Below are 128,360 nucleotides of genomic sequence, written 5' to 3' on the forward strand. Positions count from 1 at the left end.
TTTTGAGATGGAGTCTCATTCTGTCACCAGGCTGGAGTGCAGTGTTGCGATCTCAGCTCAGTGCAACCCCCAACCTCCACCTCCCGGGTTCATGCGATTCTCCTGCCTCAGCCTCCCGAGTAGCTGGGACTACAGTGTCCGCCACCACGCCCAGCTAATTTTTATATTTTTAGTAGAGATGGGGTTTTACCATGTTGGCCAGGATGGTCTCTATCTCTTGACCTCATGATCTGTCCATCTCGGCCTCCCAAAGTGCTGGGATTACAGGCATGAGCAACCATGCCCAGCCGAAACTGCCACATTTTTAAGTGAAGAATCCGACCTTCGGAACAGTCGCCATTGCTCCTAACCAATGTCACTCTCAAACACGGAGAAATGAAAACGAATGACCATTCCATAGGTCATCACCACAGAACTGGCTTTTACTAACAAAACCAAAGAACCTCAAACACTTTTTGTGGGCATCAAATTCTTTCCTTCATATTTTAAAATGACATTATGCATATTTTTAAAATTTAGACACATTTTAGAGAACACAATTGTGAACACAAATCCAAGAAATGAATGATGTACTGAAGTCTGATTCAAACACTTCTCTTAAACTGACTTCTGTCAATCCTCTGTCCTGTGAAGTAAGTCCCGTTTCTCCTTTGCCTGGAGGGACCCAGCTGGAATTACTGTCACATGTGACAGACATGAGGCAGGGGTTAATGCAGAGCCACGGAACAGCACCTCTGATGACATCTAGTGGATAAGTAGGAAGGTATCAACCCAGGTGGCTTTTAAAAAAAATCTGTAAATAAAATCTCCCTCCTTTATTCCACAGATTTTTTAAATCTTTCCCTCAGTGTGTTAGAAAGACTAATAGTGTTTTTCAAACATGTATGGATGGACTCACCTGGGGAGACACCCGCATCCTAGGCCACCTTTGTGGCTGCTCTGCAGACACCTGGCTGCACCAGCTGCCTCCTCCTCTGAAAGGGGCCGCCCTGGAGAGCACCGTGCTGGCTGTGTTGCCTACTGGCTTCCCTTGAGAAACGGGAAGGCAGGACCTATACTGAGTGCTGTGATGTGTTGTTTTGATGTGGTGGGTGGGGAGGATGGGAACAATGTTATTTGGGTGAGATTGGACATCGTGTGAGGTCTTCAGCAAAGCAGCTACCCTCAGCTCGTTGACGACAGCATCCTGCCTGCAGGTGTGGGCTGCTGGACTGCCTGCAAAGCCCATCAACAGGCCCTGGAAGCCAGGTAAAATGGGATCAGGATGATTTCTATTCACAGAAGTCATCAATCTAACATGAAAGAAAATAATCATGACTCAGGAGCAAGGGTGTCTGCAGCAAAGAGACTCTCCAGGCATTGTTTAGAAGCTGAATGTCACACATTTTGGATGCCAGCCCCACACATAACCACACAAGTAAAAAGGAAGCTTTTTTCCTAAACTGACATTCTTTTTTCTCTTTTCTGAGAGGTGTGGACACTGGGGCTGGGAAATGCTCAGGCCGCCCCCTGCAGACAAGGACTGGGCTGCTGAGAGAGGCCTCTTGTCTTTCATGACACAAGCCTTAGCTCACAAGACGAGAAGTACTTAGTCCCAGACCACCTGTTCCATGATGACAGAAACCCTTCTAAAAACTGAAATCTATGTGATAGAATTAATGAAGGTAGAGCTAACCCAAATTACTGCTCACATTTTTTTAAATAAAAGTCACACAAATACCATAATGTTGTTGGTTAGAACATTATGTTTCTCATATCTATAAATGAGGGCTAGTACTTTTTATCACCCAAAAGTAGACAAAAAATAGGAAATGCATTCATTCCAAATTTAGACTTTGATAACTTTCCAAAAGGTTGAAGTAAGTTTAATTGCAGGGACATGAGTCCAGTTGAGTGTCTTTCTGTTAATCTGTAATAACCCATCTGGAACTGTATTTACTCTTCTTAGAACAGTAACTTATAATGTTGATAAATTGAGGTGGAGCCTGTTTTAGTAACATATACCTGGGTAAATGTTCTGGAACTGCCAGTGCTTAGTCACTGCTGCCTACAGTGTGGCCATCAAAGGCTTCTTGGGAAAGCTCCCTTAGGGTCCAGAGGTCTCCCCAACAAAGCTCCGGCTGCCCTGGACTCTACACAAAGCACCTGAAGCCTCTGCTGGGAATGGGGCCCTGACAGAGCTGCAATGCACCCTGAGGCTTCTCTAAAACATGAAGGTGAGTGTAAAATCCAAACAGGAAGCGTTCAACTGTGCACTCCCAAACCACCCCAGCACGCCCCTGCGAACTGCTGCTCCTGTCCGTCCTTGGAGTGGTCGCTCCCTCATTCTCATCTGGAAGGTGCCATAGAGAAGGCTGACAATGTATTATCACTAGGACAGACCCTAGATAATCTTTCTGATATACAAGATAGACACCACCTGTTCCCTCATTTGTCAATATGGAAGAAACTCCACTTTATACATTTTATACAGAAAAGTGGTCACTGCCATACATTCATGCATGGTCAGCTCTGAGCCCTCAGGAATAGAAGGGCCTTCCATTTAAAACAGCTTACACCTGGAGACAACAAACACCAAGAAACATGCAAACACTACAGAGTATCTGTATGTGAAGAAGTCATATTTTATACTGATGAAGGTGCTGTTAGAAAATGTTGATGGATGGCTTCGGTCACTCATGCTAGTCTAACAGAGGGGCCTGTGACGGTGTCTGCTTCTCTTTCAGGATTCCCAGTTGTTTCTGTGTCAGGCACTGAGCAATCTGGTGGCTTTTGGTCCAAATGGGTATTTTAGTTGTCTTTTTGCACCTTTTAATCCCTCTTCGAAGAGTCAAGTTCAAATGCTGGAAACCGTGATGTCTCTGGTCCCAGGACATCGGAGAGAAAGTGAATAGCGCCAGCCATGCCTGCAATGTAAAATGAGGAGCCTCTTAGGAATGGCATAAGGGTAGTGTCTAAAACAGTGACTTTTAATCATTTCCCTTACCAGGGGCTGCAAGCATGTGAGAAAGGTGCTGAGGACTCTAAAGATGACTTCATTAAAAACCAAAGATATCCTTATATTTAGCACCTGGCAGGTAATATAATAATACCAGTTTTCCTCACTATCTTATATTTAAAAAATTGGTTACTGGGCTTTAATCTTATATATTGAAACTTTAAGGTGGCATCACAGCATCGCTATGGAAGTTATGGATGCTGCTAATTATGATATTCCTACACACGGAGCTTCCACTCAGGGCCTGTATATGCTCAAAGTGGCATTTTACATCTTCTTGTTATTTGAAGAATGTTATTTTTAACAAACCTCAATTTGGTCAAAATCCCCACCCCAAATCACTGCAGTAATTAAGCAGTGGGTTTTCAACTAGACTCACAGCAGCATAGGAAGGGTGTGAGGTGGAGAAGGTGCTAGTAGCCCACCAAGGCCTCCAGGTCTCCTATCCCCACTCAAATCAGAACAATCCTCCCTTATAGGGTTTTTGTTTACAGTTTTTCTTTTGATGTAAAATTCACGTACAATGAAACACATAAATCCAAAGTGTACTTCTCTGGGGTTTGTAAAATGCATATACACGTGCAAACAAAACCCAATTAAGACCTGGAATATTTCCATCACCCCAGGAAGTTCCAAGTGCCCCTCTCCAGTCCCTCCCATCCCTGTGGTCCCCCCAGAGGTAACCGGCAGCCTGGTCTTGGTCCACCATGGATGAGTTCTGTCTGCTTTGGCACTCTTATGAGCATGGCCACAGTGTACAGCCCTTGTATCTGGCTCCTTCGTCAGGGTTCCTGCAATTCATTCACGTTCTGTGCATGTTCATAGCTGGCCCCTTCTTACTGCTGAACAGTACACTGCAGATTGTTTCCCCATTTTTCCTACTGAAGGTCATCTGGGGTGTTCCCAGCCTTCTCTGTAAGTTTTTGTTTAAAGAAAGGTTCCAAAAACTTATTTAAAAAATTAGAAAACCACTGACCTAGGAGTGCCCATGAGAAGTAAACAGGGACCCATAACAAGCATAGGAGTCCCTACAGCAGGCCCTGCGGGGATGAGCCTGGCTTTCCTGCTCAGGTGTGTGGGCAGCGGATCCACTGGGCGGTGCACTCCAGTAGGAGTGAGCTCCTCCAGAAGGGGTGCCAGGTGCCAGTAAGCCCTCCCAGTGGCTCCTCCAGCCGGCCAGTTTGCCACAATGGCCTGTATTGCTAGGCACATGGCTTAATAATCCCTCCGTCCCCTGACGGGAATTTGGTGAGAGTCCCCCACAGTTCTGTCTGCCAGGCACTGGCGAGGCAGAGGAGGAGGTGACCTATTAACTTCCCGCCTTTAGGGAGCTGTACATCCAAAGCTTTTGACCTACGGGGGCTCTGAAGATGCTATTATCAACTTGATAAACTCCATTTAGAGTTCAGGCATTAACTCTGTTATATCTGATGCAAATGCATTGCATTTTTATGATATAGAGGACTAAAACTTTTATTCTAATAAGTACTTTTTCCTTATGAGTTCTCTGAATATTAAAAAAGATCATCTTCTGCAAAAGATGAGACACATGCTCTGTTTTCTGCTCATATTTCTAAAATGTGATTTAAAAATATTACCAGTATGAAAACTAAAACAGGACATACCACTACAGACGATGCAGACAGAGGATGATAAGGAATACCAATAGCTTACACATATGAATTTCACCACATGTACACAATTAACCAATTTCCCAAAAATTACAAACTATGACAGCTCACCCAATATGAAATAGATAACTTGAACAGCCCTATAACTATTTTAAAAACTGAATTTATTTTAAAAGTCTAGAAAAATAAATCTCCAGACCTAGAAGTTTGCACTGGAGAATTCTACCACACATTTAAGTTACATTAATACCAATTCTTCCACCAATTAACACAGTCTGTCCCAGAAAACAGAAGAGAAGACACTTCTCAACATGGTTTATTAGGTCAGTATGACCCGGATACCAAAACCAGAGAAAGACAGCACAAAACAGGAGAACTGCAGGCCAATATCCTTCATGAATGGAGATGCAAAAACTTTAATGTCAGCAAACAGAAAGCACGCCCACACCCACATACAAATCTAACAAATATCCGGGCCTGTTTGTGGGGCTCCTGTTTGTGCTCCTGTCTTCCCTTCTCTGCGCCCGCGGTGGACTCTGGAATCCTTGTTGCTTTCACTGACTGCCTATCAGTGCTCTTCTTTTCAGAACTTTCTTCAATATTCACTCTTGCTATTTTTTCTACTTACCAATATTTCTAATTGCTAATATTATTCATATTTCTTTATATGATATTAAATATATTTAAGGAATTATTCAAGCTTCCCATGAATACACCAATATTAAATACGCAACATTACAGATGAAATGCAGAGGAGTAAACTATTTCTTCCATTGCTAACAGCAAGCCTTCTATGTTCTGTCTGCATAGACACCTCACAAAAAAACCTAAGAACACTTGGAAGACATTCACAGGAGCAAAAAAAAATAGGTAAGGTGAAGAGATTCAACGTAATTTTCAGCAATAAGCTACTTTGCTGACTTATTTTACAGTTTGGAAGTATTACTTGAGCCAGGTCAAATATGAACAGTGCCAGTCCACAGGGGCAGGAGAACCAATTTCACCCAAACATTTAATCTATAGCATTTTTCTCACTCTTTCTTACCTTCAAAGAGCGAATAGGGTCTGTCAGGAATGCGGCACCCGTGTGCTCCGTAATCTAGACACCACTCTGCAAACTGAAAAGAAAGGGATTTCTTTTTAAGACTGGAGTTTCTGCTTGGTGAAAAGGCAATAAATGAGAATGCAATGTCTTCACAGACATCAGGGAAGTGGAGCCCCAGCTGTAGGGCATTCAGTGTGGGCTCCATGGGCTACTGCACCCCCTCTTCCAGGGATGAGGCCCAGCAAGCCTCTGCTTGAGGCTGTCTCAGCTGTAGAATGGGGTCTGCCTTACGGCTGCTGAGAAGTCTGAGGTGAAAACCGAACGGCTCAACGACACTGTTCTCCCTGGCACCTTTCTCCTGCCGCTTCAGCTGACAATTCCAGAAGCAACTCGAAACGCCTGCTCTATTCTGAACAAAAAACCCTGGCTCTAAAATGGCTCTCAGCAGCAGCTGCTGGCTCCCCCGGCCCCAGCTGGGAAACAGCTTCAGCCCTGCCTGGAGTGCCGCCTCTCACTGCAGCCCCTCCACAGCTGCTGCTGCTTGGCAGCCTCTCCACCTTCCCAGCCCCTGGCCCTCAGCCCTCCCTCTGCTCTCCTGTGAGCTCCTTGACCCTTTCTTCTTAGACCTCTTCAATGGGTGTTTCCATATCGTTTTAATAAACTTCCCTTTTGTGCCTAAGCTAACATAATTTGAAGGGTCATTTGTACACTAAGAATCATAAGTAACAAACATGAGGAGTATCAAGTTCAGCACACGTAAAAAGAAACTCACTCTGCTTTTCCCCTCCCAATCTGCTCACTCTTAGCTTGTTTGATGGCCCATCTACCCAGTTTTCCGAGTCAGACAACAGAAAGACATTCAGATATTTCCATCCTCTCCACATTTAAAAACATGCGTTAAATTCTATGGGCTTTACATCATAGGTGTTTCTAAATGTCTCATTTTTTATCCCAACCTGTGCTTTGGTTTATGACTCAACATTTCTTGCATTAATTACTAAACCGCTATTTGGGGAAACCCAAGCCCGCCTCATTCTTCCTACTGGGACTACAGCAATCTTTCTAAAAGAGGAGTCTGAACATGGATTCCAAACCCTTCCATGAGCCCCCATCTTCCAAATCAGTATCCAGTGCTAGCTGATTATTAAAATTACTGGGGGAGCTTGAAAAATATTAGTGCTGAGGCTTCCTCATTTAACTGGTCTAGAGTGAGGTCCAGGCATGATTTGAAAGCTTCCCAGTGGTACAAGGTTGAGAACTACTGGCTACAGGGAAGGACTAACTTTCTCTGGCCCCTACCCACCTGTCTTTTACCTTTTGCCACACGTTTCCTTCCCTTTGCATCCCAAAGGCTTACACAGTCAGGAACACACTGAACTGGTTCGTGCTCTGCAGCTCTGCCCAAGCTATTCTCCTTATCAGAACTGCATTCCACCTCTGTAGGCCACCCCTGCCTGGCCCACCTGAAAAACCCCTCATCTTTAAAAAACCCGGCTGCGTCTCAACCCTCCTGCGGTCTTCTCGCATTGCCCATATTTGCATAATCATCTACCATCATCAAATCATCAAGGCTGGCCCAGGCCTGCGGAATCTGGCTGCTCCCCGCTCGCTGGCTCCTGTTCTGCCCCATCCCCCGTGCTCCAGCCACAGTGTAGTTCACATAGGCCCTGGGTGCTCACACCTCCGGGCCTTTGGAACAGCAGTTTCTTCTCCTTTTCGCGTCTTTCCTCATCCCCCTTTGCTTAATTTCGAGCTGTCCCTCAGGTCTTGGCTGAGACATCCCTTGCTGACCTGCCATGCCAAGTTGGGCCCTGCCCTCTTTGCTTCCACAGCCCCCTGCATGCTTCCATCAGTGGGGGAGCCACAGATGTGTGTGCATTTTCCGGCGCACCCAACAAGGTGGGGCCCATTCCACTGGGGTTGAGAAGTCTTCATAAAGTAACAGATGTTCAAAAAGTATAAAGAACATATCAGCCGCAATGCCTCCATCTAACAAGGGTCACTGTACACACTTTAGTGTATTTTCTTCCAATCTTTTTTCTGTGTGCACACAACTACATTTTGTGAAATGTGTACATAATAAAAATACCAGCAAACATTTGCTGAGTCTTGCTCTGTGCCATTTATCTTCACATGTCCAGTGCACGTTTACTGAGTTTCTACTCGGTGCTATACACTGCTCCAAGTACTAGTATAGAATAGTGACCCAGACAAACAAGATCAAGAAGCTTATGTTCTACCAGCCTACACATTGAAGAAACAAGCCAAAACATACAATGAGCAACTGAGTGATCATCCACTTGGGGGGTCTCAAAGATCCCTCCAAGAATGTCACAATTCAGATCAGCATGGCAAGGAGCTGAAGGAAGAATGCTCCTGAAGGGAACAGTTAACGACAGGTCCAGCGGAAACAAGAGTGACACACTTCTTAGAGAGGGCAGCATGGCTGTATTATGGCGGGCTAGAGGGCAGGGTAAGGTGAGGAGACGGGGTGTAGACACAGAGAGGGGCCAAGGTGCGCAGGGCTCTGTCAAACCAGTGGAGGAGCACAGGCTCCATCTGCAGTCAATGGGAAGCCGCTGGAGGGTTTTGGCAGGACGATTACAAACAATCTGCACATTAGCTCAGTTCTGCTTGAAACATCCTTAGGAGGTGGATAGTATTTTTTTTCTGTCTGTACAAATGAGGAAACTGAGGCTTGAAGAAGAGACATATCCAAACTCATAAAGCCAATAAATGGCACAGGTGGTAATTCTCATCAGGTAGTGACTCCAGGACACATATTCTTCAGAAGCCATTGACATTTGTCCTCCCCATTCTATAGACAGGGACACTGTGGCCCAGAGAAACCACAGACAAGGCTGTGCCAGAAGAAAAAGAGGAAGCTACAGAATTGGGAGAAACAGGTTAAAAGAAGGAACAGGAGTTGTACTTCTGGACTCTGGATTCTGTGCACACCCGGGGTTGTTCAGAAGCAGTTCCAACAGAGCCACCCTCACCTTGCAAGCTCGGTAGAGGTACTTCTTATCTTGCGTGAGACGGTAAAGGGACAGGAAGGAGTAGCCGTTGCCAGCAGTCCCATGGCATATCCCGTAGCCCTTCCGCAGCAAACCTCGCTGCCAAATCACATCGCTACACTCCATGGCCTCTTTCAAGTACTTCTCCTCCTTAAAGACCTGGGCAAATTAAAAACAAAGCAGTGTTAAAAAGACGGTTTCAACGACGAGTTGGCAAAATACTTTCCCTTTCTGGTTAGAATATGGCATGATATTAGGAAAACTGAAATGGCACTGGGGGTGAAAAACAGACAAACAACAAAAAAACACACCAGCAACACCGTACATAGAGTCTCAAAATCTCAATCCATTAGCCCAGCGGTCTCCAACCTTTTTGGCACCAGCGACTGGTTTTGTGGAACCATTTTTCAATGGCCAGGAAGGTGAGTGGTGGATGGTTTCGGGATGAAACTGTTCCACCTCAGATCATCAGGCATTAGTTAGATTCTCATAAGGAGTGCGCAACCTAGATCCTTTGCATAAGCAGTTCACAATACGGTTCGCTCTCCTGCAAGAATTTAACGTGGCCGCTGATCTGACAGGTGGCAGAGCTCAGACAGTAATGCAAGTGATGGGAAGCGACTGTAAATACAGTTGAAGCTTCGCTTGCTCGCTGCCGCTCACCTCCTGCTGTGCAGCCCAGTCCCTAACAGGCCACGGACCACTACCAATTCACAGCCTGGGGGCTGGAGACCCCTGCATTAGCCTATTCCCCTTGTCCTCCTTCTGTTTCACGGTTTTACTAAAGTAATGCTAAAATTTAGTTTTTAAAATTAAAATTAAAGCTGCCATATCCTTTTGGTAAGATGTTTTCCTTGTTTCTTGGCACATACATCCCATAGCTCTAAAACTTCTGCTCTTGTAGAAGGCAATCGAGAGAGTGAGGCCCTGTTAGCAGGGCAAGAGTGTCCAACACACTGGTCAGTACACATCAACAGGACCCGAGGACCCTGCACCACCAGGCTAGCAAGATCCATCTTCACCACTCATCCCAAGGAAGCTGGCACAAAGCTTTCTGGGGTCCAGGAGCAAGCACCACCTCCCTGAGTTGTTTATATGGTCAGCTGCAGAGACAAGCAAGCTCAGTGAAGGCAAGAGATGGCAAGAAGCAGCTGTGGGTTTTCACTTCCTGAGATTCCCTTGTACATTTTCTTCTTTCTCCTCACATGCCATGTACTGTTTTCCTGATCCTTTTCTCAGCGTCTGTTCTTAGTTATCCCTACGTGCTAAACTCATCCCATTCCAGTGCAAATGGGTTTTGGACAATGAATCAGAGGCACAAAGGTCATCACTACTTGGGTGGCAGGTCAGGTCCCTCTACTTGTGACTCATGAGCTGGACACTCAGCCGAGAAGGGTTCTGAGGCCTCAGGAAAAAGGCGGAGATTGGGGGGCAGGGCACGAACTGTGACCAGTGTCTACAGAGGGCAGAGCGGGAAACAGAGGCACAGCAAATCACCAGGGAGATTAAATGTTCCCAAAGTTAGGCTGTTAGGGAATCAGAAGCAGGACACCCTCTATCAGTCACAAAGGCAGCTAAGATGTGGGCTCTGGGGTCAGACAGCCTGAGCTGAGTCCCTACTGTCACCTTTTAACTGTGTGACTTTGGGTAAGTCACTGAAAGTCTATGTCTTAGTTTTCTCAACTATAAAGGGATGACATTCCTTCACCTCAGTGGCTTGCTATGAAGATTAAAATGTGATCACATCCATGGAGCTCCTGGAACAGTGCCTGGCACATGGGAAGTGCTAGCTATTTCCTGGCTATGATTAACCATTACTCTTTCTACGGTATTGTGCCGGCACACGTACTTCATCCTCATCCTGTCACTTGCATCTTAAGCCTCTGAAAATGAACTGTAAAAGAAAACATGTTTTCCCATCCTAAGGAAATATTTGGTCAAAGCTAATGGGTGAGAAGATATTGTTTGAGAGGCTGTGTTCTGAAATCACAGACGCCAGCCCTAAAGTGAGCCAGAGCTGCCCCTGCTGGTGGGAGCCTGGCGAGTGAGGGTCCACAGGGAAACCGAACAGGGTTCCTTCGTGCCGTCCCTGCGCCTACGAGGCTGAGGCTGCTAGAGCCATGCCCACAATGCAGCCTGCACTGCTGCTTCTCAGCACCAGCAGCCTACCATGTCTGCTCCTGCCACCACATATACTCATGCTCTAAGCAAACAGCTACTTCTAACAGCGAGACATCCAACAATTCAGAACTACAGAAAAAAGCTCCTGGACTTAATCACAGATACATCTTCTCCACACTGTATTACAGCAATCATACATGGGCTACAAAATCCATGTACTTATCCACATTACCTCTCCCAAATGGTAAGTTTCCCTGGGCAGTACAGGACAAAAAGTGTGGAAAGACAGCACAATGCAAAGGAAAACCCGAGGGCTCTGGAGTCAGTCAGAGGCAGGGCTAGAGTCCCTGTTCCACCATGGCAGACTGTGACTCCAGGCCAGCTGCTGCACCCGACCTGGGCCTGTGCGCCCATGCTACAAAACGGATGGATCCCAAGATGACCCAAACGTCAGAAATAGGGACAAGGGTTTTAGGCAGTTATTAGAAATATCTTCAAAGATGAAAAGGGAACTATACTCATCATCAGCGAACCCTCAGAAGAGAAAGGGAGAATAAGACAGAAACAAAGGGATATTCTGGACCTAGAAAAACATCAATAGGTAAAATTACACAACTCGCTGGGTGGGTTTAAGAGCAGGCTGGACATAACAGAAGAAATCATGAATGAATACAAAACCAGGGAAACAGCAATCATCTGACCCGAATTACAGAGAATGAGAAATCTGGAAAACAAAAGCCTCAGGAACCTGCAGGAAAAGAGCGGCCAGTCACCCAGTGTACTAAAAGATACACATTTACAAGTTCAAGTTCAAAGGATCTTAAGCACGATAAATACAAATACATCTAGGCATGTAACAGTTAAACCATTGAAAACCAAAAATTAAGAGGAAACCGTGAAAGCCTCTAGAGAAAAAGCACATGTTCCATACAAGAGAACAGTGCAAAAAACGACTTCGAAAGAACAGAGGTGGATGACGACGGAACACTGCCTTTAAAGCACCGAAAAGAAAAAAAAGTCAACCTAGAATTCCACACCCAGCAAAAATGTATTTAAGAATAAAGGTGAAAATAAAAACAAATTTAAGACAAATGAAAATCAATTTGTTGTCACCAAACCTATGCTAAGTAAAATTCTACAGGATGAAAGAAATAATACCAGATAGAAATCAGGATCTTCAGGAAGAAACAAAGACCACTAAAAATGGGAAATACATAAATAAATATCAAAACTATCTTTTTTGCTTGTATCAATTAAAATAAAATATGCAGAGCCATTTAAAGAAAAATTTCTGGCCAGCCCCTATGTAGCTCACACCTTTAATCCCAGCACTTTAGGAGGCTGAAGCAGAAGGATCACTTGAGCCCAGGAGTTCCAGACTAGCCTGCGCAACATAGTGAGGACCCTGTCCTCTTCAAAAACAATTTTTTAAATTAAAAATAAAGTAAAAATTCTAACATTATATTAGTGGTTTACAACATTCATAGACTTTATAAATATGGCAGATAGAGTGCAAAGCTCTGGAGTAAGCAGAACCACCTGCCTATGAGTTTCTTACAGTTTATGTGAAGTGGCTCAGTGTTAACTCTAAGGAGATTATGAAAAGCTAAGGATATATATTGCAACCCCTATAGCATTAGTAAAAAAAATATGCAAATAGACACAGTTAAAGAGTTAACAGAGGCCCAGGCACGGTGGTGCTCACACCTGTAATCCCAGCACTTAGGGAGGCTGAGGCTGGCGGATTACCTGAGGTCAGGAGTTTGAGACCAGCCTGGCCAACACGGTGAAACCCCTGGCCAACACGGTGAAACCCCGTCTCTACTAAAAATACAAAAATTAACCAGCTGGGCATGGTGGCACGTGCCTGTAGTCCCAGCTACTCAGGAGGCTGAGGCAGGAGAATCGCTTGAACCCAGGAGGCGGAGGTTGCAGTGAGCTGAGATTGCACCACTGCACTCCAGCCTGGGTGACAAAGCGAGACTCCATCTCAAAAAAAAAAAAAAAAAGAGTCAAGAGAAAAATTAAAAGAGAATCCTGAAAAATTTCCAACTAATCTCTCTACCTCCCTAAAAAAAAAAAAAAAAAAAAGGCAGGAAAGAAAAAATAGAGGGAGGAAACACACAAAATGTAATTTAAAAAAATTTAAAATGGCAGCGCTGAATCCAACCACATCAATAATTACATTAAATATATATGAACTAATTCCAATTAAAACACTGAGATTATTAGACTAGCTATAACACAAGTCCCATACAGGTTGAAAGCAAAAAGATGTGTCATGCAAACTAATTATAAAATGCTGGAGCAGCTGCATTAATATCAGACAAAGTAGATTTCAAGATAAAGAATATTACCAGAGATAAAAGGAACATTCCATGATGATAAAAGAGTCAATTCATTAGGAAAACATAACCATCATAAACATGTATTAGAACAGAGCCTCAAAATACATGAAGCAAACACTAAGAAAATTAAAGAGAAGAAAATAAACAGTTGGAAGACTGTAAAACTCCTCCTCCCATGACTGAGTAAACAAACAGCCGAAACAAATACGTAAGGCAAATCCGTGAGGATCAGCACACTACAAGCCCACACAGTCTGATCTGTAAACGAAGTTCCCTGGAGTGTGGTCATGACGGTTCATTCACACACTGGCTGTGGCTGCTTTTGTGCTACAATGATAGAACTGAGTGGTTGCAGAAACTGCATGGACCACAAGCCTAAAATATTTACTATCTGGTTCATTACAGGAAGTTCGCTGACCTCTGTAATTGAAGATCTGAACAATACATCCAACCACTGGCCTAACTGACATTTCTAGCACACTATGCCTGACAACTAGACCATTCAAATGCACGTGGGACATTCATCAAGACAGACTAAATACTGGGCCATAAAATACATCTAAGTAAATTTTAAAATGTTAAATCGTACATAATATGTTCTGTAACAACAATGGAATTAAATCAGAAATCGATGAAAATATCCACACAATTCTCAAATATCTGAAAAATACACAACCCACTTCTAAATAACCCATGAATCAAAAGAGAAATCATAAGGGTAATTAGGGAATATCTAAAACTAAATGAAAATGAAAACAAGACATAAAGTATTTGGGAACAGAGCTAAAATAGTGCTTAGAGGAAAATGTAAAGCTTTAAATGCTTGTATTAGAAAAAAAGAAAGGTACGAAACCTAAGATTCCACTTTAAAAAGTTAGAAAAGAGCAAAGTAAATCTAAAGTCCATAGAAAGAAATTTTATTTATTTATTTTTATTTTTTATTTTTTTTTGAGACAGGGTCTTACTCTGTTGCCTAGGCTAGAGTGCAGTGGCACCACCATGCCCAGATAATTTTGGATTTTTTGTAGAGATGAGGTCTCACTATGTTGCCCAGGTTGGTCTTGAACTTGTGGCCTTAAGCTATCCTCCATCTTGGCCTCCAAAAGTGCTGGAATTATAGAAGTGAGCCACTGGGCCCAGAACCATTGAAGGAAGTTTTAAAAAGAAAAGAAGAAAAATCAATGAAATAGAAAATAGATAAAGCTAAAATTTATGTTTATTTCTTTGAAAGATCAATACAACTTTGATAAAGCTGCTATCTAGACTGATGAAAGAGAGAGAGAGAAAACATAAATTACTAATATCAAGAATAAAAGAGAGACCAGAGTGGTGGCTCACACCTGTAATCCCAGCACTTTGGGAGGCCGAAGCAGGCAGATCACCTGAGGTCACGAGTTCGAGACCAGCCTGGCCTACATGGTGAAACCCTGTCTCTACTAAAAACACAAAACTTAGTCAGGCATGGTACCTCGTGTCTGTAATCGCGACTACATGGAAGGCTGCAGCAGGAGAATTGCTTGAACCCGGGAGGCAGAGGTTGCAGTGAGCCAAGATCGTGCCACTGCACTCCAGCCTGGGAGAAACAGCGAGATTCTATCTCAAAAAAAAAAAAAAAAAAAAGGAAAAGAAAAAAGAATAAAAGAGAACTATCACTTTAGACCTTACTAAACATTAAAAAAATGAGATATGAATAACATTATGCCAATAAATTTGACAACTTAGATAAAATGAGAAAACATATTGAAAACCACAATTAACAAAACTGATACAAAATGATTCTATTAATGAAATTGAATTCATAATAAAAAATTTTCCCACAAACATTTAAGCAAGTAATAACACCAATTGTACACAAAATCTTTCTGAAAATAAGAGAAAACACTTTCCAACTCATGTACGTGACCAGCATAATCCTGATACCTGATTCCTAATAAAAACAAAGATTTTATAGAAAAAGAAAGTATGTACTAAGAAACATAAAAATCTTTAACAAAATGTTAGCAAACCAAATCTAGCAATATTAATAAAAAGAAAAGGATAAAAATCATGTCCAAGTGAGGTTTATACTAGGAATGCAAGGTCGACTCAACCTTTAAAAACCAATCAATGTAAAATCACCATATTAATAAAACAAAAGAGGAAAACCATAGGAGCATTTGAATAAATCCAGGAAAAAAAAATGACAAAATTCAACATCCCTTCATGATAACCAGTAATAAAAGGAAACTTCTTCAATCTGATAAAAGCCATCTAAGAAAAACAGTTAAAAGTATATTTGATGGGGAAATATTTAATATTTTTTCTATGATTGTGAATAAAGCAAAGATGTCCACTCTGACCACTTCTATTCAATATTATACTATAGATCCTGACCAATGTAATAAAAGAGGTAAAGGAAATAAAAGGCACAGAGGTTGGAAAGGAAGATGAAAACTCACAGATACAATATGTGTACACAGAAAATCCTAAGTAATGTATAAAAAGCTACTAGAACTGATACGTGAATTTAGCACAGAATATAAAGTCAATATACAAAAAGCAGTTGTGGCCAGTTACAGTGGCTCAAGCCTGTAATCCCAGCACTTTGGGAGGCTGAGGTGGGTAGGTCCCTTGAACTTGGGAGTTTGAGACCAGCCTGGTCAATATGGCGAAACCCCATCTCTACAAAAAAATACAAAAATTAGCCAGGCATGGTGGTGCATGCCTGTAATCCCAGCTACTCAGCTAAGTCAGGAGGATATCTTGAGCCTGGGAGGTAGAGGCTGCAGTGAGCCGTGATCACACCACTGCACTTCAGCCTGGGTAACAGAGTGAGACTCTATGTCTCCAAAAAAAAAAAAAACACAATTGTATTTCTATATACTGGCAATACATAATTGGAAAATGTAAATAAATAACATATCTAGGAATAAATTTAACAAAAGATGTGTAAGACCTGTGCAGCAAAAACTATAAAGCACTACTGACAGAAATTAAAGAAAATATAAATGGAGAGATATACCACATTTGCGAGCAGAAGGACTCAACATTATTAAGATGTCAGTTCTGACCAGGCACAGTGGCTCATGCCTGTAATCCTAGAACTCTGGGAGGCCAAGGTGGGCAGATCACTTGAGCTCAGGAGTGCGAGACCAGCCTGGCCAACATGGTGAAACCCCCGTCTCTACTAAAAATACAAAAACTAGCCGGGTATGGTGGTGGGCACCTGTAATCCCAGCTACTCAGGAGGCTGAGGCAGAAGAATTGCTTGAACCTGGGAGGCGGAGGTTGCAGTGAGCCGAGATCACACCTACTCCAGCCTGGGCGACCAAGCAAGACTCCTATCTCAAAAAAAAAGATGTCAGTTAGTTCTACCCAAGTGGATCTAGAGATTCAATGATTCAATGCACTCTGACTCATAACTCCAATAGGCTCCATTTTTAGAAGCTGACAAATGGACTCTAAAACTTATATGAAAATACAAAGGACTTGGAATATTCAAAGTGATTCTGAAAAAGAACAAAGTGAGGTCTTAAGTTACCCGATCTCAAAACTTACAATAAATGCAGAATAAGAAAAACAACATGGTAATATCATGTAGGTAAACAGGCCAAAGTAACTGAATAGAGTCCAGAAATAGACCCAGGCTTATTAGGTCATTTGATTTTTGATAGAGGAACCAAAATCAATCAAATGGGAAAAATAAATGTCTTTTCCACAAAAGGTATGGGAACAATCAGATATCCCTATGGTTAAAAAAAAACACCTCAGGCTGGGCATGGTAGCTCACGCCTGTAATCCCAGCACTTTGGGAGGCCAAGGTGGGTGGATCATGAGGTTAGGAGACCGAGACCATCCTGGCTAACACGGTGAAACCCCATCTCTACTAAAAATATAAAACATTAGCCAGGCGTGGTGGCGGGCGCCTGTAGTCCCAGCTACTCGGGAGGCTGAAGCAGGACAATGGTGTGAACCTGGGAGGCGGAGCTTGTAGTGAGCAGAGATCGTGCCACTGCACTCCAGCCTGGGCGACAGAGTGAGACTCTGTCTCAAAAAAAAAAAACAAAAAAACCAAAAAAACACCTCGTTTGTTACCTCATGTAATATACAAAACTTAATTTGAGATAAATCACAGGCCTAAAGGTAAAATCTAAAACAATAAAGATTAAAGGAGAGTATTACCTATATAACCTGAGGGTAGATAAGGTTTCTTAGACAAAACACAGACAGTAATTATCATAAAAAGAAAACACTGAAAAATAGATTTTATCAAAATTTAAAACTCTATTTTAGTCAAAAGATACCATAAAGAATATGATTAGGCAAACTACAGACAGGGAGAAATTATTTGTACGATATATATCTGACAGAGGGACTTTAAGCAGAACATATAAAGAATTCTTCCAAAAATAGCAAAAAGACAAAAATAAAATAAAATAAAACAATGTAGGTAAAACATACGAAGAGACAGGCTGGGCACAGTGGCTCACACCTATAATTCCAGCACTTTGGGAGACCAAGACAGGAAGATTGCTTGAGTCTAGGAGTTGGAAACCAGACTGGGCAAAAAACAAGACCCCTACAAAAATAAAAAGATTTAGCCAGGTGTGGTGGCACGTGCCTGTAGTCCCCAGCTACTTGGGAGGTTGAAGTGGGAGGATCACCTGAGCCCTGAAGGTCGACGCTACAGTGAGCCAAGATCCACCACTGCACTCCAGCCCGGGTGACAGTGCAAGACCCTGTCTCAAAAAATAATAATAAGAAGAAGATATGAAGAGACAGTCAACAAAGGAAGATACACAATTGGCCCATGAGCACATGCAACATTAATCAACCCTGGTCAATCAGGAAGATACAAATAAAACCACAATGAAACACCCACCAAAATAATTAAAATTAAAAAGACTTTCAACACCAAGTGTTGGCAGATGCACAATAACCAGAACTTGTGGAAAAAGTGGCAATTTCTAAAACTAAACATACACTTACCCTCCGATCCAGTAATTCTACTCCTAGATATTAACCCAAAAGAAATGAAGACATGTGTCTCTAGACAGACCTGTGCAAGAATGTTCATAGCAGCTTGTTCCTAATAGCCAAAACCTGGAAACCGATGAAAAATAATGATAAACTGGCCGGACACAGTGGCTCATGCCCGTAATCCCAGCAGTTTTGGAGGCCAAGGCAGGCAGATCACCTAAGGTCAGGAGTTCAAGACCAGCCTGGGCAACATGGTGAAACCCCGTCTCTACTAAAAATACAAAAAATTAGCTGGGCATGGTGACGTGTGCCTGTAATCCCAGCTACCTGGGAGGCTGACACACAAGAACCACCTGAACCCAGGAGGCAAAGGTTGTAGTGAGCCAAAATTGCGCCACTGCACTCCAGCCTGGGGGACAGAGCAACACTGTGTCTCAAAAAAAAAAAGAAAGAAAGAAAAACAATGATAAACTATGGTACATTTATTTAAGTGATGCTTAAAATTAGGAAGGTATCAGAATCTTGAGTAAGGAAGAAAAAAAGTATAGCTTAAAAAAATCTTTTCAAGTAATTCTGGTACCCCTAGAAAAACATTCCATGTTTCAAATAACCAACTTACAAACGAGCTTCGGGAACAGAATTTGTATGAAAGCATTTTCTGACATATATACAATAGTTGGCCACCAGGGGGCACTCCCAATGCAGTTCTATCTGGGGCTTCCCAGGGCAGGCGTGTGGGCACAAGCAGTGATGCTGTGGCTGCTGCCAGATTCAGTTCAGCATCTAAGGACTGCACTCATGTCACTCTGGTGGGGGTATTATATGCTTTTTTTGGATATCGCATTTACCTTTCCAAATACAATCTCATTTAACAAATGTATTTGTTTACAGTGGCTAAACCCACACAAATTCCTAATGCCCTAGAACTCAAAACGTGAACAGAAGGAAGAATTTGCCACCATTACCCATGATTTTTTGTCAGGTAATCAAGAGCTGGCTGTAACTACTCATCAAAATAGCTTCCAGTTACAGGCTCCACAGATGTATTTGTTAGAAAATCATTCACAATTAATAAAATTTCTAATATTGTTAAAACCTTGCCCTTTTTTTTTTTTTTTTTTTTTTTGAGGTAGGGTCTTGCTGTGTCACCCAGGCCGGAGTGCAGTGGCATGATCACAGCTCACTGCAACCTCCGTCTCCCAGGCTCAAACCACCCTTCCACCTCAGCCTCCAGGTACCTGGGACTAAATTGCCACCACACCCAGGTAATTTTTTGTATATTTTTTTAGTAGAGACATGGTTTCGCCATGTTGCCCAGGCTGATCTCCAACTCCTGGGCTCAAGCAACCCTCCTGCCTTGGCCTCCCAAAGTGCTGGGATTACAGGTGTGAGCCACAGTGTCTGGCCAAACCTTTACATTTTAAGGCCATCTAAAATACCATATAACTTTAAATGAACAAGTAATACACGTTCCTACACAGAAGAGTATACCCTACTAAATACTAACACATGATGAGCATCTACAGGGAGGGAAAATAAATTTTGTGAGTCTGGACTGAACTTATAGTTTTCTTTGTAAAGGATAATTAATAATATTTTTTCAAGTACTTGAACACTTTACACCTTCATAAGCATGCCTGAACAACTTAGGACTTCATATGCCAGGAGAAGAAAATGTTAGAGCTTGTTATTACATAAAACTTGAACATTTCCTACCTAATTTTAAGAGACAGCTTTAATAAATGGAGGCCCTCTCAATTTAACTGTAACTTGAGAGAAAACAGTGTGGAGCTGTACTTCCCTAGTTTTGCCTCCCCCACTGAACCCCCTGCCTTGGTCAAACACAAACCCCGCCCTCTGCTCAGAGACGCAAATAGATGTGCAGACTCCACGGCGCATGGTCTGTTTCTCTGCTGGCAGAGAGCTTTAGTCTACACTTATTTTCTGTAGTTTATACTATGAAGAAGACGTAATTTTACCCCCAATTGTAAGACCATATTACATATGCTTTTTCCTTTTTAAATTTTTCATTGATATATAATAATTGTACATATTTATGGGTGCATGTGATATACATGCATACAATGTGTAATGATGTATTCAGGATGTCCATTACCTTGAACATTTATCATTTATTTATGCTGGGAACATTTCAGATCTTCTCTTCTAGCTATTTTGAAATATAAAATATATATGCTTTTTCAAATTACCACCGATGCCTTCCTACCCCCAGAAGATTCTGATATTCCTCCTCATTCCTCATGTTCAAGAATCTTAACGTAGAGGACACAATTAAGTTTTAAAGACTGAGTATGGGATCTTGACATCTTTGGCTCTATGCTTTCTGGAGGAGAGAAATTTGTTTTGGAACCAGCAGGGCAAAGCAAGGTGTCTGAATGGTATTCTGTGCAGAAGCCCTGCCAGGAGGAGCTGGCCGCAGCCATCTGCAGCCCGTCAGCGGCATAGCCGTGCTGGCTTGCTCCCAAGTGGCCAGCAGTGGTGAAAACAGATGGTGGCCACTGTCTGCAGAACTCGTGAAAATGGAACTGCCCAGGAGGAAGGGTCCCCACAGGACAGCCTGGTTCCTGGCACCTGCTTGCTCTCCACAGGGCTCAGTTGAAACACAGTGGAAAAGCACACCTGGCAGCAGAGATCAGCCACCAGGAACACCCAGCTGTGTCAGCTGAGCCTCTTTAAAGTGAAGGGAAAAGGAGTTTGACAAAAAGGAGCTTCCACATTTTAGCAGTTATACATTTGTTTTAAAAGTATCAGAGGGCCCCTGTCTGTACAGTCAATATTATGCTCACACGTTATTGTTGGACATTTGTATTACACATGTCCCTCTATGACACTGAAGTTATAACTGCTCCAAAACTCTAAAAAAGGGAGGCAGTGATTTGAACAGAATTATGTTTTAATGTAAAAGTGAGGGTACTGTTGGGAAGATACATCTTATTTTCAAAAAATACATTTCATTGTGTTTCACTGACCAAACATCGTAACTTTCTGAGTTGTTTTCTTGAATGATCATATCTTATATATGATTTGAATATTTTGGTATTGTTGTAGGAGGACTAAAAATTTCTGAGAAATTAGCCTAAATCATGAGAGATAATTCCCCACAATTTTTCTAAGTAATTTATTACGGTAGCTGTAAAGAAAAAATAAAATTGACTCAGGTATCAGTTCTTATTATTTCCAGGCAGAAATATGAGTTGTGCTCCATTAATTCCACCTATCTATCCTAAACAAAGAGAACTTGCCAAAATACGGTGTTGAACAGAGCAATCATTGTGTTACAGCTATATACTCTGATGTATGAGCAACAATCTCCAACATCAATTATTACAAACACAGATGTGTTAAATACAAAATAAAATTATAAAAGAAGCATCACTTCAACTTAAATGATAAATCTTAAATGATAAATCTTAGTCCAGGACAGAAATCAATAGCGTTCTTAATATTATGCCCAAATATATTTAATGCCTACTAGAATTAATCAGTGAAGGTTCAGCCAATTTTCCTATAGTACCCCAGATGTATACAAATTTGGGTACCACTATGTCTTGAGAATAATATAACAATTTTAAACTCAAAAGTTCTTGGACAATTATAATCCAGCAATAAAGGCTTATTCAAGCAAGAAAATAAAATGATGTGAAAATGAACAAAAAAGCACTTTGGTTATAATCCTGTCCACTACCTTACTGGATATCCATACTCATTAGAATGAAAATCATCTCACCACTGCTCTGTCATCTAGGTTTTCTTTTACACATGAATATAAACCCTGTTAACACACACAATCACACACACACACACACACACACAGACTTGCAGCACTAATGACAGTGGTGATGAGTGGTAAAATACAGAGACTTTATTTTGTAAAAACAATCATTCTAAAAGGTTTTTAGTGTACAGTCAAATGGCCTTATCAAAGCAAGACCCAAAACCTGACAGGGAAACCTGGCTCCCCGCGCAGGGGACGGCCGTGACGGCGGAAGCACTGACCTTGTACGCCTGCATGAGCATGTGGATGACCCCCGGGGCACCGTGGCACCAGTGCACCAGCCGGTCTGTTTCATTGCTTAATGATGACGGGTAATTCCCAGATCGGAATTTTTTGTGGCGCACATAATCAATACTGGGTTTCACCATTTCTGTCAAGGTTTCTTGGTCCACTTTCGCTGCTGGCTTTAAACAAACAAAAATAAAACACAAATTATTTTTTCTGAAGTTATTTCTTTTACATTGTATCATGGCTAACAAAACATCAATTACTGGAAAACGAAAGAGCACATAAAATTAGAATTAATTCAACTATCTGGTTATTTAAGACTTAGGCAGAACTTGTTTCAGCTTTTTGAAATCTTAGTGTTATAGTGTATTTTGTCTCTTCTTTGGTGGATTAGGACTACACTCCTAAGAGAGTAGTAAAGGAAATGATTAAATGGCAAGTGAACCTAGGAGTAGGTAGCTTTTGTTTTGTTGCTTTGCTTTGTTAAAATACCAATACTTGATTTCCTTCCATGGGGCTCACACCTCCTAAAAAGCCAGGTACCCCTCTTCTCCCAAATCTATATACCGGCTTTGTTACTTGGCCAAATTATTTAACCTCAGTTTCTTTATCTCTAAAATAGAATAATCATAGCACTCAACTCCTAAGGTGTTTGTAAGGAAAAAAGGAGAAAAAATTGCATGCCTCACTCCTTCATCCAACAATTGGTGGCAATACTGCCTTTTACTAACTGAAAGCACTCATTAAATGTTACCTACTAGAATTTACTATTGAGTTTGTGTGTTAAAGTTTTACTACAGGGACTAAGACTAAAAACATACTTGGAAAATATTTGCTAATTTTGAGGCACTGTTTTTTTAAAAGGACTTAAATAAAAACATTCAAAGAGTCTCAAGTTACTGTACAGCTTCCCATGAAAAAACCTGGTGAGACGAGTCAGATGGCAAGGCTGGGCTAAGTGAGCATCTTAGGGTGGCATGCCAGCCCACACGCCATCTTAGGGTGACATGTTAATGCCACACAATGTCTTTAGGGTGACATGTTAATGCCACAAAATGACTTTAGGGTGACATGTTAATGCCACAGAATGCCTTTAGAGTGACATGTTAACATCACACAACGTCTCAGGGTGACATGTCACCACCACATGACATCCTTAGAATGACAGCGCCACAGAACATCTTAGGGTGACATGTTAACACCTCACATCTTTAGGGTGACATGTTAGCACATGACATACTTAGAGTGACATGTTAATGCCACACAATGTCTTTAGGGTGACACATTCGCAACACACGACATCTTTAGAGTGACAGGTTAGCACCACACAAACATCTTAGGGTGACATATTAGCACCACAGAACGTGTCAGGGTGACATGTTAACACCACACAATGTCTTTAAAGTGACACGTCAGCACCACATAAATCCGCATATTGCTAAAGTCTGAGATAGAGAACCTGTCTCTGGCCACTGATTTTTCACTTGGCTTTAATTGCACATGTCAGAGGTGACGTAAAGTACTCTCAAAACTGAAATAAAATATTGCATTGCTTTAAATTCTCATCATTCCATAAGCACCAAAGTTTACAACACGACATCTCCTACAGAATGAAATAAAAACCTCATTTCTTCAACAAAAAGTTAATTTTATTAAAAATGAAGGAAAGCTAATTTAAGGAATATCAATACTTCTAAATTTCATTGAAATAAAACTATACTTAGCAGAAAATCTTTAGGTGTTTTTCCTGATACACACTTAGAGAACGTATTAGCTTTTTAAAAACTATAGGTCATGTAGTTTATTTTCAAAAGGCTACATGGTACTTTTAAAATTACTTTCTTACAGGTAATAAATACAGAACCACTTTAAAATGTCAAAAAATGTTGAGGAGCTTATCTCAAAGACCAACAGACCATGTCGTTCCTAGGACACAACTGAGTTCCTTTTTGTTGTGGTGGTTGTTAGCTGCTTATTCATATTACCACAGTATTTCTAAACAATCCATGCATGGCTGTGCCCTGAGTTACTGATTCTAGGTTTCCCCTTGTGGCAGATGAGGGACACTTTCCTTCCTCTGATCTTCCCAAGAGAATTTCACTCTGGTCACCATTTTTAGTTTCACTCTGGTCACCATCCATAATCCTGTGTTCTTTACAGACTATACTATGCAAATATTGTTTGCTCCTGAAACAGGAAATACACTGAATTACAGATATTATTTTACACCTTTTAGTTTTTCCTAGAGTAACTTTCTCACATTTTATTTGCTTAGTTTTCTTTAAACCAGTACCTAAGCTTTTTCATACCCACCAACAGCTCCGTAAAAAGTCTCTCGATAAGATTTTCCACATGGTCAAATCTACTATGACTTTGTTTTCCCTGGAGGCGGCTCTCCATAATTGGCTGCTTTCCAGGTCTTCTGTGACACTGCTGTCCTGGGACTTGCACCTGTCAACTTCCTGGGGATTCTGCTCCCCTGTCTTGTAAGGGAGCCCCTCTTCCCTGGATCTGATCCTCTTTCTTAGAGTACTCCCTTGTTGTGGTAGACACCACACTCCAGTAGCTTCCTGAGATGGAGTACAGGGGAATTAAATTTGGGGGATGGGATGTTTTAAACAGTCTTTGCTCTACTCCACATTTAATTGGTAACTTTCTGGGCAGAACGCGACGTTGGAAATCATTTTTACTCAAAACTTGGAAGTCGGCCGGGCACGGTGGCTCACGCCTGTAATCCCAGCACTTTGGGAGGCTGAGGCGGGCGGATCATGAGGTCAGGAGATCAAGACCGTCCTGGCTAATACGGTGAAACCCCATCTCTACTAAAAAATACAAAAAAAAAAATTAGCCGGGCATGGTGGCAGGTGCCTGTAGTCCCAGCTACTCAGGAGTTGAGGCAGGAGAATGGCATGAACCCAGGAGGCAGAGCTTGCAGTGAGCCGAGTTCGCACCACTGCACTCCAGCCTGGGCAACGGAGCAAGACTCCATCTCAAAAACAAAAAAAACACAAAAACAAAAAAAACCACTTGGAAATCTTTTCCATTTATCTTTTAGCTTCAATGACACTGTTGCAAAGTCCAATGTCATTTTTGGACTTTGTACATAACCTGTTTTTTTCTTTTTTTTTTTTTTTTTTGAGACAGAGTTTCACTGTCGCCCAGGCTGGAGTGCAGTGGCAGGATCTTGGCTCACTGCAACCTCCGCCTCCTGGGTTCAAGCCATTCTCCTGCCTCAGCCTCCCGAGTAGCTGGGACTACAGGCGCACGCCACTACACCCAGCTATAATGTTTTAAGCATTGTCTCTTTATCCCTTTATCTTAAGCTTTCACAATAACGGGCATGATGTGGATTTGTCTGTCTGCATTCATTGTGTAGGAACCTGGTAGGTCTTTCCAATATGCAACTATGTCACTCATTTCTTTTTTTTTTTTGAGACAGGGTCTCACACTGTTACCCAGGCTGGAGTGCAGTGGCGTGATCTCGACTCACTGCAATCTCTGCCTCCCGGGCTCAAGCGATTCTCCTGCCTCAGCCTCCAAAGTAGCTGGGACTACAGGTGCCCGCTACGAGGCCCAGGTAATTTTTTGTATTTTTTTAGTAGAGATGGGGTTTCACTGTGTTGGCCAGGCTGGTCTCAAACTCCTGACCTCAGTGATCCGCCTGCCTCGGCCTCCCAAAGTGCTGGGATTACAGGCATGAGCCACTGCGCCCAGCCTATGTCCCTCATTTCTAGAGCATATTTTTGTGTTATTTTCCTCCCTCCTATTGTGTGTTCTCCCTCGCTAGGTCTCCCACTAGTCACATGCTGAACCTCCTGGATTAATCCTCTTACTTTCTTACGTTTTCCTCTCCCATTGTCTATTTCTGCCTGCTTTCTAAGATATTTGACTTTGCTTCCCAAACATTTTCATGAATTTATTAAAAATTCAGCTATTATATATTTTATTTTCAAGAGCTCTCTTTTTCCCTCAAATGTTTGTTTCTTGGATGCAATAGCTTCTCTTATTTCCCTGAGGATATTAATTATGAATTATTATTTCTTCGAAGCTTTCTTCCACTTCCTGCTTTCTCTTTGTTTTTATTTCTACTTGTTCAGGTCTCCATCTTTCAAGCTGGGGCTTTTCTGCCATGTCTGCTCATCGGCTACTGGTCTGTGCTCACGCATAAGGCACAGCTCCTCGCTGTCCTCAGTGCACCGGAGGGGCTGCGGAACGGTAGGAATCACTGTGGAGTGGCTGGATGGGGGATTGCCAGGGGTCTCCAAAGAAGTAGACCAACGGGATGTGTAAAAGTAGAGAAAGAGATTCACTCCAAGGAACTGGCTGCAGAGTCTTCATGAGTCTACAAACTGCCTGGGGTGGCCAGCAAGCTGGAGACTTAGGAAGGAGCTGCAGCTGGAGTCTGAAAGCAGAGTGCTGGAGAATCCTCTCTTGCCCTGGGGGTCCAGCATTTTGTTGTAGTCAGACCTTCAACTGATCGGACAAGGCCCACTCACATCCTATGGGGCAGCTGGCTTCACTCAAAGTCCACCAACTTAAATGTAAATCTCATTGAAAAACGCCCTCAAAGAAACATCCAGAATGTCTGACCACATGTCTGGGCACCAGGGCTCAGTTGACACATAAAATTAACCATCATGGATGGCACACTAACTTTTTAATGGGGGCTTTCAAATACCTGTGCTTATGAAACTTTTATCTGAGCTACTTGTTTCTTCAGAAAAGTGACTTCAAGCCCCGAGTGGGGTGGAGGTGGTGCTGCCCCTTGGGGTGAGGGAGAGGTGACGGTGCCTGAGGCTGGCGGTGACAGAGAGGCAGTCTCACCCTGGATCATGGACACTCACTCTCGCCCCCTATTTTTAGTTCTGTGCTTCACTCCAACTCTCTTCTACATCTGGCTTTCCTGAATTGAAAAGAGCCTAGTCAGTTTTTCCAGACCTAGCTCCTTTTGTCTCCAGCACAAGTTGAAGGATAGGCAGTTCCCTCCCTGGGCTGGGTGCAGGTGCTCACAGAGGTCCAACCACTGCACATGCTCAAAGAAGCCTCCTGTGCCAGAGCGTCCCCCAAGCCCATGTATGGCAATGCCTACTGGGGACATGGCGCTTTCCCCTCCTGAGTTCTGGGGTTCTGTAGAACAAACTGACTTGCTTCTCGTGGGCACCCTTCCCCCTCGGGCACTGATGCCATCTTTCATCCCAGCAAGTCAGCTGTCATTCTTTTGCCTGCTTCAGTTCACAGGTTTGCAGCTGGAGCTCCAGATGTCCCCTAGCTTCATCAAAGAACTTCGGTTTCTGTTTTGTTGTTTTTCTGGTTGTTTTGACATGATTTTCAAGAGGCGAACTGTTTTTATTCTGCTATCAAGAAAGTGGAGTTCTTTTTAAGCGATATTTTAAGAGTTTCTGCATATATTGTTCTGCTAGCCTTCCAACGACACCCTCCTTGAAACTACCACTTTTACGTGACTGAACTACTAGACAATGAGAAATAAGAACCAAATTCTAAGCCCCCAACTCACTGAGCAGACCCTTTCTTGGCCAAGGAAGCCTGAGGCAACCGTGAAACTAAGCTCCCAGTCACGACAGGCTAAGAGGTGGGGCTCACCCTGCTCTGCCCGTCCCCTGCTGACCCCATAAGGCTTTCTGCCCTAAGGGCTAAGCGGGAACCAGACCTTTCAGCCGACTCTGCACTGGCAGCGACAACCACCTGACTGCTCCCCCATCTTCTGTGGCTTCAACAACCCGAGCAGCCAGCACTTGCTCCTGAGAAGGCGCCAGGGACGCTCTGGCCAGCCTATCTATGAAGGACATGCAGGGAGGGGTTTTGTTCCTCTGCTTCACCTTTTGACTCAGAGGGCGGAAAATGCTACCCTTGGATCCCACTTGTGCCACCATTTTCTGAACATGGGTCTCAAGAAGGAGCATGAAGTCCAATTGTGCAGGCACACACTTCTCTAGCAAATACTCCACTCCTCCTGCAGCTCACCGACACATACACTCGGCCACCTGGCTTGGCACACATTCCTGCTCCCTTTCCACTCCCCCAGAATATGTTTCTGGCTTCTAGTCCAAGGCTACATACGATTAGCTGCAGGCTGCAACCCTGTATGAGAAACAAAGCCCTCCTTTCCACATTTCTGAACCGTCCTTCTGCACTGACAACAGCCACGAACCGTGCAACAGGGAAGAGATGCAGGCAGCTCCCCAGCAGGCTCCACCACGCCACTGCCTAAGAATCTTGAAAGAAAACCTGGCTCAATCTCTAAGTCAAGTACTTACTACATAGTGTTCCAAGTTCCTCACTTTAAAAGCAGATCAGTGGAATATTTTATGATTTGTATCCCTCCCAAGGAAGTCCCTAATATACAGCAAAATCAGCCTGAACACATGAAAGACACTGGCATGGTTCTTACATTACTATGTTCCCCTAAGGGAATTAGCATTAAAAAAAAAAAGTTCCGGCCAGACATGGTGGCGGACACCTGTAATCCCAGCATACTCGTGGGGCTGAGGCAGGAGGATCATTTAAACCCGGGAGATGGAGTTTGCAGTGGGCACAGATTGTGTCACTGCACTCTAGCTTGGGCAAGAGTGAGACCCTGTCCCCAAAAAAAAAAAAAAAAAAAAAAGTTCCCGAACCACTGTTAAAACATTTTTCTGGGAAAATACAGAATACACTATGATAGTTAATTTTATATGTCAAATTAAACATGGTGTCTAGGTGTGTCTCTAAAGGTGTTTCCAGTTGAGATTAGCATTGAACGGTGTGGACTCAGTCAGGCAGATGGCCCTCCCCAAAGTGGATGCGCCTCATCCAGTCCCTCCAAGGCCTGAACAGAACCAAAAGCAGAGAAAGAAAACATCTGTTCCTTCCTGCCTGACGGCTTCAACTAGGGCAACAGTCTCCTCCTGCCCTTGGACTGGGATTTGGCTCCCCTGGGTCTCAGTCTTCTGACTCAGAGTGAGTTACAGCCCTGGCATTCCCGGGTCTTAGGCCTGTAGATGACAGATGATGGGGCTTCTGGGACTCCATAGTTGCATGAGCCAACTCCTTTAAGAAATCCCATCTCATATATAATATTTATCTCCTATTGGTTGTTTCTCTGGAGAACCCTAACACATACACAAAATCTAACTGTTCAAAATAACAGTGCCATTTTTAAATAAGGTATGGAATTCTGGTTATTTTGAAAGCGTGTACCTGCATCATGAAGAAAATTCACAAGCCTGTAATCCCAGTACTTTGGGAGGCTGAGGTGGGTGGATCACCAGAGGTCAGGAGTTTGAGACCAACCTGGCCAACATGGCGAAACTCCATCTCTACTAAAAATACAAAAATTAGCCAGGTGTGGCAATGCATGCCTGTAATCCCAGCTACTCAAGAGGCTAAGGCAGAAGAATGGCTTGAACCCAGGAGGCGGAGGTTGCAGTGGGCTGAGATGGCACCACTGCACTCCAGCCTGGGCGACAAAGCAAGATTCCATCTCAGAAAAAAAAAGAAAGAAAATTCACAAAATGAACTATATGCATATATGCATGTTTTACTTTCAACAACAATAAACAAAGACAAATAATAACTAGAAAAAGTTTTAATCCTGTGTAGATATGAATTTCCTGGTTTCCTTTAGTGAGTGAGAACATGATGTAGTAGGTTAGACATAAAAAGAATCTGAAGTAAAATTTTAAAAAGTAATACATAGGTTTTCCAGTCTAAGATATCTAAATTCTAATACATATCCTTTGACTTACTAGTTTTCTAGTTTTGCAGAATAAAGAAAGCTTAAATTTAAAAGAAGAAAGGAGGAGGAGGAGAGGTTGGGGGAGAAGAGGGGGAAGGGAACAGTGGGCAGGAGGAAAGGTAGAGGAGGGAGGAGGAGAAGAAGGAGGAGGCAGTGGCAGAGGCGGCTGTGCGCCTAGCAGGGAAGAGAACCTAGGCCACAGGCTAGGCTGAAGCCCTAGGCTTATGCTCAAGCCAAGCACAGCCTGAAGCAATGTTTAGTTGTGGGGTCTCTACTGGCCTGATAGAAGAGTCAGTACTTAATAGTTGTCAGGGATGTTTGAGAGACAAGATCGTAACCACAGCAATAAACTCATCAAAAACACAGAAGACAACTGACAGCAAGCAAAGTTACCAGGACATGACAAAGTCTCTGCCTCAGTTGGGTTCTGCAGGCCCTGTTGCTCCCTGAAGATTTTTCCCCATTAAGAGTTCCTACTGCAATCAACAGGAAGACAAGCACAGAAGAAAAGGGTGGGCAAGCCAGGCACGGTGGCTCATGCCTATAATCCCAGCATTTTGGGAGGCCGAGGTGGGCGGATCACGAGGTCAGGAGTTTGAGACCAGCCTGGCCAATATGATGAAATCCCGTCACTACTAAAAATACAAAAATTAGCTGGAGGTGGTAGTGCGCGCCTGTAGTCCCAGCTGCTCGGGTGGCTGAGGCAGGAGAATCACTTGAACCCGGGAGGTGGAGGTTGCAGTGAGCCGAGATCGCGCCACTGCATTCCAGCCTGGGCGACAGAGTGAGACTCTGTCTCAAAAAAAACATAAAAAACAAATAAAAAAAGAAACAGAAAAGTGTGGGGAAGAGATAACTAATCTGCTATAAGACTCCATACCAAATGTACTCAGGAACTCACTGGACTCTTAGAAATCCACTGCCTGTGGTTTATGCGGCAGAGTTACGCATCTGCGATTCAAAGTAGGGTATTTCAATCCAGCCTGCTTTGTTTATATGCAGGATTCATTTCCCATTTCATGTTTGATCAAATATACTGTAGTGTGTAAGAGTATTCTTACCTACCTGCATTAACATATAGTAAATTCCAGCCATGCCATGGGCTGCTCCAACGTACTGCTTCCGGTGCCACTGGTACAACAGCGGGCAGCGCTCCGTTTTTCTTTCTTCCCTTGACAAGGTCTTACCCGATTCAATAATAGCATTGACTACCTACAGAGATAACAAGACAGCATAAATCTAAAACTGTATATGTACCCTGTTGTAGTCTAATTAACAATGTGTTATATATATATGACACATATATAGAGAGGCAGAAACCTTAATCTAAAAGTCTTTAAGCAGTTAGCAGCTAATATAGTCATATTTATTTTATAAATTAATAAATGCGGGCAAAAAGAAATCAGGAGCCAATGTCAGAGTAGGAAAAGATACTGAGTCTAAGAAATAAAAAATTCTTTGCATAAAAAGTCAACCAAAAATCTAGAAAAATTTCTTATAAAACTGTTTTGGATTTCTTAGTCGCTTCGTAGCTGCAGTATTTTTCCCAAAAGAGCAGCACATACACCTATCAGAAAAGGCTGGAGGAAATGGCTTTATTTATAAAAGGCTAATGATATGAGGTCTGCTGTGGCACGAAGGATTTCAGTTAGATCAACAGAATATCATGTCTGGGATGACTGCTTCCTCACGTCTATCTCCTCTCATCCTTTTTGGGAAAGTATTCCAAGTTTTAGCTGGGCATCTGGCTCCCCAGTTAGAGAGAGCTGAACACAGACACTTGATGAAGTTCTGGCACTGGGATGGGAGCAGAAGTAAAGTGGGCAACTTGGAGACCGAGTCCCTAACCAGGAAGCTGTGTTGCCTCCACCCCCTCTTCTCCCTTCATAGGCTGAGGGGCTAAACTAGCCTTGGTCCTGCAAATAAGGGTCTGCCCCTAGGATAAGGCAGAATGAGACAGAAGAAGCTGGTCCCCACTCATACCAGCCTGAAATGCTTACCAGCTGAGACATTGCATGAAAGATAAATAAACATTCTAACTTTCTGAAGCTGCTGTTGTTTAGCTCCAGTAAAAACAGATAAATTAATAAAAGATGAAAGAGAGTACAGATTTTTTTGTTAATGTTCCTAGAAAAAAACAGGGACTATTTCTTACTTTTGATGAGTTGCTTTAAAAGAGTAATACTACCTAGAAGCAAAGTCCAGCTATTAATACAACTCAATGCTAGCAAATAGGTTTGAATGGTAGAGACGCCCATAGTTACCCATACCCCATAGTACCTCTTTAATAGCTGACTCACACACGGTGCCTGGACCTATCTCTGTGTTCAGGTACAGTAAGGCATACAGATAACCTGCCCGTCCATAAAGCAGCTCATCAGGAAGGTCTGATTCTTGGCAGACAACCGATCTCTGGAGCTGCAAAAGTCTAACCAATAACAAAAATTAATTTCTTCCCAGTGGAAGTCTAAAGTACTTCTTCCTGAAACACTAACCCTGTTGCTTTAGGAATTACCTATTATTTATTTTACATTTAAAACCATGATTTTAAAAAATACTCCCAAATCCAGAACACAACAAAAATGTCTCCAGTTTGCTAGTCCCTTTTTGAATGTCAAAATTAAAAACAAAACATCTTCCTGTTAATTTCTACCTTTACATCTATTTTAAACCATAAAATTTTATTTTGAAATCCAGAAGTAAAAGAAAGTGATTTAAAATTTAAATAAAAATGGTACTGCAGACCGGGCACGGTGGCTCACGCCTATAATCCCAGCACTTTGGGAGGCCGAGGCAGGTGGATCACCTGAGGTCAGGAGTTCAAGACCAGCCTGACCAACATGGTGAAACCCTGTCTATACTAAAAATGCAAAACTAGCTGGGTGTGGTGGCACATGCCTGTAATCCCAGCTACTCTGGAGGCTGAGGCAGGAGAATCCCTTGAACCCAGGAGGCGGACGCTGCAGTGAGCTGAGATCGCGCCATTGCACTCCAGCCTGGGCAACAAGAGCGAAATTCCATCTCGGAAAAAAAAAAGGACTGCAATGTCACCAATGCTTGGGAATTAGACTGTCATTCTGTCTTTTTTTTTTTTCTTTCTTTCTTTTTCTTTAGAGACAGGGTCTTGCTCTGTTGCCCTGGCTGGTGTGCAGTGGCAGGATGATGGCTCACCGCAGCCTTCAACTCCTGAGCTCAAGTGATCCTCCTGCCTCAGCCTCCCAAGTTAATGCAACTACAAGCGCATGCCGCTATACCCAGCGTCACCCTATCTTTCAGCAAACATTAACTGACTAGCACGTGCCAGATATTCTACCAGACCCTAGGAATGAACCGTGATTTCTGCTTCTTCAAGAAAGAATGTAAACCAATAGGTGCAATAAAAGCTTACATTCCCTAATTGTTCCATCATTAGCATATCTAATCAGTTACTTAAGGGTTGAACCTAACATCAGTTTAGTTACTATAGTGAATCTAAAGCAGGTAAGCTAATTTTCATGCATTGAAGAAAACAAAAAATTGCTTAGGAAACATGGTTAAAATAAAGAAATATATTTATTCTTCCCAAAATTAAGGCACACACATGCTTGGATAAAAACAGGGCATATGATCCCACCACTATGCTCAAGATTAACATTTTGGAGCGATCTGTTTACAACAATGGATGAATGGAAAAATAGTTTCCTTTCTGAATATCTTTCTACAGCAAGAGCTTCCACTGGGAATTGGGAGAAAATGTTTCCAGTTCTAAAACTCACTTTGTGACGCATTCCTGGGACTCACAGTCACTTCTGAGTTTGTGATAAATCACAGCTCCAACAGCCAGGGGCCCAGCATCCCCACAGAGGAAGGTGACCCTGCGGCCATTCAGATTCCGAAGTGTTCTTTTTACGTAATCCAGGGATCGGAGCAGGTAGGTTTGGTCACATGTGACCCGGTACAACTGCAGGTACAAAAGGGCTATGCCTGGAATAATTTCCCACCCCAAAAGAAAAGCATTATTATCGTTTCCTTTTATCTTCAGGACATTATTTGTAATTACATGAAATACCTTCTTCTACATAAATCTATGTTTCCAAAGGGGTAACACCAAAACAATACATTTCACATATTTCTTAAAAATGAATAAACAAAATAAAACCAAGACAGAGAAATCAGGGAGGAAAGAACTGAAACCAAGTTTGTACATGTTATCTTGGTGCTTGTCCTGGCACAGTGATTTAATACCTCTTATTCACAGACAACAGAAGATACATCACTTCCTACTCATCCTCAGTTAATTTTCATTCATTCCAAGGTTGTATTCATTCTCCCTTGTAGATCCTAACTTGGATCTTCTTCTTTTTACTTCTTGTAAAATCATTTCTCCTGTGTTATCCCAAATGATTGCTTTTCTGAACTTTATACTCTCTTCTTCCTATTTTTTTTCTATTTTTCCCAATTTTTCAGTGTTCTTTAGTGAACAACCCTACAACTGACCAACCAACTGATGTGTGAACTCGCCATTTGTGGAGCAGCCACACAGTACAGAGTAAGGCAACCAGTACAAAGGGCGTGTGTGGTTCACCACCCACCAACCTTTCCATTCTGGATAAAGAACAAACTCAGGTCTTCAAATGAATCTGAGAATCTCCAAAGAAGGGCCTATATGGCTTCTTAAAGAAGCATGTCCTTACATCTGGGTTCCAGAAGACAATATGACAGCTAAGTAAAAAAAAAAAAGAATCAGTATAAATATGTATTTACTAAAGTCTTTTATAGGAACAAGCATTGACAGAGATGACATGCTGGTGAAAGGGCAAATGAAACATTTCTTTCATGTTTAAGTTGAGGTTCTTCAATATTCTAGTCTTTGTCTAATATCCTACTCTGACTTTTACTATTTTTCATTTTGCCTTTTTTTTTTTTTTTTTTTTTGAGACACAGTCTCGCTCTGTTGCCCAGGCTGGAGTGCAGCAGCACGATCTCGGCTCACTGCAACCTCTGCCTCCCCGGTTCAAGTGATTCTCCTGCCTCAGCCTCCTGAGTAGCTGGGATTACAGGCATGTGCCACCATGCCTGGCTACTTTTTGTATTTTCAGTAGAGACGGGTTTTCACCATGTTGGTCAGGCTGGTCTCGAACTCCTGACTTTGTGATCCCACCTCAGCCTCCCAAAGTGCTGGGATTAACAGGCGTGAACCACTGCACCCGGCCTCATTTTGCTTTTTAAATTTCTCCAAATATCTAGCTTCTTCTTTCTTCTATTCTTCTATTCAGGGTATATAACTTTTCTTTCAAATTAATCCTTAACACTTTTTGAAGTCTTTCATCATTATCCATTTCTTTAAAGATGTTGAGTCAAACAGATATGAAAGTAGAATATTTGGAAGCTCTGAAAAATAATTCTTCTTCATGAGTTGCTTATCATCTCCCTGACAGCATGTTTTCTGTATTCAAAAAATATAAGCATACAGGAAACAGACAGTAAAAGTTTAATACCTACAAATTTCAAACATAATAATCACTATAAAGGCTTACAAATGAGTATTCCCTGATTGACTCAGAAATCTCTAAAAATAGGATGGTGATCTGATTAACCTATGAACCTAAAAACTTACAGTTATATATACTTAATGCTTCAGTATTTTAAAGTAAATGGTAACAGGTAAAGTAAAAAAAAAAGGTCATCATGCTATGTCGTTTTTTGTTGGCAGGCGGACACGTTGCACTAGGTAAAAGAAGCTGGAATGAACAGGCCTTAGGGATGTGGTGGGAGGTGCTGGGGAGCACGTGCCTGTGAGCAGGCTCAACCTTCTGGCCAGCCTGTGCCTTTGGACTGTGAACTGCACCAGTGCCTCCCATCCCCACGCCCTCAGTTGGCCAGGATGGCCAGCAGAAGCTGCAGCTGATTATCTCCCTTCCCCAATGCTGAAAGCTAGAACCAGCTGGAGCTAGGCATCTCCCTTGCTCCAGGTAGGCGGGGCTGCGATAAACCCCTTGCAGGAGAGGCTCCGGTAAAGCAATTTCTCCAGAGGGCAGGCCTTGTCAAGAACAGAAGGCTCTGATGGAATTCAGTATGGTTCCTTCCTCCGAACCTATGAGAAGCATGAGGGGAGTTGTCTCTGATACTCACCATGAAGACCTGGTGGAGCTCCTAGAGGTAAAGTTCACAAAAGTGTGAGAGCCCCGTATGACTGGGTCCCCATCGAGTTTTTAGTCTCTCTGGCTTGTCCACACTGAGCCTCCACAATTCATATTTAAAGTTTAGGTCAACAACAAACTGCATAGGCACAGTCCCATACGATCATAATCATAATACCATATTTTTACTGTACCTTTTCTATATCTAGCTATGTTTAGATACAAAAACACCATTGTGTTACAATTGCTACAGTATTCAGTGCAGTAATGCTGTACAGCTTTGCAGCCTAGGAGCAACAGGCTATCTCATAGAGCACAGGGGTGTAGCTGGCTACACAATCTAGGTATGTGTGAGCACCTCTATGATATCTGCACAATGAAACTGCCCAATGATATGTTTCTCAGAACTCATCCGTGATGTGAAGCGATGCATGACTGTAATTCTCGGCATCCACCTGTTTCGCCAGTTTTTGGTGGAGCAGTTTGCCCCTGTGACCTCACTTCTCTGATGGAGCTAAGAAGAGCTGTTTAGTTTTCACTTTGTTCAGCTTTTTACTTGCTAGGATGCAATGGTGACTTCTAAACTCCTCATATGCTAGACTGGAAAACTGAAGTCTCTCTTTATCTTTCTTTCTCTTTGATTTTTTTTCCTCGATGTTTCATTTAGTCACTTATTTATTAAGCAAACATTTATGACACCCTTCCTAGACACAAGGACACTCTGCCCCCGTGCTCTCTGTGGGATCAGCTCTTTCTCTGGCTCCTTGCGCTTTGGTTTCATTTCTGAAACGATTTTTTATCTTTTCCTTAAATTTCTTTTCTTAGTCTCTCAATTCTTATTTCACATGCTCTTACTGTCTAGGCATCTCTGCTCTGAGTGTCTTTACCTCCGCTTTGTGAACTCACTGCTTAACTAAGTTACAAAATGAATGCTGAAAGTACTGCCAATTTTTCTCCACTTTGTAGTGACATTTTCCTGGTGCGTTTTTCTCCCTCCATTGAGAAATTTTTATTTTTCTTCTTTATATTATGGATAAAACAATTAAATTTTTTCTTAAAATTGAATTTTTCTATATCAACTATTAATAGGACAAATCCCTGGAAGGGGAAAATGGTTAATGTAGCTTTCCCAACTTTTATCCCAACGGTGTCCTCTTGCTAAGTGAAGAACAGCGTATGTTACATACAGGGAGTCTGGTGGCCAGATTTCCTGACTCTCAGACCCTTCCTCGTATCAGAAGTGCCCATTGCTGCTGCTTCCTTCCTTCCCTACACTGTCAGCGGGGGCCAGCAAGGATGCCGCTCCACCTTGCAAGCTAAACCTGCTTCTCTGCAAGCCATGCCTGTTCTACAGCTCTCCAACCCCATTCCCTGTGCACTTTCCATGCCTTTATTCCCAGCTTCTCCTGGCACCGCCTGCCTGCTCTGCACTTGGATGTGCCCACAAAAGTTCCCACTGAGGCTGTGGCCCACTCTGCCTGGACTATTTGCTGATTCTGGGAGGGTGGGTGGGGTCGGGGTGATTCGGCCATGCCTGGACCCTGGGCTTCCTCCCTGCACACCACGGCTCTCCACACTTGTTGTGGATGCTGCTTGTTTTTTACCCAACATGACTTGTGTGTTTTCTGTCTCAAAGTTTTACTAAAGAGATTAAGTTGTGGGTGCTTCATTCATTCTTCTTCCTTTTTCTTTTGTTGAGACAGGGTCTCACTCTGTCACCCAGGCTGGAGTGCAGCAGTGTAATCATGGCTCACTGCAGCCTCGACCTCCTGGGCTTGAGCCACCCTCCTGCCTCAGCCTCCTGAGTAGTTGGGACTACAAGTGTTTACCACTGTGCCCAGCTAATTTTAGAGATGGGGTCTTGTTATGTTGCCCAGGCTGGTCTCAAACTCCTGGCCTCAAACCATCCTCCCACCTCCATCTCCCAAAGTGCTGGGATTACAGGTGTGAGCCACTGTGCCCAGCCTTCTTCTTATATCGTATACACAGTTTAGGGGAGGTATGGGTCTAGGTGGATTCCATACATCTACCTGAACCCCTAAACCCTATTATTTTAAATCACTGAAACCAAATACTTCCATGATGATTCCTAAAGACAGCAACGGCTAGGGATTTTTAAGCAATACTGATTTCTGGAACCCACCTCTAGAGTTCTTAATGTAACTCTTCTGGGCTGGAGGCTGAGAAGTGTGGTTTCTTACAAAGCTCTCTTGGTAATTGTGATGCATAGCCAGTTTGGAACCTAACAATCAGAGGTTTAGAAACCCTTTTTCAACAAGCGAAAAAGCTGTAAGTAAAAGGCTTTTTAGGGGAAACCCGTTGAGACTAATAGCTATGTTATTTTCCTTCCAAAATATCCTTATTCTTTGTATTTTACTTCAGGTTAGCCACAATTATCTAATTTTATTACATTTAAGATATCTTTGGCCCTGTAAGTGAACTGGCTCCACGTCTGTCTGGGTTTATAAGTGTGAAGTTTGAAATAAGTTTATAAGTTTGAAATATGTAATGTCACTATGTAAATGTTGCATGCATAATAGGCAAATAATAAGCATCACAAAAACGAATGTAAATATAAATACAATATTCACAAAAATGAATGTAAATATAAATACAAATACAATATTATCAAGGGCCCATGTTTGGTTCATGGTGGCTCTAACATGTATATCTCTGTCTATGCTGTTTTTTTTGGTTTTTGGTTTGCTTGTTTTTTTCTTTTTGAGACAGGGTCTCACTCCTGTTGCCCAGACTGGAGTGTAATGATGTGATCTCAGCTCACTACAACCTCTACCTCTGGGCTCAATTGATTCTCCTGCTTCAGCCTTCCCAGTAGCTGGGACTATAGGCCCATGCCACTATGCCCAGCTAATTTTCGTATTTTTAGTAGAGACAGGTTTTGCCATGTTGCCCAGGCTGGTCTTGAACTCCTGAGCTCAAGTGATCTGCCATCTTTAGCCTCCCAAAGTGCTTTGGATTACAGACTTGAGCCATCGCACCTGGCCTATGCTGTTTATTAATTAAGCTACAAGAATTCAGCAAGAAATCACTCTAAATCTGTATATAAATTGTCATTAGCAATTTGGACTTCAGTCTAATCCCTGAGAACAAGGTTATCTTTTATATCCTTTATATTCCCCGAATAATTATTAGAATGTTCTCAATACCGGGTAAAATAATAAGAATGCAAAGATTAGTTAAGGCAAGTTAATTTTTCAATTACATTTTTTGATGTGAAGTGTATTATTGGTTGTTATCATTAAAATAAAAATAAAAACATTTATGTGCACAAATGAGTCAAATGAGTACAGGCAGTAGGGTAGTAATATCACAGAACAGAGAGACCACTCACCACAGCCTGTCACAATGACCAGAGCAGCAAAGAATCCTTTAAAACTGACCCTAGGGAAAGTCTGCTCTTAATAGTTACACATTTTCATAGACAGCTATATATTAGGTTAAATAAATAATGTTATAAAAAAAGACACACTAGATATTAAAGTTCAAACTTCAGGAAGAAAGCATTTCTTTAGAAATGAAATTCCAAATCATCTCAACATTGAAGACATAGAGCAAGACCTCAATTAAAAGGTATAAAATCAGCCAGGCATGGTGGCTCACGCCTGTAATCCCAGCACTTTGGGAGGCTGAAGCAGGAGGATCGCTTGAGCCCAGGAATTTGAGACCAACCTCAGCAACACAGTGAGACTCCGTCTTTACAAAAAATCAAAAAATTAGCCAGGTGTGGTGGCACGTGCCTGTGGTCCCAGCTACACAGGAGGCTGAGGCAAGAGGATGGTTTGAGCCCAGGAGGTCAAGGCTGCAGAGAGCTGTGATTGCACCACTGTACTCTAGCCCAGGCAACAGACACTGTACTCTAGCCCAGGCAACAGAGTGAGACTCCGTCTCAAAAAAAAAAAAAAAAGATATAAAATCTTTACCATTTTATTTTTTTGAGATGGAGTCTCACTCTGTGGCTCAGGCTGGAGTGCAGTGGCACAAACTCGGCTCACTGCAACCTCTGCTTTCCAGGTTCAAGCAATTCTCCTGCCTCAGCCTCCCAAGTAGCTGGGATTACAGGTGTCTGACACCACACCTGGCTAATTTTTGTATTTTTAGTAGAAACGGGGTTTCACCATGTTGGCCAAGCTGGTCTCCAACTCCTAAGCTCAGGTGATCCACCTGCCTCGGCCTCCAAATGTGCTGGGATTACAGGCGTCAGCCACCGCGCTGGCCAAGTCTTTACCATTTTAAAAGAGAAGAAAATTTCAGTCAAGTCTTACATCTCATAATCTAAGAATAAAACGTATCAGTGATTTAGACCCCACAGCCTCACCTGTCCAGCCAGTATAAGCAGAGCAGTCATGGGGATCAGCTGTCTTCAGCCCTTCTTCCATTTGCTGCAGAAGATCTTTAATTTTGGTCTGGATCCGTCTTATGAAATTATGAATGATCTGAGATCCAAAAGAAGAGATAACTTTAACTGCACAAGAATGGGACAATGTTGCAATAAATACTTTAAAGTCTAAGTTGTACAAACATAACAGAAGTTACTTTCCTTGGACCATCTCAGTGCATCATTGGTTGGAGTCTATCTTGGTTTTTATAAGGTTACTTTTTTTAATGAGATAATACCCTATTTAGACTATAACTCATAAGTAGAATCACAAAAAACAACTTGCAGAAATCAAAGAATTAAAAAAAAACAAAAGAAAAAATGGATGGATTTAACTATATAAACATTTCAACTTCTGTAAGATCAAGAACATCAGAAAGATGGTTCAAAAGTTAATGACAAAGGGGAAATACATGCAATATAAGATATAAATCAATAATAAACATAATACGTAACTAGACCCCAAATTATTAACATCTTCATACAAAAGAAAAAACAAATGATATAGACCCCAAATTATTAACATCTTCATACAAAAGAAAAAACAAATGATAAGCATACACAAAAAAATATTCAATCACTCAGTGACTAATGAAATGCAAATAAAAACAAGTACTATGGATTTCTTACCAGATTAAAAAATATATATATAAAAAGAATTAAGTCCCAAGACTAAGAGCAAACAGAAAAGGTATTTTTATTCATTGTTGGCAGTCTCTCCCAAGAGAAATACGCAATATTCTTAAATAACGTAGCTAACGGTGTTGTTAAGATCTTTCCTACCTTTGCTGATTTTTTTTTTTTTTTTGGAGACAGTTTCGCTCTGTTGCTCAGGCTGGAGTGCAGTGGTGTGATCTCAGCTCACTGCAACCTCCACCTCCTGGGTTCAAGAGATTCTTCTGCCTCAGCCTCCCAAGTAGCTGGGACTACAGGCACTTGCCACCATGCCCGGCTAATTTTTGTATTTTTAGTAGAGATGGGGTGAGACAGAGTTTTGCTCGTCACCCAGGCTGGAGTGCAATGGTGCGATCTTGGCTCACTGCAACTTCTGCCTCCTGGCTTCAAGCGATTCTCCTGCCTCAGCCTCCTGAGTAACTGGGATTACAAGCACCCGCCACCACACCCGACTAATTTTTGTATTTTTAGTAGAGATGGGGTTTCACCATGTTGGCCAGGCTGGTCTTGAACACCTGACCTCAAGTGATCCACCCACCTCGGCCTCTCAAAGTGCTCGGATTATAGGCATGAGCCACTGCACCTGGCCCACCTTTGCTGATTTTTAAAAATCTACTTGCTCTATTAATTGGTCAGAAACCTCCCATTATGATTATGGAATTGTTTATTTCTCCCTTTAACTCTCTCTCTCTTTTTGCTTTCATATATTTTGAAATTGTTATTAAGCATAGGCAAATTAATGGCTAGTATGTCCTCCTGACAAACCGACTCAGTTTCATAATGAAATGTCCTTCCGTGAGATTGTAAAGAAAATACTTTTAGGTTTCTGCACAATTAGGGCTTTGAGGGCAAATTCTACTGAAATTTGGGATTCTGGACTAAAAGTAAACCTTAGGAACTAAGGTTTGCAGAGTGTGAACTCCAGAGAAGTTTCCTCAACCCTGGATGTGCATGTTTACATTTCAAAGTGCATGAGGCCCCAGAACCAGGAGACATTTCTGACTTGTAAAACTGAAGACAATGGACTCATCTTTTCCATACAGATATTTATGTACATTCTGAAAAGATTAAAGAAAGATGATCCCTCTCAGAAAGGGAAGGGGAGACAACTGCCTTTCCCCCTTTTATAAAAAGCACAGACAATTTACTTTCCTTCTTTCCTTATTTACAATACCGGCTTTGCCGATGAAGGCCATCATACCCTCCCTGAACTGCATTGTACCACAGATAAGAACTGGGACCAGGGAACTGCCCGCTGGTTATTTGTTGTCAGGTAAATAGGAAGAAATTCCTGATTCAAAAACCTTTTGCTACATTCAGGACAAAATTAATTAACATAAGTATCAAAACCGAACACCCTCTTTACCTGCTTGCCCTAAGAGCTATTTTATGGGACATTTTACACAGTCACTAAGTTTTCAGATGCCCACTGCTTGCTTACTTGGCCATCCATTCACTTTCAACCTTTTTCTTTATATTTAAAGTCCATCTCTTGTGTAACATACAGTTAGGTCTTTGTTAATTTATTCTGATAGTCTTAGAGTCCCTCAGTGGACATGAGCAGAACCCTCTTCATTGGCAGGATGACCTAAGAGAAACTGTAGTTCAGTCATCCCCAAGTGACACCTTTTCCAGTCCCACGGTGGGAAAGACCCCATTTATTCCTGCAGACTCACCTCTAGGCTGTATTTTTTTAAAACTGGAATGAATTCAACCCCCAGATCCTCAAAAACAAATGTCTTAACTTTCTTATGTAACACAGCATGGCTCCTATGCAGAAAAACATCAAATTCACTTCCTTAGTCTTTTATAACCAAAAGCAGAATAAGGAGGACAGGGCAAAGAAAAGAAAAAGAAAAAGGAAGGAAAACGAAAAACATAGAAACAAGAGGCAGAGGCAGGCTCAACTGTTGGCTGTTCTAACGCCCACGGCCCCCTCCAGGTTTCCCTAAGGATACTCCTCCAAATGACTGCTACCAGTGGAGAGGGCCAGGCCACTCAAAGGCAAATGGCCCTCAATGAGATAAACGGGAAAAGCCCCACCCGACTTGTGCCCTCTGCCACAAGCTCAGCCACTGGAAACAAGGCCTGAGGACCAAAGGGCTCCCAGGACAGAATCCCAACCCCTGAAAGCCTTGAGCTGAAGGGGCTCTCTGCTCTAGTTGAAAACAGCTCACCTTAAGTGGTGACTTGAGGAGATGGGAAAAATTCGTCCTATACCATGTAGGTCTGAGGTGTCAAAGGCTCTCCCTGACTGATGGAGATAAAGGATAAAGGAAAGTAGTAAAGGGGCTGGCCCCGCACCTTGCAATGGCTGGATGGCTTACAAGTCCTCCTGTAAAGCTTAACTCTTTCCTCTCCATTCCTTTCTTTAATAGAGTCTCTCTGTTGCCCAGGCTGGAATGCAGTGGCACCATCTTGGCTCACTGCAGCCTCTGCCTCCCGGGTTCAAGCCATTCTCATGCCTCAGCCTCCCAAGTAGCTGGGATTACAGGCATGCACCACCACACCTGGCTAATTTTTGTATTTTTAGTAGAGACAGGGTTTTACCATGTTGGCCAGCCTGGTCTCAAACTCATGGCCTCAATTGATCCACCTGCCTCCACCTCCCAAAGGGCTGGGATTACAGATGTGAGCCACAGTGCCTGGCCCATTCCTTTCTTCTCTTTTCTTCTTTTTCTGTTCAATCCAGGGGTTGAGCCTTAAAAGGGAAAAAGTCGCTAATATCCTAACCCCTGATTTTGTCATTTTCTTTAAAACTCCAGCTGGTTACATATTATGGCCCGTTTTTGTGCACATTTTAAACTGATGGACAAGCTACAAGAGAAATTCAGAGCTCAAATGGTTAACCTGCAACGTAGAGTTATGTAGAGTCTTCTAAAGCTCTCTTCCCCTCTTTTTTCCTAGCTGCTTTAAATCTGTTGTTACTAACTTGCTGGTGCTAAGATAAGACTCATTATTTATGGTGCAACTAATATGTAAACATTGAAAACTCATTTAAAGTTAAAGAAGAAAAGGAAAAGAGGTATTTTTAGTAAGGAAGGGTATAAAAAGAAATTGTATAGAAAAAAAATCTTGTATGGTAAATTATTATCTTAAAGTAAGGTTGTTTTTAAAAAGGATATTTAGAACAAGTCAAAGTCCAAGTATGTCGTAAATGGTCTGTGTAAGTCATGAAAAGGTTCATGAAGGAGAATTTATAAAAGGAATTTTGTATGTAATTAAGTTGGTTATAATTTTAAAAAATTATTTAGGATAGTCTTTCTAACATTAATCCTCTATGTTAAAACAAGGTTTTCTTAAGGTATTAACCTGCTCTTAATAAAACTGCAAGAAGTTTTACTCAGAATTTTATAAACGTTTCTAAAAAAAAAAAAAAAAACTCAAGGATATATCAGAAGTTCAACGTTTGCTGTGTGCCAGTTTGCTGTGTCCCACTGCGTTCAGCTTTTTCTCCCCTGGAGGAGGCCTAGGATAGTAACTCTCTTCTGCAGTCTTTGTCAGCTCCTGTAACTTTTTCCCCCAGTTCTGTTATTGTGGCCTAGTGCTAAAACGTTTCTTCTTGAAGGTCAACATTAACCAATGTTTTCCTCTAACATAACTTAAATCTGTACTCCTGGATATTCTTGGTATTTATCTAAATTCTCAATGTAATCAAAAACGTTTCACACTGTTCCTATGAATCATGTGTTCCCCTGCTATACTCATAACCTCCTAACCCTAAACACACTCTTTCTGTGTCTAATTAAATTCAAACACTTTTTCATCAAGTTTAACTTCCAGGTTAACTAAATGGACACCCCTCCGAAAAAAGTCACACTGCAAAAGGTTTTTCTTTGCCTTTTTGGTAACTGGCTTTAAAAAAAACCCAAACTTTTATCTTCTAGAGTTCATCAGTTTCACCTTCAAATGATGCTGCAAATTGCATAACAATCTCTCCCCAATAATGCCTGCTACCTTTACGAATTTCCCTGGGATTCAGCTGAACACCAGTTTCACCCTAACATAATCCCCATCTCTAACAAGTTCCTTTTTCCAGCAAGGTCCAATATCCTACATTTCACAATCCAAAACAATAACCCACGTAACTTCTCGACCAACTAACAATCCTAGGTAGGGCCAGTTCTATGACCTAGTCAGCAGGAAGCAGCTGGAAGATGATACCTTCACCAACATGCCAAAGATCTGTCACTGTTGCTGTCGTGGGGGGAAATGTGGAGTCCTAATTGGGGAAAAGAAGTCACACTGGTGGGAGCAGTGGGAAGCAAAAAAACCCAGATAAGCTAAAGTCTGTCTTTCTTCAGGGTCCAGAACATGTAGCCCTCCTGTGCCCAACTTACGACCAGACACCTACAAGTTAGCTCACTGCAGCCTTGGCATTACTGGTAGTGCACAAAGCTCTCCAGCACACCCCACACCATTCTATAAAACCGATCTCCAGCAAGCCTTTGTTTCCATACAGCCAGCTTCTCTTCCGCTGGCCTGCCTGTCACCTCCTTGCAACATCTTTTCCTTCTTTCTCTAATAAATCTGCCTTTCTGTACTCAACAACTGTCTTGGTAAATTCTTGCACCCCCGCACCACCAGCCCAGAAAGTCGCCACTCACCCACGACAGTTTCCATCAGGTATCACCTCTGTTGCTTTTTTTTCAGACGGGGTTTCACTCCTGTCACCCAGGCTGGAGTGCAATGGCATGATCTTGGCTCACTGCAACCTCTGCCTCACAGGGTCAAGCGATTCTCCTGCCTTAGCCTCCCAAATAACTGGGACTACAGGTGTGCACCACCACAGCTGGCTAATTTTTGTATTTTGTGTAGAGACAAGGTTTTGCTATGTTGCCCAGGCTGGTCTCAAACTCCTGGGCTCAAGCAATCCTCCCACCTCTGCCCCACAAAGTGCTGGGATTACAAGCATGAGCCATTGTGCCCAGTCTGCTGTAACAAATTATTTTACATGGTGGTGGTGATGGTGGTAGTGTTTTAATCTTAAAATGTCTTAATTTGCCTTCATTCTTGAAGGATATTTTCACTGAAAAAAAATTCTGGATACTAGTTTCTTTCAGGACTTTCATGTTATTTCATTCTCCTCTGTCTCCATGATTTCTAACGAAAGATCAGCCGTCAGTAAAATTCCCTGTATATAATGTGTTGTTTTCCTCTGCTCCTATCAAGATGTGCTCTTTACCTTTGTCTTGATTTGGGCTTCTTTGTGTTTATTCCTCTTGGTGTTTTGAGGGGCATTTTGCATCTATAAATTTTTTTTTAAATTAATTATTTTTTTAGAGACTGAGTCTCGCTCTGTCACCCAGGCGGGAGTGCAGTGGCGTGATCTTGACTCACTGCAAGCTCCGCCTCCCAGGTTCACGCCATTCTCCTGCCTCAGCCTCCTGAGTAGCTGGGACTACAGGCGCCCGCCACCACACCCGGCTAATTTTTGTATGTTTAGTAGAGACGGGGTTTCACCGTGTTAGCCAGGATGGTCTTGATCTCCTGACCTCGTGATCTGCCCACCTCGGGCCCCCAAAGTGCTGGGATTACAGGCATGAGCCACCGCACCCAGCCCTGCATCTATAAATTTCTGTCTTTCATTGAATGTGCAAAATTCTCAACCACTATTTCTTCAAATACTTTTTCTGTCCCACTCTTCCTCTGCTTCCCTTCTATGATTCCAATTACCAACAGCTGGATGGTTTGATGTAATTTAACAGGTCCCTAAATCCCTGCCTTTCTTTTTTCCTTCATTCTTTTTTTCTGTTTTGCACAATGGATAACTTCTATTGATCTATTTTCAAGTTCACTAATTACTAATTCCCTTTCCTCTGTCTTGAAACCACTCCTGCAAAAATTATAACAGTGAAAAAATCATGACAGTGAAAGAGATCTGACCTAAGAGAGTCTATCTTGCTTCTAACCTCCAAGCTGTACTTGTTCATTCCTGGGTGTTGGCTGAATTAACTCTGAGAGAAATTTATTTTATTACATATATATATAGAGAGAGAGAGACGGAGTCTTACTCTCTTGCCCAGGATGGAGTGCAGTGGCACTATCTGGGCTTACTGCAAATTCTGCCTCCCAGGTTCAAGTGATTTCTCCTGCCTCAGCTTCCCCAGTAGCTGGGATTACAGGTGCATGCCACTATTATAGGAGTTATTAAGAAATTATTTTAGGTAACAGAGAGGATAAGGGGTCCTTGGTAAGGTGTTTTTTTCTCGTAATAAAAGCAGCTCCAGAAATGTTTATTTTCTAGCAGAAAAATGGCTTGAAGGGCTAGGCTAGCAAGTACTGATATGCTAATGTGGATTAAAAACTAGATCTGCCCAACATGGTCACCCCCAGATATCTCCACCTGTGCAGGACATCATAGTGGCCCACATTTGCATATTAAAAGGCTAGGGTGGGAGGGCCAATTATTTTGAGGGCTACATGAATGACATACCTGGTCAAACCAATCCTCTGGGCCCTATGTAAATCAGACACTGCCTCCTCCAGCCTCCCAATATAACTGACCATTCCTCCCCACCCACCACACATGGGGTTTCCTCTCTCTGCTTGGAGCCTGCTTGGAGCCCCCCTCCCTCTGTCTCTGTAAGGAGGAGCTTCTTCCTTCCTTCTTGCCTATTAAACTCTCTGCTCCTTAAAACCACTCCACATGCGTCTGTGTCATTTTATCTAAATCAGCGTGAGACAAAGGACCCTGGTGTTCCTCCAGTCATCAGAGCTGTATCCACCAGGTCCCACTAATTTTTTGTATTTTTAGTAGAGACAGGGTTTTGCCATGTTGGCCAGGCTGGTCTGGAACTCCTGACCTCAAGTGATCCACCCACATCGGCCTTCCAAAGTGCTGGGATTACAGGCGTGAGCCACCATGCTGGCCAAGAGGAATTTAATTTATGGTTTAACTTTGAAACAAAGATAACAGCCCTTTCCCAAAACAAACTCCCTTCTTGCCTGGGGACCAGAATGCCTTTGTAAGACTAACAAATTAGCCACAAGATTAGAAATTATGGTGTAGGAGTCATGCAACCAGAGGCCACAAGATTCCAAACCTCCCCAATTGCTCCTCAGGATAAAATCACTACTGTAAAACCTAAGAATGGTGCTCGAGATATAATTTCAGACCCTGCCTTCTGATGCACCAGCTGGTGCCATCCAGACTGGTAATCGGGCTCAACCAGTTCTGTGATCCCACCCAGGAACAGAAGACAGCAAGAAGAACCCACTGTGACCCCTAAGATTTCATCTAGGATCTGACCAGGATCTGACCAATCAGCACTCCCACTCCCTTGTCCCCTCCCACCAAATTATCCTTTAAAAACCTCATTCCAAGTTTTCAGGGACACTGATTTGAGTAAAACACTCCGGTCTCCAGTTCAGCTGGCTTTGTGTGAATACAAATTGTGATTCCCGTCTTGATAAGGCAGTTCTGTGTGGGCAGCGGGCAAGCAGAACTCACAGGACACTGACAGTCTTCTCCATTCCCCTGCTAAGGCCATGCAGTAACTTTTAAATGCCATATATTGTATTTATCAGTTCTACAACATCCATGAGACTCTTTTTTCAATGGTTTTTACTTCCCTGCTGAGATTTCCTCATTTTTCATGAATTGAAAGCATATTTTGTTTTATTTCATGGAGGAGAGTTATAGCAGTCAGTTTAAAATCCTTGCATACTAGTTTCACTATCTGGTTCTTTTCAGGATTGGACCCAGTTAATGTTCTTTTCTTTTGAAAATGTGTCTTTTATGTAGAAAAGCAGAATATGCCTCCTCAAAATCATGCATTTTTGACATAAGGATGAATTTGAACTGAGAAGTAGACGCCAGAATAGCTCCCTCCCCTCCCCCACCTACCTAAAAGCAGGACTTAAAAATGGTGTCCCTTCTTCCCTCCCAACCAGGGAAGAAATCTTTGGAAGGCATCAGCCTAGAGAAGGCACCAGAGAAATCTACATCACAAACCCCATTTGTTTGCCATTCTACGCTTTGCACCCCAGACACTCAAAAAGTCCCTGTCCTTTGTCTTGTCGCTGCTCTAAAAACACATTGCTCTTTGCTGAAGATGAGATATAAACTGGGTATATGAGATATAAGCCATCTCTGTGAGATACACTCATTCCCTGGGTACGTCCCATGTGTATATGAAATACACACATTAAAACACTTATGTGTTTTTCTCTTGTTAATTTGTCTTTTGTTACAGGGGTCTGTCCCAGCTAAAAACTCCGAGGGGTAAGAGGAAAACCTATTTTTCTCCCTTACACTATGTTCCTGGTTCTACAGATAGCAGGTAACTTTGCCCTGCATCTGGAATGTTAATTTGTACACTGTTTTCTTGCTTGTATTGAATTGCAAATTCTGTTTCTGGGGCAGCAGCTCTCCTCTCAATTTCTATCTTTTGTCTTTAGCTAAGCTTCTTTGGGTTGGTTCCAGACACGCACTGTTCAGAATTTGATTGGATACGTACACAGACAAGATTTTTGGATCCCTCTTCTGGCTCATTCCTTTTCCTCATTATCTTATCAGCCAGTTATCCCATCTTAGATTTCTGGTTCCCGGAAAATGTGTTTTTCCCATAGGCAACCCCTGCCGCCACTGAGGGCACCATGTAAATGAAACTTAGCTCCAGGATAAAAGACGTGGACACAGAAACTTCCTTCACAGGGAATGCACTATAACATACCCTACAGAAATTCACTCCTCCGCCCAGGTATGGTGGCTCACTCCTGTAATCCCAGCACTTTGGGAGACCGGGGTGGGTGGAATACCTGAGGTCAGGAGTTCAGGAACTGCCTGGCCAACATGGTGAAACCCCATCTCTACTAAAAACACAAAATTAGCCAGGCGTGGTGGTGCACGCCTGTAATCCCAGCTACTGGGGAGGCTGAGGCAAGAGAATCGCTTGAACCCAGGAGGCAGTGCTTGCAGTGAGCCGAGATGGCACCACTGCAATCCAGCCCAGGCAAAAAAGAGCAAAACACCATCTCAAAAAAAAAAAAAAAGAAATTCACTCCTCCTCTAATCATGTACTGTAACATACTCTATAGAACCTCCCTCCTCCTCCAATCACACACTGTAACGTGCTCTACAGAACCACCCTCCTCCTCCAATCACGCACTGTAACGTGCTCTACAGAACCTCCCTCCTCCTCCAATCATGCACTGTAACGTGCTCTACAGAACCTCCCTCCTCCTCCAATCATGCACTGTAATGTGCTCTACAGAACCTCCCTCCTCCTCCAATCACTCACTGTAACGCGCTCTATAGAACCTCCCTCCTCCTCCAATCATGCACTGTAACATATTCTATAGAATCTGGACATAATACAAAAAAGCAATTACACTGCAGTCTGCTTATTCTCCAGTGCCTTTGAGTAGTTGCTTTTTATATATATTATATACAAATTTTATAGTTGTTTTATACAGGGAGTACTCCACCAGGGTCTTAGCCCATCATTAAAGTATAAATCCCCTAAAACACCTTTTAAGTTAAAAAAAAAAAACAAAAAACCCAGTATATGTACCTTCTTTTGTTGCACTCCAGCTGCATATTATATACCACAAAACCCCCATCCTTGTCTACATTTTTAAGTCATTGAAAGTAATAGCTGAGCATTCAGAGATGGGCAAATCTATTTTGAGACCAACCAATTGTGCCAAGGAGGATTTAAACGTGCATATTTACAAGCACATATTTTTGCTATAAGTACTGAATATGACTTTCCCCTTTGATATTATATTTATTAGATGCCCAAGACTAAAATAGGTAGGCAAGACAACGAATTCTATTAAGTGACTAAAATATAGCATTAGCTTTCAAAATTGTATCTTTTCATTAAATGTTATTCAAGGTAATAAGTAAATTACAATAATTCCTACTCAACCATGGTGGTAAAATACCTTCCCTTATAGCGAAAGCTGAGTAAGAAATCTAAGGCCAAGGAGAGCTTCATGAAAATCTTCATAATTATGCTCACTTAAATAAAATGATAAAGATGGCACACCAAAAAACACAGTATCACTATTTCACCCACCTTAAAGGTGATATTATGAGTTAACTGGACAAACACATTCACTTAACAATCTTTACTTACTAGCAATGCTTTCTGGATTTGCCATTCCCTATGGTTTTCATGATGTGCTTGTAAATGTATTTAACTTTGCTTCTGTTACTGAATGCACCAAGAAGAGTAACTGTCTGGTTCTCCACCCAACTTCTTAAAAACTTTTTGACTCCATGTTAGTAACTTAGGCCTCCTATGTCTTGACCTTTGGTTTCTACTGTAATCAAAGAGACGCAGAATCATTTGCATGAGAAGGAATAAATAGGGGATACCTCTTTAATACCTGCGGTGGCAGAATCCATAAGGTAATTCCTAGCCCATATCTAGTCCCCACATCCTTCCTGCTTGTTAACAGAAATCTGATTATATCCAGAATAGCAGGGCATCCAGCCCCAGAAGAGACACTTGATTTTCCAGGCCCTGTTATGCACAAGGGTGGCCACATGACACAGACCTGAACCATGAGACCTAAATGAAAGTCTTCTAGGAGGTTCTAGGAGGTTATTATTTTTCATGATAAAAAAGAAAGAACTTCCCTAATTTTTCTCCCCTTCTGCCTGCTGATTAAAGTACCTGTAAGTTGAGTTTTCCAGGCCTAATGCACACTCTCATGCAGTCTTAGCTCTATCATGGTAACCTAATTCCAAAGCATATGCTACTAACCCTTCATTCCTCATAAATGATACTGGAGTTTTGTTTTGTTTTGTGTTTTTTGAGATGGAGTCTCGCTCTGTCGCCCAGGCTGGAGTGCAGTGGTGTGATCTTGGCTCACTGCAAGCTCCGCCTCCCGGGTTCACACCATTCTCCTGCCTCAGCTTCCCGAGTAGCTGGGACTACAGGAGCCTGCCACCAGGCCGGCTAATTTTTTATATTTTTAGTAGAGACAGGGTTTCACCGTGTTAGCCAGGATGGTCTCGATCTCCTGACCTCATGATCCGCCTGCCTCAGCCTCCCAAAGTGCTGGGATTACAGGCGTGAGTCACCGCGCCCAGCCTACTGGAGTATATTTTTAAGACTTACGATTGCTTCCTCCAGTTCCCTTTAATATTTGCCAAAATTTCATTGCAAAAATCATTATTTCTCTGCCCTTTGCCATAAGGTACTTTTTCTGGTTCCCCTTTTCCTATTTCTCATAAAAAAAAGGATTCTAATTTGTTTATACTGGAACCAAATTCTCATGTACAAAGAAAATTTATTATGCTGTAATTCTATTTACATTTGATGGAGATTACTATACCAGGAGAAATTTTAACTGGTTTGTCTCACTAAATAATGGTATTTTATTTACATACACACACACACACACACACACACACGTATACATACATATATATACACATATACATATATACATTTACATATATACATGCACACACACTTTTTTTTTTTTTTTTTTTTTTGAGACTGAGTGTCACTCTGTCGCCCAGACTAGAGTGCAGTGGTGTGATCTCAGTTCACTGCAACCTCCTACCTCCCGGGTTCAAGTGATTCTCATGCCTCAGCCTCCTGGGTAGCTAGGATTATAGGTATGTGCCACCATGTCCGGCTAATTTTTGTATTTTTAGTAGAGACAGGGTTTCCCCATGTTGGCCAGAATGGTCTCAAACTCTTGGCCTCAAGTGATCCACCCATCTCAGCCTCCTAAAGTGCTAGGATTACAGGTGTGAGCCACTGCACCTGGCAATAATGGTATTATAAAGATAACTAACAATTATTGAGCACTTACTATGTACCTGGCACTAAGTGATTTACATATTTCAATTAATCTTCACATCATTCAGTTTTTTAGGTAAGAAAACCAAGGCTTACTTGAGGTCTTATGACAATGAGAGATAAAGCTCTTGAAACTCTGACTAGACTGTCTACTTCTAAAGTTCCTGGGCTGTGTATTCTCTGGTTATTGCAAAATTTTTTGCTTGATTCTATATTTACATTTTACCTTTGGATGTTCAGGACTTACAGCCTTCACTCAGTCATACTATATGAATAGAAATATGTACCCGCCACATAGCCCAGAAACAGCAGGAGCAGTTAAAGAATTTTGGAGGTTCTATCTCTTGACTCTGAGATTGATTTTTAGCAATTACATTGCAATCGGGAAGAAAATGTTCTTTTCCTACATGGTGAGTAGGCAATTTTCCCAAACAAGAATGCCCAAGTGTATTATAATGCAGAAATATACTGGAGTAGATATTAATCACTAGTTGTAAAACCCCTTGTGAGGTGTCACTGCATCTATTATTCCAAATGATACACAGGGTACATTTATGGCAAGATTTATTTCTCTTCCTCACAATGTTTTCATGGTAATAAATCTTAGAATCAAATAAAAACCTTTTTTGGGGACGGGAGGGTGGGAAAAAGAGATAGAAGAGGAGGGGGAAGGGGGAATAGGGGAAGGAGACAGAAAGAAGAAGAAAAAGATAAACAGATGGCAGACAGACACTGGGTGATATTGAAGCACACAAATTACACCAGTTATATTCTTGAAAAACGTTTCAAGAAATTAAATTCCTTTTTATTCATGATATTTTTTTCCACGTACATCACAGGAATAATTGAGGGGAATAACTTATTTCCTAATTTGTCATTTGCTAGAACAGATACACATATTCTGTACCTCTCTGCCTCAACTCTAGATCTTAGAGAAGGTATGGGTTCAGTATGTTCACAAGCTACATTTCATATTGCATATGGAAAAAATAAAAGGTAGATTTTATAAATTTTTACAATTTTACAAATATTTTAGATGATATAAACAACACTCTAACAACTGTTACTGAAGATAAAGGATGAAATTTCTTTATCTTGGCATGAAGCGTAGCAAACATAATATAATTGGCATATTAACAACTTCATATATGATAAAATACCCAGCACTATATATACTTTTGTAATCTTCAGATACCTTTGAAATAGGTGAGGAAGAAAGAAATAAAATGTAGATGATTAGCAAATCTTGAGTATAATATTAGTTATTCTTTTGAAAAACAAATAATGCTTTCCATCTGCCAGGCACTGTTATTGGGACACAAAGCTGAATAAGATTGGGTACTCCCCAAAATGTTCCTGGTCTAATGAGACAAACGTAAAAATAATTATGATTGCATATAATAAATGCCTGACTAGCAATATCCAATATGGTATATTCAAGAAAATATATAAATGTATGTAGACTGATACCCGAAGACAATCTTACTTCACCCTTGTGGAAGGCATTCAGGAATTTACTGGGATTGTTATCAGATGCCCACTCACAGAGGCAGGCAAGTGTGTAGCTGGGGCACTCAGAAGGGTGGAGAGGGGATGGAAAGGCATCGATGACCACTGTGAGCCCGTCAGGGGGCTTCCTGGTGGACCTAGGAGACCCTTTCTTTGATGAGGGAGTATTGTCAGTGGGGCAATGTGTGGACTAGAAGACCCTGAAAGCTTGCTCCTCAATGGGCTAAAAGCTGAGGAGCTTGCTTTGCAGGGCTGTCCATGTGGAGTCTGGTGGATCCTGAGCCCCATGAAAGGAATGCACTGACTCTGTCTAAGACTGTTGCTGCCCTTCACTGCTATCATAAAACCTCTACGGTGAAGCTACAACTATTACCCCCATTTTACAAATGAGAACTATGAAGCACAGGAGAGAGGTAAAGTAACTTAACAAAAGTGGTATCAACAGTAAGGGGCAGACTGGAGTTTAGACCCAGGCAGCTACTCCAGACTACAAGCGCTAGAAACCTTTATGGTAGGCAGAATGGCCCCCAAAGATGTCCTGGAACCTGAAACAGGTCACAGACCACAAAATAGGGAGAGCATGCTGGATTATCCAAGCGGGGCCCATCTAATCCCATAAGCCCATAAAAGGAGAGAACCTTCTCCTATTGAAGTCAGAAAAATAGGGCAGAAGGCGAAATCAGAGAGATGTGAAGTGTGAGAGTGACTTGATCTGCGGGTGCTGGAAAGACCATGTGGAAAGCATGGGCAGGGCTCAGGTGGCACTGAGGAGCAAAGGCCAGCCAGCAAGGAAGTGGGGAACACTCCAGCAGCCAGTGAACTGGATTTGGCCAACAGCTTCAATGAGCAGGGAAGCAGATTCACCCTCAGGGCCTCCAGGAGAGAAGGCAGCCTTGAAGACGCTTTGACTTTGGCCTTATGAAATTCTAAGCAGAGGAGCCAGCAGACCAGACTGTACCTGGACTTCTGACTTCATTTTAAAGATGATAAATAAATAGGTGCAGCTTTAAACTGCAAAATTGGTGGTATTTATGGCAACAATGGAAAAAGAATACAACTTTCTTAGCTAATCCTTCAAGTGACTTTGGAATGGCCAAGCAACAGAGTCTGCCTTGGTAACTCTGAGAAAGACCCTGGAGGAAGAAGCCTCTCACAGGCATCTCAGAGAAAGACAGGAGCTCGCTGTTCGAAAAGCAGGGGGGCATTCTGTGCTGAGGGACAGAGATGATATTTAAAATGCACTTAGGAGAAAGCCATGGTCATTCCTGAGGAAACAAGTCATTCCATCTGAAAACTACGGAATATGCAATCATTCTCTTTCTAAAATATTTGTGTTCTTCTGTATTTTTTATGATAAATTTAGTGCTAGTTTGAGGAAATACAACCATACATAAAAATACAGAAAACTTTAAAAAGATTGACAATTAACTTGTAAAAAATTATGATGATCTTAACTACAAACAGAAGAGAGTGAAAAGTCTAAAAACAAGTGTTCAACATGTGCATAATAAATAGCTCCTAGAAAGAAAAAGGTACGTTTTGAATAGTTATGCATAAATTGAACATTTAGATATGAATAATACTTGAAATGCACCAGGAGAGCTTAATAAAATCATCTACTACACTCCTAATAAATGGGGTATTTGAGACACTAAATCTAACTTAATCTTCTTGATAATCCTAAAACAGCATTATCATCATGGTATGCATGCAGAAACTGAAGCTAAGAGAAAATAACTTGCCTACATTTTAAAGACGATAAAAATAGCTTTTTGATTCACATTTTACATATGTGATGATGTGCAAACTTTGCAAACTGTATACCATAAAGTAATTCTTTTCTTAGGAAAGATTTTAACAAACCTTTCTGCAGAGGGGTATGGGTTGAGGAAGTGCATTTCCTAATTCAGCTCTCCTAGGCTAATGATCACTTGTAATGTTAAACACATGAAGATATGATGAGATGTTATATACCTAGCAAGAGTGTGGGCTTGCTTTGTTCCATTTTGCAAACAAAATGAATAAAACAAAAGTCCCCCAATCCTTACCTCAAAGCTAATCACTACATGGGAAAAGCAGGCAGGGGTGGGGAGGCTATATCTTCTGACAGTAAAGAATTAGATGGTAGTGAAAACATCTACCTTCACTAGTGGTATTTTCAATAAACAGGTCCGTACCTAAACTGACTCTATCAAGATAACGCTATTTTGCAGAGGTGTTTGAAAATAGTTCATTCTGCTAAAAATAGTCATAGATTTAGATAATCTGGTCTGCTTCTGTTTTCTTATTTCAAACTCAGTAATATAATAGAAAATATTCTAGATTACATATCCTAAGCACACACACCTCAATCCAATTTTGACGTGTATCATAAAAATTCATCTGCTATGTATGCTTTGTAGGGGATATATGGCATAACCACAAGGAAGTTTACAATTGCAATCAAGAACCAAGGACAAACTGCTAAGTGACAATATATCAATACACTGCACACAAGGGCTCAAAACATACATAATTACAGTTCAAGGGACAAGGAACTCATGGAGATAGTAGGATTTTGTGGTCAAATTATCTTTAATTATGGAAAGCTCTCAGTGAAAAGTTAGGTTTTATTCTGATTAAACAATTGCTGCATGGTACTAACTAAAATCTATAAAAGACAGGAACATTTTCTGAAAAAGAAACTCAGTTTGTTGTTATATTGAATTCTATTCAAGCAAAATTTGCTCAAAACCTAGTCTGGCCCTAGCCAACTGCTAGTTGCCCTTACAGAGCACACTCTTCACCCAGAACTCCCAAAGCATATTACATAGTTCTTGACTTACAGTAGCCTGGAATGTCATCTAGGAGTCCAAGATGTAACATTCTAGATACAGAATAGCTTTTAAAATACAAAATTATATCATTAAATAAAATGCAAAAAATGCCTCTCATAAAAAATTTTTTTTTAATTTCAATAGATTTATTCAGTCAACAAACATTTACTACCTACTGCGTTATTTCAGTATCAAGCAGCGAGGATGTTCAAAAATAACTCCCTGGGTGCAATGGCTTACACCTGTAATCCCAACACTTTGGGAAGCTGAGGCAGGAGAGGAGAATCGCTTGGGCCCAGGAATTCAGGACTAGCCTGGGCAACATGGCAGGACCCCATCTCTACAAAAAAAAATTTAAAAATTAACTGGGTATGGTGGAATATACCTGCAGTCCCAGCTACTTGGGAGGCTGAGGTGGGAGGATCTCTTGAACCTGGGAGGTCAAGGCTGCAGTGAGCTATGATTGTGCCAGTGCAGTCCAGTCTGGGAAACAGAATGAGACCCTGTCTCAAATAAATAAATAAATATTTAAAAAATTAAAAAATAATAACTCAAGTATATTCAAGAAAAAAATTCCTGTTCTCAGAAAGGAGTAAAGTTAAGTGGGAAAAATAGAAATGAATTACAGTAAGCCCTTGGTAATCATGAATTAAGTGTTCAGAGCTCCTGTTTGAAGTTTCAAGCATAAACTTACGAATCTGGAGACCCAGGCTATGATAGATGACAATTTTCAATCTCGCTGAGGCCCAAAGGTGCACAGCATGAGCTGGTAGGTTCTACTGTGGGTAGAATTCCCAACCTCCATATTTCCAAGTGGTTTGGTTATTCCTTATCATCTCACCACCATCAACAGGAGTTCCACGCCCTTTCAGAGATGATGAGAGGAAGAATGTATGTGTACGGAATTCAGAAATCTGGAAACTATTGGCAATCTGAGGATATAGCCATATAAATATCGTACATCTAACCATATTTTCCTCAGGAAAAAAAGGAGACAATAAGCATTTCTTTAAAGAGCAAAAAACGTATGTATTTTTTCTGCATTCCACTGAAAATATAAAATGTAAACAAATTTTTCATTATCCCATTTTATACTCTAATACAAACAAACTATGTCTATAATAATGTTAATAGCTATCATTAACTGAACTCTTACTATTCACCTATGTATCAGTAACTATGTGTACCTAGGTACTAACTGTACTCAGCACCGTTCTGAATGTTTTAAATGTATTAACCTAATTAGCCATTATAACAACCCAGGGAGGAGGGGATGGTTATATTACATCTACATTATTAAAAGCTTTAGCAAATACGTTATATTACAACTATGTTATATTAAGAACCTCAGTTAGCCTTTCAATTTAACCATTTACATCAAGTTGATGAGGTAAGAAAACCAAGGTTCAGCGTGTGGTTAAACAACTTGCTCAAAGTCTATAAGTCATAAATGGCAGAAAAGTAGGAGTCAAACACAAGACTATTAAAACTGTTACCTGCTCTATGCTACATTTATTTCCAAAAGATGGAAAATGCTCACGTATAATATCTTCTTAGTTTCCTCTCCATAGTCTTACCATTACCCTTCCACATCAATTATCTTTCCACATCAGGAACTGAAAACTGGCTGGAGGTTAATTAAGTTCATATTAAAAGAAAATTTAATAAAGCTATATGTAGAACAGTTTTCCTCAATGCTTCTCAAATTTATGAGTACTCTGGCACGAGGATCTTGTTAAAATGCAGACTGCGGTTCCTTGGGTTTGGAGTGGGATCTGCATTTCTAACAATCTTTGAGGAACTGCTTATGATTTAGGTCCACAAACCTCACTTTGAGAAGTTGTAGAGTATATTCCCCCACCTTCCACTTGACACACACACACACACACACACACAATTTAGTTCATTTTGAATAAAAAGAAAAAAATTACATTTCTCTGGGTATTAGGGTAGTACTGATTTCCTTATGCTTCCATGATATATTATGAGGTTAAACAAATTTTAAAGCTTCAAAACAAAAATATGGAAAATTAAATGAAGATTGTATCAAATTATAGACAAGTTTTCCTGATTTTTTTCTGTGGAAAAAGTTGTAAAGTCCTTTGGATTGACCAGAAACTATAAAACTCCTGGAAGAGAACATGGGGAAAAGCTCCTGGACACTGGCCATAGCAATAATTTTTTGGTATGACACCAAAAGCTCATGGCACAAAAGCAGAAATAAACAAATATTACTATATCAAATTAAAAAGCTTCTGCACAGCAAAGGAAACAATTCTCAAAATGAAACAGCAGCACATGAGCTGGGAAAAATTCCTTGAGCCCAGGAGTTTGAGACCAGCCTGGGCAACATGGCAAAACCCTGTCTCTACAAAAAATACAAAAACTAGTTGGGCGTGGTGGTACCTGCCTGTGGTCCCAGCTACTCAGGCAGCTGTGGTGGGAGGATAACTTGAGCTTGGGAGGGAGCCACAATCGTGCCACTGCATTCCAGCCTACAACAGAGTGAGACCCTGTCTCGAAAAAAAACAAAACAAAACCCAAAACCATACAGAGATAGAGAACAAAACAGTGATTACTGGAGGCAGTAGGTTGGAGGAAGGAGAGGAAATGGTCAGAGGATACAAAATGGCAGATATGTAGGACAAACAAGTCTAGAGCTCTAATGTACAACATGAAAACTACAGGTAATAAAAATGCACTGGATGTGGGATTCACGCTAAGTGAATACACTTCAGCAGCTCTGGCCACAGAAAAAACAATGGGTAATTATGTGACATTGGGAATATATTAATTTGCCTCTCCATAGAAACCATTTTACTACCTATATGTATCACATAACATTTATATTGTATATTTAAGGTGGTATATACAATATATATTTGTATATATTGTATACAATATATACAATAATATATTGGTATATATATTTACCAATAATAAGGTGGTATATATATTTAAGGTGGTATACCTTAAATATACAATTTTAAATTTCATTTTAAAAGAATCCTTCCAATCCATCAAGTCCTTCAGCATCAACTCCAATCACTCTCTTCGGCCTCAATACCCCCAGTGCCAGTCATGCTCCCGCTTCTCCAGTCATGCCGTACTCCTTGATATTCTCATAATGTGGTATCCCTTAAGTCCTTGCTCATGGAGTTCCCTACCTGAGCCTGGAAAACCCCCACTTAATCTTTCAAGGACCACGCAAGTATCATTTTAGTCTAAAAAGCCTTCCCTGATGCGAATGGGCAGAATTAACATGTTTCTTTCTTCTCTTGTGCCCCCAAGATATTCTTTACATACTGTCACTTACCGTAGTACTCATTGCAGGGTTCTGGAGGCTACACCTAGCAATGGTGCAGTATCACAGCAATTTCTCTGCCAACCAATGAGGTATGGCCATGACCTCTCTGACAAGTTCAAGATTTCAGCTCTGGCTGAGGACTCTACAGTTTACGGTATTTATGCTCCTGTATAACCCCTCCACTTGAGCGTGGGCTGGATTTACTGTCTTGCTTCTAATAGCACACAATATGGCAGGCGTGATGGTATGTCACTTCTGAGATTACATAATAAATACAATGACTGCAGCTTCCATCCTGGGTGCTCTTGCACACTTTTCTCTTTGATCACTCAGTCTCAGGGAAGCCAGCCATTATGTCATGAGGCAGCCCTACGGAGCTGCCCATGTGGTTAGACACTGAAGCCTCCAGAAAACACCTAGCAAGGCCGACTAACAACCATGTGAATGAGCTTGGAGCAGATTCTCTCTCCCAGTTAAGCCTCAAAATGACAGCAGCCCTGGTTCAGAGCTTGAGTGCAGCTTCTCCAGAGACCATGAGCCAGAACCACCCAGCTAACCTGCAGCTGGATTCCTGACTCTCAGACACCGCATGAGATCATAAGTGTTTATAAAGATGCTAAGTGTTGGGATAATTATTACACAGCAACAGAGCTAATCACAGGGGCCTTTACTCGAATGCCCTCTCAGCCCTAGGGGTGGGGCTGCTCCTTCTGTCTGCTATTCCTATACTCTTCAGAGTTCTCTTTCCTTCTCATGAGACAATCTCTCGTTACTCCAGTCTCACAGTTCATAAGAATTCTTTAAGTTAAACTTTCCCTATTAAACTCTGCGTGGTATCCATCTCCTGGTTGGACTTGAACATCAGTTAAAGCTGCTGCTGCTGCTGGTCAGAGATTAAATCATGATTCAGTTCCTAGAGCTGGGCTCAATTCCCCTTAAGTCCATGGCCACAACAAAATCAAGTAAAAAGCAGGAAATGGCTGTTAGATGAGTAACTAAGAGTGTCTGCTTCACAGGCCTTCCATAATTAAAAACAACTGCTACTACACTGGTTCACTGCTTTTCATAATATTGGCCCAATATTGTAAAAAATGTTATAAACACCAATTTATGGAAATATGGCTCAGAGAAGCCGATTTGAGTGGTTTTAGAATCAGAGGCTAATTTTATTGACTGATCACACCACACACCTAGGCAGCCAAACTAAAATGAGATAGAGTGAATGACTTAAAGAATACTTAGTAATAAAATGTTATTGTGTTGGTAGATTTTTGTAATCGTTACTCGGTAACATCATGGAGAGAAAATTATTCAATGCTTAACTTACAAATTAACAAGTTACCCTAGGGATACCACAAAGTTCAACAAACTGGGTGGCTTAAAACCACATAAATTTATTTTCTCATAGTTCTGGAGCCTACAGCTCCAAAATCAACGTATCAACAGGGCCATGCTCTCCATCAAACTTACAGAGGAGAATTCTTCCTTGCCTCTCCTAGTTTCTGGTGTTGACTGGCAATTCCAATCTCTGCCTCCATCATCACATGACCACCTTCTTTCTCCCTATGTCTCTTTCTTCTCTTTTACAATTCTTTTTAAAAAAGAGACAGGGTCTCACTATGTTGCCCAGGCTAGTCTTGAACTCCTGCCCTCAAGTGATCCTCCTGCCTCAACCTCCCAAAGTGCTGGTATTACAGGCATGAGCCATCACACCCGGCTCTCTTCTCTTCATATAAGAACACCAGTCATATTGGATTAAGAACCCATCACATTCCAGTATGACATCATCTTAACTAATTACATCTGCCATGACCTTATTTCCAAATGTCACATTCTGAGGTTCCAATGGGTTAGGACTTCAACCTTCAATACCTTTTTTTCTGGTGGGGGACACAATTCAACCCATAACACCCTCATTTTCATGAAATTTCATGTCTATCAAAAACAATGCATAGTGTGATATCCTCAAATTGCATTCTTAACAGATTTTTAAAACCAAAAATTTAATGTCAATCATAAAAAAAATTAATAGGGAGGACAGTGGAGTTCAACTCATTCATTTTATCTGATGACTTTCCAATAACCAAGAAGCAATCTTTCCACTTTTAAAATCACTATCCATCTCTCCCTTCAACGTGCTCTCATTTTCATATTCAAGAACAATATGATGTCCATTTCTCTTTCTTTAGCATATACTCACAACCACTGGCATAGGTCCCCACCCCAACTTACATTTCATTGCAGAGATATCACAAGCCCCATTAGTTACTTGTAGTCTAATTTTCTTTTCAACATAAATCAGGTATACAGCTGAAGTCAAAAATCACATTTATCCAGATACAAAGGGTAAAAAGAAAAATACGCAATTTCAAAACTTTGAGTTGAATTAGTGTTTATCTCCTGTGAGGTTGCAAATGAAACTCATCTGCTTCCCATGTCTCTAACATTATTTTTATTATTCTCATGTCAAGAGTTCATTTCATTCATCTTTCACTAAGCATTGCTGTAACCTACTTACTCCAAGGATGGTACTGAGATGGCCACTGGTAATAAGAATGAATGATGCAGTTTTTTCAATGCTTGCCAGATTTTTATTTTTGTTATTAAAAAATGAAACACTAAGTCACAAATGAAACACATATTTGTATGTAAAAATAGAAGAAATTTAGAGAAAAACCAATATTGAATATGAATTCTAAACCGTGTAACTTAAATCAAGGGGAAGAGATGAACATTTATTGAGGCCTTTCTTAAGGTACCACATCAGGCAGTTTGCTAGGCAATTTATATGCTTCATCTAATTCAGAAACATCCCCATCAGTTAGGACTTGTTCCCACAGGTTTGCTTGCTTTTGGTTTTTGAGACTGCGTCTAGCTCTGTTGCCCAGGCTGGAGTGCAATGGTGCAATCTCCACTCACTGCAACCTCGACCTCCGAGGCTCAAGCGATTCTCATACCTCGGCCTCCCGAGAAGCTGAACAACAGGCGTCCACCACCATGCTCAGCTAATTTTTGTTATTATTATTTTTTTTTTTGTAGAGACGGTGTTTCGCCATGTTGGCCAGGCTGGTCTCGAACTGCTGGGCTCAAGCAATCAGCCCGCTTCGGCCTCCCAAAGTGCTGGGATTACTGGCGTAAGCCACCGCGCCCGGCCTGTTTCGAGTTTTTAACCACATTCAAGAAGAGAGAGGTTTACAGAATTCACTTGCCTTAGATTCCATATTCAGACCAATGGCTCTTTCAAAATTACCTTCTTAGTTTTAGCCAAATATGAAATACATGGAGATCCAAGGAGGTGAAGTGGACATTGGAACACGTACCTCAGTGGAAAAAGAAAACCTGGTAAAGGTACGGTTTTACCAAGCATGAAAACAGTTGTGCTGATATTCAATCTTCTATTTTATTCCCACTTTTTGCCTCCCACGTTAGATTCTGTTCAGATAGCCCGTGAAGGGTGACAGGGTATGCCACCCCAAAAATATGTCTCTGGCATAAGGACTATTTTAAGCTAAAAGCACTTCAAAAACAGAAGAGTGCTCTAAACTGCCCCCTTTTCTTCCTAAAAGAAGATAAAACTCCTGTAAAAGATGGCCTCCCTACGCCAGGAACAAAGAAACACTCGGCACCAGAGCCGAGCAAAGCGGAGATTCCTACCCAGACGTGGTTCAAGCAGTTCCATCTTCCGTTAGCCTCCCCGCACACTTTACTCTCCCACAGCTGCCGCTCTTGGTTCTGCCTAGCATAAAAGTATTTGGGTTTTGCCATTTCTTTGTGTCTTTTTCACGTAAAACATATTCAAGAGATGTATATGTTTTTCTCCTGTTAATCTGTTTTATGTCAATGTAACGCTCTGACCCACCTCGCGACACTAAGAAAGTCAAGTTTGGCCTCCCCTTACACCCGCTTCCCATTCCTGGGCACACAGACACTAATAAATCTACACGGACAATGCTTCTTTGTCGGCGGGAGCCCAGTGACCAGATATGGCCAAGGAAATCCAGCCTCCGGGCCACTTCTGAGGAGCAGGTCGCCGGCGGAGCGCTCCGCCGCGCAGGGGCGGGAGGTGTCCGCGGGCCTCACGGGTACACAAGCCCGCATCGCGAACCGCCGCTCGGGCCAACAAGGAAAGCGGACTGTCCGCGTATTTCAAAGGCGCGTTGGGGCCAGGAGGGCCGAACTGCTGGAACGTGGCTCATGCAGTTGAAGCCCACGGACCCTAAGCGCCGCTCACCAGGAAAGCCCGGAGACAGGGGCCAGCCACTATCACCCCGCGCCCTCCCGCCCGAGGCCCTCCCAAGCCCGGCGCGCTCCAGTGACGTCACGCCTGGCGGAGGGTGGACGCTACCACCGCCGCGCTCCCCCTCCGGCGCCCCTGCGGCCAGGCCGCAAACTCACCTTCCCGTCCTCATGAAAAGGGAGGCCGGGCTCATCCGTGGTGGCCGGGGGACGAACACAGCCTGTCTCTTCGGCCGCTCCGGCGGCGAGCAGCGCCCCGGCGGCGGCCTCGTAGTCCGGGAAGGGGTTGGCGAACGCCCGTTCCTCCATTTCTGCCTCCCCTCCCAAGTGGAGCTTCAGCCTCTTTGACATGGTCTCGCCCATCTCCGCCGCGGTACGGCGCGCGGGCGGGGACAAACCTCCTGTCCCGGCGCTGCAGCTCGCCCCGCCGCCGCCGCCGCCGCCTCCTCCGGGGGCCCGCGCAGAGAGCGTCCTCTAGGAGGAGCGAGGCCGCGCGCTGGCGGGAGGAGCGGGGCCTCTGAGCGTGCACTGCCTCGTCGCGGGCTGTTAGCACATCAGACGGCCGCGGAGGCGGTGGGCGCGGTGCCTCTGCCCTGTTCCTGGCGCCTTTGCCCTGCTCCCGAAGGGGAGGAGCGGGCTCGCGGGAGCGCCCAGCGGTTCACAGCCTGCTCGCGTCTCCTCGCACCTTCCCCGTGGCCCGCAGAGCCAGTCCGCGGCGACGCGCACGGCAGGGGCTGGAGGCCCGGGGTCGGGATCGCTGCGCCCGGCCAGCCCCCTCCGCGATTTCCAGAGAAAACCGAACGCCCGCTAGGGCCACGCTCCCGCGTGGAAAACCTGTGGAGAAGAGGTTGCTGTCACTCAAGGTGTGTGCGCGTCGCCGACCGGGGCGAGCGCAGCCCCTGGCGCGCCGTCGTCAGCCTGCATTTCACCGGCCCCTGCTGCGCCAGCCCAAAAGAATAGCAGCAGTTCTTTGTTTGATATTAAGAAGAAAAAAAAAAATCTCTTCTAAAGAACAGAATTTCAAAACAGCCTAAAACACTGCAAGGCTAGTCTCCGAGGGATGGGGGAGGGAGACAGTCCCTCCTATTCATCACTGTTGGAGGGGGGTGTCTGGGAGGAGGAGCCACAGGCCTTTTTTTTTTTCTTTTTATGTTTTATGTTCAGTCCCTTTGTTTTGAATAAATGGACATCTTTGATACCGGGACATAAAATGAAAGCATACTTAATTATCCAAATATTTTATCGACCAGAAAGAGTCCTCCAGTGTTAATTGGCAAAGAGCATAGTATGTATTATAAAAAGGACAAAAGCAACCAGATCTTTACATTTATGTAATCGTGATGTGGTTTACTTCAGTCTTCATTGGTTCTCTTTATTTTTGTTGTTTGTTTACAACCAAATACGTGTAATGATTTCTGCTCCTTGAGGAAAATGTCTTATTTCCGTTTTCTTCCGTTCAGTAAACATTGACTGAGCACCAAATGGTACTAGGTGATGAAGAAATAAGAGATTAAAAAGATAGTTTTGGCTCTCTGGGGATTCCCAGTTATTGGGTGAGAAAAGCAAGGATTACAGCATAGCTGATGTAGGTGCTTTTCTGGAAGCAAGAAAAATACACGTTAATGTAAAAAGTGACATGATGAAGAAAAACACAGTGCCGAGCACAGGGAAGGCTCGGTCCCTCCTGCCTCCGTGGCCTCAGTGGAGTGATGTGGGAAAGTCTGGCTTCCCACTACCTCTTCTAGTGTCCCCCCAACCCCACAAGGGCTGGACATGTGAAACACACCCCACCAAGAACATGACCATGGGAAGGTACAGTGTAGAAGAAAATCATTTTAAAGGGGGCACTCAGCATAACTATCCTCAAAGTTCAGGGAAGCAGAACAGATAACAACAGATGACTGTTATAGCAGCATCCCTTAGCTCCACTTTCCTGCTTTCCCCTTTCCTGGGGTCTTTTCTCCCACCAAATTTTCATACCTACACGGTGTAGGAAAATCCACTCCAGGAACTACTGATGCCGACATGGTTTAGGAGCCATCCTTATCCCGCCACAGGGACTTAACTTGACAAAATAACCCACGGTGATATTCCCCAAAGTCTGGGGAACTATCACGCCTTGGACAGGTACAGCAGAAACGTCCACTGCGGGCTTTGTTAGGCTAAGCCTAGTGAATTCTGAGCTCTCCCTACCCAGGAGGGAAGTGAAGATTGTCTCTTCTTCCTGCAGTCTGCTGGTGGATAACTGGCAACTGTTGGCAAGTACACAAACCTGTCCTAAAGAAAACCAATGTTTTCAAAAGCTGAAAAATCGAAACCCAATGTAAGGAATCGGCGTATTTTCCTAAATGCTGTTTTATCGGCAGATCCCCTGCCCTCCTGGACAGCTCACTGACACTATTTTATGGAGAAGTGGTAGGTTCCCTTTCTTCAGCCTCCTGTCGCCTGGGGGTTTTTTAATGCAGAGCACAGGGGATCCCTTCTGTGGCCCTTTTACACCCAGGGCTATCTTCCCCCGTGGCCACTCTTGAGCTCTTGAGTAGTACAGAGACCTTGGTCAGTGGCTTGAAATTACAACTTTATTTTCCTTAGGACAAGCCAAATTCTTAGGACACCCTCCCCACTCTTCTGTGTAAGAGAAGGGCAAGAGGACATAGATGCCGGCCCAAAGCACACCCGAGGAGTCGTGAGGACCCCTGGCAACTGACCTTTCAAAGGAAGACAGAATCGAAGGACACGATGTGGGAGAGGGCGGCATTGTGGCACCACGTTGAGATCTGGGGCGCCGCTCAGGCTGCGGGCACTGGGCGGAGCAGCACCTGGGGAAGCTGCCGGGTGCGGTGCTTGGGTCACGGCCCTCCGGGGAGGCCACCGGGTGCGGTGCGGGGCAGGGCCGGGCCTTACGGGGTGGCCGGCGGGTGCGGAAGTTGCTGCCAGGGGAGGGTGTGCTCATCCTTGAAGATCTGAGTCAAAATAGGCAGTGTCATCCTCTTCCATTCCCCAGCACCTAATGTGGCTGCCCCAAACGCCGCCGAGCTTGAGCTCCCTTCTAAAGCCACAGCAGGCAGCAAGGCGGAGAGGAGCCCCGGAGGCGGGAGGTCACTGGGGGGCGGGGATGGGGGTTTCGGGGCACAGGGCAGCGGTGACTGCCCGCAGGGGCAAGCCCGGGCTTCCCGCCTGCGGCGGCTCCCCCACCAAGTGGGGCCTGAGACAGGAGGAGCTGAGGTGGGGGCGCCTCCCTGAGAAACGCCACCTCTCATCTGGAGCGCCCCAAAGGTGAGAGGAAGACGATGGAAAACCTGGGGCACGAGGGCTCTCACTGTGGGGTTCAGCCATCGCCGAGCCATGGGGCCCCGCAGACAGCCCCGGCTCTCCTCTTTACCCCAGAGTCAGGTACCAGCCTCTGGCCCGGGAACCAAGCCTCAGGTGCTTGCAGGGCTAGAATGTATGGTTCTGAGAACTGCGTGGTGCTGGATCAGAACCACGTGGGGCCTGTATTATGTATTTCAAAACTTCACGCTTCCCTGCAGCCTCAACACCGAAAACAGGCAGTGAGCCGCCCTCTCCCCCACCCCGCCCAGGTGACCAGATGCCCCAGCGTGGTGAGCTGGCCCTGCCACAGTTCCCCTTCCTGCCCTCCCGGACTGTGACCTAGTGACAGAGATTCTTTGCTCTACAAAACTAGTCAGGCTCCTGAATCTCCTCCAAGGCCCATCTGCACACTTCCTTATAAAATCCAGTTTTAGCAAAGAGCCTTGCTAAGTCACTTTAGCAAGAACCACCCCCTAATATGTGATCACCCCCATTATTTGACCAGGTTCCCCGTCTCTCACCATCCCCTAGATGATGTCAGATCAACCTGGCCTGTGTTCAGCAAGAAGCCTATTAGGTAAGATTAGTCAGTACCCACCTTCCCCTTCATGTTATCTCTTAGTAATTTTCCATCCAGCCACCCCCACCTTGCTTCTTGGCTATCCATTTCCACTTGTATTGGGAATTAAGCTCAATCTTTCTCCCTACACTGCAAAATCCCATCGTGGTGGGCCCCATACCATTAAGGTCCTCAATAAAGTCAGCCTTACCGTGTGCTGTGAATGATGTGAATGTTTTTCCTCTCTAAAAGTCATGTTGAGACTTCATCCCCAGTGTGACAGTAACCCATTCATGGATGAAGGGATTAACGGGTTGTCTTGGAGTGGGACTGTAGCTCTATATGAAGAAGAGAGGCCTGAGCTGGCACACTCAGCCCCTCGCCATGGGGTGCTCTGTGCTGCCTCGAGACTCTGCAGAGACTCCCCACCAACAAGAAGGCCCTTGCCATGTGTGGCCCTTTGACCTTGGACTTCTCCAATTCCAAAACTGTAAGAAATAAATTCCCTTTCTTTATTAATTACCTAGTTTCAGGTATTATAAGCAACAGAAAACAAATTAAGACCCTGTGCTTTAACAGTTGACATTGAATAATTTTCCTGTAATATTGAGACGCTCACCACACCGATGAAGCCCCACCTGCTTTTTGCTTGTGTCCACCCTGACCCCCAGTGACAGCACTGGCCCACAGGTCCGCACTCCCTCTGCTCTCCTCCCACGTGGTGGAGCCCCTCCCTTTGCAGGGTGGCCCCTTCATGGTGCACAGTGACTGCCTCTCTAAGACCTGGAAGCACAGTCAACTTTTCTGTGCCTCCCCTGTGTCCCCATTGTGGCCGCACCTGACTGATCATGAAAGAATGGAAAACAGGGTCTCTGTCCACAGTAACACCTGTGAAAGGGTGGTAGGAGAAGAGAAGGTAGTTGTGCTGAGTGAAGGAACTAACTGTGCATTTTCCCCACCTCACTGCAGACCACATGTGTGGGGACTCTGAGGGTTCTGGTGCTGCGGCCATCATGCCTGTCAGCGTGACGGAGACAGTATGGCACCCTGAAGAGCAGTGGCAGCACTCAGGAGTAGACCTGTTCATGAACATAAGACACATACCAGGACAACTCTTAAGATTTGGGAGGAGACTGGTTTGCAGGCAATGAGCCAGTGAAATATGAGTTACTATGTTACTGTTCACCTGACGGTATTCATAGGTTAGTGGGATCTGCTTTACCTGGCACAAAGAGCAGCTGCAGCGGCCAGATCTTTTCTCTAAAATATACAAAAGTATTTTTCCTTAACAAGTGCTATAAGGTACTGCCTCAGGTCTCAGGTTGCTGTTTCTGCCTTTAGCTACATGATTATTTTCTTTTCTTTCCTTTTCTTTTTTTGAGGCAGAGTCTCGCTCTGTTGCCCAGGCTGGAGTGCAGTGGCACGATCTTGGCTCACTGCGAGCTCTGTCTCCCAGGTTCACACCATTCTCCTGCCTCAGCCTCCTGAGTAGCTGTGACTACAGACACCCACCACCATGCCCGGCTAATTTTTTTGTATTTTTAGTAGAGACGGGGTTTCACCGTGTTAGCCAGGATGGTCTCGATCTCCTGACCTCGTGATCCACCCACCTCGGCCTCCCAAAGTGCTGGGATTACAGGCGTGAGCCACCGTGCCCCGCCTACATGATTATTTTCTTACTTCTTCTCCATGCAAAGAAATAGGCTTCTTTTGACACAGCCTGGACTTCATTTGATGCAGCTTCTCCTTTTATAAAGAATGTGCTGGCTAGCTACTTCACTACCTGGTGTCCCAAGCAGATAATAGCACAGAAACCATCCCCCTCTCTGCCATGTGTCCATCTCTCATGGGATGTCAGGCTTAGTGTGAGGCATTTTGACATTGTTGAAACTATGGGTAAGGCTGCCCTCTAAGAATGGGTGAGAATTCCTCTTAAGTGAGTGGATGTCAGTCTTACTCGTCTTCCAGCTGGACCATATAGACAGGAGTCGGGACTCCTGCTCCACTCAGAGCCCCACCCTCTTGGTCCAGACATGGAGGAATCCAGTTATGTCTGGTGGGACACTTGGATGGCTCCTGCCTCATGGAGGCAAGTCTGCAGCTAGGCTGGAAAGGGATTATGACAGGACCCCTGTTTAAGGGGAATACATTGTACATTTTAAACCACATTATTATGTATGTGCTATCTTGATCTGTTCCCATTTTTCTTTGGAGCCTGATAGAGTTTGAATCCATGTCCCTGCCCAATTCTCTTATTGAAATGTAATCCCCATTGTTGGAAGTGGGACCTGGTGGAAGGTGATTGGATCGTGGGAGTGGATTTCTCATGAACAGTTTAGCACCATTTCATTGGTGATGTCCTTATGATAGTGAGTGATTTCATGAAATCTGGTTGTTCAAAAGTGTGCAGCACCCCACCCCCCCTTCACTATCTTACTCCTCCCCTGGCCATATGACATGCCTGCTCCCCCTTTGCCTTCTGCCATGATTGTAAGCTTCCCAGGGCCTCCCCAGAAGCCAAGCAGATCATCATGCTTCCTGTACAACCTGCAGAACCAAGAACCAATTAAACCTCTTTTCTTCATAAATTACCCAATCTCAGGTATTTCTCTATAGCATATGAATACAGACTAATACAAGCCTTACTAAAGTCTTGTTTTAGCAATTTCAGTTTGCGCTCACTCATATCACAGGAATGGAGCCCATCTGGGGTCAGAGCATCAAAGGGAGGGAGCGGTGCCCAGTCTGCCATCAGCAGGGGGCAGCCGTGGAAGTTAAGAAAACCCCAGAGGGTGTAAATCTTGGGGAAAAGGAGTTGGAGACACAAGATCCAGTTACCCTCCCCATCTGGTGCTTCTCCATTTATTTTCATGTTTGGAGGATCTGTCCTGGTTATTTCAAGGATACAGTGAGTTCCTTAAACGTCCTAAGAAGCTGTCCTGTGAGTGTAGGTCCTAAATTGTTCTCTTCTCATAAAGACCCGGTAAGCCACCTAGGAGAAGAATATAAAAGGTAGAGGCTCCATGTCTGGGTATATGCCCAAGAGAAATTAAAACATAAGTCAACGGGAAGACTTGTACATGAATGTTCATGGCAGCATTACTAATAGCAGCCAAAAAGTGTAAACAATACACACATTCCTCAACTGATGAATGGAAAAATGAAATGTGGCACTGTATGTCTCTACAAGAGAATATTATTCAACACTGAAAAGGAATGAAGTATTGATACTTGCTATGACATGGATGAATCTTGAAAACATACTAGACCAGGAAGCCAGTCACAAAATGGCAAATATTGTCTGATCCTATTTATATGAAATGTCCAGAATAAGCAAATTCATAGAGACAGAAAGCAGCTTAGGAGTTACCAGGGGCTGCTAGGAGGAAGAGATGGGGAGTGACTTCTTAACAAGTCAGGGTTTTGCTTTAGGAATGACCACAATGTTCTGGAACTAGGTAGTAGTGATGATTACATAACATTGTGAACAAACTCAATGCCACTGAATTGTGCACCATAAAATATTTAAAATGGTGAATTTTATGTTATGTTTATTTTACCACACGAAAGGGAATGCAGTATCAATACATGTGATAACATCGATGAACCTTGAAAACATTGTGTTAAGTGAAAGAAGCCAGTCATGGAAGATCACACATTGCATGATTCCATTTCTATGAACTGTCCAGAATAGGCTAATCTATTAAGACAGAAAAAATAGTCAATATCAGGAGCTGATGGGAGGAGGATGGGAACCGATGGCTAAGAGGTATGGGGTTTCTTTTTGTAGTGATGAAAATGATCTAAAATGAATTATGGTGATAGTTGCACAACTCTGTGAATACACTGAAAGCCACTGAATTGTACACTGTATAGGAATGAATTATATGGTATGTGAATTATATCTTAGTAAAGCTGTTACACACACACAAATCAAGGGACTGATGACCAGTACCTAGATAGCAGGGTGCCATGATTTGCCTATCAAATAATGCAGGTAGAAAAAATGACTGATCTAGCTTATATAATACTAGGTGAGGTGGAGAGACTCAAAACACCTGGGCTCCACACTAGGACATACATTTTTTACTAATTAGAGGACGAAAAGAAGGCTTTGGATGTGAGCATTGGATGCTTCCTTCAAATGTGCTGTGACTTGGCCCCATGAGACTTAGTGTGCTGGGCAGAGGAAGAAAGAGAGAAGGATAAAGAGAAACAGACATGGATGGAATAAAGTCACTCTAGGCTCTTCCTCAACGATGTCCAAGTTCTTCTCCCATCCCTGGGATTGGCCACGCCTGGCAATGCCAACTGGATGGGGTGCCCCAAGCCCTATGGGACATACAAGGGTTCGTTCTCATTTCTTCCCTTTGGAGAACTCTCCGTCCCTCTACATCCTGCCCTGCAGATACCCCAGAAGTTCTAGGACTTGTATCTCTGGAGTTTTCCTGGGGTATCTGTAGCTGGAACTTGTGGGGTTTTCCAGGAGGATAGCCTGGAGAGACATTAAGCCACAAGAATGGTGCTGTTACAATGACTTGGGGTGATTCAAATTGTTTATGTAAATAGCCGCCCTTCAAAACATTATTTGTCCCAGGCCCTACACAGCCCAGTGTGTGCTTTCCCCAACTTCAGAAATAATGCCAGTGGGGAAGGAAGAAGAGCATGTTTACCCCGGTTGCTGTGTCACAGTCAAAGCCCTGCTGGTTCTAAACCCCTCAGTAACTGTTTGCCTCCCTCCTATGTGATGCCTGGCATTAGGAGCATCGAAGGCGCTTACTGTGTGGGAGTTGATGAGCCCCATCAGTGATGAGGATGCTTTGAGGGGAAGCAGCAAGTGGGCAGCCACTTCTGTGATTTAAATAAGGTGGATTTAATTATCTTCAGCAAGTCAAATAAAACATTTGCTTGCTTGCCTACTATTTATTTATATTTTTTCTAACTATAAATGTTTCTGTGTTTATAGAGAAGTATTTGAAAAAGATAGAAAGGCAGAAGAAGCAAATAGAAGACATCCATAATTCTACCAATTCGACACAACCTCCTGTTGACACTTGGATGTTCAGATGATTCACAATATCAAAGAGAATTCCTACTGGAAAAAGGCCACCAAAAATAAATTCAGTTATATTGGGATGGAAATCTCACCATCTCTAAAAAAAAATACACTGTTGTTTTCCATTTTCTTTGTAAACATACTGAAAATAAGTGGTGGGCAGATTATAAAGGATCTAATATGGCATACTAAGAAGTTTGTACTTTATTATGTATTGTATGAAATAAACCACTGATAATTATCAAAAAATAAAAGTGTGTCACTTATACGCCTTGCTGTTTTATCCATTCTCAACCATTTAATTGGAATGTTTAGTCCATTTAGGTTTAGTATAATTATCGATATGAATGGATTTCGGTATAAAATTTTGTTGTTTTTATTTGTCTTATCTACTTTTTGTTATTCTGCTCCTCCTTTTCTGCCTTCTTTTGGGTTAACTGAATTTTTTTTGGTACTCCATTTTAATTTCCCCCATAGGCTTTTTAGCTATGCCTCTATGGGTTTTTTGTTAGCTTGTTTTTTGACAGAGTTTCTCACCTTGGCATCATTGACCTTTTAAATTGGATAATTCCTTACTGTGAGGAGCTGTCCCGTGCCCTGTAGGATAGTTGGCAGCATTACTGGCTTTTACCCTCTAGATGCTGGTAACAGGTCCTCCCCACTAAGTCCCCTACCCAACAGTTGTGACAATAAAAAAAAAGTCTTCAGATATTTTTTGCCAAATGTTGCCCTGGAAAGAAAAATCACCCTCGGATGAGAACCAATGCCTGAAGATTACAGCATGCATCTTTTTTTTTTTGAGACGGAGTCTGGCTCTGTCTCCCAGGCTGGAGTGCAGTGGCGCAATCTCGGCTCACTGCAAGCTCCGCCTCCCGGGTTCACGCCATTCTCCTGCCTCAGCCTCCCAAGTAGCTGGGACTAGAGGCACTCGCCACCACGCCCAGCTAATTTTTTGTATTTTTAGTAGAGACGGGGTTTCACCGTGTTAGCCAGGATGGTCTTGACCCGACCTCGTGATCCGCCCGCCTCGGCCTCCCAAAGTGCTGGGATTACAGGCTTGAGCCACCACGCCCGGCCTACAGCATGCATCTTTAGTTTAACATGGTCTACTTAAGTTAATGTTGTCCTCCTTCACATAAAATAAAGGCATATAGGCTGGGCGCGGTGGCTCACGCCTGTAATCCCAGCACTTTGGGAGGCCGAGGCGGGTGGATCACAAGGTCAGGAGTCTGAGACCAGCCTGGCAACATGGTGAAACCCTGTCTCTACTAAAAATACAAAAATTAGCTGGGCGCCGTGGCGGGTGCCTGTAATCCCAGCTACTTGGGAGGCTGAGGCAGGAGAATCACTTGAAACCAGGAGGTGGAGGTTGCAGTGAGCCGAGATCGCGCCACTGCACTCCAGCCTGAGCGAAAGAGCAAGACTCCATCTTAAATAAATAAATAAATAAATAAATAAATAAATAAATAAAATAAAGGCATATAGCTCAATATACACCTCCTGTAAATTGCATTATTGTTAGTATATACATAACATCTACCTGTTATAAACATCACAATGCACTGTTATAATCTTTAAACGTCTTTTTTTTCTTTTTTTTTTAAGATGGAGTTTCCCTCTTGTTGCTCAGGCTGGAGTGCAATGGAGCAATCTTGGCTCACTGCAACCTCCGCCTCCTGGGTTCAAGGAATTCTCTTGCCTCAGTCTCCAGAGTAGCTGGGATTACAGGTATGCGCTATCATGCCCGGCTAATTTTTGTATTTTTAGTAGAAACAGGGTTTCTCAACATTGGTCAGGCTGGTCTCAAACTCCCCACCTCAGGTGATCCGCCTGCCTTGGCCTTCCAAAGTGCTGAGATTACAGGCGTGCTGGGATTACCTCACTCAGCCTAAACATGTCTTCTAAATAAATTAATAAAATAAAAAAGAATTCCAAACCTGGGTGTCTCCTTGACAGAGATCCTGTCTTTGACCAAACTCTAGATAGGCTCTTCTGAGTTCTTTTTGGACTAAGACCCATCCTTGGGCCTTGTCCTCAAGAGCCCAGGTGTAGCAAGAATCTCAAGTCAGTTTACTGTCACCTTCAATAGCTGATCAAATTCCTCATTCTCCACCAACTTCCCGGTGACCTCTGATCACCCTGGCCTGCCTTCAGCAGGAGTCCTGTTAGACCTCTGTAACCAGAACACCCTTGCCCCTGATGTTTCTTCTTAATGCTTTTCCATCCACTGACCTCCACCCTGCTCCTTGGCTATGTAAACCAAAAGGTATCAGAGACAAGGCTCAATCAATTTAAAAGTTTATTCCGCCAAGTTTAAGGATATGCCTGTGACACAGCCTCAGGAGGTCCTGACAGTATGTGCCAAGGTGGTTTGGCTAACACTTGGTTTGATACATTTTAGGGAGACATAAGACATCAGTCAATACATGGAAGATGTACACTGGTTCTATCTGGAAAGGCAGGACAACTCAAAGTAGAGAAGTGGGTTGCTTCTAGGTTATAGGTGGATTCAGAGATTTCCTGATTGGCAATTGGTTGAATTATCTAAAGACCTGGAGTGTCTGGGTTTAGAGAAGGGATGTGGAGACCAAGGTTCTTATTATGTAGATGAAGGATTCTGGTAGCAGGCTTCAGAGAATAGCTTATAAATGTTTCTTATCAGACTAAAAAAGCCGCCAGACTCTGTTAATTCTCTCTTGGATCAGGACAAAGACCTGGAAATGGAAGGGGATTCCCTACAGAATGTAGATTTTTCCCTACAAGAGACAGCTTTGCAGGGCCATTTCAAGATATGTCAAAGAAATACATTTTAGGGTAAAATACTCTGATTTCTTTCAGGGCCTGCTGTCAGTCAGGTGATGCTATACTAGAGTCAGGCTGGAATTTGGTATCTTATTGCTACAAAAAGTATTAAGATCTCTGTTTTTATGTTAATGCTGGTCAGTTGTGCCTGAATTCCAAAGGAAGGAAGGTAATGAGGCATGTCAAACCCCAACTTCCCATCATGACCTGAACTACATTTTCAGGTTAGCTTTGGAATGCTCTTGGCTAAGAAGAGGGATTCATTCAGATGGTTGCGGGGCTTAGAATTTTAATTTTTAGTTCACAGCTGTAAATTCCCACTTGTCTTTGCCGTATTCAGACTTGAGCCCAGTTCTATTCTGAGGCTCCTTTCCCCTATTGCAATAGTTCCTGAATAAAATCTTTACTGCTGTAACAACTGTCCAACTCTAGTTTTTCTTTAACAACCTGCAGTGAGAAGTAGATGAAATATCTATTCTTTTAGTTTTCATCTGTTACTTTTTTGCTGGCCCCACGGGGATCTTCCCCGTGTTTATGTAGTGAAGACTAAGCTCTGATTTTTTATCTTGCCCAAATTCCTACCTAAGGGGTCTAGGGAGTCATGCCCTACAAACCATAAATTCTCATCAGACGGGTTTTGACCCTATATATTGTAACTTACTTTTTAATCTGACTCTGGCATAACATTATGAGACAAGAAAAAAATATTTAACCCCAAAATATATTTCCTTGCCATACCTTAAAATTGCCCTGCAATGTCTCTTGTGGGAAAAATCCACATCCTATAGAGAATCCTCTTTCCCCTTTGTTTTCCTTCCTTTCTTTCTAGATCCAGGAGATAATCAACTAAGAGCCAGGCTTCCTTTTAGGTCTAATAAGAAACATTTTACAACCTGCTGTCTCTCTGAAATCCTCTGTCTGAGAGATTTCTCTGTGCTATAAAACTTGGTCTCCACAATCCTTTATCTTTTTTTTTTTTTTTTTAGAAGAGTATCACTCTGTCACCCAGGCTGAGGTGCAATGGCGCAATCTCGGCTCACTGCAACCTCTGCCTCCTGAGTTCAAGCAATTCTGCTTCAGCCTCCTGAGTAGCTGGGATTATAGGCATGTGTCACCATGCCCGGCTAATTTTTTTTTTTTTGAGACAGAGTCTTGCTCTGTCACCCAGGCTGGAGCGCAGTGGCGCAATCTCAGCTCACTCAATCTCCACCTCCCGGGTTCAAGCGATTCTCCTGCCTTAGCCTCCCGAGTAGCTGGGATTACAGGTGTACACCACAACGTCTGGCTAATTATTGTATTTTTAGTAGAGATGGGGTTTCACCGGCTAGGCTGGTCTCAAACTCCTGACCTCAGGTGATCTGCCCTCCTCGGCCTCCCAAAGTGCTGGGATTACAGGCATGAGCCACTGCACCCGGCCAATTTTTGTATTTTTAGTAGAGACAGAGTATCACCATGTTGGCCAGGCTGGTCTCAAATTCCTGACCTCAAGTGATCTGCCTGCCTCGGTCTCCCAAAATCCTGGGATTATGAGCATGAACCACTGTGTCTGGCCCACAATCCTTTTTTTTTTTTTTTTTTTTTGAGACGGAGTCTTGCTTTGTCACCCAGGCTGGAGTGCAGTGGCGCAATCTCAGTTCACTGCAAGCTCCGCCTCCTGGGTTCACACCATTCTCCTGCCTCAGCCTCCCGAATAGCTGGGACTACAGACGCCCGCCACCACGCCCAGCTAATTTTTTCTATTTTCAGTAGAGACGGGGTTTCACCGTGTTAGCCAGGATGGTCTCGATCTCCTGACCTCGTGATCTGCCTGCCTCGGCCTCCCAAAGTGCTGGGATTACAGGCGTGAGTCACTGCGCCCAGCCAGAACCAAACCAATGTATTTCTTAAATGTATTTGATTGATGGCTCATGCCTCCCTAAAACTATGTAAAACCAAGCTGTACCGTAACCACCTTGGGCACACGATCTCAGGACCTCCTGAGGGCTGTGTCACGGGCCATGGTCACTCATATTTGGCTCAGAATAAATCTCTTCAAATATTTTACACAGTTTGACTCTTTTCGTTGACTGTAGTTTATCAAGTCAGCCCAGAATTTAGGCGGAGCTTATAATCAGATGTAAGAGTTTCTTTCCTCTGTGGTTTTCTCCTTTCCAGGATTTCTTCATAACTTTCCAGCTGTTCTGCCAGTCTAAATTTTGTCATCTGACACATCAAACCAGTAAGACTGAGGTTTCCAGCTGCACTGAGCTCTGTGTGAACTGGGGAGGACCTGGAGGCCAAATGCTGCATATGGCAAATCTTACACACTGTGGTTCCTGATTCTCATGGCCTGACTCCACTGTCGTTACTGCCTGCTTTTGGTCATGTTCCAGTGCCTGTAATCAACCTAAAATAATAATAATAATAAAAAGGTCAGACTCTAGTTTAAAGCGAGTTTATTTAAGTGCAAAGATTGAGGACAGGTCACACAGGAAGCCCAGATTTCAAAGAACGGAAGTCACTGCTCCTGAGTGTAGAAGTTTGGGATCATTTACATGGACAAAGCTTAGGGTGCTTTAACAGAATTTCAGCGTCTTTCTATGGAAGACTTAATGTGTAGTTAAAATACAATGATATGATTAGTCCAGATGGTATGTTTCTTTCAGGGAAAGGTATATTTAACATTCCACGCTGAAGATGTAACCATCATGGGGTCTTGGGCGCCATCTGGTCTGGGTTAGGAACTAGACAATAAAGACAGTTATTTATAACAAAGATCAGTGATTGGAAGGCGGAATGTCTGGTCTCTGGTCTCTCCTAGGCATTTACAGGAAAAGAGCAATGAGGAAGAGGATTAAGCTATAATCTAAGAAGCGAAATTGCAAACATGCTACTGTCTCCAGAGCTTAACTTCCTTCCTTGGCCAAATAAATTTAGAGGTTCCTGAAATTTTATTTTATGCTACACATTTTTGTCTTTTTGCCTATTATGTTCAAATTTTATCATGTTATCTAGCAATAAATCATGAATGTTTTTCTGTCATTAAATACTCTTCTGTAACATAATTTTATTGGCTTCATATGCCATTGTATGATCTACGAGAATTTATTTTATCTATTATTAGACATATAAGTGTTTTTGTTTGTTTTAGTAAATAATGAAAACAAGAAGATCTCAATAGCTACCACGTGGCTGCCAACTGCCCGTGTGGAGCAACACTGCCCTTCTTGGCTCTGGGCAGCTGTTCACACTGGACTGTGCAGGAAGCATCCCTGGGAGCACAGCTGAGGATGTGTGTGGTGCTCCCTGTGCTGCACTGTGGTAGGCCATGGCTAGCAGCCCCTGGGACCCTATAAGGGAAAAGGAGGACATGAAGTGCTTGTGTGACCAGAAAAAGGTCCCAATCCAGACCCCAAGAGAGGGTTCTTGGATCTCTGCAAGAAAGAATTCCAGGCGAGTCTACAGAGTAATGGGAAAGCAAGCTTATTAAGAAAGTAAAGGAATAAAATAATGGCTACTTCATAGGCAGAGCAGCACTGAGGGCTTTTGATTGGCCCCTTTTTTTTTTTTGATCTACTGTCTCACTCTGTCACCCAGGTTGGAGTGCAGTGGCGCGATCTCGGCTCACTGCAACTGCCACCTCCTAGGTTCAAGCGATTCTCCTGCCTCAACCACCTGAGTAGTTGGGACTACAGGCATGTGCCACCATGCCCAGCTGGCTGATTTTGTATTTTTAGTAGAGAAAGAGTTTTATCATGTTGGCCAGGCTGGTCTCAAACTCCTGGGCTCAGGTGATCTGCCCGCCTCAAATTCCCAAGATGCTGGGATTACAGGTGTGACCCATTGCGCCTGGCCTTAACTGGCCATTTTTATGGTTATTTCTTGATTATATGCTAAACAAGGGGTGGATTGTTCATGAGTTTTCCGGGAAAGGGGTGGGAAACTCCTGGAACTGAGGACTCCTCACCTTTTCAGACCATATAGGGTACCTTCCAGACGTTGCCTTGGCATCTGTAAACTTTCATGGCACTGAAGAGAGTGTCTTGTAGCATGCTAATGCATTATAATTAGCATGTAATGAGCAGTGAGGAACAACCAGAAGTCACTCTTGGTTTTGGTGGGTTTTGGCCGGCTTCTTTACCACAACCTGTTTTATAAGCAAGGTCTTTGTGACCTGTATCTTGTGGCGATCTCCCGTCTAATCCTGTGACTTGGAATGCCTAAATTCCTGGGAATGCAGCCCAGTCGGTCTCAGCCTTATTTTACCCAGCCCTGTTCAAGATGAAGTCGCTGTGGTTCAAACACCTCTGATACTTGTAGGATTCCAGTGAAAATGTGAGTTGAAGACTCAGAACTAAATAATTTCTTGTTAATACGGAAATTATTAGTCATGCGTTAATTAGTTGTCACAGACAAATAGTCTATCTAAAGCTGGCGTTGCTGAGGGAAGCATGGATTATGTAAGCGTGGATTATGTAATGCATTTCTTTTTCTATTCATTTCTGCTTTGTGCCTAGGTGCTGTTGATGAAAAGAGTCAAACTCTGTAAAATATTTTAAGAGATTTATTCTGAGATAAGTATGAGTGACCATGGCCCATGACACAGCCCTCAGGAGGTCCTGAGAACATGTGCCCAAGGTGGCCGGGGTACAGATTGGTTTTATGTATTTTAGGAAGGCGTGAGACATCAATCAAATACATTTAAGAAATACATTGGTTTGGTTTAGAAAGGTGGGACAAAAGTGAGGGCTTCCAGGCTATAGGTATATTTAAACATTTTCTGGTTGACAATTGGTTGAGGTTGTCTGAAGACCTGGGATAGACAGAAAGGAATGTTCAGGTTAAAGATAAAGGTTTGTGGAGACCAAGTTTTATTGTGCAGAGAAAGCTCTTAGGTAGCCAACTTTAGAGAGAGCGGTTTGTAAATTGTTTTTTATAGAACTTAAAAGGGTGCCTGGCTCTTAGTCGATTATCTCCCGGATCTGGAAAGGAAAGAAGAAAAACAAAGCGGGAAGGGGATTTTGTATAGAATGTGGATTCTTCCCACAAGACATTTTGCAAGGCAATTTTAAGGTATGGCAAGGAAATATATTTTTGTGGTTAAATTTTTTTTTTCCTTGTCTCATAATGTTATGCCAGAGTCAGACTGAAAAGTAAGTCACAATATATAGGGTCCAATAAAACCCATCTGATGAGAATTTATGGTTTGCAAGGCATGACTCCCTAGGCCCCTTAGGTAGGAATTTGGGCAAGATAAAAAATCAGAGCTTAGTGTTCAGTGCTTTTGACCCTTTGATCCGTTTCCCATGTCCGATCATACTGGCCCCTTCTTCCTCCACTGCTCTCAGTACTTGCTGCGGTCAATTGGCAGATATTGTGTAAGCCTCCCTGCACAGAGACGGCAGCTTGGCAACAGGGTGTTTGCAAAAACTTGCCTAGCGAAGAGGATAACATGCTTTACTGCTGATTTAAATTTAGGAAAACCCTCCTGCTGGGTAGAGCTTGTGTTAGAAGAGAAGGCATCTTCACAATAAATTACATAGTTACAGTTTCTTTGCTGACCTGGATATTTTAGAGGTTCTTAGTTTGCTTGAAAACCTGTTAGATATAATGAGACAAAAAAATTATTTTTATTCCTTTCTAGGATAATATTTTGACTGAAATTTTATACATAAGTCTATAAAAATAAAAATAAAATCCCATCTGTTGGAAGGAAAGAAATAAAGAGAAAGAAAACAAAACAAAAAGAGAAATAGAAATAAAAGAGAGAAGGGAGGAAGGAACGAGGGGAAAGGAGACAAAGAAAAGAAGGCCTGAAAAGAAGGGAAGGAAAAAACGAAGGGAGGGAAGTAACTCCCATGGATTCCTGGAGTCACTGAGCTCTGTCTTCTGGGTGGGGCCAGCTGGGGTCCCATAAGAAAAACCCTCGATGTGCCGCTGTCTTTTCGAATGAGTGTTAATATTGCATTCTTATGAGTGACCACAATTTTAGAACGCTAATCCCTCATAGACACAGTTTTAGATCTTTTATCTCTCCATCTGTCAGCAAAAGAACTGGCAAGGGTAGTGGTGAGTCATATGATGATAATTTCTTCTAGAGTTGTGTCATTTCCCTGGCAATATGAATATCACAGCCATTCTATCTGCTTGGGCAAAAAGTTTCTCTTTATGGCCTTTTATTATTATTTTTAGTAAATGTTACATACCCAGAATGAGTTTTTAGGAAGAACTGAGGTTTAACTGACATTGGCTTCATCTATATTGGGTCCTGTCAACTGTGGATTTTCCCTAATCCTGGGTAACAAAATCAAAGATAGTGAAATAGCTTGAAACAACTGATCAGATTAATCAAGTAACATGCAAAAGAAAAATGATAGGTTGGCCACCATGGATCTCACTAATGTAAAATTTATTGTGGCCGGGTGCGGTGGCTCACACCTGTAATCCCAATACTTTGGAAGGCTGAGGCGGGCAGATCACCTGCGGTCAGGAGTTCGAGACCAGCCTGGCCAACATGGCGAAACCCTGTCTCTACTAAAAATACAAAAATTAGCTGGGCATGGTGGTGGGCACCTGTAATCCCAGATACTTGGGAGGCTGAGGCAGAAGAATAGCTTGAAACTGGGAGGTGGAGGTTGCAGTGAGCCGAGATTGCACCACTGTACTCCAGCCTGGACGACAAAGTGAGACTCCGTCTCAAAAAAATAAATAAATAACATTTATTGTTACCACCACCAAGGGGGTACCCATGGCTTTTTTGGGTTCACAGATTCTTCAGACATTTTACCAGCTAACACCAACATAATACCTTCTTGTATCACTGAAGTGGGCATCACAGAGGAGCAGGGCTAGCTAAGGTTGTACATCATGACAAGGCATTATTTAAATCTGAAAAAAATACTCCCATAAGTTAAGTTTGCAAAACCTTTTCCCATCACCATAACAACCTACACCTTTGGGCAAGCTGTGGGAACATAATTAAAAGACATGAAGATTGAGCCTACTCGTTTGACTTCGTCCTGATTCCTGAGATACTTATCCTTAGGAACTTCAGCCATAACTTCTTCTTGTTATCTTTTGCATCTTGTGATATGTAGCACTGAGAAACATACCAGGGGCTCCTGGTATGTTTTCAAAAAGGCATCCTACATGCCCTCTTCAGGTCTGGTATCAGTCTATAAGTTAGATGCCCTCACTATATAAAATCCAATGCCCCCAATGGGGGTCAGGTGGAGTCATTAAGAGTGTTGGCTCTGGAGCCAGATTGCCTGGTCTGCAGAGCAGTTCTTCACTCACTAGCGGTGTGAATAACTTTAGGCAAGTTACTTCAACAGTCTGTACCTCGGCTTCCTCATCTGTGAAATAATAATATTAGTAATGGTTAAATGAGATAAGACATTTGAAACGCAGTAGGGTGCTCAGTATATCACAAATGCTCAATAAATTATAGTTGGTGATATTATTAGTATATTATCATGCAACCTATTTCCTGTAACTTTTTTTTTAACCACCTTCAGATATTAAAGCAATCCAAATCTTTTTTTTTTTTTTTTTTTTTTTTTTTTTTTTGAGGTGGAGTTTCGCTCTTGTTGCTCAGGCTGGAGTGCAATGACGCCATCTTGGCTCACTGCAACCTCCGCCTGCCTGGTTCAAATGATTCTCCTGCCTCAGCCTTGTGAGTAGCTGGGATTACAGGTACCCACCACCATGCTTGGCTAACTTTTTGTATTTTTAGTAGAGTCGGGGTTTCGACATATTGGCAAGGCTGGTCTCGAACTCCTGACCTCAGGTGATCCGCCCACCTTGGCCTCCCAAAAAGCAATCCAAATCTTAATGTAGTCCTATTATGGTTAGTGCTATTTAATAATGAGGAATTGTTGCCTAGCTCAAAGCCATAAAAATATTTTCATATGCTATCATCTGGAAGCTTTATTATTTTACCTTTCACATTTACATCTATAACCCACCAGGAATTATTTATGTGCACAGCATGAAGAGGGGATAATTTTCATTTTCTCCAGTTGACTATTCAACTGGCCCAGCATTATTGCCTTTACTCATCATTCTGCACTGCCAGCTTTGTCATAAGTCAAGTACGTGTGCCCAGGGGAGTCTTGTTTCTGTTCTGTATTGTTTCCTTTGGTCCATTTGTCTATACTCACCCCAATACTGTTTCAATTGTTGTACTTTTAAACTTAGTCTTGAAGTTGGACGGAAAATTCCCACAATTTGGTTCTTCTCCTTCAAGATTGTCTTGGCTATACTAGGTCATTTGCAATTCCACATACATGTCCATATCCACTTGTCAGTTTCCAAAAAAAACGGGGAAACAAAAAACCCTTCTGGGATTCTGATGGGGATTGTTTTGACTCTATAGATCATTTTTGGGAAAACTGACATTCTTATAATACTAAGTCTTCTAATTACATGTTTATTTAGGACTTTTAAGTTTTGTTTCAATACTGCTTTGTGGCTTTCTGTGTAGTGGTTTTGCATATCTTGTATTAGATTTACTCCCAGGCATTTGAATTTTTGAGGCTGTTTGTAATTGTTTGTTGCTGGCGAATAAAAATACAATTTGTTTATGGACTAAACAAGACACCACTTCTGAGTGTAAAGGTGAGCCATAGGCTGGGAGGAGATATTGGCAGAACCTTATACTGGCCAAGGCTTTTATCTAGAATGTATAGAGCTCCTATTAAAGAGAAAAAACCAACACAGTGGAAAAAATGGGGAAGAGTCCTCAAGTGATTCTTCACCAAAAAGGATGCTGAAGTGGCTAACAGCCATATGAAGATTGTTCGACATCATAAATTCTCAGATAAATGCAAATCAAAATTATACAGTGAGATTCCACTGCAAATCCATCAGAAAGGTAAATTTCAAAAGAATTTCAGTACTAAGTGTTGGCAAGAATATGGAGTAGCAGTGTAAACTGGTATAATTTTTATTTTGTGGTTTCTTTTTTTTAACCAGTATTTATTTATACTACCATTTATTCTGTCCATGCTGGGGGTGAGGGGGAAGGGTTACAGAGAACCCCACAGACGAGGAGCGTGCTCCCGCAGGAAGACTGCATTTGGAGGCCAGTGGGCCCTGGGGGCTGGCGAGGGGCTTCTTTGGTTCTCAGAGGTAACGGAGTCCAGGGGAGGGGGCGGTAGGTAGGTTGCGGAAGCCGGCCCCCGCCAAGCAGGCCAGCCCCGGGAGCCCGGGAGGCGTGTCCAACCCACGCTAGGCTGCGTGTGGCCGTGGCCCGGCTCCCGTTCGGGTCTGTCCCGCCCCTATGCCCCAGGAGGGAAGCCAGCGCCGGGCTCCTGCTCTTCTCAGTGGGGAAGGTACTGTGCAATTCATCAGGTTTACATTAAAAATAATACAAATAACAATACAGAATTTAAAAAGCCTGTCTCAAACCTGAGACCAGCGCACCCGGCGCCCCGTGTGAGAAACAGAGGCGCCGGCCGCCGCCCGGAGCGGAAGTGAGAGCCTGGTTGGAGCCGCCGGCGGGTGCGAGGGTCTCCTGGCGGCTCGGGCCGTGGGGCTGAGGGGCAGAGTCGGCCGCGGGCTGCGGGGCTGGGGGCTGCAGAGCGGGGGGGCAGGTACGCGCGCCAGAGGCCAGGGCGGGGTGCGGCCTGGGCGGGTCTGCTGGGCTTCGCGTTCTCGGCGTCCGCTCATCCAGCTCTTCTGAGCTGCCTGGCGCTGTGGCCTCGTGGAGATATATGGCGTTGTTTTGGAAGAGGCCTAGGGCGGCAGGAGAGGCGGGCGGCCGGGCGCCAGCGCTTGGTCTTCTCGGACCTTCCAGATAGCCGGATGCACGCAGGCGCCGCGCCCACGCGGGAGCTGTGCTGTACACGCGGCTCTGGGTGAGATGTCCCACGTGGTCGGCCGTGAGGCTCCGCAGAGAGCACTTACAGGGGAGGCCCAGGCGCTGGGGAGAGCGCGGACTAGTCCACCTCCGTGCTGTGGATACCCTTAGAGGTCACAGGTCGCTCTCCAGGCGGTGCGGGTGACGATGGTGTTGGTGCCAAGCGGAACACGTTCAGCAGGACGGCCTGCAGCTGACGTTAATGTCGGCGAGAAAGCCGTCGGTCTTGACGAAGGCGTCGCGCACCACGTTCCTGTGGCCGCGTTACCGGGCCAACTCCAGGCCGTGCGTGGTGCAGGGCGCCCAACAATCCAGGGCATGGGTCCCAGTGGGGAGGCGTCCCCCAGAGCTTTTTCAAACGTCCTCATGAAGCCCTCCAGGCGCTCCTCCCGCCGGCAGATGAGCTCAGCGACCTGATGGCGTAGCGCAGCCCCGGGTCTCCCAGTCGCCCCCAGTGGCAGCAATTCCTTGTCGCGGACATAGAGCTCGAGGAGGACACGCGGGACTCGGTGCCGCGGGACAGCAGGTCCTGCAGGAGGAGTCCTTGGGCTTCTTCTCCTTGGCCGTGAAGAAGACGGAGCGGTGGGTGTGGGACGGTGAGCCGTTCTTGAGCTGGGCCTGGGTTAGCAGGAGCTCCTCCAGGGGCTGCACAGGGCGGCCTGGTTCAGGTTCCTCACCGGGGGCTGCTCCAGTAGCTGCACGAGAAGCTGGTCCCGGCAGCCAGCCTGCCCACCAACTCCTCCTCCCGGGACACATCCTGCGGCCGCGGGGATTCCCAGGCGGCTGAGCTCTGGAAGGGTGTGCGTGGCAGTTCAGGTAGAGGTTTTCGCCGGGGTTGCCGGTCTCAGGTCATCGTTTCCTCTTTCAGCGCCTTCTCCATGGCCTCCTAGTTGGAGGCGCAGAACGGAACACTTCTGGATGAACAGGTTCAGATGGCGCTGGCGGATGACGGTGGTGACTGCCCCTAAACTCTTCGGGGATAATGGGTCTCTTTACACTCTGTAAGGATGGACTGTGGGCGAGTCGCTTAGGGGTGATGGTGGTGGTGGTCTTGGACGCCATCCCTCACCACCTGCGGGTCTCAAGCAGCTGGCTGACGGGCTTGGGGCCTCATTGGGGGTCTGGCTGCTGTTGGCCACGAGGATTTTCTGTAGGGGCTGCAGCCAAGCGGGTTTGGGGACGTGGGCGATCCTCTTGGAGCGAGGACGGCTCTCCGCCAGCCTGGGGGCTGCCCGAAGCCAGCTCACCTACTTCCTCTGTGCCTGCTGGGCCCGCAGGTAGCCAACTAACTCCTGCGCCGGCGGGCGGGGCACCGCGGGACTCCTCCTCTAGGGCTCCGCCTCCTGGCCTTGCTTGGAAAGATGAGATCATCCTCTTCTGAACAGAGTGGTCAGACCCGAAGGTCTCTTCCTTGGGGGGCTGAAGGCCAGTCGACCTTTGTCCTCCGTGTTGACGCTAGTGGACTTGAAGATCCACAGGCACGCCTCCAGGGGATCGGAGTGAAGTCCACCTCTTTTTCTAGGGCCGAGTAGTCCACATCCTGCCCGCGCTGGAGGAGGAGGAGGAGGAGTAGGATGGGCCGGGCAGTGGGGCGGGGAGTTCTTGAGCCGCTTGGGCGATTCCTGAGCCTCCCCGAAGCCCAGGCTGGAGACCTAGTCTAAGTCCCAGCTGAGGCTGGGAGGGCAGGGGCCCACATCCACGGCGCCACAGATTCCGGGGCCTTGTCCTCTCTCTGGTCTCCGAAGAGATCAGGGTGGCTCAAGACCTGCTTCTTCAGTTTGGGGCGTCCTGGGAGGGGTCCAGCGAGCAGGCCTGCCACTCCACCAGCTTCCCCGCTGGGGCCTTCGTGTGCTTCCTGTCTGGGAGGGTTGGGGGAGCAAATGGACCTCGGTGGCTGAAAATGGCTTCTTATTGGTCGCTTCTCCCGCTCTGCCTTGCGGCAGGGGCTGCTGGCCTGCAGGCCCTTCTTGTCCACACCGGGCATCTCCCCGGGCTGCCCTCAGCCCTTGTCCTTGGTCTTGTCCTCCTCCTGGGCACCATCTTTGCGGCTGGGGTCCCGCTTTTCTTACTCGGGTTTCCCCTCCTTGAGGCAGCCACCATCCTGCCAGGCCAGGCCTGGGGAACCGGGTGTGGCCGGGGACTCCCCAGCAGCCCAAGGTCCTCCATGTGGCGCTGCATGGCTATCTCCTTGGTCACCCGCAGGCTGCCCCACTCAGCCTCCAGACCCTCCCTGGAGGAAGGCTGCCTGGCGGCTTGGCTCTCGGGGCTGGCCCTGGCTTTGAGCAGGGCTGGCCATGGCGGGCTCCTTGGCGGCATCGCTTTTTGAGAGCAGAGCCCTCGCTCACTGCCACGGGAGCCCGGGGCCGCTTGGTGGCCTGTTGCTTCCGGGAGCTGGCCGGGCTAAGGTGCCAGGCCAAGTAGCTGGAGAGCTGCCCAGAGTTGTGCATCACCTAGATGCCGCTGGGGACAGGGCGGCTGTGCTGCTGGGGCTGGCTTACGGCCATGGGGACCAACTCCGTGGCGTCGCACCCCCTGCACCTCTGCCCTGACCCCTGAACTCTGCCCTGACCCCTGGACTCCTATACAGGAGATAGAAATTATTTAGGTTGATAGGGTGCAAGAGTCCCCGGCAAAAACTTTCCTTTTAATAAAAAGCAGCTTAGAAATTACTTTCTTTGGCTGGGCGCAGTGGCTCACGCCTGTAATCCCAGCACTTTGGGATGCCGAGGCGGGCGGATCACGAGGTGAGCAGATCGAGACCATCCTGGCTAACACGGTGAAACCGCGTCTCTACTAAAATTAAAAAAAATTAGCGGGGCGTGGTGGCGGGCGCCTGTGGTCCCAGCTACTCGGAAGGCTGAGGCAGGAGAATGGCGTGAACCCGGGAGGCGGAGCTTACAGTGAGCGGAGATTGCGCCACTGCACTCCAGCCTGGGCCACAGAGCCAGACTCCGTCTCAAAAAAAAAAAAAAAGAAATTACTTTCTTTTTAACCACACACAGTTTAAAGAAATTACTTTTTTTCTAACAAAGAGCAGTCTGGAAGATTGGGCTATAAAACATAAATAAGTACTTCGGCACAGAGGGGGAGCTTCCTGAATAATCACCAAACTCCACATAAATACAATAAGTCGCAGTAAAAACAATGGACCTTAATCAGCATATTCTTTTCCCTATTTTGGGCACATAAGATAGGGAAGCAGAAAGCTTGCATGGATAAAGGCTAGCAGCTTGCCAATAGACTTGGGGGCTAGGTGTGTTCAACATGGAGGCTCCATTCCTCCCCCCCTTTTTTGGTTTGTTACCACAAAAACTAGGCAACGGCCAGGCGCTGTGGCTCATGCCTGTAATCCCAGCACTTTGGGAGGTCGAGGCGGGTGGATCACCTGAGGTTGGGAGTTTAAGACCAGCCTGACCAACATGGAGAAAGCCCGTCTCTACTAAAATTACAAAATTAGCCGGGCGTGGTGACACTTGCCTGTAATCCCAGCTACTCAGGAGGCTGAGGCAGGAGAATTGCTTGAACCCGGGAGGCGGAGGTTGTGATGAGCCTAGATCGTGCCATTGCACTTCATCGTGGGCAACAAGAGCGAAACCGTGTCTCAAAAAAAAACAAAACAAAAACCAGGCAACATGGCACCAGCCATGTTAAAAAACCCATCTGCATAATAAAATACTGGGGTGGGGCGGCCGACTTCTTCTCGCACTATGCAAATGACACACCTGGTTCAACCAATCTTTCATGCCTTATGTAAATTAAACACCGCCTCCTCAAGCTCATCTATAAAATCTGCATTTCACCGTGGAAGTGGCAACACATTTCTCCAGGACCTCTCTCTCTGCAGCAGGGAGAGCTTTTTCCTTGGCCTGTTAAACTTTCACTCTAAATCTCAGTCATAGGGTCTTTACAGCTGTGATTGAGCTAAAGATCCTGAGAGAGGGAGATGATCCTGGATTATCCAGAGGGGCCCTGAATGCCCTAAATGCAATCACATGTGTCCTTATAAAAGGGAGCCGGAAGAAGATTTAATACAGAAGAGGAGGTGGCAATGTGGCCAAGGAAGCAGAGGTTGAGTGGCCACAAGACAAGGGCTGCTGGCAGCTCCCAGAAGCTCCTGGAGGTGAGGACTCTCTCTTAAAGCCCCTGGACAACTGTGGCCCTGCTGGGACCCTGGTTAGGGCCCAGTGATACTGACTTCGCATTTCTGGCCTCCAGAACTGTGAGAAAATAAATCTCCATTGTTTTAAGCAGCTAAGGTTGTAGTAATATGTTATAGCAAATAAAGAAGGCATACACCATGCAATGGTGTGTAAATAATAAATAGGCCAGGCACGGTGGCTCACGCCTGTAACCCCAACCCTTTGGGAGGCCGAGGTGGGTGGATCACCAGGTCAGGAGATTGAGACCATCCTGGCTAACATGGTGAAACCCCATCTCTACTAAAAATACAAAAAATTAGCCAGATGTGGTGGTGCACACCCGTAGTCCCAGCTACTCGGGAGGCTGAGGCAGGAGAATCGCTTGAACCCAGGAGGCAGAGGGTGCAGTGATCCGAGATCGCACCGCTGCACTCCAGCCTGGGTGACAGAACAAGTCTCCATCTCAAAAAAATTTAAAATTAAAAAATAAAAATAAAAAACAACTAAAAATAAATGAAGTACTCTACACACAGTACAGATGAATCTGAAAACAGTCACACTGAATGAAAGAAGGGAGAGTCAAAAGAGAACCTACCATATGATTCCAGTGACTCAAGGTTTGAAGTAGTCCAAACTCACCTTTGTTATTATAAGTCAGGATAGTGGTTACCTTCCAGAGAGGAGCAGTGACTGGGAGGGGCATGAGGAGTGTCTGGGGCTTTGGTAACATTCAGTCATTTAGGTGCAGGGCTGTGTTCACTTTGTGATGGTTCGTTGGACTGTGATCTTACCTTTTATGCCCTTTCTATATGTGTTTCCCTTCAACAAAAATTTATTTAAAAAAAAAAAAAGCCTGAAGGAAATCTGCTGCATTCATATTTGATGCAATCGCTGGAGTAGGAACAGGGCCACCATCTGTTCCTTTATTACCCTCTGCCCTCCCCTTCTGGGCCTACTCTGGCTTGGATTGTTTCAGTTTGGTGCTGGTTGGTGGCTTCTCTGTTATGCTGTGTATATGTAGATGGTGTATGTGTTTTGGGGGGAGGGACAGTGTTCAGCTTCCCCCGACCTACCCTTTATCACAGAGAATCCCCTCAAAAAGGGGCTGCTGTGTCTGCCTTTAGGCACACAGCAATCCACATCTACAACATCTCTTCAGTGTGGGGCTTGCCCTGTCTGGCCGTGTGCCCTCCTCCAGCATCTGCTCTTCACACTGCAGTAGCTTATGCTCTCAGAGCTTCCAAGACCTGGGACAGATGAAGAAGCAAATCCCTCCTGCTCTTGGGCACACCCCACAGTGCGCCCTTCTCATCATGCTGGCCTGGGTTCCTCTCGTGAACTTCCCGCTTGCAGAAAGGATCATCCAGGTAGAGAGAGGCCAGTCCTTCTTCCAGGTACCTAGTCTCCATAAATGATTCCTCTAGCTCCCCTCTTCTCTCTTGGCTTTGAGTAAGTGGGTGAGAGAAGCACCTCTTTCTTTACCGTAGAAGGAGAAGAGAGAAGTCTCTTACTACCAAACTGGGCAAAACCACAGGATAACTCAGTGACCCCCCACCCCCACCCTTCCTTATTCTACTCCTTCTGGTGAGGCAGGTGGAGGGGTATGGTTGAGCCTCTTTCTTCAATCCAAGGCTTTGGGGCTGCTATCTTTCTCTAATTGTAGTGGGGGTACTGAGTGTCTTTCCGTTTGCGGCTTTGGACTTTGTCACTAACTCTGGGACACATGGAAAAGCCCCGCTCAATGATTTGTCATGCCAAGGTGCCTGCCGCAATCTCTGCAGACAGAAGAATACTCTAGAGATGGGCCCAAACAAAGCACGCAGACAAGCATCCCTGGTCTGAAGTATGCAAGGATGCCTGGCAGGTTGGCTCTAACTGTATTTTCTAAGCTTGTATACTTTTTTTGTTGTTGTTGTTGAGTCGTAGTCTCTCTCTTTTGCCCAGGCTGGAGTGCAGTGGTGCGATCTCGGCTCACTGCAACCTCCACCTCCTGGGTTCAAGCGATTCTCCTGCCTCAGCCTCCTGAGTAGCTGGGACTACAGGTGCACACCACCATGCCCAGCTAATTTTTGTATTTTTAGTAGAGACGGGGTTTTGCCTCATTAGCCAGGCTGGTCTCGAACTCCTAACTTCAGATGATCCACCTGCCTTGGCCTCCCAAAGTGCTAAGATTACAGGTGTGAGTCACTGCACCTGGCCAGTTTGTATAGTTTTGTCTGGTTGGGCCCCACCGATAGTTTTGTAAGTGGAGGAAGAAACTATCTTTATATTTCCTTGATCCCTGGTAGTTTGCTTATAATTGAAGACAATAAATACCCATTCTACCTGTCTTTATCCATATTCTTACCCTGAAAACTTGAAACTTTTTTTCTCATATTTTTTGATCATTTGTAATTTTTTCTTCATGCCAAGGCAGTTCCTTCTCTCTAATGAGTGGGTGATATCCCATCACCACCCGCTAGTTTGATATTTTGCTGCAAGTACTCACCCAACTCAGCAATCTGCCTAACAACGTGACTTGGCCTGAGGCAGGCACAATTATCACAGAAGATAGCTGGATTTGTTCTCTCAACCTTCTTTGCATCCTCTTTATATTGGATATAGTTGCCAAGCTCAGATTACATCCTTCAGACCCCTTGCTGCGTAGGAAGTGGTACAGTGGCACACGCTCTGGGTGGAGGCAGCGAGGTGGAGGCAGCGAGGTGGAGGCAGCGAGGTGGAGGCTGCCATGTTTTCAGGTGCTGGTGGTCAGAGTTGGAAATGAGAGACTTCTGTGCAGCACACCCTGTGTCCCTTCTTCAGCTGTGAGAAGGCAAAAGGCAGTGGCTGAATTGGCATTTTCTTGTCTTTTTTCTTTCTTTCTTTTTAAATTGACATAGAATTTACCTAGAGTGATATACACAAAGGTTAAAGAAGTTTTACATATGTTCATATTCATGTAATCACCACCTAGCTTAAGATACAGACATTTCCAGTACTGAGGAAATGGAATTGAAAACAAATTCTCTTGCTAACCCAGAAAGCCTCTCCACAAGTTTAGAAGAGAAAGAAAACAGTTTTATCATTGAATACACACTAAACTCATGTGACACATATCACAGGCAATCCATGAAAGAGACTGCAAAGATAGAAAAAAACAACCGTGGATATAACCTGGCAGATACAACTCATTGCATACTTGTTCTCAAGAAAAATAACTAGTCCTTAAGTAAGAGAACTTGGCAGCACCGTTTGTCACATATAGTTCATACTACATTCGATATGGACAGGAGGCAGGGAAATGCTGGGTAGAAGAGGGAGGTTCCCCAGGAAGGGCCCCATCCTCAAGCCTGGAAACTCAAAGCCCTAAATGGGAACAGGCATTCCTGTTTTCATGCCCAGATATTGCCTTTTGGCCTACCACACCCTCCTATCCTGTATCCATATAAACCCAAAACACCAGGCTCCATAAGCAGAAGAGCAGGGGAGCAGAAGAGTGATAGAATTGCAGAGAAGGAGATTAGAGAAGGAGCATCTGAACGCTGAGAGGAGTTCAGCCGGTGACGGTCGGAGAGATCAGTTGCAGGATGGACGAACTCCAGGGGAAGATCAGCTTCCCACTTCATCCCCTTTCCAGCTCCCCATTCATCCCACTGAGAGACACCTCCATCTGGCAACAAAATCCTCCTCATTTAGCATCCTTCAATTTGTCCATGTGACCTGACTCTTCCTGGGTGCCGGACAAGGACCTGAGTACCATGAGGGCACTGAGCTGGTTAACATGTAAGCCATCTGTGAACGGCAGAGCTAAAGTAGCACTGTCACATGCCCATTGGAACTTTGGGAGTTGCAGACACCCACCTCTAGGCACTACCGTGCGGCTGGAGCCCAAAAACGCTCACCCTGGCTCTTGCACCTGCCTGTCTGTGAGCTCCCCCTCCTATAAGGGGTTTGAGGGTGTGGTAGCCTAACAGATGAACCACACCCCTGCTGCAGGTCTTGCGAGGGGGATCAGGAAACTCTCATGTTTCATGTTCACCTGGTAATTAGAGTGGTCACTTGTGCTTGCTAATTGCCTTTATCCAAAAGAAAATAAAATGTCGAGCCAGGTGCCTGCTGAAGTTGGACTCTTACCCTCCCCTGGAATCTGGGGATGGGGGTTCTCTTCCTTGATGTTTACATTGCAAAGAGATGGCTCCCAGGTACTTGAGAAAAGCATCCCTGGATTGTAAAACTGGCAAGAAGCTTATTTAGCTTTTAGAAAGATTTGCATAAATCTATCTGAAAAGGAGAGAGAAAGAACTTATGATGAGGCATTTTCTAAAATAAATCCTCTAAGCTGGAGGCCATTATTCTGAGAGAAGTAACTCAGGAATGGAAAACCGAATACCATATGTTCCCACTTCCAAGTGGAAGCTAAGCTATGAGGACACAAAGGAATACAGTGATATAATGGACTTTGGAGACTCAACGAGGAAGGTGGGGGATGAGGCATAAAACACTACATATTGGGTACAGTGAATACAACTTGGTTGCTCTTTACACTAAAATCTCAAATTTCACCACTATAGAATTCATTCATGTAACTGAAAGGAAAATATCTTGGGCCCCCAAAATCACTAAGGAAAACTCAAGCTGGAAACGACTTAGGGCAAACCTGCCTCCTGTTCTACTCAAAGTCACCCCTCTGCTCACTGAGACAGATGCATCTCTGATTTCCCCCTTTGGAAAGGGTAATCAGAAACTCAAAAGAATGTTTGTGCATCACCTGTCTGTGACCTGGAAGCTCTCTCCCTGCTTCTAGTCTTCCTGCTTTTGCTTCAAGATGTCCCGCCTTTCCAGACCGAACCAGTGTACTTCTTACATGTATTGATTGATGTCTCATATCTCCCTAAAATGTACAAAACTAAGCTGTGCCCCAACCAGCTTGGGCACATGTCATCAGGTCTTCCTGAGGCTGTGTCACATGCGTGTCCTCAACCTTGGCAAAATAAACTTTCTAAGTTAACTGAGACTTGTCTCAGATTTTCTGGGTTCACATAACCAAAAACCACTTGTACCCCAAAAGCTATTGAAGTAAAAAATTAAAAAATTAAGTAAATCCTCTAAAGAAAGAAATGGGGAGTCTCTTTTTCTTTTTGTACTGGAGAAAATTCAAGTTTTCTTTTTTTACATTTGTCTTTCCCTTACACCTGAACCCGAGAAGGCTCCCACAGGCCCTTTTGTTTTGGGGTCCCATCCCTAGCTGGATGCCTTGCTGAAGGCTTCACCTGACCCAAGAGAAAGTTATATTGTTGGTTAAAATGGGTTGCTGCACAGCTTCCAGTGCAGGAAGGCTAGGGAAGGCTGGCACAGGCTTCTAAATCCTCCCTCTGCTGCTTGCTCTCCAGAGGCAAACCACAGACACCTGTGTCCTCCAGGCACATCCACTTGAATCCTCAGTCCAGAGTCCTCATAGGAAGCTAGTCGCATGGACACGAGCCTGTGTGACAGGCTGTGATTGAAGTTGAGGACATCAAGTCTTCATGTTTACGTGAGACACTGCTGACTGAGCATTCTGCCCCTGGTGCTGTGGGACTAGTTATATTTCCCAGTAGTGCTCAAAACATAAATGTTCTCTAACTAGCATCGGACATCTAAATAAGTTACTTAACTTCACCTGCTGTTAATATTTTGTCACCTTTTCACTAGCAGAAAGTATGTATATTTGTATGTATTGTTAACCCAAAATATCTGAGATAGGTCTCAGTTAATTTATAAAGTTTATTTTGCCAAGATTAAGGACATGCCTGTGACACAGCCTCAGGAGGTCTGACAGCATATGCCCAAGGTGGTCAGGCCATAGCTTGATTTTACATGTTTCAAGGTGACATGAGACATCAGTCAATATATGTAAGATATTGGTTCAGTCTGGAAAGGTGGGACAACTTGAAGCTGGGTTGGGGCTTCCAGAACATAAGTAGATAAGAGACTAATGGTTGCATTCTTTTGAGTTTCTGAATAGCCTTTCCAAAGGAAGCAGATATGCATTTATCTCAGTATGCTGAGGGGTGACTTTGAATAGAATAAGAGGCAGATTTTCCCTAACCAGTTCCCATTTTGACTTTTCCCTTTAGCTTAGTGATTTGGGGGTCCCAAGATTTATTTTTATTTCAAAGTGTGTTTGTTTATATGCATATATGTGTCTATATTATATGTTAAAAACTGCTAACAATGTGTAAATCATGTTACTTCACATGCTTCTCTTAAGAATGATGTTCTGTATAACCACAACACCATATTCAAGTTCCCCAATTGTCTCAAATATATCATTTAAAGCTTTTTTTTAAAAAAAATCCTGGATCTAATCATGTTCGTACATTGAAACTGGTTTAATGACTGTAAATCTCTTGAAGTTTTTCCTCCTGTCTAACTGAAGCCTTACATCCTTGGACCGACATCTTTCCAGCCCATCTCCCCCAACCACCCATCCCCCTCAACAACTCAACCCCTGGTATCCATCATTCTATTTTTCATTTCTGTGAGTTCAACTTTTTAGATTCTACGTATGAATGAGACCATGCAGTGTTTGTTTTTCTGTGCCAGGCTTATTTCACTTAATATAATGTCCTCCATGTTCATCTATGTTGTCTTGGGTGACAGGATTCCCTTATTTTTTTATACGTCAATTAGCTAGATTTAGTTATTCCACAATGTATATATACTTCAGAACATCATGTTGTACACAAGAAATACATGTAGTTCAATGTGTCAATCTAAAGAGTAAAAAAAAAAAAAAAGAATTATGTTGTTCAATGTGATGTTTACACAAATTTTTTAATGGTTTAAGTGAGAGTTTTGTACATCAGCTTTAAACATTTTTCTTTTTTTTTTTTTTTTGAGGCGGAGTCTCGCTCTGTCGTCCAGGCTGGAGTGCAGTGGCTCCGTCTCGGCTCACGGCAAGCTCTGCCTCCCGGGTTCACGCCATTCTCCTGCCTCAGCCTCCTGAGTACCTGGGACTACAGGCACCCGCCACCACGCCTGGCTAATTTTTTGTATTTTTAGTAGAGACAGGGTTTCACCGTGTTAGCCAGGATGGTCTCGATCTCCTGACCTTGTGATCCGCCTGCCTCAGCCTCCCAAAGTGCTGGGATTACAGGCTTGAGCCGCCGCGCCCGGCCTAAACATTTTTCAAGCTAAAATCTTATGGTAGAACTTTGGGTATTTTTTCTCCCTTTATTTCTGTGTTTGAGCAGAAGCATAATTATATCTTGAGGAAAATCTTCTGGACAAACGATTCAAGAACCTTTTTTTTGAGACAGAGTTTCACTCTGCCCAGGCTGGAGTGCACTGGCACAATCTCGACTCACTGCAACCTCTGCTCACTGCAACCTCCGCTCACTGCAACCTCCGCCTCCCAGTTCAAGCGATTCTCCTGCCTCAGCCTCCTGAGTAGCTGGGATTATAGGTGCCTGCCACCACGCCGAGCTAATTTTTTGTATTTTTAGTAGAGACGGGGTTTCGCCAGGCTGATCTACAACTCCTGACCTCAGGTGATCCGCCTGCCTCAGCCCCGCAAAGTGCTGGGATTACAGACGTGAGCCACCATGCCTGGCTCAAGAGCCTTTAAAATTTCATGTTATTTGATCTACTGATTGTACTTATAGGAAGACTTATAGAGGAAAAATTAGACACGCAAAGAGTTACAAATAAGAATGTTTTCCAAGTTTTAGTAGTAACATGAAAAATAAATATAACTTAGAGTCCAAAAATTGGGAATTACTTTTTGTTTTTTAGACTGAGTTTCACTCTTGTTGCCCAGGCTGGAGTGCAATGGTGCCATCTCGGCTCACTGCAACCTCTGCCTCTCAGGTTCAAGCGATTCTTCTGCCTCAGCCTCCCAAGCTGCCGGGATTACAGACATCCACCACCACACCCAGCTCATTTTTGTATTTTTAGTAGAGATGGGGTTTCACCATGTTGGCTAGGCTGGTCTTGAACTCCTGACTTCAGGTGATCTGCCCACCTTGGCCTCCCAAAGTATTGGGATTACAGGCATGAGCTACAGTGCCTGGCCCAAAAATTGGGAAATTCTTATGAAGTGTTTCCATTAGAAGGAATATGACACAATGACTAAAGTCACATTTTGGCAGACTATAGCCCAGCTTGGGAAAATGCTCACGATGACATGTTTATGAGTAAAAGTCAGGATATACATCTATATTCATTTTTATAAAAGCAGATAATAGCTGCAAAACAATGGTAAAAGCTAAACATTTGATGAAGGAACAAAAGATTTGATGAAGCAAAAGCAAAAAGTAAGCATTGTGCCTCCTTGGGCTTTTTGGATACATAATTAGAACGTTGCCATATGTTGTAATATGTTCTTTTAGAAGAGAAGAATATGTAAGAACTAAACTAGCAAAAAAATAGACGAATCATTAGTAATATTGCAGTTCTGGAATTCCTGGGCAAAACCATGAACAATTTCTCATAGATTATTGAATAAATAAATAAATACGAAGTATTAGTCTTAAATCCAGATTACAAATGTCACCAGCAGAAAAAATCAACACCAGATACTGGCAAATACTAAAACTGCACATAAAAAATGTTTGCTAGAGATTTTCTGAAACTGGGGGAGGAGGGAAGAAAAAAAAAGAGATTTTCCAGAACTGATGGAAGAATTGTGATTTTTCTGTAAGTCTTGACTTTGTAGAAATTGGCAACAAAAGGTGAACTCTGAATTTCTAGAGTTTTTCACAAAGACTCAATTTCTTTTAAAATGTGTCTTCAGTTTTCTGTTGATGTAAGAGAATACTACAAACTACATAATTTATAAAGAACAGGAGTGTATTTGGCTCATGGTTCTGGAGGCTGAGAAGTCCAAGAGAATGGCACCAGCATCTGGCAAGAGTCATGCCATGGTATAAAGGCATCCCACTGTGAGAGAGAGAGAAAACGGGGGCCAAGCTTATCCTTTTGTCAGGAGCCCACTCCTGTGATAACAGCATTAGTCCATTCATGAGAGTGGAGACTTCATGGCCTAATCATCTCTTAAAGGCCTTACCTCTTAATCCTGATACAATGGCAATTAAGTTTCATAACAGAAATTTTGGGGGGATACATTCAAACAACAGCATGTGGGAAATAAACTTTTTCATGATCAGGTTTAATAAAAGTTTATCCCCCAAATAACTGAGAAGGATTAGTTTTATTTTATTTGTAGACCCTTAAATAGCAGGGCCAGTCTTCCAAGCCCTTTCTTTCCCTGAACAGTGGGCAGGAGCTCAGAGGGGAGCATTCACAGGGTGCGCGTGGGGAGAATGGATGTGGGAGAGCTGTCAAGGTGCCCCACCTGAGCAAGAACTCCATAGCACAGGAGAAAGCAGAGGAAACGCCCACCTTCTCAGAGCCAGAGTGACGGGAGTAGACTGTAAACCAATGGGCTCTTCTGGAATGATCTGGGTCATCTGTGCTATCTGAGTAGAGGGGATGCTACCTGTGCTGGTGATACTCTGTTCTTCCCCACCTGACCTCTCAGTCCACTCTCCACCCTCTGTTTTTCTGCTCTGTGCTTTGGGATGCCGCCTCCTGCAGACATTGTCCCTCCTGCTCTCATGCCCTTGGATTTCCCAAAGGGTTGGCCAAGGGGAAGCACTGACTGATAGGGGGTCAGAGAGTGGGAGGAGAGGGAAGTTGGGTATGTATTTTTCTTTCTTTCTCCCTGCTTCGGCATGGTTCTGGCAGGGAATGCACCCTGTATGGGTAGATTCTTCTAGAACTCTAGCTTTCACCCAGGCTCTGGTAACACCATTGCCTGGGATGATAAAGCTTCCCACGGTACCTCAGCATACCCTCTGTGTCCCTTAACTCTGCCCAGTCTATGTAATCATTCCCTTCATTTAAAAGTGTCTTCAAAAATCCCACATGACTGTGAATCACTGGCGTAAACCCCGAGTGAAAGCACTGGGTTCCATCTGAAGAGACTTCTAAAGGGCACAATCACATCACTCACAAGTGGATCAGCTTGCATTGATGGCACCACTGCTATGCTAGAAAGAAACTCGGCCATTAAGGAAAAAATCTTTAAAGCATGATTATTCTTTGTATGCTTGGCTGTTGTCTACCTGCCTTTGCCTGCTTTAAAACGAAAGGATATTCTGGGAAACTGTGGGAGCTGTCATATCACAGGACTTGCTCTAAACCAATTATCCTTTGTGCTTTCTCTTCAGAAATTGGTACCAAGCGAGCAATCTTTCTTTCTTATAGAGAAGCAATGGAGCTTCTCCATGCAGCAATGCTGCCTCTCAACTAAGCAAAAATGGAAATTATGTCTTCAAAAATAGGGCATTTATTCCTTCTCCACAGCATGCAGCACATTCATTTAGACACCTAAAATAAACTCAATGTATCTATGCAGAGCTAAGATGACCAGAGTGAAAAACAGCGAGAAGCTGTTTTTATTGGAAAACATTCTGATTTCTATAAAGCGTATTGAAAATAAGTTTTATTAACTGCTTCTCTAGGAAAAATGTTATTTCAGGAAAGGAAGGAATGAGAAACCAGCTTAAGTGCAGTGGAATGATGTTTGGACCTCTGAATGCCTCTTTATATAGGAATGTTAATTTAGCCAAAATTCCCACAAACAAAATTTTACCATTACTATCAATGACAACAAATACTGGATGTATTAATTTAACCATAGATTGTCTAAGGACAGTGTTTTGATAAAAGGGTAGCTTGCTCAATTATGAGCCAACAGTCAAATTTAAATGGAGTTTGAAATAACAAAACTTGAGATTTTTTCATGTATTTAATTATACTTTTATTGACTATAAAGGAAAAGGCTAGAGATTTTGGTGACATTTGAGACAATAAAAAAGATTTTTCATCATTGCTATAGTTTGAATGTGTACCCCAAAATTCAGGTGTTGGTCACAATCCCCAATAAAACAGTGTTGAGAGGTGGGACCATTTAGAGGTGATTAGGCCATGAGGGACCTGCCTTCATGAAAGGATTAATGTTATTATCGAGGGAGTGGATTCACTGTCTCCAGAGTGGGCTTGTGATGGATGTGAATTTAGCTTGCCATCACCCTCTCTAGCCCTTCTGCCTTCCACCATGGGATGACACAGCAGGAAGGCCTTTGACAAATGCCAGCAGCGTGCTCTTGGACTTCCGGACCTCCAGAACTGTAAACCGAATACATATCTGTTCATTATAGATTACCCAGTCTGTGTGTTCTGTTATAGCCACCCAAATGAACTAAGACAACCACTTTTAAATGTCAAAGGTCAGAAACTACTAAAATTCAAGTAATGATGTGTAACTTTAGTTTGTTTTTTGAATAATATATAATAAAAGCCAAAGCAGCAATCTCTTAAGCTAAAAAGGAAAATATCTCGGCTGAGTGGGCAATGTGTGTCCTCTCAGGACCCTGACTCATACAGCCCTCAATTGGTACTTCCATTTTTGGCTGCGTGAGGCACTGAAGCAGATTCAATAAGATGTACAGAAGAAAAACAAATGTACTATTCATAATAATCCATTCCAAATAAAATATTTTCCATGAAATAAAAATGAAAACAAACAGATGGAAACACTTTATGTGTTAAATAAATTATCAATGAAAATAGATCAATGGATTTTGCTTTGGTAAATGTTTTTTGAAGTAAAATTTATCAATAGTTATATAATTTTCAATAAGATGTTTGTGTTCATAATCACAGAATCAAAAATCCATCAGGCTGGAAAACAGTTGTATCAAAATGTCCTGTATCTATACAGAGGTTAACATAAATCCTTACTTTTCTGAACTCTGTGCCATCCTGCCATTTCTACCATTAGAAATGAGAAGAAAGCCAAGAGCAGCGCAGACAGAGATACTGGGCTCACCCAGTGGATTAGTCCATTTTGTGTTGCCATAAAGGAACACCTGAGGCTGGTTAATTTATAAGAAAACAGGTTTATTTGGCTCACGGTTCTGCAGGTTGTACAAGAAGCATGGAAGGCCAGGCACGGTGACTCATGCCTGTAATCTCAGCACTTTGGGAGGCCAAGGCAGGTGGATCACTTGAGGTAAAGAGTTTGAGACCAGCCTGGCCAACATAGGTGAAACCCAGTCTCTGCTAAAAATACAAAAATAGCCAGGCATGGTGGCACGTGCCTATGATTCCAGCTACTTGGGAGGCTGAGACATGAGAATTACTTAAACCTGGGAGGGAGAGGTTGCAGTGAGCTGAGATCACGCTACTGCACCCTAGCCTAGGTGACAGAGTGAGACTCTGTATCAAAAACAAACACAAAAACAAAAACAACAACAATGAAAAAAGAAGAAGCATGGCACCAGCATCTGCTTCTGGTGAGGCCTCAGGGAGCTTCCAGTCATGGGAGAAGGCAAATGGGAAGTAAGTATGTCATATGGTGAGGAGGGAGCAAGAGAGAGAGAGGAAGAGGTGACAGGATCCTTTAAACAACCAGCTCTTGTGTGAACTAACAGAGCCCAAACTCACTTGTTATCATAGGGAGGGAGGGTACCAAGCCATTCATGAGAGATCTGCCCTCATGGCCCAAACACCTCCCACCAGGCCCCACCTCCAACATTGGGGATCATATTTCAATATGAGATTTGGAAGGGATAACTATCCAAACTATATCACCCAGTGAAAAATTTTAGAATGGGCCACCGTTAGTACACAAATAGGTGCAGAGTATGGAGGAAAAGATGAGCTGTGTTGTACTGAGTTGAACTCTAACGTGGGCAAAGAGTGTAGCAAGGAGGTTGGTTAAGTATGTGTTAAGAAAATGTGTAAAAATGTATTTAAATTTTTACAAAATGTGTTAAGAGTGTTAACACTAAGTGGAAAACTTGGGTAGAAAATACTAGAAATAAAGTTGCTTCTGTTTTATAGTGGCAAAGAAAGAAGGTTGCCCTGTCACATTAAAGACAAAGTGCCAGATTTGAGCAGTCTGAGGCTCTGTATACCAACCAGTCCATGTCCTGTCTGAGGAAGGCTATTCTTCGAGAGCCACAGGACCAGCTGATGAGGTCAGGGTGTATATTGGCCTCCAGGACAGTCCTTCCAAAGCCTGGCTAGCAGTCCTTGGCCTGGCAATCAACGATGAGCCATGCCAATCTGATTATATCCCAGTGATGTTGAAATTCAGACTGAGAAACTCAGTTTCTTGGGGAAATTGGACTAAGATTCATTTATTCTTGGGTGCTGAAATGGCCATTTTTAGGCATTGGAAAGCGGAAGAAGCAGAGATAACTGGGGTGGAAGGCACAGAAAGCAGCAAGTAGAGGCGAGGAAATCCCTCAGGCAGGGGAGAGAGCGTTGCCCTGGTCTGCCTCCCTGGTTTTCCTTTCTACTCCTTGTGTATTCCATATGTATTTCCCTTTGTTTCCACTCACATCTATGGATAGCCTGTTTATTAACTCCACCCACTTCCTCTACATGCTCAGCATGAACGGGTCTCTGTCTATCGGTAGGATTTTCAAATAAATCTATTGACATGGATTGGATTCAAATCCGCTTGTGCATTATCTATGACATCCAGAGATCTAGGCATCATGGTAGGAACTTCTGCAGGATTGCTCATTAGCTTAGCAATATTCTCCCACACACCAGATTGAGATTTGTGCCTTGCAGGGGTGCAAACTGGAGTTACCGAGGAAGAGCCGAAATTGCGAATGTTTACCCCATGAATGCCAAGATTTCAGCGTGCATGTGTGCGTGTGTATTTTTATGTACATATGTATTATACTCAGTGTTATAATACAGTAGGTTTCACTAGTGGTAGGATTGTTGTCAATTTGAATTTTTTATTTCTTAAGCTTTTGATAGTCAGCATGTATTATTATTATCTTTTAGAAAACAACTGCTACATTATTCAAGAAAAAAGTAGGTGAGCCTGAATTGGAAGATCTATGCAATTAATGTATAGAGCCTGGGTTGATTAAGAAAATGTGCATCTGTAATTTATACAAGCTGTGCCAATAATTTTACCCTGAGGTCTGCATACAATGTCACATAATAGCTCTGCTTGTCAATGCCTGTGTGTATGTTCTCCTGGGGAGAAATCGTGGGAGAGTAGAAATGGAAGAGAAGGCAACAGCAGGAGCTGACTTCTTGGAGGAGTCTTTCCCTCTAACTGTGGCAGAGCCAAATGTCAAGGGCCTCTGTCCGTGGAGGACAGGTGCTTGCTGGCTCACCTTCCTTTAGTGAGCACCTTTTTTTAGACTGATGTTGGAATGCTATGTATCAGAGTTAGCATAAAATAATGAAAATTACCATCACAGCGAATGCTCCCTGATCTTGGGGACCAGGGACTCTCCTGTACGAGCTCCACGTTTAAAATGACATGACCTCCCCCTACGCCAGGTTGTTTATCCTGGAAAAACTCCCTCTTCCCCAGCTTGTGTTATGCTTTGTAAATCAGGTCCAGAGGAAAATAATATTTGGAAATATTTTATTCTCAGATCTGACTTTCTTGGCTCACACTCGGTGGCAGACCCAGAACAGATGTCCTGTGGGCCCTTGGCCAATGGCTTCATGGCTGGCCGTCTGTGAGCCCTTACATCTTGGCTGAGGTGACGGCCACCTGATGTTTGTTTTAGCAGGACAGTTTGGCATGAAGGAAAACTCACTAACTACTGTTTCACATTAAATTTTCAAACAACTTGGAGTTTCATACGTGACTATTGTTTCTTGGCCACCAGTCTAAGAAAAGACAATAACGGAAAGAGGAATGAATTGCTTTTCTTAGCAACAAAACCAATCATTATTGGAAGCCCAGGCCACCCGCCTCCTTTCACTTTGTTTCCTGGTAAAGTGAGAGGAGAGGGATCTGGGTTTGTGGGTATAGGACCCACAAACTATTCTTGTTGCTCAAAGAGTGCCTCAGCGTCCTTAGATGCCTACTGATCATGGGTCTCTGGAATTTGCTGCCAATATTGTGGGCAGCCAGAGTCTGCATCCTGCTGTGGGTGCTGAATTCCTGCCACTGCCCCCCAGTAGTGCCCTGTATGTACCTCCTACTCTGGCAAGACCACCAGCCTTAGCAAAGCACCAGGCCAGGATGCTCCTGCTGCATTTCCCTGCGGCATCACTTGACTGGAGCTCTGTTCAGCAACTGCACACAGGCTGAGTCAGCTTGATCTGTTTCCCTCAGAAATAGCTCATACTTTGGAATTCTGGAGAGTACAGTATCACAGTCACTAATATGGCAGAGTTGGATGTGTTCCAGGAGCCAGAAAGGGCCAAGTACGTGTGATTTCCTCAGCTTGCCAAGTGCTGGCCAATCTGTTTACTCCATTATTGTGCTCCTGCTTTCTGCCAATCATGGCAGAAAATAGTATGTTCTGCTGGCAGTTTTGATCCACATTGGCTGACAGAAAGCATTGCAGTGATGTTGCCAGAGGTACTACAGGGTGAAAATGCTGGGGCGACTTGAAATGCAGGTTTTGTGGCATCTTAACAAGTTAATGTGAAATCAGAAATTTGGATGACTAGAAGTCCTGTAACATTTGAGAGGGATTCTTATCCATCATTCAGCTGGTGGAGTGACCATCAGTTGGTGGATGTAAATGGAAGGAGCAGTGGGGATGTGCTTCACTGCTGCAGGGATCTGATACAAAGGAGGTGGTGTTCTCATGACCGAGGGGGCTCCTAGCACCGAGTCATGAGGCCTCTCACTCCCAGCAGAAAAGCTCTTGGCCCTAATGGACAGTGCCAGGACTCACAGCACTGCCATTGTTCTGAAACTCCAGCTCTGCCATGTGTCACCTCTCCCTGCTGCCCACCTGGCCGCAGGTGAGCACCATCTCCTTGAGCATGGCCAACCCTGGCAGCCTTCTCAAGGACTCTTTAGATCAGTGGCCCTCCTCCCTTTCTTCCTCTCTTCCTTTCACACTCCATAACAGGATTTTAAAATGCTCTTGAATACCTTCAAGTTGCCATTTAATATTTTAAAATTTAGGTTTAAATAGGTACTACAAAGGAGGGACTATCTTACATAGAATAGGTATCGGCATTATGATCCATGGTCTCTAATCCATGAGTCAAATAAATGTATTGTTCATCTTTCAATGTGGTATTATTTTATTATTTTGTGGCATAATTTTATTTGTTATTTATTTTAGATTTATTTGTATTTTTGTCAAATAATGTGAACAATATAATATCAATCCTTTGAATGTTGTTGGAATTTGCTTTCTGGCTTTTATTTCCTTTACATTTAAAGAAACAGACTTAGTTTACATTTTCTCAGATGTTACAAATGTACTTAAAAAGAATGTATTTTTCTGTTTTCATAGAAACAGAAAGTATTAATAGATCGGTCATTGCGAGGGGCGGGGTGCGGGTGGGGTGAGAAGGGAACAGAATGACTGCTAATGGGTATGGGTTTCTTTTGGGAGTTCAAAATGTTCTGGAATTGGATAGCACAACTTTCTGAATACATAAAAAACATTTTTAAAAGCATGAATTTTATGGTATGTGAATTATTTTTAAATTAAAAATGTATTTTCTTCAATTATTGATGCAAGCTTGTTAATTGTGTTTTTTTCCTTTGTCCCCAGAAACAGGAGAAAATGTTAATTAAGTTTTAAGTATTCTATATCTTTCTAATTTTATGCTTCCTTCATCTATTAAATATGTTTAAATTGATGGTCTTGACAACATTGAAAAAGAAACTGGCTGGGTGCGGTGGCTCACCCCTGTAATCCCAGCACTTTGGGAGGCCGAGGCAGGCGGATCACCTGAGGTCAGAAGTTGGATAGCAGGCTGGCCAACATGGTAAAACCCCATCTCTACTAAAAATACAAAAAAAAAAAAAAAATGCCGAGCATCGTGGCGGGTGCCTGTAATCCCAGCTACTCGGGAGGCTGAGGCAGGAGAATTGCTTGAACCCAGGAGGCGGAGGTTGCAGTGAGCCAAGATTGCAAGATTCTGTCTCAAAAAACAAAAACAAACAAACAAACAAAAAACTTAATTACTATTGGAGAATGCTAGTGAATCAACTCATTATTTTGAAAAAGTGGCATGTTAAAAAGTGGTACAGAAATGAAAGAATCAAACCTTTAACTTAAGTTCGTTCTGTGTACTACAGCAATGGGCAACCCAGAGAGCAAAAGAGAACATTTTCTTTTTGTGGATGTATGTCAGCTAATAGATGAAAAATGAGGCCAGGCACGGTGGCTCACTCTTATGATCCCAACACTTTGGGAGGCTGAGGTAGGTGGATCACCTGAGGTCAGGAGTTCCAGACCAGCCTGGACAACATGGTAAAACCCTGTCCCTACTAAAAATACAAAAATTAGCTGGATGTGGTGGCACATGCCTGTAATCCCAGCTACTTGGGAGGCTGAGGTGGGAGAATCGCCTGAACCTGGGAGGCGGAGTTTGTAGTGAGCCGAGATCATGCCACTGCACTCCAGCCTGGGCGACAGAGAAAGAAAAAGGAAACACTGAATTAGAATGTTACCTTTTCATGACCAGTAATGCTAGTAATGAATTAAGATAGCTAGTAGATAACTTCATATATATATATGTATATATAGAAAGAGAGAGAGAGAGAGAGCCCTACATTATATCTTCCTCCTGGAAGTACACAGCAACACCTATGAAGAAGTTTGCAAAAAGGTGGATCAAGTCTTCAATTACCAGTTTGCAGGAAATAACAGAAGACAGAGAAATATATTAAATGACACCTCAGTGATTCAGTCAAATCCATACTAAGGTGAACATGACAGCATGAAAGACTTGGTTTCTTCAATAAGTAAATGTCAAAAACAATATGAAGGGGAACCTTATAGATTTAATAGACATATTAACCAATCTGAACATGTGAACCTTATTTGGACCCTAATTCAAACAAATTTAAAAATATTTATGACATTTATAGATAATTGGTCACCTAAATACTGATTGGATATTTGATGCTACTGAGGAAATTAATTCTTTCTAAGGTATGATATTGGTAACATGACTACATTATAAAAAAGTGCCCGTATCTTTTTATTTTATTTTATTTTTTAATGCTTTAAAAATTTATTTACTTATTTATTGTAAGTTCAGGGGTACATGTATAGGATGTGCAAATTTGTACATAGGTAAACGTGTGCCATGGTGGTTTGCTGCACAGATCATCCCATTGCCTAGGTATTAAGCCTGGCATTCATTAGCTATTCTTCCTGATGCTCTCCCTCCTCCCACCCCCCACTCTCCAACAGGCCTCAGTTGTGTTTTTCCCCTCCATGTATCCATGTGTTCTCATCATTCAGCTCCCACTTATAAGTAAGAACATGGGGTATTTGATTTTCTGTTCCTGCATTAGTTTGCTGAGGATAATGGCCTCCAGCGCCAATCATATCCCTGCAAAGGACATGATCTCATTCCTTTTAATGGCTGCATAGTATTCCATGGTATATATGTACCACATTTTTTTTAATCCAGTCTATCATTGATAGGTATTTGGGTTGATTCCATGTCTTTGCTATTGTGAATAGTGCCGCAATAAACATACATATGTCTTTATAATAGAATGATTTATATTCCTTTGGGTATATACCCAGTAATGGGATTATTGGGTCAAATGGTATTTCTGTCTCTAGGTCTTTGAGGAATCATCCCACTGTCTTCCACATTGGTTGAAATAATTTACATGCCACCAAGAATGTAAAAGCATCCCTTTTTCTCTACAATCTTGTCAGTATCTGTTTTTTTTTTTTTTTGACTTTTTAATAATAGTCATTTTGGCTGGCATGAGATGGTGTCTTGTTGTGGTTTTGATTTTCATTTCTCGAATTATCAGTGATGTTGAGCTTTTTTTTTATGTTTGTTGGCCACATGAATATCTTCTTTTGAGAAGCGTCTGTTCATGTCCTTTGCCCACTTTTTAATGGAGCTGTTTTTTTTTCTTATACATTTGTTTAAGTTCCTTAAAGACTCTGAATATTAGACCTTTGTCAGATGGATAGATTGCAAAAATTTTCTCCCACTCTGTAGGTTGTCTGTTCACTCTGATGATAGTTTCTTTTGCTGTGCAGAAGCTCTTTAGTTTAATTAGATCCCATTTGTCAATTTTTGCTTTCATTTAATTGCTTTTGGCATTTTCATCATGAAATCTTTGCCTGTGCCTATGTCCCAAATGGTATTACCTAGATTTTCTTCTAGGATTTTTATAGTCTTGGGTTTTGCATGTAAGTGTTTAATCCATCTTGAGTTAATTTTTGTATATAGTGTAAGGAAGGGATCCAGTTTCAATTTTCTGCATATGGCTAGCCAATTCTGCCAGCACCACTTACTGAATAGGGAATCCTTTCCCCATTGCTTGTTTTTGTCAGGTTTGTTGAAGATCAGCTGGTTGTAGGTATGTGGTCTTATTTCTGGGTTCTCTATTCTGTTCCACTGGTCTATGTGTCTGTTTTTGTACTAGTACCATGATGTTTTGGTTACTGGAGCCTTGTAGTATAGTTTGAAGTCAGGTAGTGTGATGCCTCCAGCTTTGTTCTTTTTGCTTAGGATTGTCTTCACTATTCAGGCTCTTTTTTTTAGGTCCATATGGATTTTAAAATAGTTTTTTTCTAATTCCATGAAGAATGTCAATGGTAGTTTAATGGGGATAGCATTGAATCTATAAATTGATTTGGGCGATATGGCCATTTTCACAATATTGGTTCTTCCTATCTATGAACATGGAATGTTTTTCCATTTGTTTGTGTCCTTTCTGATTTCTTTGAGCAGTGGTTTGTAGTTCTCCTTGAAGAGATCCTTCACTTCCCTTGTTAGCTGTATTCCTAGGTATTTTATTCTTTTTGTGAAAAGTGCCCTTAATCTTTCAGAGTTCACACTAAACCATTTCTGGATGAGGTGACATAATGGTTGGGATTTGCTTTAAGACAATATGGAAGAGGGTAGAATGAGTGATGAAATAAGCTTGGCTATGGGTCGCTAATTGTAGTTCAGTGATGGGTGCATGAGGGCTCACTACACTCTTTTCTCTTTTTGTGTTTAAGCTTTTTTTTTTGAGATGGAATCTCACTCTGTCACCCAGTCTGGAGTGCAGTGACACGATCTCGGCTCACTGCAACCTCTGCCTTCTGCCTCAGCCTCCCGAGTAGCTGGGATTACAGGTGCCCACCACCACACCCAGCTAATTTTTGTATTTTTAGTAGAGACGGGGTTTCATCATGTTGGCCAGGCTAGTCTCAAACTCCTCACCTCAGGTGATCCACCTGTCTTGGCCTCCCAAAGTGCTGGGATTACAGACGTGAGCCACTGCACCCGGCATGTTTAAGCTTTTTAATAATCCTTATTTGAAATGGGAAATAGAAAGCATTTGATACGGATCTTTTTTTTTTGAGACGGAGCCTCGCTGTGTCACCCAGGCTGGAGTGCGTGGAGTGGTGGAATTGTGGCTCGCTGCAATCTCCACCTCGAAGGTTCAAGTGATTCTCCTGCCTCAGCCTCCTGAGTAGCTGGGACCACAGGTGTGGGCCACCACCCCTAGCTAGTTTTTGTATTTTTAGTAGAGATGGGGTTTCACCATGTTAGCCAGGCTGGTCTCAAACTCCTGACATCAAATGATCTGCCTGCCTTGGCCTCCCAAAATGCTGCTATTACAGGCATGAGCCATCGCGCCTGGCCACTGTTAGGGATCTTACTACTACTCTTTGGCTTGATCTTCAGTATCCTTGGTACCTCTGTTTCTGTATTTTAAAAAGAGGGATAACAGTTAACCCACTTATCATGCATTGCTGCTTCGAGTCACGTGCTTTATTTATGTGATAATGGCCCGTAAGAGCCCTGAGCCATCTGCAGCAGGGCAGCAGGTAAATTCCATGCCTATTCAGACTTTTCTTTCTTTCTTTCTTTCTCTCTCTTTTTTTTTTTTTTTGAGACAGAGTTTCACTCTTGTTGCCTAGGCTGGAGTGCAATGGCGCACTCTTGGCTCACTGCAACCTCTGCCTCCTGGGTTCAAGTGATTCTCCTGCCTCAGCCTCCCAAGTAGCTGGGATTACAGGCATGTGCCACCATGCCTGGCTAATTTTGTATTTTTAGTAGAGACGGGGTTTCCCCATGTTGGTCAGGCTAGTCTCGATCTCCCGACTTCAGGTGATCCGCCTCCCTCAGCCTTCCAAAGTGCTGGGATTACAGGTGTGAGCCACCGTGCTCGGCCCCTATTTAGACTTTTCTAGGGAGTGACTGAAGAGGACGTCCTATGGAGGGTGCTTGGCTAGGGTCTGGATGCCAGCGTTTGGGATGGACTCTTCAGGGGCAGCTCTGATGATCCTGCCCATGTCTGCTTTTCACATCCCTGCCTCTCTCTCCTCCCAGCAAGACCAAATGCAGTTGAGAAAAGATTCCCTTTTAGGGGATATCACCACCAATCCCACAGAAATACAAACTACCATCAGAGAATACTGTAAACACCTCTATGCAAATAAACTAAAAATCTAGAAGAAATGGATAAATTCCTGGACACATACACCCTCCCAAGACTAAATCAGGAAGAAGTTGAATCTCTGAATAGCCAATAACAGGCTCTGAAATTGAGGAAATAATTAATAGCCTACCAACCAAAAAAAGTACAGGACCAGACAGATTCACAGCCGAATTCTACCAGAGGTACAAAGAGGAGCTGGTACCATTCCTTCTGAAACTATTCCAATCAATAGAAAAAGAGGGAATCCTCCCTAACTCATTTTATGAGGCCAGCGTCATCCTGATACCAAAGCCTGGCAGAGACAGAATAAAAAAAGAGAATTTTAGACCAATATCCATGATGAACATTGATGCAAAAATCCCCAATAAAATACTGGCAAACCGAATCCAGCAGCACATCAAAAGGTTTATCCACCATGATCAAGTGTCGGCTTCATCCCTGGGATGCAAGCCTGGTTTAACGTATGCAAATCAATAAACGTAATCCATCACATAAACAGAACCAATGACAAAAACCACATGATTATCTCAATAGATGCAGAAAAGGCCTTTGATAAAATTCAACAACCCTTCATGCTAAAAACTCTCAATAAACTAGGTATCGATGGAACATATCTCAAAATAATAAGAGCTATTTATGACAAACCCACAGCCAATATCATACCGAATGGGCAAAAACTGGAAGCATTCCCTTTAAAAACCAGCACAAGACAAGGATGCCCTCTTTTACCACTCCTATTCAACATAGTGTTGGAAGTTCTGGCCAGGGCAATCAGGCAAGAGAAAGAAATAAAGGGTATTCAAATAGGAAATGAGGAAGTCAAATTGTCCCTGTTTGCAGATGACATGATTGTATATTTAGAAAACCCCATGGTCTCAGCCCAAAAGCTCCTTAAGCTGATAAGCGACTTCAGCAAAGTCTCAGGATACAAAATCAATGTGCAAAAATCACAAGCATTCCTATACACCAATACAGACAAACAGAGAGCCAAATCATGAGTGAACTCCCATCCACAATTGTTATGAAGAGAATAAAATACCTAGGAATACAACTTAAAAGGGATGTAAAGGACCTCTTCAAGGAGAACTACAAACCACTGCTCAAGGAAATAAAAGAGGACACAAACAAATGGAAGAATATTCCATTCTCATGGATAGGAAGAATCAATATTGTGAAAATTGCCATACTCCCCAAAGTAATTTATAGATTCAATGCCATTCCCATCAAGCTACCAATGACTTTCTTCACAGAATGGGAAAAAACTACTTTATAAGTTCATATGGAACCAAAAAAGAGCCCTCATTGCCAAATCCATCCTAAGGAAAAAGAACAAAAGTGGAGGCATCATGCTACCTGACTTCAAACTATACTACAAGGCTACAGTAACCAAAACAGCATGGTACTGGTACCAAAACAGATATATAGACCAATGGAACAGAACAGAGACCTCAGCACACATCTACAACCATCTGATCTTTGACAAACCTGACAAAAACAAGAAATGGGGAAAGGATTCCCTGTTTAATAAATGGTGCTGGGAAAACTGGCTGGCCATACGTAGAAAGCTGAAACTGGATCCCTTCCTTACACCTTGTACAAAAATTAATTCAAGACGGATTAAAGACTTAAATGTTAGACCTAAAACCATAAAAACCCTAGAAGAAAGCCTAGGCAATACCGTTCAGGACATAGGCATGGGCAAGGACTTCATGACTAAAACACCAAAGCAATGGCAACAAAAGCCAAAATAGACAAATGGGATCTAATTAAACTAAAGAGCTTCTGCACAGCACAAGAAGCCACCAGCAGAGTGAACAGGCAACCTACAGAATGGGAGAAAATTTTTACAATCTACCCATCTGATGAAGGGCTTATATCCAGAATCTATAAAGAACTCAAACAAATTTACAAGAAAAACAAAAAACAACCCCATCAAAAAGTGGGCAAAGGATATGAACAAACACTTCTCAAAAGAAGACATCTATACAGCCAACAGACACATGAAAAAATGCTCACCATCACTGGTCATCAGAGAAATGCAAATCAGAACCACAATGAGATACCATCTCACGCCAGTCAGAATGGCGATTATTAAAAAGTCAGGAAACAACAGATGCTTGAGAGGATGTGAAGAAATAGGAACACTTTTACACTGTTGGTGGGACTGTAAACTAGTTCAACCATTGTGGAAGACAATGTGGCGATTCCTCAAGGATCTAGAACTAGAATTACCATTGACCCAGCCATCCCATTACTGGGTATATACCCAAAGGATTATAAATCATGCTACTATAAAGACACATGCACACGTATGTTTATTGCAGCACTATTCACAATAGCAAAGACTTGGAACCAACCCAAATATCCATCAATGATAGACTGGATTAAGAATATGTGGCACGTATATACCATGGAATACTATGCAGCCATAAAAAAGGATGAGTTCATGTCCTTTGCAGGGACATGGATGAAGCTGGAAACCATCATTCTCAGCAAACTATCACAAGGACAGAAACTAAACACCGCATATTCTCACTCATAGGTGGGAATTGAACAATGAGATCACTTGGGCACAGGGCAGGGAACATCACACACCGGGGCCTGTCGGGGTCAGGGGCTGGGGGAGGGATAGCATTAGGAGAAATATCTAATATAAATGATGAGTTGATAGGTGCAGCAAACCAACATGGCACATGTATACCTGTGTATCAAACCTGCACGTTGTGCACATGTAGCCTAGAACTTAAAGTCTCTCTCTATATATATAAAAAAATAGTGGGACTGATTGAAATCAAGAGCCTCCTGATACGATGCACTGAAGACACAGCATCATCTACTTAGTATGATTGTCAAAAATATTGCACCTGAATCTAATCATGAGAAAACAATCCAGTTTAACTTGGGGGACATTCAACAAAAAAATCGGCCTCAATTTTTGAAAAATGTCAATGTCATAGAACACAAACACAAAACTGTAGAATTGTTCTGGATTAAAGGAGACTAAAAGAACATTAAAAACTAAGTGCAATTGATTAGATTTTTGGATAAACAGCAACAAAAAAAGCTATGAAGGACATTACTTGGACAACAGGGTAATCTGAATATAGACTTAATTAGATAATCATATTAAACTTCTTTTGTATGATAATTTTACTGTGGTTATGTAGAAGAATATTTTTGTTCTTAGGAGGTTTATGCTGTGTTATTTAGGAATATCTTGATATCTGTTATATATCTCTATTCAGGAGAAAAAGAAAACAAATGTGGCAATATAAAAAACTAATGTGCACAGGTATATATATAATATACATATATATAAAAAACATATAAAAAATTCCCTTTTAGTTGCAGTGGCACTTCTTACCTGGGGTCCAGCCAGTTTCTGAGGCCTGAAAGCCTGAGGCAAGGGTCATCTGGTGGTTGGCTCAGCTCAGCACCTGAGCACATTCAAAAAGCACCGTGCTCCCTCAACTGCTTTCTGGCTTCTCCAGCGCCTTTGTGATCGCTGACCCTACTGTTGTGATGATGTCACTTTAAAAAAGATGCCCTCGCCGGGCACAGTGGCTCATGCCTGTAATCCCAGCACTTTGGGAGGCTGAGGTGGGCAGATCACGAGGTCAGGAGATCGAGACCATCCTGGACAACATGGTGAAACTCCATCTCTACTAAAAATACAAAAATTAGCTGGGTGTGGTGGTGGGCACCTGTAATCCCAGCTACTCAGGAGGCTGGGGTAGAAGAATTGCTTGAATCCAGGAGTCGGAGATTGCCGTGTGCTGAGATTGCGCCACTGTACTCCAACCTGGAGACAGAGTGAGACTATGTCTCAAAATAAAATAAAATAAAATAAATAAAAAGGATGCCTTTTTTATTTGGTCCCAGGGGCCACTTCAGGTTGAACTGGCATTGGCTCAGGACATAGGCTCCAACACTATATTTGATGCATGTGGCAGGACAGCAGGGCTCCCAAAGGACAGCTCTTTGTGAGCAGCTGGACAGCCATCAGGGATCCGAATGAGCTGGAGGCGTGTGTATAAGTAAGGGGTTTGGCTTTTTCCTTAGGATTCAAGAATGGGGCAAGCGGGTAAGCTACAAGGTGAGACAAACCTCCCTGCCCTCATCCTGTTTGCTGTAAATTCCCCTCCAGCTGTGATGGGAAAGGCGATGCCCTGAGGACACCCTGTGGGGTGTGCGGGGGAGGACGCTCAGGAGGAGGTGGCGTGGTGCCCAGGGCCTCACAATAGGAGCTGTCTTGCGCTTTCCTGCCAGGGCTTTGCTTCTGGCTGAGGAGGGCCCTTCATCACTGTCTGAGGACCACCTTCAGTGATACAGAATAAATGAGCCCAAACTGGCAACTGAGTCAATACATGAGCCAAAATTGAGCGCAACTTTATTGAACTACTTCAAATGCCTCATGGAACAAGGAAGGCCCTGTTAAATACATGAATAAACACATTTAAAATATCCCTTTTAGGAAGCTGAAGGTCAAACTTCAGGCTGTTCTATACAAGGGTTGTTCTATACAAGATTTAGTAAATAAAAATACTGGACACCCAGTTGAATTTCTGATAAACAATGGATAAGTTTTTTGTGTAAGTAGGTTTCATGCAATATTTGGAACATATTTATATTAAAAACTTATTTGCTGCTTATCTGGTATTTAAACATAACTGGATGGACTGTATTTTATCTGACATCCTACTTCATATGTAACTTTTTAGCTTTTTCAACTTTCCAATTAAATTGTGATCAGGAGGCAAGACAGGCAGCCTGTGAGCTGTGCGGTCTTTCAGGCTGATGAAAGGAATGGGATACACTTTTGCTAAGTAATGGCAGAGAGCAAGTTGCATTTTCTTCTTAGAAATTTTTTTTTTTTTTTTTTAGACGGAGTCTTGCTCTGACCCCAGGCTGGAGTGCAGTGGCACGTTCTTGGTTCACTGCAAGCTCCGCCTTCCGGGTTCACGCTGTTCTTCTGCCTCAGCCTCCCGAGTAGCTGAGACTACAGGCGCCCATCACCATGCCCGGCTAATTTTTTGTATTTTTAGTAGAGATGGGGTTTCACCATGTTAGCCAGGATGGTCTTGATCTCCTGACTGCGTGATCTGCCCTCCTTGGCCTCCCAAAGTGCTGGGATTACAGGCATGAGCCACCACGCTCAGCCTCTTCTTAGAAGTTTTTATATTTTTTTATTAATTTTTTTTTTTTTGATTGAGACAGAGTCTTACTCCGTGGCCCAGGCTGGGGTGCAGTGGCGTGATCTCTGCTCACTGCAATCTCCGCCTCCCTGCTCAAGTGATTCTCCTGCTTCAGCCTCCCCAGTAGCTGGGATTACAAGTGTGCACCACCATGACTGGCTAATTTTTGTGTTTTCAGTAGATATGAGGTTTCACCATGTTGGCCATGCTGGTCTTGAACTCCTGACCTCAAATGATCTGTGCTCCTTGGCCTCCCAAAGTGCTGGGATTACAGGCATGAGCCACCATGCTGGGCCTCTTCTTAGAAGTTTTTTTTTTTTTTTTTGAGATGGTATCATGTCTGTCGTCTAGGCTGGAGTGCAATGGTGCGATCTTGGCTCATAGCAACCTCTGCCTCCCGGGTTCAAGCACTTCTCCTGCCTTAGCCTCCTGAATAGCTGGGATTACAGGCGCGCACCACCATACCCGGCTAATTTTTGTATTTTTGGAAGAGATGGGGTTTCACCATGTTGGTCAGGCTAGTCTCGAACTCATGACTTTGTGATCTGCCCGCCTCGGCCTCCCAAAGTGCTGGGATTACAGGCGTGAGCCACCGTGCCTGGCCTTCTTAGAAGTTTCATAAGTTTTCCAATTGACCTGTTTCCTCTCCATTTCACACGTGGCCAGCTTGTGCCATTTTACCAATTTATTTGGTCCCTGGAAACACAGTGAGCAGTGTCTACAACGTTAAGAGGTTCCCAGGAGCCTCAGAATAGCACTGGCACCTAGATCCAGCTGTGAATGCTCTGAGACCTGCACTAAATGGGCACAGAGAGAAATTGCAGCACCTCTGGAAGGCCCAGCAGGCACCTTTGACAACATGGTATGTAAAGCTCACCTGGAATAAGACCTCGTGGGCATGATGCTATTGTGTGGCACCAGGCTGGGGAGCTGCTCAAACTGCTCCACTGCAGACAGACAGATGAGATTCCTTGTCCCGCACCCAGGAAGGCTGCTGTCATCTCCAGGACTGTGCTACAAAGGGGTGGGCCAGACCCTCTATCCCATTTCTGGAGCTTGGCTAGCTAGTTTCACAAGGAGATGTCAAGCCCCTGCCTGAAGGAAGTGACATTCCAGTCAGTAGTGTACCGGGGTGAGGTGTGGACGTATCTGGAAAATCTGAAATGTATTAAAGATCAGCACGAAATGCAGAACCCAGAGGATGGAAGAGGAAGATGTACAAAGGGTCATGGCTGGGCCACACTTCCCTCCCTAACAAACAAGTGTTCCAGGAACTCAGGGTTCACAGATGAGAGGCCGCTTCCTCCTGTTCCTCCAACTCTCCCTTCCTAACCTCGAATCAGTTGTATCTTGCCGCCAAATCTAGACCTCATTTGAATTCTCCGTTTCAGCGAATTATCCCATATTTGCTTGAACAAATGTTTATGTAAAACTCAGCCATGTCCTGGCACCGCATTACCTGCTGCTCACGCCAGAGATCATCCTAGAATGCCCCTCCCCTCTCCCCGCAACAAGCTGGCCTCGGTCCTGGGGAGCCTACCTCAGCATTGCTATGTCACCATCTGCATTCCCACGCTTAGCTGAGGCCCTCATTTCAGCCTCTTACATTCTCTGAGTATATTTTGCTACTTCATGCTGCACAGATATTTACATTTGCTTTTCTCTTTCCTTCTTTATTTTTACCCAGTTTATTTTAACTCAGCCTTTAAAAATCAATCTAAGCTTCAGTTCCTTTGGGAAGCTGACTTTGACCTTCCCCTCCAATTTGATCTGGTTCCCTGTGTGTGTGTCCAACTTGTGAGCATAAAGTAACATCTAATCCATTATACTACAATGGTTAATGCATTGGCCAGTCTCTTCCTAGACTCTAGGGCCTTCCTTACCTTTGTGTGTGTGTGTGTATTTCTTGGAGGTCTTACGAGGCACAGGCAGCTTTTTCAACTTTCCAATGAAATACCTAGGATGAAGCTCATTATCTTTTCCTTCGAATCCTGCCTTCCTTCGTATTTTCTAGCAATGGTCGCCATGTTATCTACCCAGCACCTCAAGCTAGAGTCAGCCGTGACCTCATGTCCTCCATCCCTTTTCAAATATGTCACTAATATCTTTTGATTCCAGCTCCAAGACACATTGTGAATCTGTCCATATCTCTTCACATCCTTTGTCCCCACTTTAAATTGGTGCTTCTCAACTATAGATGATTTCCCCTGACAAGGGACATTTGGCAATGTCCAGTGGACATATTTTTGGGTGTCATGACTCGGGGAGGGAGCTATTGGCATCCAGCAGGCAGAGCCAGGGATGCAAAGCATGCTGCTGTGCACAGTACAGCCCTCACAGCAAAGATCAATGAGACGCCAGATGTCACCAGTGTGGCTGTGGAGAAACCTCGCTCTACAACACCCCTTCTTGTCTGCCTGGCGAATTCACCCAGTAACCAACTCACTGCGTCCATTCTTGCTGCACCTCTGACCTTCCTTCACAGGGCCTTTATAAATGCTAATTTGACCATATTACCATTCTGCTTAAAATGCTAATGGTTTCCCAGTGCTTTCAAGATAAATCTCAAAATTCTGAACGTGGCTCACTAACCTTGCACGGTGTGTCCCCTGCCAAGGTCACTGTCCAGCCTGTGGCTCTGTCCTCTGGCTGCCTGTGCTTCAGGAGTGCTGGTAACTGCCTCCTTCGGTTCCCTGGCTCCCGCCCTCCGTAGGTCCTTGGCGCTTCCTCTTCCTTTTGCCTGGCAGGCTCTCACTTTCCCTTACCTGCCTTCACTCTGCTCCTCCAGCTCCTGCAGATTTCAGTGCAGAGACCTTCTCGCCAGGGAGGCCTTTCTGCATTTCCCAGACTGACTGTTTGGGAACGCCTGGTTGCAGCACTATAATTGTAATTAACCAGTAGTGTAATTGGTTGTTGGAAGTCTGAATCTTATGCGAAAACATCAGCTCTGCAGTGGCAGAGCTAGTGTGGGGCTTCCACCTAGAAGGGCCTCAAAGGACTATGAGCAAATGAATGAAACATGTGGTACCTAACGAATACCACTTCTGGCACACAGTAGGCACTCAGTAAATCCTTGAGGAATGGCTGACTACGTAAATGTCCTTGCGTCTACATTTTATTCAGCTTGAATGAATGAGATTTTCAGAATCTATGTCCAGTTCCTGTCCTAGCAAACCGGGTCGAAGGCATCATGCTCTTCTAAGAGGTGTTTCTTCACTTTCCTTCGGTTTCAAATTTATTTGTAATGACAAGTAAAGGTGCTAAAACCACTACTACCAGAGTGCAGCTGGGGATTTTCTATGACTCTGACTTCAGACAGCAAAATTTAGATACTCCCTGACTCCTGAGAAATAACAGTTCCCATCCACACTTCATTTTCCATTCCTTTGACACTGACTTTTATTGGACAATCTTAATTCTTCAGCATTCCTGATGGCGTGTTTAACAGGCTTCCTGGTTTCTTGAGCTCACAAAGCAGAGCAGCCAAGTCACAGAAGGAGTGACTTCTGAGCCCCGACTTAGTGTGGGCACCAAAGGCATGGGAGGAGGAGCACGGGACTCTAACCGAGCTGGAAGAACCGTGTCTGGAAGGTTGAGGCCCAAATGTGCAGGGGCCAAAAATGTAGAGGTCAAGGCAGAAAACCGGGGTGAATATCAGGTTCGTGGTAGGAAATGTCCAGTTGTGTCAGTGTGAATCACACAGAAGGTGTGGTGGAGGCAGTCAGCTCCAGACAAGTGGGCTAAAGTCTCTGAGCATCAGTGTCCTCACCTGTAAAACGGGGCTGATGAGCGCCCACTGCATGGGCTTGTGAGGATGAAATGAGCTGGCGGCTCAGGCCTGGTGTGGTAATGAAATGAGCTGGTGGTTGAGGCCTGGTGTGGTAATGAAATGAGCTGGTTATTGAGGCCTAGTGTGGTAACGAGCGCCCACCGCATGGGCTTGTGAGGAGGAAATGAGCTGGTGGCTCAGGCCTGGTGTGGTAAGGAAATGAGCTGGTTGTTGAGGCCTAGTGTGGTAGTGAGCGCCCACCGCATGGGCTTGTGAGGAGGAAATGAGCTGGTGGTTCAGGCCTGGTGCAATAACCAGCACCCACAGCATAGGCTTGTTGTGAAGATGAAATGAGTTAGTGGTTCAGGCCTGGTACACAGTAGGTGCTATTTAGGCATTAGCCATTACTGTCAACTCACGTTTAGCTTGCATTTGGGGGAGTTTCAGCTTCAGATTAGGAAGGTTATAACTCCCAGGAGGAAACAGCCCAGGATAAATGATGGAACCTACAATCAGGGATCACAAACTACACGCAAAAAGAGGCCAGGAAGCCAATATGACCAAGCCAGTGAGCCAGGTGGAAACTTACACAGGAGAGATGCATGCCTCCCTCAGGGGCAGCAGCTGCTGAGCCCAGGAGACCCAATACTCTAGGGAATGTGGGCCCAGCAGGGTCACAACTTGCAAATTTTCAAGAGCAGCTGGGAATCCTGATTTTATATGAGGTCCTCAATGTTCAATGTTGGCAATAAATTCAAAGTTGTCTTGTTACTTTGGCAAGATATAAAAGTAAAAGTTGCTTTGTTACTTTGGCAGTGTTGCCAGACCATGATAGGCATGGTCTGGATATGGCCAAGGCTTGCTAGCCTGTGACCGTCACTGAGAGATTATCTGGTTGCTCTAGAGGCCTGGCCCAAAGGAATTTCAGACACTGAGCAGCTGAACATACTAATGACCAGACGGCTTTCAACACCACAGGTATGTGGAGTATGTGAGTTGCTCAAAGATGAACAAGTGTTTCCCTTGATAAGAGAGGAAGATAGATTTTATATAATATAGTTGGGAGGTTTGTAAATAGTTGAGCAATGAATTGCCTCTGTGCTTAGAAAAGCAAGAAGTGGCTAGAATTTGGCATTGGATTCGATGAAAAAGTATGCCAAACCAGCTTTTTGTTTCTTTCTTTGTTTTTTGTTTTCGGACACCGGGTCTTGCTCTGTCATCCAGGCTGGAGTGCAGTGGTGAAATCATGAATCACTGAAGCCTCACCCTCCCATGCTCAAGTGATTCTCCTGCCTCAGCCTCCCAAGTACCTGGGACTGCCTGTGTGCACCTCCACAGTCAGCTAATTTTTGTATTTTTTATAGAGACGGGGTTTTGCCATGTTGCCCACACTGGTCTCGAACTCCTGGGCTCAAGTCTCTGCCTGCCTCAATCTTCCACAGTGCTGGAATTACAGGAATGAGCCACTGTACCTGGCTCCAAAGTAGCTTATTTCCTTTTGAACCCAGTTTTAAGATTAAAAGATTGGTAGAGTGAGCAACACTGACACTGAAATTCAGCAAGGCATTTGATCTTTTTACTTTGTTTTGTCCACATTACCCCTTTGGATGAGAGGGAAATGCAGGTTAGACAGTGATGCAATGGGCATGAGTGTTGAGCAATAAAGACTAAGTGCATGTCTTTCTCAAAAGGTAGTCTAAGGCCCAGGAAACATCAGGGAAAACAGTACAGGGAAATTGCTCTCAAGAAAATAAGAGTTTAAAGAAAAAATGAAGAAAAGTACATAGAAGGGAAATTCAAACAGAAGAGGATGGGTGTGTGGTGGACTTTCAATAGTGTGTGTGAAGGCCTCTTCCACACTTTCACTGGAGACTTCAACGATGGTATATCTCAGGCCCAGTCTCATTTCCCAGCTTCTGCCTTCTCCACTCCTTGCAGCTACCTCCTGCTGGATTCCACGCTGCCCTGTCCTCCCAGCCTCTGGACCAATCCCCTCCAGGCAAGCTCATCAGCAACTGCTTGCTCCTGGACTCCAATCAGAAAGTGCCGAGCCTGTGATCCCAAGGCCTTGCCCAGAGGGAGCTCTCCCTGGTTCCAGTTTGCTAGGACTGGTTTCCACTGTGCTTCCCATCTTGTTCTTGCTAGCTCCTCTTCCAGAGACTAAGCCCTTTCTTCCCACATTTCAAACAACTGTAACCCCTAAGAGAGCTCTCCTGAGCCGTGGCTTCTTGTCCACCAGATTCTCAGTTCCTTCCCTCACAACGCCCTAGAATAGGATTCCACCATCTTCCTTAAGAAATACCAGGGCCATCTGTGGCCAAATCCGTGGATAAATTGGTCGTGCTCTTTGGGTTATGCATCTCACTTGCTCCTCCTGGCTCTGCATCCTCTGGGCCTCACCTCCCCTCTTGGTAAAAGTCATTTCAGGTCCTGGCTTCCTCTTTGACCCTGCCTGCTCCAGGGTGCTCTAATGAAGCATCACACCTCATGCCCCAGTTCTGAGATATGACTGACAGAATCTACATGGTTGTTACACTTGTAGATTATATTGAGCTATGGGACAAAACCAGGGTTCGTGAAGATAGTAACAGGTAGGAGTTAGCAGAAAAAGTCCTGATCTTGATCCATAGACCCACTTGCTCAAATGCAGAATGAGGAATATGTCACTTTGTGGCATCTTTTGCTAAATAAACGTACAGATTTTTAGCGCATTTATTAAAAAGTTGTCTCAATGTGAGTCATTGGTTTGTGAGGTACCTGCCAAAAAAAATGAGCTCAGACTGCATTAATCCAAGTATAGAAGTCAGCAGGCAGAGAGTGATAGCTCCACTTTACTTTGTGCTGGCTAGCCACACCTGGAATAGTGCATTCATTTTTGGAAGCCACATGTTTAGAAAGCTAAAAATAATCTGGAACACAAAAGTATGAGTCAGGTGATGAAACTAAAAACACGCCAAAGTGAGAATTTACTGAGGGACTAGGGAATATTTCACCTTCAGGAGGAAAGGTTTGAGGGATACAAAATATGTCTTCAAGTTTATAGAGGGCTAGCTATCATATGGAAGACTTTTTTGTATGATCCTAAGAGGTTGACACTGAAATGATTTGTCAAGAGCTTCAAGGAAGACCTGCCCCAAAATCAAACTGACCCCAAAATGAAATTGTCTGTTTTGGCAGGTGGAGAGTATCTCTGTCATTGCAGATATTCTAGCACTGGCCAGATGACCACTTGGTTGGAATGTGGTAAATGCAGGTCAGGGATTAGGGGAATTTTGGGTTATGGGACCTTTATAATCCTTTCTCACTCAGACATTTAAAAACATTTTTATTTTAGATTCAAGGTTTGTACATGTGCAGGTTTGTTACATGGGTATATTTTGTAATGCTGGGACTTTGAGCTTCCAGTGTACCCATCACCCCAGTGGTGAACATTATACCCAACAGATAATTTTTCAACCCTCATCTCTCTACCTTCCCCACTTTTTGCCTATTATTTTTCCCCAGTGTCTATTATTTCCATCTTTATGTCCATGTGTACTTATTGTTTACCTCCCACTTATAAGTGAGAACATGTGGTATTTGATTTTCTGTTTTGGAGTTATTTCACTTAGGATGATGGCCTACAGCTGCATCCATGTTGCTGCAAAGGACATGACTTCATTCTTTCTCATGGCTACATAGTATTCTGTGGTATATATGTACCACATTTTCTTTATCCAGTCCACAGTTGATGGATACTTAGGTTGATTCCATGACTTTGCTATTGTGAATGGTACTGTGATAAACAGAGAAGTGCAGGTATCTTTTTTGTGTAATGATTTCTTTTCCTTTGGTAGATACCCAGTAGTGAGATTCCTGGGTCAAACAGTAGTCTATTTTTAGCTATTTGAGAAATCTTCATACTGTTTTCCATAGAGGCTATAATTGCATTCCCACCAACAGTATATTTGCATTCCCACCAACAGTGTGTAAGCATTCCCTTTCCTTTGCATCCATGCCAACAACTGTTATTTTTTGACTTTTTAACAGTAGCCACTCTGACTGGTGTGAGATGATATCTCATTGTGGTTTTAATTTGCATTTCTCTGATGGTTAGTGATGTGGAGAATTTTTTCATGATTGTTGGCCACATGTATGTCCCCTTTTGAGAAATGTCCATTTACATCCTTTGCCCAGTTTTTAATGGGGTTGTTTATTTGTTTTCTTGTTGAGTTGTTTTAGTTCCTTGTAGATTCTGGAGATAGTCCTTTGTTAGAAGTGTAATTTGCAAATATTTTCTCCCATTCCATAGGTTATCTGTTTACTTTGTTGATTATTTTGCTGTGTAGATTTTTAATTTAATTATGTCACATTTGTCTATTTTTGTTTTTGTTGCATTTTCTCCCATTTGGAATTGGAGGAAATATTTGCAAATTATACATATGGTTAGGTACTTTTATCCAGACAACATAAAGAATTTTTACAACTCAGTAATAAAAAGACAAGTAACTCAACAAAAAATGGACAAGGATTTGAATAGATATTTTTCAAAGGATATATATAAATGGCCAATAAGCACGTGAAAAGATGCTTAATATCATTAGTCAATTGGGGAAATGCAAATCAAAACCACAAAGAGATACAATTTCACACCCTCTAGGACTGTAATCAAAAAAGATAGATAACAAATGTTGGTGAGAATATGGAATAATTGGAACCTTCCTGAACTGCTGATAAAATAGGGCAGCCACTTTGGACAACAGTCTGGCAGTTCCTGTGGAGTTACCATATGACCCAGCAATTCTACTCGTAGGTGTGTACCCAAGGGAAATGAAAAGCATGTGCACACACAAAGGCTCGTATGCAAATATTCACAGCACCATTACTCACAATAGCAAAACAGTATAAACAAGGAAAATGTCCAGGAACTGCTGAATAGATGAATAATATGTTTAATATCCATACAATGTGGTATTACTTGTCAAAAAAAATAATGAAGACTGATGCATGCTACAACATAAACATTGAAAATACTATGCTAAGTTGCAGAAGACAGATGCAAAAGACTACCTTTTATATAATTCCAGTTACACAAAATCTTCCAAATAGGCAAGTCTGTAGAGACAGAGCGAAGTAGTGGCTGTCCGGGATGGGTTTGTGGGGTGGGAATGAGGACTGACTACTACTGCATATAGTGTTCCCTTTGGAGGTAATAAAAATGTTTTAAAGTTAGATTGTGGTGATGGTTGGACAACTCTGTGAATACATTAAAAACTACTAGACTTAAAATGTAAAACCCTTTAGATGGAAGAATTTTGTGGTATGGAAATATTTCAATAAGGCTGCTAAAAAAACTAAGAGAGGACAGTCAGATGAGGAGGAAAGAGAATAACAAAAGAAAAAAGAGGAGGAAAGGGAAGGGAGAAGAAAGAGTGTCTGCCTTGTCTTTACAAAGCCTTGGTAAACCTCCCTTCAGATGCCCTTAAGAAGGCCCTGCAGTGAGAAAGACCAAGCTGAAAATCACAGGAGGCGTCAGAACCCTCATGTTGAGGGCATCCAGATTTGTATCACAGCTGTGGAACCCCTACTTCAGCAAACTAAAATATTTTATTTATTAATCTCTTCTTTTCCTTTCCTTCTTTCTTTCTTTCTTTCCTCCTCCTTCTCCTCCTTCCTCCTCCTCCTCCTCCTTCTTCTTTCTTCTTCTTTTTCTTTTTTTTTTTTCTCTCTCTCACTCCTTGTTTCTTTTGATTTATTATACAGGCTGCTAGCAAACCTATCTGACCCTTGCCTTAAAGGAAACATTATCATTCTGGACGGGTTATCAACCTACACTGTGCTCCAGAGTGAGACACCATCACTGTCTTCCACAGCTGTTCATATACAAACATCTTTGAGAATGTAACTGGGCAGCTTAGCAGCTGAGCCTTAAACCACACTTTAAAACTTTCTTCTTTCCCCTTTTCTCTTCGCCCACTCCCTTGTCTCAAGATACGACTTTGAGACAAGCTATGTATATGTTCATCTTGTACCACAGCCTCAGAATGTGCTGTAACCTCCACTTCCCATCCTTTTCCATTCTATGCTCCCATGCCTTATGCACACTTATTTACCCAGATGCTTGTTAAGCACACACCATGCTCACCTATCTGGCCATCTATTTCCTTAGAGGCTTCAGGAGTGGGATCCTCATAGGGACTAGACACCTCCAGAATTCTCTCTCCAACAAAAGATTACTTCAAGGCTGGAACCCACTCCCAGCTGAAGAGTGATACAAGATTAACTGCGATTAATTTATAACCTGGTAGGATCCACTATGATGCCAGCCCCTTCACCAAATTGAATAATAATTCAAGATGAGCGATTGGAGTGGGTCTTGCCGCCTGGCACCTCCTAATCACCAACCCTCACCCCTACCCCTCACCTCTTCTGCATTCCAAACCCTTTCTTTAAAAACCCCTGCATTCCCTCCACAACTTATTATTATTATTATTATCATTTTATTTTTATTTTCTGAGATGGAGTTTTGCTCTTGTTGCCCAGGCTGGAGTGCAACGGCACGATCTCAGCTCACCACAACCTCCATCTCCTGGGTTCAAGCAATTCTCCTGCCTCAGGCTCCCGAGTAGCTGAGATTACAGGCACGTACCACCACACCTAGCTAGTTTTGTATTTTTAGTAGAGACAGGGTTTCTCCACGTTGGTCAGGCTGGTCGCGAACTCCCAACCTCAGTTGATCCGCCTGCCTTGGCCTCCCAAAATGCTGGGATTACAGGCGTGAGCCACCATGCCCGGCCCTCATTATTATTTTAACTTCTTTCTACAAGCAGCTAGCAGCCCGACCCTTTTGTAGGTCACAAGAAGACCATCCAGAACAAAGCTCTGCTTGCAAGACGTACAGAAATGCAAGACACCCCTGGAGAATTCTCTCCTGGAAGGGCTTTCAGGCTATCCATTTCTTGACTGAATGAGCTTTGGTAGTTTGTGTCTCTCAAGTACTGTGTCCACTTTATAAAAATTGTCAAATTGATTGTTATACTATTGCTCATGTACACTAAAAATAAAATCCTAAGTCCCCCACTGACTGCATGGACCTCCCTGTTGGCCAAAGGAGACTCCAGATAAACCTTGGAAAACTGAGTTCCCAGCCTTGATGGGACGGGAAGTCGAACACACCTTGCTACCTGCCGTCCCTTTTGGAGTTTAGGCACAACACCTGAGCAGCATTAGTGTTAAAGTAGAGATCTTAACACTGACAAAACACACTCTTTGTGGCAATAAGACACCAAATTAAAAATAAGACCTAAGGCCATGTGGCGCAAGGGTTAAGTCACCTGCAGGCTGTCAGTCTTGCTACATGGCATCCTTATCTTAATGTAAAACATTCCTTTCTGCTGACTCCAAGTTTTAGTCAGAACCTCACTTTTTTAATAAATTGCAAACTAAGGAATCTCTGAATCCTGCCTCTTTGGCTGAACCAATGTATGTCTTCCATGAGTTGATGTGTATCTTTGCCTATAACTCCTGCTTCCTTGAAATGTATAAAACCAAACTGTAATCTAATTACCGTGGACACACTTTTTCAGGAC

At 43.4% G+C, this 128,360-nt stretch overlaps 1 protein-coding gene across 2 annotated transcripts; it reads right to left on the minus strand.

The window, feature by feature from the left end:
- Positions 1 to 397: 397 nt before the first annotated feature.
- Positions 398 to 65,912, minus strand: LANCL2 (LanC like glutathione S-transferase 2). Of its 2 annotated transcripts, none has more exons than XM_002833054.5 (9): positions 64,867 to 65,912; positions 40,334 to 40,451; positions 33,634 to 33,841; positions 32,159 to 32,306; positions 30,944 to 31,090; positions 22,137 to 22,319; positions 8,674 to 8,850; positions 5,675 to 5,747; positions 398 to 2,906 (listed from the first exon to the last, which is right to left on the minus strand). In XM_002833054.5, exons 1-9 carry the CDS (start codon positions 65,068 to 65,070, stop codon positions 2,812 to 2,814), a joined length of 1,353 nt encoding a protein of 450 aa, XP_002833100.2. In that variant the 5' UTR covers positions 65,071 to 65,912; the 3' UTR covers positions 398 to 2,811. The 2 variants fall into 2 exon arrangements, with proteins under 2 accessions (XP_002833100.2, XP_054416534.1); XM_054560559.2 differs by lacking the exon at positions 64,867 to 65,912 and adding an exon at positions 64,126 to 64,768.
- Positions 65,913 to 128,360: the final 62,448 nt, after the last annotated feature.

This window comes from Pongo abelii, chromosome 6 (genome assembly GCF_028885655.2).
Source record: "Pongo abelii isolate AG06213 chromosome 6, NHGRI_mPonAbe1-v2.0_pri, whole genome shotgun sequence".
Classification (NCBI taxonomy): domain Eukaryota; kingdom Metazoa; phylum Chordata; class Mammalia; order Primates; family Hominidae; genus Pongo; species Pongo abelii.

Excerpts from the sequence above, each read along its gene's own strand:
- LANCL2 (XM_002833054.5), bottom strand. The coding sequence starts at position 65,070 with ATGGGCGAGACCATGTCAAAGAGGCTGAAGCTCCACTTGGGAGGGGAG. Across the intron at positions 40,452-64,866 it reads CTTTTCATGAGGACGGGAAG|ATCATTCATAATTTCATAAG; the intron begins GTGAGTTTGCGG and ends TTTGGATCTCAG. Across the intron at positions 31,091-32,158 it reads GTGAGTCAGCTATTAAAGAG|GTAGTCAATGCTATTATTGA; the intron begins GTACTATGGGGT and ends TTATCTCTGTAG.